Source organism: Telopea speciosissima, chromosome 2, assembly GCF_018873765.1.
Source record: "Telopea speciosissima isolate NSW1024214 ecotype Mountain lineage chromosome 2, Tspe_v1, whole genome shotgun sequence".
In the NCBI taxonomy this organism is placed as follows: Eukaryota; Viridiplantae; Streptophyta; class Magnoliopsida; order Proteales; family Proteaceae; genus Telopea; species Telopea speciosissima.
Window position 1 is genome coordinate 72,671,926 of NC_057917.1, and position 141,312 is coordinate 72,813,237.

General features: G+C 37.7%; 13 protein-coding genes and 1 pseudogene across 20 annotated transcripts in view; 6 read left to right on the plus strand and 8 right to left on the minus strand.

The window, feature by feature from the left end:
* Positions 1-14,730: 14,730 nt before the first annotated feature.
* LOC122650096 (serine/threonine protein phosphatase 2A 57 kDa regulatory subunit B' kappa isoform) lies at positions 14,731-19,444 on the plus strand. Of its 2 annotated transcripts, none has more exons than XM_043843394.1 (3): positions 14,731-15,191; positions 15,225-16,459; positions 18,764-19,444. In XM_043843394.1, exons 2-3 carry the CDS (start codon positions 15,305-15,307, stop codon positions 19,118-19,120), a joined length of 1,512 nt encoding a protein of 503 aa, XP_043699329.1. In that variant the 5' UTR covers positions 14,731-15,191; positions 15,225-15,304; the 3' UTR covers positions 19,121-19,444. The 2 variants fall into 2 exon arrangements, with proteins under 2 accessions (XP_043699329.1, XP_043699330.1); XM_043843395.1 differs by having other exon boundaries at positions 14,731-14,971; positions 15,238-16,459.
* An 11,477-nt stretch (positions 19,445-30,921) lies between these two features.
* On the minus strand, positions 30,922-32,154 carry LOC122651082 (aspartic proteinase nepenthesin-1-like). The gene has a single exon (XM_043844418.1). The coding sequence runs from the start codon at positions 32,152-32,154 to the stop codon at positions 30,922-30,924; it is 1,233 nt and encodes a 410-aa protein (XP_043700353.1).
* Positions 32,155-35,076: 2,922 nt separating this feature from the next.
* Positions 35,077-42,804, minus strand: LOC122650097 (tudor domain-containing protein 3). The gene is made up of 8 exons (XM_043843396.1): positions 42,505-42,804; positions 42,148-42,315; positions 38,042-38,288; positions 37,206-37,385; positions 36,768-37,051; positions 36,389-36,574; positions 36,204-36,272; positions 35,077-35,375 (listed from the first exon to the last, which is right to left on the minus strand). Exons 1-6 carry the CDS (start codon positions 42,751-42,753, stop codon positions 36,431-36,433), a joined length of 1,272 nt encoding a protein of 423 aa, XP_043699331.1. The 5' UTR covers positions 42,754-42,804; the 3' UTR covers positions 35,077-35,375; positions 36,204-36,272; positions 36,389-36,430.
* A 6,014-nt stretch (positions 42,805-48,818) lies between these two features.
* Positions 48,819-52,358, minus strand: LOC122651563 (D-glycerate 3-kinase, chloroplastic). Its single transcript, XM_043844996.1, has 13 exons — positions 52,266-52,358; positions 51,232-51,617; positions 50,946-51,025; positions 50,787-50,838; positions 50,625-50,666; positions 50,461-50,539; positions 50,258-50,289; positions 50,114-50,182; positions 49,940-50,014; positions 49,672-49,788; positions 49,520-49,570; positions 49,165-49,314; positions 48,819-48,995 (listed from the first exon to the last, which is right to left on the minus strand). Exons 1-12 carry the CDS (start codon positions 52,288-52,290, stop codon positions 49,171-49,173), a joined length of 1,152 nt encoding a protein of 383 aa, XP_043700931.1. The 5' UTR covers positions 52,291-52,358; the 3' UTR covers positions 48,819-48,995; positions 49,165-49,170.
* A 1,588-nt stretch (positions 52,359-53,946) lies between these two features.
* On the minus strand, positions 53,947-63,962 carry LOC122651561 (cyclin-A2-4). Of its 2 annotated transcripts, none has more exons than XM_043844994.1 (12): positions 63,832-63,962; positions 62,143-62,497; positions 61,538-61,835; positions 60,531-60,664; positions 60,006-60,098; positions 58,770-58,903; positions 56,286-56,361; positions 55,104-55,180; positions 54,939-54,972; positions 54,689-54,838; positions 54,473-54,607; positions 53,947-54,387 (listed from the first exon to the last, which is right to left on the minus strand). In XM_043844994.1, exons 2-12 carry the CDS (start codon positions 62,437-62,439, stop codon positions 54,334-54,336), a joined length of 1,482 nt encoding a protein of 493 aa, XP_043700929.1. In that variant the 5' UTR covers positions 62,440-62,497; positions 63,832-63,962; the 3' UTR covers positions 53,947-54,333. The 2 variants fall into 2 exon arrangements, with proteins under 2 accessions (XP_043700929.1, XP_043700928.1); XM_043844993.1 differs by having other exon boundaries at positions 62,143-62,613.
* A 10,627-nt stretch (positions 63,963-74,589) lies between these two features.
* Positions 74,590-86,309, plus strand: LOC122651562 (aromatic aminotransferase ISS1-like). Its single transcript, XM_043844995.1, has 10 exons — positions 74,590-74,683; positions 74,793-74,890; positions 75,077-75,124; positions 79,646-79,774; positions 80,367-80,426; positions 81,453-81,609; positions 83,819-83,925; positions 84,041-84,099; positions 85,054-85,162; positions 85,672-86,309. Exons 2-10 carry the CDS (start codon positions 74,828-74,830, stop codon positions 86,122-86,124), a joined length of 1,185 nt encoding a protein of 394 aa, XP_043700930.1. The 5' UTR covers positions 74,590-74,683; positions 74,793-74,827; the 3' UTR covers positions 86,125-86,309.
* A 1,700-nt stretch (positions 86,310-88,009) lies between these two features.
* Positions 88,010-88,540, minus strand: LOC122651083. The gene has a single exon (XM_043844419.1). The coding sequence runs from the start codon at positions 88,538-88,540 to the stop codon at positions 88,010-88,012; it is 531 nt and encodes a 176-aa protein (XP_043700354.1).
* Positions 88,541-91,883: 3,343 nt separating this feature from the next.
* LOC122651084 lies at positions 91,884-93,014 on the minus strand (annotated as a pseudogene).
* Positions 93,015-93,664: 650 nt separating this feature from the next.
* Positions 93,665-94,862, minus strand: LOC122651086 (U2 small nuclear ribonucleoprotein B''-like). Its single transcript, XM_043844420.1, has 3 exons — positions 94,803-94,862; positions 94,148-94,366; positions 93,665-93,919 (listed from the first exon to the last, which is right to left on the minus strand). Exons 1-3 carry the CDS (start codon positions 94,860-94,862, stop codon positions 93,779-93,781), a joined length of 420 nt encoding a protein of 139 aa, XP_043700355.1. The 3' UTR covers positions 93,665-93,778.
* Positions 94,863-99,855: 4,993 nt separating this feature from the next.
* Positions 99,856-106,198, plus strand: LOC122651567 (vesicle transport protein GOT1-like). 3 transcript variants are annotated; one of them, XM_043845003.1, is made up of 8 exons: positions 99,856-99,892; positions 100,172-100,180; positions 100,414-100,496; positions 104,715-104,806; positions 104,936-105,016; positions 105,099-105,196; positions 105,295-105,376; positions 105,963-106,198. In XM_043845003.1, exons 3-8 carry the CDS (start codon positions 100,466-100,468, stop codon positions 105,999-106,001), a joined length of 423 nt encoding a protein of 140 aa, XP_043700938.1. In that variant the 5' UTR covers positions 99,856-99,892; positions 100,172-100,180; positions 100,414-100,465; the 3' UTR covers positions 106,002-106,198. The 3 variants fall into 3 exon arrangements, with proteins under 3 accessions (XP_043700938.1, XP_043700939.1, XP_043700937.1); XM_043845004.1 differs by lacking the exons at positions 99,856-99,892; positions 100,172-100,180 and adding an exon at positions 100,198-100,229; XM_043845002.1 differs by lacking the exons at positions 99,856-99,892; positions 100,172-100,180 and having other exon boundaries at positions 100,331-100,496.
* On the minus strand, positions 105,840-112,118 carry LOC122651566 (photosynthetic NDH subunit of subcomplex B 3, chloroplastic). Its single transcript, XM_043845001.1, has 7 exons — positions 111,892-112,118; positions 111,644-111,757; positions 111,330-111,383; positions 110,770-110,832; positions 110,515-110,577; positions 109,083-109,167; positions 105,840-105,853 (listed from the first exon to the last, which is right to left on the minus strand). Exons 1-6 carry the CDS (start codon positions 112,099-112,101, stop codon positions 109,132-109,134), a joined length of 540 nt encoding a protein of 179 aa, XP_043700936.1. The 5' UTR covers positions 112,102-112,118; the 3' UTR covers positions 105,840-105,853; positions 109,083-109,131.
* Positions 112,119-112,408: 290 nt separating this feature from the next.
* Positions 112,409-125,397, plus strand: LOC122651560 (katanin p60 ATPase-containing subunit A1). The gene is made up of 7 exons (XM_043844992.1): positions 112,409-112,638; positions 113,142-113,628; positions 116,762-116,956; positions 117,160-117,404; positions 117,806-117,964; positions 118,143-118,230; positions 124,997-125,397. The coding sequence occupies exons 1-7, from the start codon at positions 112,520-112,522 to the stop codon at positions 125,276-125,278; spliced, it is 1,575 nt and encodes a 524-aa protein (XP_043700927.1). The 5' UTR covers positions 112,409-112,519; the 3' UTR covers positions 125,279-125,397.
* A 2,229-nt stretch (positions 125,398-127,626) lies between these two features.
* LOC122651565 lies at positions 127,627-129,578 on the plus strand. Of its 3 annotated transcripts, none has more exons than XM_043844997.1 (6): positions 127,627-127,814; positions 127,940-128,083; positions 128,168-128,266; positions 128,498-128,620; positions 128,982-129,134; positions 129,344-129,578. In XM_043844997.1, the coding sequence occupies exons 1-6, from the start codon at positions 127,694-127,696 to the stop codon at positions 129,427-129,429; spliced, it is 726 nt and encodes a 241-aa protein (XP_043700932.1). In that variant the 5' UTR covers positions 127,627-127,693; the 3' UTR covers positions 129,430-129,578. The 3 variants fall into 3 exon arrangements, with proteins under 3 accessions (XP_043700932.1, XP_043700934.1, XP_043700933.1); XM_043844999.1 differs by having other exon boundaries at positions 128,982-129,080; XM_043844998.1 differs by having other exon boundaries at positions 127,627-127,811; positions 127,937-128,083.
* Positions 129,579-138,403: 8,825 nt separating this feature from the next.
* Positions 138,404-141,312, plus strand: part of LOC122649764 (ABC transporter G family member 32) — a 12,200-nt gene continuing 9,291 nt past the window's right edge. Inside the window, exons 1-8 of one of the 2 annotated variants that reach the window (XM_043843005.1) lie at positions 138,404-138,418; positions 138,521-138,820; positions 139,202-139,322; positions 139,416-139,504; positions 139,588-139,672; positions 140,581-140,740; positions 140,884-140,960; positions 141,089-141,142. In XM_043843005.1, the coding sequence (XP_043698940.1) occupies positions 138,546-138,820; positions 139,202-139,322; positions 139,416-139,504; positions 139,588-139,672; positions 140,581-140,740; positions 140,884-140,960; positions 141,089-141,142 (861 nt within the window). In that variant the 5' untranslated portion in view covers positions 138,404-138,418; positions 138,521-138,545. Of the gene's footprint in view, positions 138,419-138,520; positions 138,821-139,201; positions 139,323-139,415; positions 139,505-139,587; positions 139,673-140,211; positions 140,236-140,580; positions 140,741-140,883; positions 140,961-141,088; positions 141,143-141,312 lie in introns of those variants that run through there. The other variant, XM_043843006.1, reaches the window with a different exon arrangement.

Sequence of the window (141,312 nt, forward strand, 5' to 3'; positions counted from 1 at the left end):
ACAAACTTGGGACTCTCCATGATGTTAGTTACACAAAAAGACAGCATTACGTTAGCAATTCCATGTGAACTTAGGTCTATGTGGTATGCATAAACTCAGATCTACGCGGTATGCGTGAATTCAGGGTTGAGATTTGATTCTCCACATTCTGATAAGACCAAGACTTTCCATGTTGGCTAACAAACCTGGGACTCTCCATGATGTCAGCCACACAAAAAAAAGACAGCATTATGTTAAGCAGTTCCACGTGAACTCAGGTCTATGCGGTATGCGTGAATTCAGGGTTGAGATTTGATTCTCCACATTCTGATAAGACCAAGACTTTCCATGTTGGCTAACAAACCTAGGACTCTCCATGATGTCAGCCACAAAAAAAAAAAAAGAAAAAAAAGACAGCATTATGTTAAGCAGTTCCACGTGAACTCAGGTCTATGCGGTATGCGTGAACTCAGTTCTACGCAATATGCGTGAATTTAGGACTCCGTGGACTTAGGATTACGTGAACTCCAAACATCCCTCCCTCGTCCTATAAATAGATCAACATTACTCAAAGTACATGGATGAAATCATCCAATCTTAAGCTTACTCCTCTTTTTGCCCCCTTTTTCTGTGTTGTTTGTCAAGAATTCTGACTTAAGCATCAGAGAGTCCCCCGCCCCCTCCCAGAGCCCACTCTGGTCATCTCTTCAGCACTATTTTCTTGACTCACTGTGTGCAAATTCACCTTGTGCGGATTTCCGCAGCAACAGATGAAACTTGGGGTCTTTAGTTTAATAGAGGAAGTCATGACTTACTTCTCCAAAAAGAAATTATAGGAATTTGTTTGTCATTCAAGTCTAGCCTACTTCCATTCCTTATCCAAAAAATAGTGATTACAAGTACCTCTAACTTCTCTGAACTATTTAACCCATGACTTAAATAACTCTCTATGACTAAAATTACTTCTCCTACTACTACTTAATAGCTTCTCCTGTTGAGCCACATACTATGACTCTGAACCCATACAATGACCCTGCTAAGATTTTTCCAGGTACTAAGACTCTTAACCTGTACAATGTAACCATAAATAACCATATGGAACTTCCTTTCCCGGATAACTCTCTACTTCCTAAGACTCTTAACCCATATGTGCCCATGTAACACACAATATTAGCCTATAAGCATCATAAAACCTAAGTAAATATTCATTTCCCTTTTTGAAACAAGCATTAATCTCAATACACCAAGCCATTGGCACTAAGAACAGAGCCCACACCATGATTGCAGGAGAGCTATCTCTTGTCAACCCTAAAGAAGGAAGACTCCCCAATCCAAAGCATAAATCACGCTCTAACAAGGCTTTCCAAAGCTCATGCTATTCAAAACAAACATCAGTTAGGTTGCGAAATTCGGGTTATTCCTATATGGGGCTGGGCATTCTTAGATTAATTAGTTTAGCTTTTGACACAGTGTAATCCCCTTTTTAGTTTATCAAGGATCTCTAATGAGAAAATATGCCTACCATGCTTAAAGCAATACAATTCAAGCTTGAGACAAAGGGGGGCCAGGGATTACTTTGAGCTGCCCTATTGCCTGCCATTGGTGACAAGTTAAGTCACAGGATTACCATTTCAATTAGGTACAAACCTAATGTTTGGTACTCTCAACAATTCTCCATAAGGCAAGATTAAACAAACTCAATAAAGAGCTAGGTGGGTTCCCTAGTGGTTAAGCAATTAAGGAAGTCATCTCAACATGTCATCAACTATGTCTACCATGTTCCAAGTTGGTTAGCTTTCAAACTAAGTAGATATTTTGTTCATGTCATCATCTAGTCTTCCATTCCAATACTCCAATGCAAGTCTTTTGAAACTTGATTGGGATGTAATTAAATTCCTTTTCAAGAACTTGGACCATTTGAGAAACAAGAGGAGCTCTCTATATATGGTGAGCCAATATATATAGTGAATTAGGGCTGCAAGTTTGGCCCTGTCGGCTCGAACCCGACCTGGCCCGCCCTGACCCCTAACAAGGCCTAGGCTAAGATTTTTGGCCTTGAGGGCAGGTTAGGGCCAGAAATTCCTGGCCCTAAGTCAGGGTCGGGTCGGGTCGGGTCGGGTCAGGGTTGAGACCTCGGGTCAGCCCGACCCTGATTTTGGCCCTGAAAAATTTCTTTATTTATCAAAAAATAGAATCTATTATTCATATATCAAGTGCTTGGTAGTTTGTGTTGTGTAAAAACCAATAGCTACCAAAAGGTCTTGGGTTCGAGCCTCCTCTCTCACATCTTTCATAGTCTTGTTATTTTAATTTAATTATTGCAGGGCCAGGGCCAATCAGGGCGGGCTTGGGCTGGGCTTGGCCCATCAAGGTCAGGGTTAGGGTCAAAGTATTTAGGCCCTGAGTCAGGGTCAGGGCGGGTCTGGGCCCAGCTAAGGAGACTCAGGGTTGGGCTAGGGTTTTAAAAAGCCCGGCCCAACCAGACCCTGTTGCAGCCCTATAGTGAATGCACCAAATCATAACTGTTTTGCTTGTAGCTTTTTCAAGGTTTTAATTTTGGGCTTCTTGTTTAAGTGATTATAGTAACATTGAAAGAAGTGAATGACTTTACAGATAAATAATAAGCCAGGGCTATTGTGGTTGGTCAGTAAAGCAAATACCAAATATACCTGAATTGTTTGTGAGGAAGGGTTTCCTACAAGTGCAGTGTAAGAAGGAATTTACGCACTATAATCAATGAGGGGTTGGAAAATGACCGGCATCATTCATATGGGTCCACATGAGAGAAAAATATCAGTGTGGGTCCCGTTGTTTATTATGTGAGGAAGCTATAAAAGAATCTATACAAATGCATTGTAGCCATCTTTTTTCCCATTGTTTATATTCCAACAATGAATTTCTCTATAAACTATCTTTGAGGTTGGTTCAGGATCTTAGGTATACCTAAATGGGCCTAATTTGGTATTAGTTTTCTTGTAACCATTTAATTTATGTGAGAGGATGGAACTATCATGCCAATACACTAATGGTGTAGGAATTACTTCCCACACCAAATTTTTTTTATGAGATGCTCAAATTCTATGAATATATTTTCCATATCATTACCTAGTCATGGGTCAAACTTCAAACCAATCTAAACTCTCCCATTTTTCAATATAATGTTTTGAAGATTATCTTGAAAAAAAAAAATCAGTTTTTTATAAATAAATAAATAAGAGCACAATGATAAATCATACAGTTGAAATAGACCACAAAATTTGATATGTAACTTACAAGGTTAGAACGTCAAATCATTTATCTATGTGACAGAATAAGGTGCCTGTGTGGGAAACACTTTTCCTTAATTAATTTGATAGAATACATTTTCAAGTAGTTAGTTGTTAGTGGTTTAGACAAGGAAATTAAAATAAAAATAAATAAATAAGGTGGTCCATGTTCCCTTAAGATTAAAATTAGTGCAATGCACATGGTATTTTTTCCTATTTTTAGAAACCCCATTAACAAATTAATTTTTTAGCAATAGTTTTGTTTTTATTTACTTAATGCTTAAGTTTGGCAGATCCGAAGGACCCTTGTCAACCACCACAATATGACATAAAACATAAACACTGTTAATGGGAAACAGCAACTTAAAAATAATTTTAATCAGATTACCATGATAAATTTTTTTTAAATAATTGGTTAAGAATCATAATCTATTGACCAAAATTAAATAATTACAGAGTAGCTCTTTCCCATGAACAATTTAGTGCTTATTACATGTTGGATCCTTTGTTTAGGTTTATAAAAAAAAATTAGACCACACTTACTCATCACTTACCATCCATTTGTTGGTTTAAGAGGGAATTAGGTACGTATTAGTTGCAATCTTAGTCTACGATGTTTAACCAAAACCATCAAGTCTTTAAATTGATTAAACAAAAATGAAAAATTTTGAAATGGAAAACTAAAGATAAGACTTGGAATTAAAAGCTACTATATCAATAAAATTCTCTCTATTGTAGTTAATTAAATTAATAGAGAATATAAAATAGCATACTTATTCCTTAGGAACAGATTTGTGTTAATCAAGATGGGCTCATTGGACTGGGCTAGAGCCCATTTGTTACAAGTTTAGCCTCTGGCAACACCCATGGTTAGTTGAGTTCATATTTGAGTCCCAAGATTTCAAACCCTCTCACACACTAACGATGTGGGTCCTATATTGATATTCTCTCTTATCCCCGATCGATTAAACGAAACCATTCCTTGCATCATGATTGGAGAAACTGGCCTAAAATTTTTTTAGTTGTACAAATTCTACATATAGGTGGTCCAACTGGTTGAACCAAATATGGACCGGTCCCTTCTATGTATATGGTTAGACCAATGTTGTAATTGTGTCCTATTTTTCATCATATGCAATTCAATGAAGTGCTTATTACATGTTGCATAATCCTTTTTCGGTGTACACATGCTTTTACAAATTTTAGTCTCAGCAAAAGCAAAAAGCTTTAAAGCTCTCCTTATCACTTTAACTCCAATCATATGCATAAAATGGGGCACCACCAGCTTTATATCTTTCAATCAAAGTGTGCCCGGCATTTTAGGCAAAAGCAAGGAACGGTCACTTTGTGTAAAAATACTCGATAGATTTGTTTTTTATTTTTTTTTTTTTTTTTTTTGGGCGCGCGCACGCTAAAACCCCACAAGGAGATTAAGCCCTAAGGGACAGCAAAGAAGATACAATGCTAAAGAGATCATCCGGATAGGAATGACACAACATACCCAAATGAGAGTAGAGCAAGGCCCATTTAGAAATAGCATGGACATATACATTAACATTTCTACTAGTAAAAGAAAAAGAGTATGAATCTAGAGAGCGCAAAAAGTTGTGGATATCTCCCACGATGGTAGAAGCTTCGAAGGGTGAAAGCACAGACTTTTCAAGGAGGCACTAAATCAAAAGCTGACAATCAGAGTTAAAAGAAACCCGCCTAATATCCTTATCTAAGGCAGCCTTAAGCCCTAATCGAGACGCCAAAGCTTCACCAACAAAAGCCAAGCAAGGGAAACCATGATCAGTAGTCATCATATAGAGATGCCCACTCGAGTTGAGAACTACGACACCCAAACCCATGACCCTTGGCCTAATAGAAAACGAAGCATTAAAGAAGATGTGGAAAGCTTCAAAGATCAAAGAAGAAGAGCCCCGAGTCTACAAAGGGTGGCTAGAAGGAGATGTAGGGACCGCAACCGATGAAATCTCTGCAACTGATCTATGCATCAAGTCCAACCAAGCTCTAAAGGGCTGCACGGTATGGAGAAAGGTCGTGGCGTTTCACCTTTTCCAAATTTCCCAAAGGATAACAACATGGGTTACAAAAGAGTCCTTTTGCTCCTTCTTACTCAAACCAGGCCGCTTGCCCCCAATTTATATCGGTTGAGTTAACTCAAAATCGATAGGGATTAAAATCGATTCTAAGGGTGTCAAATGGTCGGTTTTGTTTGATTGACTTTTGACCTTTCTTTTTATTAGTTTTTCCATATAGTAGATTAGACCAAAACTGGACCGGTAAGGTGTTCGGTCTATAAAATCAAATCGAACCCGATTACTATCGATTTGATCAGTTTCGATTCCTTAACGATTTTTTTAAGTCGTTTATCAATCCGGTCTCTATTGTTCATATATAAAAAAGAAGAAAAAAATTACTAACAAAAATATTAAAATTGATAAGTTCTTTTGTTTTTTTATCGCTTTTTTATTTTTTATTTTGGTCCAACTGAACCAATACTGAATCATTAAAGTGTTGGGTAAGTCAGGTAGGTCTGATTTTTGATACCCTTATCCAATTCTATACAAACCGAGTCCAATCGAGCTAGGGCAAGTCTGATCAAACTTTTTGAATACAATTATAATCTTTCAATTATTTAATAAAAATATGGGTTCATGTTCTCTGTGCCACAGCGTAGGCTGCACCCAGACACATGGGCCTGCCACTCAAGGGGGCAGGGTGGTTATTGCACCCACCCCCGTGTCTGGGCGCAACCTGCACCCCCGGCACAGAACATTCTCCCTAAAAATATATAACAATAACTAATTTAATTTAATGTTAAGTTTATATGTATTTTTATAAAAAATATTTAAAGAGCTCTTTGAATAAAAAATAAAAATACCTAATATAAGTATAAAATTGTTTAAAGTCATTTAAAATTGAAACCGTGTACTAAATGATTCGATTTTGATTTTACCTAAAAAATATTACACTAAATCGAATCATGTACACTGAAATCAAACTGTTTCTAAACCCCTTTTTTTTGTGAAGAATTGTTTATAACCCTTAGAGCATCATTTAAAAAATCAGAATCATAGGTCGAATTGGCCAATTCAGATCAGAATTGACCATTATCAATTTCTACCAATTTCTGCTGATACAGATCAAAATTGGTACTAACTATGGGTGTAAGTTTGGCCTTGTCAGCCCGAGCCCGCCCTAACCCCGAATAGGGCCTGGGCTTGATTTTTCAACCCTGAGGACGGGTTAGGGTTGAAATTTTCAGGTCATAGGTCAAGATCGGGTTGGGCCAGGGTTGAGACATCGGGCTAAGCCCAACCCTGTGTTAGGTTATGCTTTACAATTTAGTGTTTACGTTTTGCAATTTTTGTTTAGTATTTAATTAACTATTGGTTTACCAAAAAATAAGGCTAATTATCTATTGAATGAAAATAGTTACAATTTTAAGATTGGACTAAGTATTTTAATCCAAAGAAAAATTTAATAGTCAATTGAATATGAAACAAACCAATACTCCGAACATACGTGTCTCAGTTTTTTAATACATGGGATGACATAAATGACAAAAAAGCAGGGAGGTCAGAGCCAACAGAACCCTAGCAAAAATCATGGCAATCATGGCCAATCCAATCCTTGGCAAAAATCAGGATCAATCAGGATCGGGCTAGGCTGGGCTGAGCCCGATAGGATTGGACAGTTGGGCCTAAATTGACATATCTCAGCCCGACCTAAGGCCTGGTTGGACTAGGGTTTTTAAACACCCAACCCAACCCAACCCAGCCCTGTTTCACCCCTAGTACTAACCGATTCGACCTCCGATTCTTGAATGTCATAACATTGTTAAAGAGAATCCTCGTGGGGAGAATTTCAAACATTATATTTGATGATGATGATGAAGAATACAAATGCTGCCCAAAAGAGGTAACGTTCCCACGTGGGATGCCAATTATCACGGTCGGAGAATGTGCATATAAAACAAGTTTATTTGACAATTGATAGTACGGGCCCCACTTCTTATTTTATTTTATTTTTTTTTTTTTTCTTTTTTGGAGTAAATCTTCTTAATTTCCTACTGAGATTGAAGAGAACATTGATGATCTTGATCTGATGCTTACATCACGGCCCACTGATGAAAGAGGCCGTTGCTCGAAGGTTTTATTTTGCCATTTTTCATTTGATAATCAGATGTCTCTAACAGTCTAACCTCACCTACTCTTTCCATTGAAGTACAATACGGTTACTATATGTCACATAATGGTACAGGGGCTAATCAAAATGACGGAGGAATAAACAAGCATTTCATTGATACAATTTTGGAAAATTATCTTCTCGAGTTTTTTGTCCGGCTCAGTTCCTTTAGTGTATGTAATAGCGGGGGTGGACTCCAACTAGAGAGAGTGTTCAAGTAGGGGTAAGGTTATCATTGTGCTCCCCCTATTACAAGCGTTGGAGGAACTAGACCAGGTAGGGATCTAGACGAGATAATTTTCTGAAATAGTATCAATGAGATGCTTGCCTAAAATTACATGCACTCACCTTTACAATTTCAACTTAAAATGATTAGTGGAAGTAGCTAAAATTACAAATGATGTCATTTTATATTTTGTATTCATCCCCATTTGATGGTATTTAGATAATTTTATTAAAACTTTGAATTAGAACAACTTTCTTTATTTACTTTGGACTAAAATTTGGCTTTTGAGATGTATGTGGTGTCCTTATCACATGGACTAATTCATATACTATCAAATGGCAAATAGCGAAGTGTTATAGTTCACTAGGCATAGTGATGCCTAGAAGGATATATGCTACTTTAAAACAAACCATATTCTACCAAAAACAAAAACAAACCATAGAAAATCGTTTCTATCAAACCAAAAAAGTATTAAAAAAAATCCTATTTTACATGAATTTTTTTTCTATTCTATCATTTTACATGGAAACAAACAGATCCAAACTGATATTTACTATTAAGCAATTTATTTGGTAGGGAGTTTGTTTAATCCTTAAAAAAAAAAAAAGTTGTACTACATAATGTTCACCTTTACTTTTGTATTAACTAGTATTTAACTAGCTAAGTTTTCAAAGATGAACAACTCCTATCAATTGGTTCGGTTTCAAATTTCAATCGATTTGTATACAATCCCAGTAATTCGGCTCAAAGTCGAACTTAATGGAATAATATAACCTGTTGAATAAAATTATGAAGATAATGTAAAATTTTGTACATTTCAATATATTTTACACAACTCAACAAAAAAAAAAAACCCGAATAGGTAATTTTAAACAACTCAACCAAAAATACATGATTGTAGGATTTATTATGGTTTAACTTCGGCTCAAGTTTTACCCTTCGTTTGGTTCGGCTCAAACCCATGATTCTAAATCTGAATTTGAACGGAATAAAATTTTACTTCCAAAAACCAAAGTCTAACCAAAATTTTCCATTGGATTTTAAACAGCTGGTTTGGTACTTTGGTTCCAATTTTCAGTACCCTAATCTTAACATTGAATCTAGACTAACCAGGTACACCCCTTGATGGGAAAGGCTAGGATCAATTTAAAAAGAAATCTCAAATTTTGCATGACCTCAATAGGAATGTTTTCATATATGATGTTCTAACCATGCCACGTCGAAAAATATACAATATTTTTTATTGTCGAACAATATGGCATTGTCTGGATTGGTCATTTGTCCAATTTCAAGGTCAAATTTAATTATATCCGTCCATGTATTAACAATAACTCTTATGTTTTTGAAAGTTTATAGGTTTTCAATCACATCTTAAAAGTTTTTTTTTTTTTTAGTCAATTTTCAAAGCTTGATTTTGCAACATACCAATTTCATTTTGCTTGAAGCTCGACGTGTGAGTAGAGAACCTCAGACCACTTGAAATACCACATAAATTCCAATTCACATATTGAAAATGAATTCGGTTGAAATTCATTAATTTTTGTACTTATTTTATTTGACGAGTATTATCCCCAAAAAAAATAAGAAATATCTTAATTTTGATTTGAAGTTTAGAATGTTCGAGTTTTTTCATTTTTTTTCATTTTATTTCGTTTAGTATACAATGTTTCAAACATGAATTAAATTATAGAAATGCAACAAAAAGAGAGATGGTTTTTCAGTAACAATTATATCACATAATGATATTTACCAAAAAAAAATATATCAAACAATGATTGCATTTTTTTTTTTTTTTAACAAACATATAGAATCCTATGATATTTGAGTAATACAATAAAATGAATATGACATTGGGTAGATGATGGACCATGCCTTAATAAGCATGTAACGGTTATTAATCTCTAGTAAATCATACCAATAACACCGCCACCACTACTAGAATCCGTAGTATACCAAAGAAAAGCCTCTCTCACTATCTTGAAAGCTTGGTCTTCAAAGCCAAAAAATAAAAAGTTGGAGAAGCTTTCATGCTTCCCTATCCCTCGTTAACACCTTATCTTTTGATCATAAGAATCATATTATGTGATTTCTATGGAGCACCAATGATCTATGTGGGTCTACACCTGCTAAAGGTGCTTTTTGGGCTCAAGGATTCATCATCATTTTTTTTTTGGTTAGAAGAGGATCCATCATCATTGATATGTGGATAGTAAAGTGCTAACTTGGCTAAACAAAGGTTCTTGTTGCCCTGTTAGTGCGTGTGTTGCACTTCTTCTCACCCGCAATATGCAATATGTAGTATTTTTATAATTAATTTTTGGGAGAGAGTTTTCTAAGCAAGCGGCATAGAAGGTGCATCAATGAGGTGCGATAGAATGATTTCGTATATGGGAGGACAACGAGGTCATTTCATGAGAGAGCGAGAGAGAGAGAGAGAGAGAGCTAACATATATAACCTCGTATGCAGCTCAGAGAACTTTTCTCTTATTTTATATTTTTGTCCTTGAAATACCAAACTCACTTGAGATGACATGGATAGATTAACAACGAAAAGTAGTCCCCAAGCATGTACAATTGGGGAGGAAATAGGTTCACTTATTGTATATGCATTCCTTATGGGGGGAGGGGGAAGAAAAAAGGTTATGTCTATATATTCACTCTTCATCATTGGATTTAATTGAGGGTTTGTTTATTTAAATCATTGAAGCTCGATGTGTAAGGGATCTTAGGCTCACTTGAAATACTATTTGGACTCCAATTAACAATCGGGAAAAAATGGTTGAAATACATTACTTTGTTATTTATTTTATTTGATGGATATTATGTTCTAAAATCCTTAATATTAAATTGAATTTTTTAATATTCATCAACATTTATGTTCTTTTATTTAAAAAAAAAACATTTATTTTTTAAAAATTAATCAAATTATAAAACTGGGCAAGAATCTATGTAACCAACCCATTTAGTTGGGATAAAGCTGAGTTGTTGCAGTTGTTGTAATCAAATTATAAAACTACGGATCAAAACAACAATTACATAACACAATGAATAAATTTTTCTTTGACAAACATATAGAAATAAACAATATTTTTTATAACTATAATAAAATGAATAAGATGTTGCAGATATTATGGAGCATGCCTTAAGTCAATAAGCATCCTACTTTCATTCATAAGACAAATATATACAAAATGTTTAAAACTATAAAAAGTAAAGGCAAAATTGATTAGAATGGGCCTACCAAAAAATATTTTCTATTGGATATATCTGATGGGTTCAAATTTTGTGGACAAATTGACCTCAAGATCGTCAACTTATATGTAAAAATTTAGATTAAAAAGAGTTTGTCTTGTGGCAAAATAGAGGTTTGAACATCAAGACTATGGGGGAATGCACAATAGTTGTTGCAATATTGCAAATGTGCATGGACATACATGACGATTTATACCAATATATGAAAAAAGGTATTTGGTTAAATTAGAGTATGGGATTTGACAAACGTCTAATAAGAGGTGTGTATTAGCCATGCGACGATTAAATTTACATCATTATTCTATGTGGCACATTGTGATTGACCAACTCGATAAACTTGTCAAGGGTACACCATTCAAGTGAGTTTTGTATATATATATATATATATATATATAGGGCAAGAGATCTCTATTGGTGGTGTTTCCTACGCCCTCTCACACGGCACTGTGAGATGATGCCTCTGCCCCCTGAGTAGATACCTAGGCATACTCACCCATTGGAGCGTGTAGGAAACACTGTCAAGTAGAGATCTTTTTCTCATATATATATATATATATATAAACAAACCTTATATATCACAATCATATTTGTAGTCAATTTAAAACTTACATGTCGCACTTGCATGAGTCAGTAGACCTTGTCCCATTTAATTGGATTCATTACCTAAATTCATGTCCACATAGTATCATGCCCCATCCTTATTGAGAAACAATTGTGATGTGCACTTAATAACATATATCAGTTAGGTAATGACCATCTATTATGAACATGTTTTAAAAAATGAATTATATTCATATTGTTAAATTTGTTAATTGAATTCTTAGTACGTGTTTGAACATATAATACTATATTGTAGATAAAAAATGAATATATTACTACCATAGTGAGACATAATTTCAAAACTCTTATGTATAAAATGATGTTATCTATTCTATGAAAAATGAGGTTAGACAAAAAATTTATAAAAAGGTGCAAAGTTATTCGACTTTTCCTTATCTTATGTTGCCATGAGATAAAATTATCTTCCCATGGATCATGTTGACGCAATCATATCCAATGTTTTGATATTCTCTAGCTCATCAAGTGTGGATCATGCATCTTATAACTTCAATATTTTGAAATTGAGTAAATTGAAATACTCAACATCTACAATTTTTAGAATTACCTCTCAAATTTAAATATCTTTTGATATATTGAAGTCCTATGCCCATGGAAGTGTAGAACTATCTTAAATGGTAATATCTTTTTCACTTGTCATTCTTGTTAATAGATAACTAAAATTTATTTCTAATTTGCAATATATTAATAACTAATAAAATATTATATATCTATTTTGTCTCTTCATACCATTAATACGTATTGCCATATAATGATTTATTAATGGTAGACAAATTAATTTTTTTGTCAAAATATTAATAAAAATATATATATATAGGTATCACTTACAAATCCATTCTTCTATAACATTAGTAGTCAGAGAATATCTCAAGTCAAAAGCTATTATATCATCTTGGGCTCTTCTTTCATCTAGGATTCATTATTAACAATTTCTATGTTTTTCACGGTATGTGAAAAATCAATATTTCGACTCTTTTGATAAGCTTTTAACCCTTTTGTCGTGACAAGTGACTAAAATATACTCAACAGAAATTTTACGAGTAGAAAAGATATGAATTGTGGTAGTAAATTATAAAATAATTTGGGACATTTATATTTTATTAGAATCTAGATCAAATTGAAAGATTCATATTATTTATTTAGTTTTTATTTTTTTAGTACTATAGGTTTTCCAAGTAATTTTAAAGGCACATAATTCAATTTGTAAAATCATCCGATCACCCTCTCATTACTATGTTTCCTATGCCGATTGCTCAAAGAACCTTGTCTCAAAGTTAATATATATTCCATACAATTTTTACCTAAAGTATCTTATTTCTTTGATTTAGTAAATGATCAAATTAAACTTATATTTTTTAAGTCCTATTTATTCTCATATCTAATTGTACCAATAACAATATGAATTGTCATACAATATAAAAATCTAAAACATGGGTATTATCTAGTGAGATATAAATATAATAATTTTAATATTTACAATTACAAATCTTAACTCAACAATTATTATTTTTCTTATACCCAAAAAAATATACAATTTTCTTCTAAAAAAATTATTACACCCTTAATTAAAAATAGGGAGAAAGAACTAGGGATGTAAACGGATATTTGTAAATCCGTATTCGATCAGCGTTCGTATCCGTTTAGGAGAATCCGAATCCGTCCGAAACTAATCGGATACGAATATGATAATCCCCCTATTCGATCGATTATTATCCGATTCGTTTAGCAGTCCGACGGTAATAAAATATCTGAAATATAACTATGTGTTTGTCTATCCTTTTAAGTTACCTTATTGGATTTTGTTATCTTATTTTTATAAATTTATAAGTTAAGATAATGTGATTCTTTTTCTAGATTTGCTATTGGTTTATATATATTGTTTTATGCAATGTGATACATGGAATTACATATCTATTAAAAAATCAAAAGTAAAAAACGTAAGAGAATAAAGACTAAGAAGAGTAGAAGAAATGGTAATTACTGAACTCTCAAGTCTCAACCCTAACCCTCATCATAAAAACGGTAAATATGTCAATGGATAATCGAAAAATCGTATTCGATCCGTATTCATATCCATTAAGGAGAACCTATATTCAAAAAATCACTATCCGAAAATTATTCGAATCCGTCCGATTATAATCGGATACGAATATGATAATGCCACTATCCGACCGAATTCGATCCGTTTACATCCCTAGAAAGAAACGCCACTGGGTCGTATGTTGTGACATATACCTGCAATCAGACACAGTCGGGTGCGAAATGATCACCCCACCCCATGAAAAGGCAGGGGTGTATCGATCATTTTGTACCTAACTGTATCTAAGCACAGATACATGTCACAACATACGATCAGGTGACGTTCTTTTTCTCTAAGAAATATTAGTTATTGGGGGAAGAGGTTTTTTTTTCTTTCCCATTTTCTTCATTCAATACGGTGTTAAATTCATAAACATCAAGATTTCAACCGTTGGATAAGTCTCTATTCTAATACTTTTATCCAATGTTAGGATAATGTTGGACAACACGGTCAAAATATAGACGGCTGAGATTGTATCCGTATTGTTGTAATGATATTACATAAACTGTACGGATTCAATCCACGCCGTTGTTATTTACGCGTGGGTTGGAAAGGCATTTACCTTCCAAAATATAAGTGAGCACCGACAAGAACCTCTAGTGCTATCACATCGCTGACGCGTCACAGTCACAGACTCACGGATCATAGATTTGGGCCTATGGGCTTGTGGGCTTATGGGCCTGTTGGGCCTCCGGGCTCTATTCTCTCCATTCTGCCTTCTCTGTCGCCTGCCACCGGATTACATTAACAGTGATATCACAACGACAGTACGACACAACACCCTCGCGCATGGTAGACAAGACATGTCATTTTTCCCATATTTTATATATATTATATATCAAATTAAATTATTTTTTTTCCAAATTTTCAAAAATTCAAATAAAAGTTTCTAATTATTTAAAGCAGTTTCTAGTTTTTAGTTTCTACTTTCTACTCCACCCACTAGTTTCACTTTAATTTTTTTTTTTCTAAATTATTTTTCTGCGTCGTAACGTACCTGTATTTCTCAGAAATTGGCACCTCTTTCTTCTCTTCAATCGAGGGAACACTTATTGATCTTTCATGGAGGTGGAGCTTCTCAAGATACTCAGAACCCTCAAAGCATCTTCAAAAATCTATGTCTCTTCTATCCGGTTGAACTCGACAACCCCTGCTCCCATGTCACTCCTACCTCTTCTTCCTTCACCGCAGTTGTATTTCTCTTGAATCGTTGAAATCTGGTTTCAGAGACGAACCCAGCTGCTGGATTCATGTCTGAGATTGGTGTCTAAAAGCTTTCTACTCATTTCCCTTTCGTTGCATGAGTGCTGCTTTTGCTTCCAAGGCCATCTCATCTCGAGGAGCAAAATACAGGTTCTTATAATTTCCATTTTTTCATCTTCTATTTGGCAAAATCTGATCTTCCTTTCTTAGAACTAACTATCATAGCTGGGATCTTAGGTTTATTTAATAGTTTCATGCATGCCATGTAGATCTATCTCTGGATTTTTCTTCTGTTTGCCATTGGAAGTAAAGATCTTGTCTTTTTATCAATTGATCTCGCTGTTAAGAGTGACCGACATTTAGGGCTTCTTATTGGTAAACAGGGGGCCTTGGCTTCTTCTTCTTCGGGCTGTGAGGTTTTTCTTTATGAAATCGATCGCCATGAGCTTGATCTAGGCTTGCTCTGCGACCAACGTTGCCGCCATGTTTAAGCAATTCCTCAACAGATTCCCTCGGAAGTCACCGAAATCTGATGTTGTTGATTCTGCCGGTGGCATTTCCGGTAATAATGTTATCGCCTCTGGTAATGGGATCCAAAGAACGAACAGTGGGACTGCTGTCACTGTCCGATCAAATTCTATAAAGCGGATGTCTTCGGCGGTTTTCCCGGCGAGCATGGTGGCTGGAATTGAACCTCTTCTTTCCTTCAAAGATGTTCCGACTCCGGAGAGGCAGAATCTGTTCATTAGTAAGTTAAACCTCTGCTGTGTGGTTTTTGACTTCAATGACCCGAATAAGGACACTGTGGAGAAAGATCTGAAACGTGAGACCTTGATAGAGATCGTTGAGTTTGTTGCTTCCGGGTCAGCTAAGTTTACGGAGCCAGCAATTGCTGCAATATGTAAAATGTGCGCAGTCAACCTCTTTAGGGTATTTCCTCCTAACTACCGGTCCAATTTTACTGGTGGTGAGGCAGATGATGAAGAACCCATGTTTGATCCTGCTTGGACACATTTACAGATTGTGTATGACTTACTGCTTCGATTTGTCACGTCTACTTCTCTCGATTCGAAGGTAGCAAAGAAGTACATTAATCATTCGTTTATTCTGAGATTGCTTGATCTCTTCGATTCTGAGGATCCTAGAGAACGTGATTGTTTGAAAACAATTCTGCATAGGATATATGGGAAGTTTATGGTTCACAGGCCTTACGTACGCAAGGCTGTAAGCAATATCTTTTATCGTTTTGTCTTCGAAACAGACCGACACAATGGGATTGCTGAGCTGTTGGAGATTTTTGGCAGTGTAATTAGTGGGTTTGCATTACCACTAAAGGAGGAACACAAGATGTTTTTGTGGAGGGCTTTGATTCCTCTGCATAAGCCGAAGTCTGTGGGTGTTTACCTTCAACAGTTGTCATACTGCCTCACACAATTTATAGAGAAAGAACCCAAGTTGACGATTACTGTAATCAAGGGATTGCTAAAGTACTGGCCAGTAACGAATAGTCAGAAGGAAGTCATGTTCTTGAGTGAGTTGGAAGAGGTTTTGGAAGCTACCAACATGGCAGAATTCCAGAAGATCATGATTCCTTTGTTCCGCCGGATTGGTTCTTGTCTTAACAGCCCCCATTTCCAGGTGAGTCTCGTATTCCTTTACGTTATATTTTATTTTGTTAATGTTGGTGTTTTGGAGAGTGTTAATCGAGCTTCATTATTTCCATCCTAGTGTGATTAACTTGGACTACAAAGGTGTGGCCTGTTGAACTCTCTAAAATGATTCGTACAATACAATCCTTTTTTTATCTCGATGGTTCTACTTGGAATAAGGAATTGTATGGTCCTGGTAGAATAAGTAGTCTTGTCAGCAATGAATATTTTTTGAACAGTTGAAACTGTATTAGCTGTTATGCTACCTTCATTGAGAAGCTTGATCCAGTTTTTCCTTGACCAATTGTCTTTCCTCTGTTATTAGTCATAACACTTTAGACTTGCTTCTTTCACATGGTGGTTCAAAGAGTCGGATCAGAATCTGCAAATCTATCGTGAATGCACTTATTAGATCTTCATTTTTTGTCATTTTTTCCCCTTTATTTAGTTAGTGAATTAACAGAAAATCAATGAAACTTACCTCTTGTAGCAAGTACTACAAGGTTTTTTGAACCGACAACACCAAAAAATAAAGATCTATGGAAGTCTTTACCTCTTCATCCTGATTTTATTTTCCAGGGTTTCATCTGGAACCAGCTGATTCTGACCGATTCGTATCAAAATTGATGGAGGCCGATCCTTTGTATTATTTAGGGGTTCTAAACTTCGGTTAAAAGGTCAGGCAAACACTTCTTTGAAACTGCCTGCGAACATGATGATTCATCATCATCCTTTGCCTGGTGATGCTTATGAATCACAGAAGTGGGCTTATTTTAGGGAAATAAGCCTTGAGTTGAGTACTTTACCTGTTGGCCTTTTGATCCTATTGGTTTTCATTGTAACAAGTCACTTTAATGAGCCTAAAATAAGGTTAGGGGTTAGGAAATGGGATTTATTTTATTAGTTAGTTTAAGTTCGAGTCCTAGTTAGAATAGGACTTGTTTCAAGTCTTTTATTGGTCAATCAAGTAGCTAGTTTTATTAGTTAGTTTAAGGCTGCGTACATTATGACCCTCCCCAGACCCGCAGTGGCGGGAACCTCGTGCACTGGGTACTCTCTTTTAGTAGGATTCATATTTTGAGAGTTTAGATATATCTATCTAGCCACTATTGAGCCATTCAGGCTCACGATTCAATGAAATATACCTTCCAATTTTCTGAAACTTTCGGTACTGTGGATTCCCAGCCTGGTTATCTCTCTTTCTTTCTATCTTTTATCAAGATCACAGATCGGAATTTTCTCTTCTATATACCCTGTGGCATATCTGATTTTGGTCAAGGTTCAATTCTGTTCTTTTGCATATTGCATACAAGTTACTATTATGTTTTGACTCTAAACTGAGGTTTGAGATATGTACATTGTTTTCTTTAGTTCTATTATCAGTTCGGAGATTTCTAATCTATTGGCAGTGGTTCTAGTTCTGCGCTATTCTCTCCCCTAGTGGAACTGGGACTCTTCTAAATATCTTTATTCTGTTATTAGACTTGGCTCGAATTCTGCAGGCCAATTATGTTAGTAGAATAGACTATTCGACTGAAGTCTTGGGCATTGGTTCTAGTTCTGTTATTCTCTCCCCTAGTGGAACTAGGACTCTTCTAAATATCTTTATTCTGTTATTAGACTTGGCCCGAATTCTGCAGGCCAATTCTGTTAGTAGAATAGACTATTCGACTGAAGTCTTGCTCTGTTCTGAGAATCCTGTGTTATGTTATTGAGTTCTCCAAAATTTGATTTTGCTTCTCCATTTTTCGATTTTATTGTGAGCTAGTTTTCTGGCCTGGAAACAGGTTTGCATTACCTGGGGTTTGGACAGGCAGTGCAAAAGTAGTGGGGAGATTACAAATGCATGGGAATATTTTCTTAGAATTGGATGCGCTGAACTGTCATTTTTGCTTTCATAGTACTGGAATATGGTTTGTGCTTCAAAGTTTCATTGTGGAAGGCTTTAATTTTTATGACCACTGAGATATATTAAAAAATCTCATTAATAATGTGCTCATTTTTGTTGGCTTGTTTGATAATGCAGAAGAATGTTAAGTTGGGTATAGTCATAAAATTGGTTTGCTTTGGTGTAATACGTAATGGGAAATCATGTATATGGTATCTATGGTCCTTGCACCTATATGTGGTTTAATTTTGATGCGTTTGCATGGGAATGCAGTATTACAGGTAGATTTTCTCCTAATTAATGCTGATTAGATGTCTGTAGTCAGCTTGTTATTGTGTCATTTTACCTTCATTTTTTTTTTTTTTTTTTTGTTGTCACTTTAACTTCTTCCCCCCCCCCCTCCAGGTAGCTGAACGAGCCCTTGTTTTATGGAACAATGATCACATCATTGGTTTGATTGCGCACAATCGGCAGGTGATCCTGCCTCTCATCTACCCAGCATTAGAGAAGAACATACGGAACCACTGGAACCAGGCGGTTCTCAACCTGACTGTAAATGTGAAGAAAATGTTCTCAGAGATGGATGACGAGCTGGTCGTGTTTTGCCAAAGCAAGTATGAGGAGGAAGAAACGAAGCAAACAGTAGCAGCAGAGAAGAGAAGGGTGACATGGGAGCATCTTGAGACAGTTGCCAGTGTGCAACCTGTGACTGGAAATACAGCAGTTCTCATAACACCTACAGCAACTGCTATTACATGCTAAATTTAATTAAGCAGGGTCTCTTTCCCTTTCTCTTTTAAATGCCCGTGCTTGCCCCCTTTTGTTTTTTAATTTCTGGGCAGCAGGATGGAATGTAGTAAAACATGTTGACAGGGTTGGCCTTTTTTTTTTTTTTGGGGGGGGGGGGGGTTGATTTGGGTTTAGGGGGTTGTTCCTTGAATGGTGGATGAAGGTGGTGCTTGAGTGCCTAGATTCCAAAATCAGCAGTGGAAAAGTGCTAGCTGGCTGTACTGGATGAGGATGGCACTCAAAACTCACTTGTACTAACAAGTTATTCATTCCTAGTCGAGGATTTGCTTGTAACTCTGCATTGGCATTGTCTACTTTTGTGCAGTTGTTTACCTGTGTTTAAAGCTTTAGGAACCAGCAGTCCCGCAGGGTTAAAAAAATCCGAATCGGAGCCATTCCCCCCACCCCCCACCCCAACACCCAAAAAAAAAGAGGGAAAATTGGTAATTACTTCTGCTACGAAGAAGGGTTGTGATAAGACTGTATGGACTCGGATTGAAATCAGCTGGACCCAATTCGAGGCCAATTCTGGATTTTAAAACCCTGGTGAACAGTTCTTCAGGAGCTCTTAGGGCAAAAATGTTGAATGCTTCAAGTCAGGGACTCGGGACACAGTTGCATGGCCTTGCTGCACAAGTTAAGCTGGTTTTATTCCCCTTTCAATGGGGAAGCATTGAATATCTAGGTAGGGGAATAAGATTGATTAGGTTTTAGATCATATAGGTGATGTGATCATGGATATTTAGGGTCGTGCCAGGTTTTAGTGGAGTTTTAATGTTCTCTCCACTTAACCTCACTTCTAGTCTGCTTCTTGGATATGAGAAGGTATAGAACTGTTGGTTATGGCCTTACAAAGGATAGATACTATTACATGGGAGACAAATATGATGGGTTTAAGCTTCAGGAATTGTGGTAAAGCGGTTAAGAATTGAGATTCTATCTGGGAGTGTTGACTGTTGAGCATCCCTTGCTGGTGAAGACAAAGGTCTGAGAGAGATTCATTTTGCGGTCCTTTGGGGTATAAATTATGGTTAACAAGACAGAATTTGGATTTACTGATTAAAGAAGCACAGAGAAAGCAAAGCTTGAAGGAGCATTCAGGAATAGGATGTGGGTTTGGAATAAGCCACCGTGCCTGATTTTGCTGAGGTGTACGGTTCCTGAAACATTTCTTCTGAACCATTCAATCCGTTAAGCCCATCAAGCAGTTTTCAATCTACTGGGTCTCGAGAGGGTGTCAATCAGTTGGTTCAGTCCGCATTTGGTCTGGTTGAATCAATTTTGGTCAGTTACTGAACCAACCCGAGACCAAATCATTAAGAAAGTTTTCAGTTTAGTTTGGTTTCTTATCGATTTTTTGTTATCGGTGGCCGGTGGGGGCTATTATCATGTTTGGTGCGGTCTTGTTTCAGGTTTATAACATATAAGAAAAGTAATAAAAAAATATTGGTTTTTTGGGGTTTTTGGTCTGGTCTTGATATTTTATTGGGTTCAGTTGGTCTGGTTTGATTTAGGTTTCATTTTTACTTGTTTTATAAAACCCCAACCCAAAAACCAATTCAATAATAAGGGTTTCATGAGTCTATCTCTCCTCCCCATATGAAAAGACATCTCTGCCCCCATGTTTTGAGGAGGAGAGATATAGACACATGGGAGTGCTGGCGTAGGCCATATTCCCAGCTAGAGAACTGCTTCCCTAAATTTAATATAGGCCCAACTAGAGTAGCCTAAGTTTAAAAGAGCTTTTGTACCTCAAAGCGTTGAGGATTAAGTTTTCCTTCACCTATGGAAAAGAGAGAATCTTCAAACGGATGATTATATGTTCCATGATTGTACTCTTATGTCATAACTAACTCCCACCTCCTAATCGTGAATGGTTGTAAAGATCTTGACTGTGAGAAGATTCTCTCTTCACTATGGATGAAGAGACAGGATCCAAACCTCAAACAATGTTTTTAAATGCAGAAACTCATATTGGACTCGGACTGACCGTTGGTGGCCATGGTCACCCAATCATGGTTTAAGTAATTGGTATGGGTCTTGGCCTATACCAATACGATATCAATAAGATTGGTCTAGAATAGCTCGTATTAGATGATTTTACCCCTGATTTTTATAAAAAAATAAAATAAAATAGTGATTATTATTATTTTTTTAATGATTTTACCCTTTGCCCTGTAACCGTACACCAATATAGTATCGGCCTCTACCGAGACAAACACGGATTGATACTGATTACTTAAACCATGGTCCTAATATGGATTTTACCCTTTGTCCCAGCAATTGAATCGGCTGGTATGGCGTGTTGATACTGATTACTTAAACCATGGTCCTAATATGGATTTTACCCTTTGTCCCAGCAATTGAATCGGCTGGTATGGTGCTATTGATCTTGATAAAGAAATGATGCCCTCATACGCAAAGACCTGTTGAGTAAATCAGAACAATTATTGTTTGACACGCTTCCCTTATATGGAGAGAGTAACTCAGGCAGTGGGGAAATCTCCTATGTCACATCAATAGCGATGCAAAGAATAGTATCATTCACATGGGCCCACATGATCAAGGTAAGAAAAAAATAATAAAAAAATCTCTTGTACGAGGGTGATAGTAGAGTAGTATAGTGAAATTTTTTTTTCCAATTTTTGTAAAAGGGCATCAGACTTGATGGCATTGATGATGAGAAAGGGGTGCTTCAATTAAGCTTCTAAGAAATTAAGGTGATGAACAAGTTCAAGAAGAAGGAAGTGAATGTTACCAGCTCTTCCACCCTTTGAAAAGGAAGAGGGAAAAAGTTTTCTGAGACCCTAGGGAAGGTACGTTAGATTGCCATGGATATTGATACTGATACAGATGTAACAGATCGATTGTATATCAGCCTGATTCCTATAGAAAAACCAAATTTTGATAAAGAAAAAGGCACTTATTTTATCTAATTGGCTGATATGATACTGATACCTAAATCAATATCGCTAACCCACACACACTCTCTATCTTTTTTTTTCTCACATGAAATGATTTTACTGTCCTCCTATGTAAAGGTGTCAAACGATTCGGGTGCAGTGTAATCAGTTCTGTTCGGTACAAGAATTTTTAGGTGAAATCAGAACCGAACCGTTTATTAAACAATTTCAATTTTTGAAACCTAAACCATTTAGTAAATGGTTTTGGTTCTTCAACCCTTAATGGTTTTGATCACGGTTTTAGATAATTGGTTCTTAAAAGGTTTAGCCTATTTTGCACCAAATTTAATGCTTTCTGGATCTACTCAATAAACCACATTGAAAAGGACATGATTCTAATTTTTAAAGAAATCAAAATATCCATAGAAACATTGAATACTATTATACTAATGTATTTACATGAATCCAATCTAATTATTTTATTACAAATTCCACATATACACTTATACCAATCCATGTCTGATTTCATTGTTTTCAAAGTAAGCAGAAACCTATTGTTTGAAGGCAGTAAGGTATTAATGGTTGTTTACCTAAAAAAAATAAAAAAAGGTATTAATGGTTTAATTATTGTCATTATATATTACTAATATTTGTTTCGATTTTAACGGTTTCCTAATTGATTTACCAACAATTTAAACGGTTCGGTTCGATTTAACCGTTTAGCTAAACAGTCCCAATTTTAAAATCAAAATCCAACCATTTATTAAACAATTTGAAATCTATGGCTCGATTCACTTTCGGTAAATGGTTTCGATTTGATTTTGACACCTTAATCCTATGTAGTAAAACCATTCCGTCCACCTTGGTGGGCTGATTTATGCCGTTTGGTACAAGAACAACCCAAAAAACCACTTAAAAAATACAAAAGGAAAAAAGACAGCTTCTCTAAAAAAAAATTAATGGTGAAAGAGGTTGAGAATTCTTGTCTTTGCTCCACAGAACTGTTTTCAATGGATGACGACCGTTGTTGTCATTGAATGACAAAACGTGTAGGGATAAAGGATCTGGTCAGCAAGAAAGCAATGTTAAAAATCATCCAAACAAGTCACAGTAGAAGGAGTTTTTAAAGCTTTCTTGATCAAGAAAACCCATTGAGCTTCCTTCCATTAATTTGAAGCAATTCATCAGGTCCAAAATGTCCAATCAGGAAGAAGCCGTTGAAGAGAACCTCAAATGGCATATCCGTGATCCCTTCCATTTCCCTTCATTTCAAGTTTCAAACCTTCAAAGTCTTTACTGATAAAACTAATCAAAATCGAGTCCCAAAAAACAAATGCTTCAAAAGGCATCTCTAATATATACATTTCCAAGTTAGAATCAATGGCCACAGAGTGAGACGAACTATAGCAAGAAGGAGCCTTTGTCACTACGAAATACCTCTACCAGTTCTACCTTCCCTCCTCGTATTATAAAAGACTTAACCATCCTTCATTCACATCGATAACTGCAACAAAGATCAGAGAAGAAACCCAAAAGGGTTCCCTACTTTCTCCACCAAAAGCCCATCTTTTTAAATCTCTGTTTCCTTCAATACTGTTATTGAAGTCAGCGTTTCTGTGAGTGTTTGTGAGATACAGAAGTGATCAAATGGATCCACCAACGTTCCAAGAGATGTCATACATGGAACACGTCTGGAATCGCCATGAGGAGAAGGGCTGCTTCTACGCTTGGTTTGTATTTCCTCCTTCTCTCTTGTTCTGAAAGAACGATCTGTTTAGAATAATTTTTGGATCCTACAGAATTCCTGAGAGTTTTGACTCAGAGAAAAGATGTAAAAGATAATGGGTTGGGGTTGGCTTAGTTTACTGGAAAAGAAAGTAATTTGAGATTCTGATAAGGTGAGGAACTCATCTTAGTTGCAAAAAATTTCAAAGAGATTGGAGATGGGAAGTCAGAGAGACACGCCCAATTCTAATTATAAAGTAATTAACGAGTAGCTAATCTTCTTTCTTGTTGTCTTTTGTGGGTTATTATTGATGGAATGTCTGTGATTTGGGCAGTTTGTTCGCACTGTGTTGTTGCTTCTGCTGCTTCGAGACTTGTGAATGTTGCTTGGACATGCTCTGTTGCTGCTGCACTTAACAGAACAGAGAAGTGAGATCTTTGATGGGATAACAATATTTTTTCAGTATTATTATTAGGAATTTAGGATATAAAAAATGGAAATTACATGATTTGTGGATCATTCCTGCAGTGTCCTATTAAAACATTATGTATGTATGTATGTATATAAGTATGATATGCTTCCTTTTTTAATTTTTTTTACTTTCTGTAGGGTGGTATGTTGTTTTTTAGTTGCAAAATATATATTCTTTCATGTAGACAGATTTAGTGTCCATTTTGACATGTTGGATAGAGAGAACATGGTCTAGATCAGCCACGTGTTAAATTTCAAAGTCTAATTCAATCAAATACTTTCCTTTGTATTGATACTCTGTACATTACTATGTACTCTCTCAACTCTAAATGTAGGTGTGTAAATGAATAGCCAAAATCCGTTTTCGTATCCGTTTAGCACTATCTGAATCTGTCCGAAAGCTAAACGGATTCGGATACGGATAGGCTATAGCTATCCGAAAAGCTATATTTACATGTAAACGGATAAAATATCCGATCCGTATCCGTGTTCGTATCCGTTAAGCACTATCCGAATCCGTCCGATAGCTAATCAGATGCGGATGCGGATATAGCACTATCCGAGCCGAATCCGATCCGTTTACAGCCCTATCTAAATGTGTAGATAGTTCAGATTTATCTTGTGATTTTTTCTATCCTCATCGTCTATTGCTTGTGTTATGGTGTTAACATGATGGAGCAGGCAACACCAATAGCCTTGTAAATGTAAGAATATGACACGTTTGGTCTTGCTTCTCAAAAGTGATTCCAAGGAAACTTTTGTTCTCCAACAAGATGTTAATTTGCAAAACTATTATTGAAGATTGATTCTCAAGTTCTCTTTTGATGCATTTCAAAGAAAGTCTATCATTTATAGGCCTTGTGTCAATTTTTAAACTCAAATTCCAGTAAATACCCCTATGTTTTTGTCCATGTATCCTCGGCTATCTATGTCTTAGTATGCACCCGTTTTGTAGTTTTTATGATGAAATTTGACATGTGAGCAAGGACATGGGATCCATCTATCTACAAATTATGGTCTGTTAAACCTAACTTGTGACAGACCCAAGGCTCACTAGACTGGACCATCTAGAGACAATCAGTTAATGTCAAAAGCAGCCGAAGACTCCAAAAGCAAAGCGCATTTGGTTGGTACCTTAGCTAGTGCAATGGTTCAAGTCACCTATCTTCAATGAGTATTTTAAGGGGAGACAGTTTTCCTTCACCCAATGCCATGGTCAAGGGAAAATGGAAAATCCCATGACCAACATCCTTCACCTATTATGAAGGAAAACTTTCTCTTTGTAAGGCATTTCCTATTTCTCTTTCACCCTCTCTTGTAGGGATTGAGCTCCTCTCCAAGGAGCACAGTGCCTGGGGAGGTGCCCAGGGGACATCCAGGCGTTGGGCTGAGTGGGCGTGCATCGAGATGTGTGCAGCCCAGCCCAACCCTTGGATGCTCCCTTGGGCACCCCCTAGGCGTTGGGCTCCTCTACTCCCTGGAGAGGTGTCGGATCCCTCTTGTAGCCCTTGTGATATTATATTTTACTCTCTTTAACTCTAAAAGCAAAGGAGTCTGCATACATGGAGTATATTCATACCCGGATGCCAAACGATTGATGATGGATCAATGGAGTATGAACATCTTTTCGTGTTGTCCACTCTACGTACACATCACATATCTATCAGAATACTTAATTGATCATAAGATAATCATAAAGGGAATATTTCTAACAGTCCCCCCTATACGCAACATATATTTACTCCTTATGTTGCAATACGGGTTTTTGCAAATCTTCCTTCAAGATGAAACAGTCTCTTAGACCTTCCAATAGTTGTTGCACTTATTTACTATGTCACGTTGGGATACACTTAGATTGTGCTCAATCAATCGAAAAAATGGAACTCAGAAAACTCTCAAAACAATAAGCAAGACACAAAACAAAGAGAGAGAGAGAGAGAGAGAGGAAGTAAAACACTTGAAATAATAATCTAAAGTGTAAAATGTCTTCCTACCATGGCTCACAAAAGCAAAGGTACAAAAGCTGGAACCTTGTGTGTAATTGATGTTCTTTATAACCTCTTCAGTATCACATTCTTTATAACCTACTATTCTTGAAATTATAAACTTTTCAATGGATTGAAACTTGCCACACGATTAGAAGTTGATGTGAACAACAAGTCCACAAAGTATTTTTTTATCACACATCCATATAACAAAAAGGGGCTTGTGGACACAGATTTCCATGGGTCTAGCTCAATTATTCTCCCTCAGCTCAATTATTCTGTGATTTGTATGACTTTAAATGTCTTCCAAAAATAGGACTTTACCAATAGATATCCATAGCAGCCCAAAATAAAATGAACAAAAAAAAAATCTCCTTTGAGCTTCAATGCACTTTATCAGTATATATTGTCAATTGGAAAAATGGATTCTTAGATACCCATTGCAGAAGCCTATTTTCACAAGCCTAGTATTTTCTTGCCATATGTATAAAATAATTGGACCGAGTTTCCCTCCACCCACGGTGAAGTGAATCTCATTCCTTGCGAGGGCGGAAAAGGGTATCAGGAGGGTATTTTGAAACATACTAAACCTTAGGAGGGGTTTGTGAACCCTAGGATGGTGGGTGAACCATCGTCCTCTATGAGTGGAGGGAAACTTTGTCCAAATAATTTGGCATTTTATAAGGAAACCCTGCCTCCCATGGTTAACCAAATGTTAGATTTGATGGCTTGTTTCAAGCAAATCCACACAAATCCACAAAAGAATTAGACTTTTTCCAATAAGTAAATGAGCATTTTAAGACCTTTTTTTTTTTCAAATGGAATTTAAAACATGATTTGGTAATAATGTAGATAACATATTCACTAAATTGGGATTTTCAAAGCTACCATTATCTAGAACCCAAAGAACAAAAACCATAATCAAGCCAGGCGTCTATATATTTTAGATAAAAAGAAATCAATAACTGCAACAAAGATCAGAGAAGAAACACACAAGGGTTCCCTACTTTCTCCTCCCCCCCCCAAAAAGCCCATGTTTTTAGATCTCTGTTTCCTTCAATACTGCTATTTGAAGTCAGCGTTTCTGTGAGTGTCTGTGAGATACAGAAGTGATCAAATGGATCCACCAACGTTCCAAGAGATGTCATACATGGAACACGTCTGGAAACGCCATGAGGAGAAGGGCTGCTTGTACGCTTGGTTTGTGTTTCCCTCTTCTCTCTTGTTCTGAAAGAACGATCTGTTTAAAATAATTTTTGGATCCTACAGAATTCCTAAGAGTTTTGACTCAGAGAAAAGATTTAAAAGATAATGGGTTGGGGTTGGCTTAGTTTACTGGAAAAGAAAGTAATTTGAGATTCTGATAAGGTGAGGAACACATCTTAGTTGCAAAAAATTTCAAAGACGCTTGGAGATGGGAAGTCAGAGAGACACGCCCAACTCTAATTATAAAGTAATTAACGAGTAGCTAATCTTCTTTCTTGCTGTCTTTTGTGGATTATTATTGATGGAATGTCTGTGATTTGGGCAGTTTGTTCGCACTGTGTTGCTGCTTCTGCTGCTTCGAGACTTGCGAATGTTGCTTGGACATGCTCTGTTGCTGCTGCACTTAACAGAACAGAGAGGCTCAACAAACCAAACCCTTCTGCTTTTCTACATGTGTTTTGAGATCTTTGATGGGATAACAGTAATTTTTCAGTATTATTAATTATTAGGAATTTAGGATATAAAAAATGAAAAATTTAGAAGATAAATAAATGTGGGATTAGAATCATGACATGATTTGTGGATCATTCCTGTAGTGTTCTATTAAAACATAATGTATGTATTTATGATATGTTTCTTTTTTTTTTTAATTTTTTTGTCTTTTGGTGGGATGGTATATATGTTGTTTTTCAGTTGCAAAATATCTATTCTTTCACCTGGACAGATGAAGTGTCCATTTTGACTGTTGGATAGAGAGAACATGGTCAAGATGAGTCACGTGTCAAATTTCGGAGCCTATCTAATTCAGTTAAATACTCTCCTTTGTATTGATACTCTGTATATTACTGTGTACTCTCTCAACTCTAAATGTGTAGATAGCCCAGATTTATCTTGTGATTTTTCTCTCCTCATCGTCTATTGCTTATGTTATGGTGTTAACACGATCGAGCAGACAACACCAATAGCCTTGTAAATGTAAGAGTATGACATGTTTGGTCTTGCTTCTCTGAAGTGATTCCAAGAAAATTTTTGTTCTCCAACAAGATGGTAATTTGCAAAACTATTATTGAAGATTGATTCTCAAGTTCTCTTTTGATGCATTTCAAAGAAAGTCTATCATTTATAGGCCTTGTGTCAATTTTTAAACTCGAATTCAAGTAAATACCCCTCTGTTTTTGTCCATGTATCCTCGGCTATCTATTTCTTAGTATGCACCTGCTTTGTAGTTTTTACGATGAAATTTGACATGTGAGCAAGGACATGGGATCCATCTATCTACAAATTATGGTCTGTTAAACCTAACGTGTGACAGAACCAAGGCTCACTAGACTGGACCACCTAGAGACAATCAGTTAATGTCAAAAGCAGGCAAAGACTCCAAAAGCAAAGCGCATTTGGTTGGTACCTTAGCTAGTGCAACGGTTCAAGTCACCTATCTTCAATGGGTATTTTAAGGGGAGACAGTTTTCCTTCACCCAATGCCATGGTCAAGGGAAAATGAAAAATCCCTTGACTGAGGAGTTTGGATGGTTGTGCAGGTAACAATGGAGGGTATTATCAACTTTGTATTATAGGGCAGGAGAGCATCCTTCACCTATTATGAAGGAAAACTTTCTCCTTGTAAGGTATTTCCTATTACTACCTCACCCTCTCTTGTAGGGATTGAGCTCCTCTCCAGGGAGTCCAACGCCTAGGGAGATGTCCAGGGGGCATCCAACCATATGAAAAACTGAGTGAGCGTGCATTGGGGTGTGTGCAGCCCAACCCAGCCCTTGGATGCTCCCCTGGGGCACTCCCTAGGCATTGGGCTCCTCTGCTCCCTGGAGAGGAGTCGGAACCCTCTTGTAGCCCTTGTGATGTTATATTTTACTCTCTTCAACTCTAAAAGCAAAGGAGTTTGCATACATGGAGTATATTTATACCCGGATGCCAAACGATTGGTGATGGATCAATGGAGTATGAACATCTTTTCGTATTGTCCACTCTACATACACGTCACATATCTTTCAGAATACTTAACTGATCGTAAGATAATCAGAAAGGGAATATTTCTGTCAGTCCCCCTATACGCAACATATATTTACTCCTTATGTTGCAATACAGGTTTTTGCAGATCTTAATTCAAGATGAAACAGTATCTTAGACCTTCCAATAGTTGTTGCACTCATATACTGTGTCACGTTGAGATACACTTAAGTTGTGCTCAATCAACCTAAAGAATGGAACTCAGAAAACTCTCAAAACAATAAGCAAGAGACAAAACAAAAGAGAGAGAGAGAGAGAGAGAGAGAGAGAGGAAATAAAACACTTAGAATAATAATCTAAAGTGTCCAAGACCGGACTTGAATCTAATTTTTCTTTATTAAAACGGGGATGCCCGCGACACTTTTATATCAGAGATGTAGAACCCTCATCACCATAGCCACTCTATACTGGCCCAGATCAAACTCTACAAGGAAATCTTTTCTTCTCCAGTGAGAAGATTCTCCTATATGGTTCACAAAAGCAATGCCACAAGCTTGTGGGGAACCTTATCCCCATGATATGGATGTCCTATTTATTCCTTCAGCATCACATTCTCTGGGCCCAATTTCTGTAATCCATTGAAGGACCCTTTCCTCCAACTTGGACAAAATGTCTTCCTACCATGGCTCACAAAAGCAAAGGTACAAAAGCTGGAACCTTGTTTGTAATTGGTGTTCTTTATAACCTCTTCAGTATCATATTCTTTATAACCTACTATTCTTGAAATTATAAACTTTTCAACGGATTGAAACTTGCCACACACGACTAGAGGCTGATTTGTATGGCTTTAAATGTCTTCCAAAAATAGAACTTTACCAATAGATATCCATAGCAGCCCAAAATAAAATGAACAAAAAAAAAATCTCCTTTGAGCTTCAATGCACTTCATCAGTATATATTATCAATTGGAAAATGGATTCTTACATACCAATTGCAGAAACCTATTTTCACAAGCCTACCATTTTCTTGCCATTAGTATAAAATAATTGGACCGAATTTCCCTCCACCCACGGTGAAGTGAATCCCATTCACTGCGAGAGCGGAAAAGGGTATCAAGAGGGTATTTTGAAACATACTAAAACCCTAGGAGGGGTTTGTGAACCCTAGGATGGTGGGTGAACCATCATCCTCTATGGGTGGAGAGAAACTTTGTCCAAATAATTTGGCATTTTATAAGGAAACCCTGCCTCCCATGGTTAACCAAATGTTAGATTTGGTGGCTTATTTCAAGCAAATGATCCACACAAATCCACAAAAGAATTAGAACTTTTCAAATAAGTAAATGAGAAATTTAAAACCTTTTTTTTTTCAAATGGAATTTAATACATGATTTGGTAATAATGTAGATAACATATCCACTAAATTGGGCATTTTCAAAGCTACCATTATCTAGAACCCAAAGAACAAAAACCATAATCAAGCCAGCCGTCTAAAGATTTTAGATAAAAAGAAATCAATCTAAATAATTGCCGATATTGGCGAACAATCAATATACTTAAAAGAAATCACCTTATTTACCAGATCATATCCCACATTGTAGCCCTGCTGCACCAGATTTCCAATAATGGTGATACCAGTATCAGAGGTAGTAGGAGCCATTGTTAAGCAGAAGATCTCTTCATTCACTTGCCTGAAAAAAGTCCAATACTGAGCTTCCAACTCTGCTTTGTTCTTAAAATGGAACTTCATGGTTGGAAATCCTGTCAAGTCCCTACTCACACTCCCTCCATAACACATACCATATCCACTAAACTTTCCTGCTTGTAATGACCTTTTGGATAACAAACTCTCCAATTTCTCCCTTAGCTTATTGTAAGCATCAATGGCAAGATAAGTAAACGTCGAACCGCTATCGATGATCGCACCACCTCCACCTCTGTTCGGTTTACGCTCGAACGTTGCCGGCGGGATCTTAAGCCTCTCTTGACCCACACTAATGCCTTCTAAGGTTATATAGTAGTATTGGGTAGAGTAATCAGCCATCGGTGTTGTGGAACCATCAATTTGTGCACCATAACCCAATATCAAATTGCCTACTTGGGTAGGGTCAGTGGCATTGTTGAAGCAATAAGAGAATTTGGCTTGATTGCCAAGTTGAGAGACTAAGGAAAGGTTACCAGGGCCAAGGCCTAATACTCCATTGCCATCATAGAAGTTATTGTCATTTCCACAGCCAAAGATGATATTTGGGAGCTTTGAAACATAACCATAGTCGACGTCGTCGGCGAAAGTGAGGACTTCTCCGGCAAGATTTCCTTTGGAGTAAGACTTGCCGGCATAGACAATGGTGTAATAAGGAAGGTGATCTGTTTGATTAAATGTCAATGAATTGGAAGGGAAGTAGTATGCGCCACCGGACTGTTGGAAACAGGGATGGCAAGGGAAGCATTGGACCCAGAAGAGATTGCTGCCTGTGTCCATAGCTGTTAGGACTTCAATTGCTGGGGTTCCAATAGAGAACTTGGCAAGGTAAAGCATGGCTACAGGGTCAGGTTGTAAACCCTTTCTGATATCATCATTGAATTTGATCTGATCGGGCTTTTCAGACAGAGAGAGAATCAGATTTGGGTTTTTGAATGGGGTGATGAGAGGATTGCTGGGGATGAGTTCTGCAGAGAAGGTGTTGGCAGTGGTGAAGGTAATGAAATTGGCGGCTAAGAAAAGGAAGAGAGCTTGCAGTAGCACTGCCATGGCCATGAATTTTAAGATCAAACACAATGAGAGAGGCAAGTTTAGTAGAAGCATAAGAGTATGCCTACAAGGGCCATTTAATTTTCTCTATGGAAATCTACATATTATCATTTAATGGTATTGTAATGTACATACCCATTTGAGCTGCTTCTTGCTTTATTTGCATTCCATTTTTTAATACCGAAATCTAAAGAAATCTAACCATATCCTTAGTTGTAAATTTTCTTTCCTGGCCGTTTCGGATTGGTCCTATGTAATATTTTTGACACTTTTGGTTTTTTTTTAATGTATTTTTTAAAAAAAAAAATTAAATAAATTGCCAATAAACATAGTCCAAAATTGAAGGTAGTTTCCTAGTCCAGTACCAAATTTTGCATAATCCGTCTAGTTGCAAGGGAAATTGCAAGAAAGGGAAGTTTGAAACCTAAAAAAGGAAGTTTGTGTAATCATTATCTAACATAATTGTATGAATTACTTAAATTTCTTCTAATATAATAATGATATTTTTTTAGACGTAAAGTGAAATTCAATAACCAAATGTACAATTATCTGAAATTAGTGACATCAATGTTTGGGGGGGGGGGTAATGTCGTAATGATTACAAAAATTTCTTCATTAGGTTTGATATTTTCATTTTCCTTTCTTTTAATTTCTCTTACAATCACACGGAACCTAAATAATTTAAAATATAAAAATAAAAAAAAAAAAAAAAATTTGGTAATATATATGTATAAAGCTCTCTAGGTAGGAGGCTTCCATACCGGTTCATCATATTCAGCCACAAAGAGGTCAGATCCAGACAACACAAATCATTGACCAAACATAGTGAGTTGAGCTCCTCTGCACGTACAATAAGGATTACAAGTGCCCCACATTCAATGCCATTTTGGGTGTATAGAGGGGTACTTATGAAAGTGAAAAGAACACTTGGCTGTGTGTGCAGTAGCGTACACATTACAAATAGATTTGAAATTCGTGTTGAACTCGTTATCTTATATGAAAGACTGCATATGTTTTGCCATTTTGATGAAATTGAGTGTTATAGGAACCAAAAAGACTCTTTATTGATATCTACATCTAGGCTGAATTGTTCTCCAGTGGTAGCCTGATGAGAACAGAGGAGAAGATAAGAACAAGCTGAACAGTGGTTCAACTCCCAAAGGAGATAGAAGGGTTAGAATTGCGAGAGAAAGAGAGAGAGAGAGAGAGAAAAGGATAACAGAAGAAATTGATCATTTTTTATTACCATCTAACCTTTTACAGCAGCTATTTAAAGCTTTTACAATGAAAGACTCTAATGTAACGGAATCAAGAATGGGAGAGTAACAGGGTCTTCTCAATTGTAACAACTAATCCAACAGAATCACAACTTGTGTCACCCACTTGGAAATTAACTCTCTACATAATCCCTGAGCCAACTGGGAGGTCTTCTTTGTCTAGTAGCTTTCAATGCCACCTCAGCTTGTCTAGTAGCTTCTAATCCCACTTCAGCTTCCCCAGCTTGCGCCACCTCAGCTTCTTGCTCAACTATGCGTTGTTGTTGCTGTTGAGTAATATCTACATATAATTTTGGGGTTGTATCGCCTTTGTCGAAGAAGACAATACCGCTGGAAACCTTAATGTCATCAATTGATTTTAAGCCTTAATACAGATTAAGTAGGCCTTGATTATCAAGCAGTTACTAATCAAGTGGACTATAATTGTCAAGCAGTTACAACTCATCAATTGATTTCAATCCTCAATGCATTACAAATTTCAAAGTTCATCAAGTGGGTCTTGATTATCAAGCAGTTACAACTTATCAATCGATTTCAACCCTTAATGCACATCATCTTTTTTCCTTCTTTTTTATCGAATGTAATTTTTCTTTTCTTCCAAGAAGAGCAAATGATGTAATTAATTCCCTTGCCAGAAAGACACTGTCACAATTTAGCCTAATTACACTCCTTAACTTCATTACTAGTGTGTAAATGAAGCCTTGGCTACTATGCACGCACTCTTATCATCAATATATTTTTGACTTACCAAAAATAAAATACAAAAAATATACATATACAAGCACAGGATCCAAACTCAAATAGAGTACCTCTTAGTTAATTTCATGGTTTATCCTAATCATATGACCTCGTTGATTTTCTCTCACACATTTTATGTCATCAAATAAGAATCTATAAATGATTGATAACACACTACTACTCCTTGGATAGATTGAAATTAGGCTATTTTTGCTTGTGAAGAAAAGAAAAAATTCAAAATTATAGACACATAAATTAATCATTGTGTCATCATGGTTTTCATCTTATTATTATTGTTATTATTATTATTTTGTCTTTTCCGTTTCTTGCCAACCAAACATAGCCTTATTGAATATTCTCCTCAACGTATGTGGGAGCAGCTTCTTGACTCATCTCAATTCCTAGGTTAGAAACTCAGAATTGAAGTATGGAATTGGTCTCCATTGATTCTGATTTGAATCATCTCAGAATAGGGCAGAATCGGTCCAACGCAGTCAGAACTCAGAACTCAGAGACTTAATAGATTTTGGGGTCAGTGACTTCAAGTGGAATCGGCTGATTCCGCCAATTCCCAGCTGACTTTTAATACCTACTTTGATTCAGATGTCAATGATCATGAACTGCTTGATTAGATAAAGTTGAACAGAGTCTTCCATTGTTTGAGAGTCTACCGGGTAGACGAATACCCACAATCATCCATGCTACAACAAGGCTATGTTTGGATCCTACCAATTAGAAACATATATACTAGTACAGGATGACTTGAAATAATATCGTTTGCACAGAAAACTTAAAACGAAACAAACAGAGCCATACATCCACAATGATTTTCAACAAGGCAGCAAGAAAAGTATTACACAAGGAAAAGAAGAAAAAAAATGAGGAGGGTAGGAGGTAAAAAGAAAAATGCCAAAGAAAAATATGACATCTGTGCTTCACTCCACATGAATTCAAATATCTATTATATTACACTTTTCCTCAGAAAACTGTTCTCCATTAACCAAGAGAAAAGAGAGCGATGGTGTGAACCACCCAGAATGGGCAACCAAGCTTAAAAGAAAGCAAAGTTTCCCACCTACTGGAAAAGTTGATGATCCTCTCTGCTTTGTCATTCTGCATTGTATCCCACCACTAATCATTTACTGCAACTCATAATTTTCTTTTTTTCTGCTTGGATGTCACAAACTGGCTTCATAAAGTGATGACCTGCAATTGGGCAACCAAACTTAAAAGAAAGAAAACTCATATGGAGTTACCAAAGCATATGCTAAATAACTGGATCATGAACTCTTACTACATGGGCACCTTCGAGTGAGTGCGTACTAATGCTTGAAACCATTTAGCTGGTAAAGTCTCTGGATTTTGTTGACAAGAACCTTACTACCCATCCAAAAACAAAAGTTTGAAATCAGATGCCCCACATCACCTGTATACGGAACCAGGTCACATGCCCAACAGTTCAAAAAACCAAGAGCGTCCCAGTACACGAGGCTCCCGCTACTGGAGGGTCTGGGTGGGCCAAACATATGCAGCCTTAACCCCCTGCTTCGCAGAAGAGGATATTTCCAAGTTTTGAACCCACAACCAGTTGCAATAGCGCAACTTAACCGACAGTTCAATTGCTCACAAAACCACACCATTCAGGCTTTGACAAGTCAAACGGAATCTTCTATGGAAGTTTCCGGCAACAATTCTTCTATCAAATGGTTCAAAACTTTGGAGGAAACGTACTTCATTTTTTATCGGACTTATTATTTTCATTACCATTTGGATTAGATTGGTATCCCCATTGTTATTATGTATGCCAATAATTGTGGCAGAGTATGATTAACGGTGTCCAAATCAAATCAGTTACAGTGAGAAGATATTTGGGGGGAGGGGAGGGGGGAGGAAAGCCCAATCAAATCTAAATTATTTTCCCAAACATGATTTACTGAATTCATTATTGACATACAAATCAAATATGAAACAACATGCATGACCATTTTTTTGGGTAAGATCATCAATAGTGATACTCCTAAGGTAAATGCATACCTTTAAACTGCAAAAACATCAACTTCAGGTCATGGGGACTCTATTCCAGCTTGTGATGATATGCTTGGCCTTCAGGACAGGAACCATGAAACTTATCAGTAACAGCAACTGTTAAGTGCAGTAAGTCAGAAAGGAGTTTCTTTCGTTCGTTGTTTAAATAAGGAAAAAGAAACCATAAGACCTACCAAAGAAGACGACCAAATGAAAAAACGAGGAAGAACTGGTCATCAGAATCTCCTCCTTCCTCTTCCTCTCCCCCTTCCTCTCCCTCTAGATCCCATCCTACCTTGGTCTCTCAATTCGTCTCTTCTCTCAAAATTGAACATACTCATCCGTATCTTCTCTGCGTCCAAATCTTTACCTGCTTTTACCTGAACAAGTCCTACAGAAAATAAGATCCTAGCAGCAAGACAAAGCACCCCCTGAATAAAAAATTAAAAAAAGACAGTGATAACTCTTTTGGATTTTTTTTTTTTGGATTGGTCATCTGTCTCATTTGTCAACCTCATCCCTCAACCTACCAAAAACTGGTGGTAATAATAAGAAGAAAAAATACAAAATTACATGGGAATCTTGGGAATCTTCAATATTTAATTGATTTTGAAGCTGCCAAGCGATCTCCTCATCACGACTGATATCTTGAATCTCATCTCTTAATTGAGACTTTCCCCCACCCTTTATCCTCTCCCATTCATCTAGAGTCAAAGATTCTTCTTCTTGCTTTTCTTTTCCTCTATTTCTTGGACCTCTAAAGGGCCGAGAGTGCCGATCATCCCGGGATGGCTGACTCATTTTTTGTAGGAGTTTCTGTGCAGCGGCCTGATTTTGAACAGGTACAGCTTCAGCCACTGTAAAAGTACAAATAATAATATAAGTGCAGCTTTGCAAAGTGCAAACATAAAGTAGTATAAAACTTCAGAAAAAAGGAGAAGGGGGAAGTAGTACAGAATTCTGAAATTATTAAGAAATAATATGAGGATAACAAATTAAATTGCCTGATACCTTCTTTTGGTCTGGACTCAGAAGAACTTGGATTCCCTTCAGGGTTTCCAGTCAAGGAAGCTGCCTTCTGATCACCATCCATCTCATCCACTTTTGAATCAAGAGTCTGATTCAAAACATTTCCACCACCAGGTTTAACAAAGATAGGTCCAGATGCTCTTGGCACTGACTCAGAAGCATCTACATACATTACCATTTAGAGGTGAATTACATATGAAATTTCTCCATGAAATTACACTAATTTACAAGGATAAGAAAGTTCCCTATTCAATAACACCACCGCAATACATAACTGATACCACTGGTACCAAGGTTGCCTGAAACTCCTTAAAAGAAGAATTATTACTAGTTAATTGCCAATAAGACCTTGGATCTCCACCAGAACCCTCAAATGTAACTTGATCATGTTTGGAGAACCTAACATACAGAATCAACTGCTCTGACCCATTTAACACGACTTATGGTACTCCAGTCACAAGTCGAGGCAAATCAAACTTTTACAATACTACAAACCATACCCATTTGCCTCAAATTTCTAATTACTGTCCTGAATAGAGTATGGTAGCATCTGGATCTCAAAAGGAGAACTGGTTACTACTACCAACTCCTTCAGATGCACTCTAAGACCATCTACCATAGTAGAGCTAGATGGTCCTTATCAGCAGATTCAACAGATCCGCATATCCTATTCCATTAAAAGTTCGAGTCACTTGGGAAGTGTCTTTTAGTATACTAGAATTCAGAAATTCAGAAGCAAGAAATAAAGGGAAATGGATACAGATATTTGGTGCATAACAACATAAGAAATGCTGTACAATTACGTTTAGAATACTTACAGGAAGAATTGTGGTGTTGAGCATTCCTCTGAGAGCATACCCCAATTTTCAACTGCTCAAATGGTGGAGGACCATCACCATCATTTTTCTGAGATAGCCTCAAGGTCGAGCGGGAAAAACCTGAATATTTCCGAGTCATCTGCCATTCTTCATAAAGTGATTGAACAAGACCTCCTAGAACAGTTACTGCTTTAGGTTTCAAACATAATATACCACTATGAATTGCAGCTTTGTTTTCCAAACGCACCTACAAACCAGGGGGAATAACATAAGGACGGTGATGAAGAACTGAAGACATATCAGAGGACAAGAACCAGCAGGCTTAACGTGGCCCCTGATGGATTGATCTCAGGCTTGACGTGGCCTGGTTTGTAGTTCTTTTATTCTTTTAACTCTGGTTCAATTGGTTCAGTTATTGAACCAGATTTAGTGGTCCATTGAGTTAGCCATAGGATTGAACAATCAGGTTTTATTTAACCTCATCCTTTTGGCTAACCAATCAGATTTACCTTTTTTTTAAGGGAGAAAGAATGCCACCCAGTCACGCCACACCCCTGCGCCTTGACACAGGGTGCACGAAATGGCCGCTGCACCCCTTGTCATTTCCGGGGTTCCAGGGGGTACGGCGGTCATTTCGCACGCTCGTGTCAGGGCTCAGGGGCAATGTGCGCTACGCAACCAGGTGGTGTTCTCTTTCCCTTTTTTAAATCTATTTAGCTTTAGACATTTGGAAGTATCCTTTCTTGGATATGATTTGTACTTTTCAGTTTCTATAAATAAAGCTAAGGGCAGTAATGCGGCAAACAATTTCTGCATTCAACTTATTAGTGTTTCTGCTGCTGCTGTGGTGAATCAGCACATCCTTGTGGCGAACCAAGGGAAATGATTGGTTGTGAATCCAATCAAGCCTTACGGCGAGAAGCCTGGGTTTAGCTATCATTATCTTCCTATCTTTTTTGCTATACCTCCCTGTAAATCAGGTCAGACTCTAATTTTCTATGCGCATAATATATTACTGCTCTCTTCTACAATCTGTTTTCAGACTACATAAATACCAATTGGTTGGAAGGGAAAACATTCCAATGGAATCAAACTCTGGTTTTGACCAATAGTTTGACTTTCCAAATTTGGGTTAAACTTGTGAATTGTATGTTTTATACTGATCCGATCATCGACTTCTTTACATCAATATATTCCTACTCTTGTCCTACAATGTCCTATTGGAGCAGAATTTTCAGAATCTGCCTGGTTTGTTGAGATCTGAAATTTCCTACTTACACAAGCAATCTTCATCTCTGTGCAATCCAGCCGTTGGATTGACTTTAGCTTTTAATATGTCATTATTTTCTCTATTCTTAACATTCGGCCAAGAGGATCTGTTAAACTGTATAGTTGAACTTGATATTTGAATTTTCTGTAAAATCTGGTCGGTTCTTACCCTGTTCCAATCCTATGTATTGTTACTGGTTACCTTTGACCAGAACCACATTAAACGGCTACTATAACCAGAGACAACATCATTACATGACCTCATTACGAAGCACGAAAAAAGATTTAGCATAGATTAGCTATTATTCAGAACATTTTCTTCTAATATTCACAGTAGTTTGATGGCACTTCAACTCTATTCAGGAAATGAATCAAAGTATAACTCAAGTTTCACCATGGAGAACTCAGTGCTCATTGAATTCAATCCCTTTTCATCATTCTTTCATAAGGGCAAGGGTTCTCTAAGCCTAAAGTGTACTCTACGCCCAGACACATTGATTATTTCATTTATTTTTCTCCCTCTAAAATAAAATAAATTCAATGTCTCTGAGTATAAGATAGGTTTTAGGCTCAGAGACACTTTCCCCATTTCATAAATTACAGTTTCCCAATGATTGAACCTTCACAGGAGTTAAACATGAAGGAAGAAAATGCAATCCTCTAGGGAAAATGAAAGTTGGGACTTAGTCCTTCATGATCCAGAAATGATAACACAATGGACAGAGAAATGGGGATCATGACGGGGGTTTATTTTTTTTTTTTTTTTTTATTTTTTTTTTTTTTTGGGGGGGGGGAGGGTGGGAGTTGGAATCCCATTAGTTCTTAAATAGAGGAGATTAATAATAGTGTGCATTTCAATGCCCATGTTTTAATGGATTACCAATCACTCTCTTTCATAGTTCATGGGGCATAAACCCTCTTTTTCCCTTCTTATTCAACAGCATCACACAAAATCTTACAACTATAACTGCAAGACTAGTAGAAGGGGTCTTGAAGGGGTTTTAGGCAACAAAAGATAATCCGGCTAAACTATCTCACCTGCATATGGATCTTTCTTTCTTTTTTAAACAAAATAAATCCATTGATTTAACCTCCTTTTAAGGCCTTTCCAGGACAAAGATTGAGAGGTGTTCAAATATCTGCTTCTCCAAAAGTGAAGTGTTCGCAATTGAGAAAGTATATCAACAATCTTGCAGGTTTAACAAGCTTTGGGCCATGAATATTCTCCATCTTATCCATGCCTCCCACTCAGATGAGCTACTAGACTATGACACTATGTGATGTGGGGATCTAGTTAATTTTTTTCAAAAAACTGCTGGCATGTTAGAGTTCTAATTATCATTTAGAGGGGGTAGTTGGCATGGGAATAACATTAATCCAAAAGAGAAGTCTTTGCTCTATGACAGTTGAAATTACCATAGGAGTAGAGAGCATGGAATGCTACCTTCTCTATAAGGGAACCAATGATGAAATGTACCATCTGGTTTACTTTAATGTATAATAATAAGGGCAAAAGGTTCCTTCAAGGCCATGGAGAGATCCTTCTCTTTACAGTCACCTGTTCTGCCATATGGCATGCTTAGATGGGACCTAAATTTTGTGAACAGGTAGACCACTAGGTCCCCAGCTCACGTGTCAAGTTTCAGCCCAAGTGGAACTTGCCAACTGGGAAATTAAAGCTATGGAAATCCAGGGGCATGGGAAAATGCATAGCAGTGGTCAGAGTACTGTAAATGTGCATGGACATACACGGGATGCATGTCAATACACAAGAAGCATATGGATGAATTTAAGTTTGAAATTTGACAAGTGGCCTATCCAGACTATCCCCTGTCTATCCACCAGTCAAAATTGCCACATCCTCCTACGAAATGGTAGAATTATGGGCCCCGCGGAGAGAAGCCTCTCTACATAGGACCATGTAAAGGCAAAATTGTCTAATAATAAATACTGAAATAGAGGAACCTTGATGTACTACAAATCTGCAACGTTTTCAAATCTATGTCATGGGCCCAGTAGAAAGGGTTTGTAATCAGAAGCAATTAGGTTCTGGGACTCTAGGTTCAAGAATCTTACCACAGGAGGATGAGTGCAAGGTATAACCGTATAAATCCTATGTTTGGATGATGAAACATCGGTTTATGAAAGGATATAACACGATTTAAACGTTGTATTGGCAAATATACTAGTAGAAAGGGATGGTTATTAATGGATACAGAAGCAAGTTTAACAATATAGTGGACTGTTCTATGTCTCTAAAACCCAAGAACAATGTCTGTAGGAAAAAGAATGAGGAGAAGAAAGAACTAGGAGAGACAACGAGTGCTGGACCGAGTTAACTCCAACAATTTCATAAACAGTAACTCCAGCACAAACAAGTTAGATCTACACAAGCCTTAGAGCGAGTTCCATTATAATCATACTAGCTGACAGCATGCATGAGAATAGATAATTGAAATGGTGTTCTGGATAAGAAGTGGAGATAAATTGATACACGGAACTTTTTTTTCCACCATTTCTTTTTTACAGGTAGGCATTCTTCTCCATTTACTCTCCCCCTTTAATTATAAGTAAGCAATCCATTAAGAAACATAACTGAAATCCCTACGTAGAATGCCCATACAAAGATCATATCCATGTGAGCAGCATGAAGGGCCAGATTGCCTGATGGCAATATGCAGTTAAAATATATCCGTTAGGTCGTTAAGCGATAGAGTATTATGACATCCGAAATAGGATCTCCCACTACTGTGTGATGCAGAAGAACACCGAACCCGTAGCAAAGTTCTATGAAAATGCAATATTGGAATGTGCAACATTGAGGTCAGTTCGCGTACCTTAGCCCCAGGAACAATATCGTCAGCAATGGCCACTATGGGAGAGTACTCTATAGCAACTACTTCTGAGTTTCCATCAGTGAGAACAAATCGAAGGAGACGCCTATCACGCGAGTTTCTGCTCTGAGACTCTATGGTACTCTGATATACGTCCCTCACAGAAACTATCTGCTCAAATAAAAAAAGATGAACTAATAAAATCAAAAAATTAAAAAATTTCATATGTGATCGGCAACATAACGAATGCTTGTACAGAGCCTACTAAAAAACAAGTTAGACAAATAACAGATGGAAGAAAAAGCATACACTTGTTTTTCTTTTTTAAATGAAACGAAGTTTATGAAGATATTCACTAACCTGAAGAACTTTTGGGCCTTGAAGATGGGATGATTTCTTAATCACAGACGAATCAGGTAAGGACTTCCCTCCAAAAGACATTAAATCCATGTTTAGAAGCTCTGATTCAACGGAATCTGCATAATCCAATCCACTGCAGGTAGCGACGTTGAGTTGAATCAGAAATTTTATATCTTCAAGGTCTCTAAAACACCATCCTCTGTGAATTAGGGTTTCTAAGACAGCTTCAGAAGAAGGTATGTTCGCCATTGTCACTGGTGAACAGATCAGTAAAAAGTGAAAGAAATCCTCTTTTTCTCGCAGTTATGGAACTATATGCCCTTACGAGCATATGTAATCAGACAGTTTTAGCCTTCATGAGTGATTGAGTGACGATCTTAAAATAGTGCAGTGGATATCATCCTTAAATGTGCACCGTTGGATGGGAATCATTTCTTTACCAAACCCAGAGTTAATCAAACAGGATTAGACTGTGTTTGATATGCATTCTCGGAATAGATTCTCAATTTAGAAAGCAATTTGTATAGGAAAAAAATCCAAGAAGAACCAGGTTTCAAAATGCGATGTATACCTAGAATTTAATCCAACAAAGCTCACCAAATAAGGACTTGGTCTATGCGAAACCATACTTTTGCAAGAATTGCCAATAATTTCCTCTTTTGGTTACTGCCAGACTGAACCCTAGAAATCCAATTCGGATCAACAGGAATTGGAATCGGATTCAGTCGGGTCGAATCGGATTGTAGATTCTAATTCCAGAAAAAGTAAATTAGTTTATCAACATTGATGGCATAAATATCTGCCAACTGGTAGGTTGGATGGGTCTGAAATTTCATGAAACGAGATATCAATTATTAAATAAGGATTTTAAAATCCAATGAGAAAATTAATGGACAAATAAAATACATGGGAAATATGACAATGCTTGGAAGGATATAGTATTAAATTTCAAAGTTTTAACATGGCTAACATAGATGATTACTTAGATATTTAAAGAAAGGATTTGCCACATCATATTTCCACGTGGCACAACTAACTAGCTGTGCGGCCTAGTTTTTCTTCTTACCTTATGCTCTACAAACTGAAGATCCCATGTGAGATAGGATGGCAATGAATGGAAAGAAGAGAGGAAAGATTACATGTTCTTAAAAAAGGAGAGGGTTGTGAAAGAAAGTGGCATAGGAGCGACGAAATGGTATTGAACGTACAAGGGAATTGAAGTCATTTTATGTGAGAGGAGCGACAAATAGAGAGGTGCTAGCATACTTGTCTAGGGGTGTCAATCGGTCGGGCTCGGTCGGTCTTGGTCGGGCTTAATGGGCCTCACCAATTTTACAAGTTGCACCGTGTCCGATCGTTTAGGCATTCGGGCTTATCTTGGGCGGACATGGTACGGTTTCATTTCGATCGATCGGTGTTCGGTCTTTAATCGGGGCAGTCTTATTCGGGCTAAATAGGCCTAAAATGGACTCAAAATGGGTGAATGAGCCGTTTAATTCTAAACAGTGTGGGTTTACTAATTGATATGCAACCAGAATTTTAAGCTCAAACCATCACATCATTGGGCAGTCACGGTACACCTCAACTCAAAGTCAAATAAAGTTTATCCCAATTAAAATAATAACACAAAATCGAATAGAAACACATCTAACAAAGTAAGTAGAGGGAAAAAAAAATAGTAGCACAACACCAAATAGAAGGCATATCTAACAAAGTAAATAGAGGAAAAAAAAATTTGCAACACAACACCAAATAGAAGCACATCTAACCAAGTAAGATTTAAAAACAAAAAACTTAACCTCATTTCACCTACGTCAGTGTATCTAACCAATAAATGTCAAAGATCAACAAAGAAACAAACAAAAACAGAAAATTTGGAGGGAATGGGCAGGGAAGTTTATAAGTTTGTAAGTTAAAGGGTCGGACTGGGTCGGGCTGTAACCAATCGGTCTGGGTCGGGTCTGGAATCGATTGGTCCGGTTAGACGCCCGACGGGCTAGGACCTCACACCGGGACCGGCCGATTACTAAACGTGTCAGGCCTAGGCCCAACACGTTTAGTAATCGGCCAGCGTCGGGTCGGGCTTTAATCGAGAGGGCTTGATCGGGGCTGCCGAATCGGGCTGGAATTGACACCCCTATACCTGCCCCACGGTCCTTTTAAACCAAAAAATAAAGATTGTGCATAATGATGGTGTGTATGGTCTTCTCACTTTCTCTTTCCTTCCCGACACACCCCTATTGAAGAACCATGTGTGTTTTCTCCAGTGCCTCCATCGGCTGGGTATGAGAATTCCATTACATGTAGGTGGATATGAAGATCCCCTAAAAAAACCTCTGAAATATACCAACCATGGCTATGATTTTTGGATTTGCCAAAATATCTTCATCTCAAGCAATTGATCAGGTTGGATGTATAAATCATGACAAATTCTCAGGGGCGGTGGATTTCTTTTTGAGGTTGGGTCGGTATAGGGAAGGGAGTCGTGTGAAAGTTCATTCGTGTTAGTGAGATATATAGGTGCGGCAATGCTTGGTGGTAGAGGTACAAGTTTGGCCCAACGATTCGGAACCTACCCAAGCTTGCCTCAAGCCCTAACAGGGCCTAGGTTGGACTTTTTGACCCACGACTGGGCCAGGCCGGTCTTGGACTGGGCAATTACCCTACATTCCCACAATGTAAATATTTTGGAGTCTTTTGAATAATCCCAACCCCACAACTCAACAAAGCGTCCCAGCCCCTATTGTCCCGATTCCCAAACGTCGGGATCTTTTCCCCCTCACTCTGTCTCTGAAACAGAAGTCCTTTACTACCTCAAGAGCGCTGTCAAACACTCCGCTGCGCTGCAATCTTCAACCGCTACATTCGGGACAGAATTGAATGTGGGTTATTAATGTCTTTTTCCACTTTAGCAGTTTACTACTCTGGTGGGTAAGATCACAATGAATTTATTGACCCGGCCCATTCTCAAACTCCTCTTTAACTGAAAACAAGAGCGCGAGAAGCTTTGGAACTTGACTTTACTGATCACCAGTTCCATTTGGTAACTGAAAACGGGGGAAGCAGTTACCCAGTTTCTCCATTCACTCTGCAAGAATCCTGGGATCGATTGCTATGATCTAATGACTTCAATCACAGGTTAATCACCTAGCTACTATACTTGGCTTTCTCATAATCTATTTCTAATGTTTCCCATTTCATGAAAATTGCCGTCTCAATGCCTCTACTGTTGATCTCTTCTTGAAGAATGAGCCTCAGCCGACCTCAACCAAGAACATGGTTCATCTCGCTCAAAGTAAATCCCTCCCTCTACATTAAAGAATTAATTAGTATTAATTACTGTTGTGATGATGAAATTAATAAGTAAAGAAAAAAAAATTGCAGTGGTGAGAGTTGGGATCCTGTCGAAGTTCAATTACGGGATCCAGGGGATGAACGTGGAGCATTACTGGCAAGGGAGGCCACCCATCTATAACCTCTCAAACATTCCCAGAAATCTTCTATTGTTCCTCAGTTATGGAGGACAGGACGCCCTTCCAGACGATAAAGAGGTAGAGATGTTGCTGGAAAAGCTCAAGTTCCATGAAGGAGAAGACCTCACCACCTAATTCATCAGGGTTCGATTTATGTGGGTTCCTTTCAGCTTTTAGTTTGAGTAGATATGAACACAACGGAGACATCAAGTGGAGGCCTTCCTCATGAGATGGTATGTTTTGGTGGTGATATTTGGTGTCTGGTTTTTCTGGGTTCTTTTTTTTTATGATGTGGGTGGATAATTTTTTCACCACATTTTCAGAAGTTTCGTTGGTTTTGATTTTGTTTCTCTGTCTTTTGATGGCTGGAACTATAAAATCGGTTCTGTTTTCTTTGTTGCAAATGATTTGTTGGGAGTGTTTTGGTGTTGGATTCTGTTTGTCATTGTTTTATCTGGATAAGTATTTTTTATTTTATTCTTAATATTGGAGTTTGATTTGTTTGCAGCTTTCCCATCTACGTTGATGACATCTCTCTCTTTGGTCCTCTCTACAACCTTGCTGCTTTGGGTATCGCCCCTATTGCAAACCCTAGCAGGTAATTAAATCCTCCACTCACTCCTTACCGATCTCTTAGAATATGTAGCTTTCCCATCTACATATGATGGCATCTCTCTCTGTGGTCCTCTCTACAATCTTGCTTCTTCAGGTATCACCCCTATTGCTCATGTTTACTTTATTTCGACTTCATATAATCAAAACTGAGAAGGAATAAAACTTAGATTGGTGCTTACCGTTGTTATTTCACAGGCTTTGGCTGGTTGATTGGTGAACTATTTCTCTATTATTGCTATTGTTTTACTACTGGTAATCAACTTCATTTTTCGTTGACATTGATACCTTGTTTTGATAGAATTGTGAGTGCTAAGATTCTGCTATATTTTCCTATTGATTTTAAACATTGAAGTTGAATTAGAAGCAGTATCTTCCGAGGCTCTCCCCAAACAAGTTCAACATACTTGTTCTTTTATGCGTCTTCAAGTGGTGATCAATCATCTGATCTTAGAAAACCTAGAACTAGATCAGTTGAGAAGAGGGTCATTCCCATTTCCCAATGCTCAACATGACGGAGATGGAGCTGTTGTTAGAAGAAGCATTAGAGGTTTTCATTCTTTCCCATAATTCCTCTTTTTCTCCGTTCTTGATCCATGATTATTTTTTCCTGCTTTTGGGTTTTGGGTCTTTACCCTAATTTTTTTTTTATTTCATTTTTTAATTCTTTCTATGCTTTATATGCCCAAAGATATTGTCAGTGCTGTATCTTTTTTATCAATCCTCATATTCAGGATGCTAACTATCAGTATCGTTTTTGTGTGGTTTTCGGTTTTAGTATGCAATTGAGTTGTTTGGATTCATTCTGATACATATCACATATTACTTCCTCATGAAGATTATAATTATGATCTTTATCATCTAAATCATCACAGAACTTGGTGCAATATTGTTCTATCAACCTCCAAGCTTGATGGGAAGTTTAGTAATTTGTCTAAAGGGAGATTACTACTTCCTCATGTTGATTCAAATTCATTGGCCGGACACATGTTTAAGTGATAATAGCTTATTTAACTTTTTCTGTTATTTCGCTACTTCTTCAAGCGTGAAATCTTCAAGTAGTTTCATCTTTGCATTTCTCTTGAGACCTGAGTCAACACCTCCAAATTTGATTCAATGTTTATAATATAAATTGTACCATAAAAACATGTATAGGGTCTTGGTGGAGCTATGCCTCGCACCCCAACCGCTACATGTGTTGATTAAGATGCCACATCTCTTCCTATTTACCTGTCTCCCTGCTCTATTATCCTTAACACAAGTCTATATCTACTATCTTGTCCTTGCTCACACACATCTCTTCTCATTCTCTCTGGGCAGGTTTACACGTAGCGGTAGTGAAACAAAACTTATAAGGATCTGTGTGCATCTTAAATGGTTATTTATTTCTTGATTTTGAGATTATAGGGGTAACCATGTGGAGTTTATTACTGTCCAGACTTGAAGTTTCTTATCTGGATTGATGACCAAGGGAAGGTCGAGTAATGCTATACATGTCCCAATGCCACCGCCAACATTTCTTTATTCTCTACCAATTCTTTCTATGTCATCTCCGGTTGCGTGTGCGGGTGTCAATGGTTGTATCTTCGATCAAAGAATCTATCTATCCTTTCTGATGGGTAGATTCTTTCTAGCTACTTACCAGAGTCTCTCTCTCTCTCTCTCTCACACACACGCACACACACACACACAGTTTTAGTCTTAAATTTTTCTCCCTCCACGATTTCCCCCTCCCCCCCTAATCCTCGTTCTCTCTCTGACTCTCCCTCATGTTCCTTCTCTCTCAAAATCTCTTGTTCTCTATGGATTTATTGTTACTTGTTTCTATATTGCTCCAACATATGGTCACATGTGCATTTGCACGTGCACGTTTATGAGTAAACCTATAAAGATGTCATTCAATTCAACACTCCCATTAACTAATATAAAATTCTTACCAAAAAACAAAAACAAAATAAAAAAAGACTATAAGTAGCCCAAGTTCCTAGCACGCGATAAATTAGATGGGATTCAAATTTTGTGAACAGGTAGACTTGGTGAACAATATGGACACGGATCTAATACCTGAAACCCTGGTTAGGACAGGCTGACAAAGTGGTTGAAATAAGTATATTTATAATGGCACACAGGCCCAAGAACCAGGGATAAAATTGTTGACTCAGAGCCACTGCCTCTACCAGAGCGGTTCAATAGGGCATGAGCTGTGTACTATGAAAGAGAAGTAGAACAAAAAAATTGCCTTTTACATGAAAACTTAAAGAACATAGTTTACATATTATTACATTCACCTTGAATTAATGCTAAAGGCAAGCCTCTCCAGTAGAGGCTCCTCTCACTAACAATGTATGTGACTAGAAAATTCAAAAAACAGAAAGAAGGTCTGAGCCACTGAACATGATCAGTTACACAGCTAAGATGGGATTCCTCTCTTCATCAGAACATAGTTTACAAATTATTACATTCACGTTGAATTAATGCTAAAGGCAAGCCTCTCCAGTAGAGGTTCCTCTCACTATCAATGTATGTGACAAGAGAAAATTCAAAAAACAGAAAGAAGGTCTGAGCCACTGAACATGATCAGTTACACAGCTAAGATGGGATTCCTCTCTTCATCAATTTCCACAACAAGAAGACGTTTTGGATCTGACCCATTTGGTCCTTCTGAGTAAAGTGTTGGAAGATAAGCCTTATATGCTGGCAGGTAACGAGAAACAAAGTCCATAACCTGCAAATTTCAGTTCCATAAATTGTTACACTCAATCCTACCGCTAATAACCAATAGTAAACATGATATTGATATACAAGTTCTCCCCCCCCCCCCCCAACCCTCATAATGCAGTCCGTATATTCAATGACATGAGAAAACATCATTGTTGGTATATGAAATGAACAAAAAGAGACGTAATTAAAACATATAGAGAGAAAGTCACCTCCTCATCGGACATTCCAGGTTTGCCATCTGCCCTCATTGCAATCTCTGCCTGAAAATTTTCATACAAAAATAAGTCAATCAAGCTGGCTTATATAGATTAGAATTTTTAAGGTACAAAATAAGGATGGCCTTGTTGCCCTGATTGCAAACCTGTAACCGCCACTGGTACACACTGTTGGGCTCCTTAATCTTGATCACTATCCATGCATTTATGAACTTGTCCCATGCATCATAATAAGCTTCAAGGTTCTTGTTTACAACCTCCAGCTGGAAAATTAGCCATTGCTTATGTCAAATGGATTTCACATACATAGCTAAATCATAATTTCGTATACATAGGAAATGGAAGTTTCATATTCCAAAGAACAACTGAACCTCAGATTTGCTTATTTGGATCTGTTGCCAAAAGACTACTAACCTGTGGGTCAACTGCTTTTACACCTGCCACAGGAAGGGGTTTGAAACCAAGCATCCAACCTTCATACAGAACGACCTATGTGACCATAGGAAAATCAAAGCAGTAAGAAAAATGAAGAACAAGGAACAAGTTCTAGTGATTGTTCAAAAAGGAAATTGAAAATCACTAGCCTACAGTTAGTGGCCCTTCAATCTCCGGCCATGTTGAAGGATCAGCTCTGTCACCCTTTCCACTATACGCAGACTACATATGAGAAGTCCATCAGTAAGCAAGCTAGTACTCAAGAAACAAATCAAAGATGTCGTGATTAGTGCTCACTTTGTCATACCGTGGCAGCTTCACCTTCATACCTAGATAATTTAATATATCTTATTACTCAATAGATTCCAATCAATGAGAAAATTAAGACAAAGGGACAAATAGATGTCATTTGTTTGCGCATAGAAATATGAAGTTATTAAGTTCATGCAACTCATAAAAAAGGAGGATTTCGTGTAAAAGTGAGAACAGTCAAGGCATACCTTCTTTCGTCAGTTTGCTCAGAGCCGTTAGTGTTTCTATGGACAATTGGAGGTCATGGCTTCCAGCATTTCCACGATACTAAATACATAAAACAAATTTAGCATTACTTTTACTTTCTGAAGGAGGTGAGAACTGCCCCATCTTCCCGTTAATGGAAAATTACCTCCAAAAGTGCATTGTCAGGATTTTCTTCTCTCAACTTAGCCTGCAATTGATATAAATTACCTCAGGAAAAATGAAAAGATAAGTAGCTTGGAAAAGAATAGAAGAATAGAAGAAAAGAAAAACAGCAAATAGATTGAGTTTAACAGCACAGTGTATATACCTGTCCCTCTGCTGTCAAGTAGAAGTCATCTATTGATATTGTTGCCGATTTCCTAGTATTTGAACAAGAGGTCAGTTGTTCTATATTTTTCAAAAGGAGTTCCTAACAATGAGAAAATTAATGGGTTTATATGAAAACATTCCATTTCCCATGGCCTACCTTCCAGTCTGTCTGAAGAGATACTCCAGAGCAAAGACAAGAGTAGTTTTGCCACAACCTTGTGGCGCACTAAAGCCAATCTGCACCACAATAAAGATCTCATATACATGAGCTCCTCCAACACTTCGTATGCAAAGAATTTCAATCGTGGTTGATTACAGCTCTGAAGAAATGCTGCACTAAATCTATACTTGTATGTTGATCAAAAACACAGAACTTGAGGCCCATCTGACAAAGGCCACAAGATAATGAAAAGCCACGATAATCAGAGAAAATGAACTTATACCACTAAGGGAGGGATTTCATCCTTATCTTTGAACATTGAATTATGTTTCGAAATCTGATCTTCACACCAGAAGAACACTGGTATATAGTAATGATATATTCTTGTTTTCTGTGGGATTGTAAGTTGCAGCTCATTGAACTGGAGCAATCTGCTCAGGTAACCCCCAAGCATTAGCCACTTGTCAATGCTTGATTCCACCATTTCTGTAGTCAGGCCCAATTTCTCTACCAGAGGACCTGAGCATATAAAATCCAAAAGATCCTGTACAGAGGAAACTACCGCAGGCGTAGAGGGAAACACAGAATATAAAGGGCCCGGCCTCAACCCAGGGCTACTCGTTGAATTGTCCTGAATCCATGAACATCCATGGCCTAGAGGAACAAGACCTGAAAAGAAAACGGTGAAAATAAAATTATTTAGATGTTAGAGAGTGTGGTTTGGAACCAGTGAAAAATTCCACAACTTGTTGCACAAACTGTACCAATCAGAACAAACCCCACTGTTTTTGAACATTTCTACTATTGTGTCATAATCACAGCAGTCACGAGGAGAAACACATTTTCAGTAACTATAAAAATACAAAAAGCCAGAGACTTAATCCTATCTACTCTAAAAGACTACCATTATTAGCAAACTAATCTGTAGTGAAGGGCTCGGAAAAGGAAAAACACAGGAGAGATCCGAACATACCAAGGAAAGTTCCATCCGTGAATTACATTAAAACGAATGACAATTGCAAGTTATCAGATATCTTAATCAAACGATAAGAAAGAATTCAAGCCAGAAAAAAACGCTCATACATCCCCCAGTCCAGTTTAAAAGTAGAACCATTGAATCAATCAAAAAATTCAATCAGGCCCTGGAAGACAACAGTAAATCATCGGAATCACAGAGAATTTATTTGGACGAATCCAAAAGGCAAATATTACAGAAAAGAAGGACGAACAATGAAGCAAAGAAAGAAAATTTCGGAGATGCGAAACAAATGAAAAATCAGAGGATGCTTTGGTCCTGAGAAAACTTAGAAGTAATACCTGATTTTTCTGCTTCGCCTGGCATTATAGAAAGCTTATGAATCAAGAGACGAGGATTACGAGTGAAAGAAGAGTGGAACTTAGAAAGGTTATGAGCAGCAGAAGTAGGAAATTTATAGAAAGAGAGCTGCTGAGTAGACGACGAAGGCCATGGCCATGGCAATGACAGAAGACAGGTTTTGAGACACGCCATCGTCAGTCAAACACTGTCCTCTCCTCTCTCCCTTCTTTACCTCCTTTAGCTTCTCTCTATTCCTCAAATTGCGTGAAGCCAACCAGTACGACACTTAAGCAGCAGCTTGTTGAGGTCGGGCTGGGAAGCTCCCCTGCGCTCAATTCTCGTTCGCTCGTTGATGATGTGTTTTACCAAATTACTAAAATACCCTTCTCTTTTTCAATTTATTCGTCTTCCTTGAGGATATGATCAAGGGATTACTCTCATGACTTAGTTGAAGCCTGAAGGTCCAAATACCTCTCCCTCATTTATAACACTTCACCCCAACCCCCTATTAAGTATTAATGCCCACGGCGAAGGAATACCTGCTTGGCATGAAACCTTTGTAATGTTTTTTTAGTCCTTTAATTAACATAAACCTAAGAACACTAGTAGAATGAGAATGATGTGTCAAGCAAAAGACTGAAAATCCTCGTGTCACCCTAACCTGGATCTTTGAATGCTTTTTTATTGGAGAATGCTAGCATTCCCAAATGCACAACCAGGTTTCAACTGATAAGGTATGCTCACCCATGCAAATGGGAGACCCAATAGGGTCAGAATCCTAAACCTTGATTTGAGAAGGATCCCCTTCTGCTAAAGGCCCCCCAATGGACTATCCTGCTTTAACATCCCTTGTAGCAACGCTTTGTTTTGGGGTGGAGATTGGACTTGCTTGGTTCTAAGTATGGGTAGTATGGTCATCTGAAAAAAAAGGCTACACTTCGCCCCGTTAAAGATCGAGCAGCTTTTGTTGACGTCGGAATGAACAACGTTAAGAATCGTGCCGCATTCTGAGGATGAACCTACGCAGCAGATAAACCCTCACCGCATGGGAACCAATCAACCAATATGAAAATTGGAGTCCAGGTGGGCCTGAGCTCGGACTATTCAACTATTCAATTTTTAAACAAATACCGGGCCCAAGTTGGCCCATGCTCACTAATAATACCAAAGCCCAATACTTAAAAACACATTCATGTGCTCCTTCACCAAAATATCAGAAATTTCTCCATATCCAATTAAAGGGAAGGAACTGAAATAAAAAGATATATGTTTGAAAATTTCAGTTTCCATCCCTTTAATTTCCCTTGCAACCAAATGAAGATTAAGAAACCATCTTAGACAAATTGAATCACTTTGCTCTGTGGCTCCGTTTGCTTTTATGAAAACATTTTATTACTTATACACATTGTTAACTTGACAATTAGTTCATAGGAATGGATTCTATGTACTTAAGATGATGCCTAAAAAAGGAGCAAAAATTAATTCCTTCACTTTCAATGAACTATTGCCAAGTTAATAATGTGTGTAAAGATTGGCAACTTTTTGACAGTAGTTGATGATAATGGATTCTATGTACTAAAGATGATGCTTAAACAGGAGAAAAATGATTACATACCTTCACTTTCTGTGGGAAAGGATAAATAAAAGAATCAAAAGAGAAAGAACTTCATCTACAAAATGTGCAGTATGAAAGTCATTTTATAGAAATTAAATGAGGTGAAAATACAAAAGTTATCTTCTAGTAGTTACATTCCCCGATACAACCCAACAAATTAATCTGGTTGCTGATAAATGACTTTACATGGGCCAGAATAAGTTTGAAATAAAGTACCCGGTGGGCATTTAACTTTCAAACATACTGCCTAAAGCGTCCAACGCTCCCAAAATTTTCACGTTACAAGAGCAGGCTACAACAACAATAAGCAGATAAAGAACAGTTAGATTGGAGAAAATCTAAAATTAGATATCAGATACACACTCTGGAGAAATTCCAATATCCATGAAAAATCCTCCAGCTGATAACCATATGTTAACAGCAAAGAGAAGCAAGGAATTTGCCGATCATCTTTAAAATGGTATTTTATGTGGATTTGGGGATGTCAGAGTTGCTACGCACTTGAACTGTCAGCATAAAAAATAACCATGTTAGGAGAAAAACTGGTAGGATATGACATTAGATGTATAAAAGGAAGAGAAATAGTGTTACCTTGTGCTGCTTATACTTTTCACGTACAGCATTAAGAGGACAATCATTGGTGTTCATTTGAAGATCTTGTAGAGCAAGAACTGTAACTTTCAGATCTGATGCCTTGTATGTGGTGTAATGCTCTAGGGTTGGATTCTGCAATGAGATACAAATAAAAATATTCACCAGAATGTACAATGAAAGCAAGTGTAGAAAAACAGGAGAAGGATTTCAGACCCATGGATGGCATGACTGATCCAGTGTCCATCTAGCAAGGAATACTGCAGACGCAGCAATTAGGGAAGGCATGAACTTCAGGAACGTATAGTCAATGAGAGTGAGTTCTGACAGATAGTTGGCCAAGAACTCCAATTCAAGGTTAGGAACCTGCAAAAAGTTGTTTAACTTACAAACCCGGTTTTCTTGGAAACTAAATTAACTGTGATCGTTAGCATTTCACTAAACTAAAAGGTACCAATTAATATACCATGTAGGAAGCTTGTGCTGCTCGGAGGAATCTCCTGCAAGGGAAAAAAAAGGGGGGGGGGATTGATGATGGATGAAAAGAAACTTCAGTAGATGTAAAACTATAAGAATTCTACAATTTAGAGATATGTAGGTTGAAGAAGATAGAGTTCCTAAATAAAATCACCTGAGAAATGTTTTTGCAGTAGGTGCTGAAAGTTGAAAACCCAAATAATTAAGCACTTGACTTTCCATTTGCAGTACCTGCACACTTATTTCAGTGAGGAGCCAATATACATATTTTATGTACTCAAGCAGCACCTAAACCAGGAAGCCTCTTTAAAAAAATATATTGGAAATGGAGAAACAAGTTCTGAAATACACACACAAACAATTTCATTATGTGTGTGTCTGTGTTGGAATAGTATTTTAAATGCTTATTCCAGCCACATAAGCTACATCATTTCTTGTAAGAAAATACTGCCAATGTGCCTATAGATGTGTGTGACTAGTAAACTGATTGATTACCCATGATCGTAAAAGTCGAGGGTATGTTGCCACTGCCACTATAACAAAGGAGCTATTTACTCCAAAATATCAAAGGATGAAAACATTTCATCATATCAGATTAAGGAATTAACAATCACAAGCTGTAATTATGATGCATGATTTCTTGTACACTTGACATGCTAGAAATATTATGCATCATCAAGGTAATTGATTGAACTTGATGGTATATAATATTGCACACTAGATCTTCACTGATGCAAATTAAAAACACGATTCAAAATTCAACTCAATTGATTCAAAGAGAAGGCATTAGGAGTCAAAAATAGCAATTGGAGACGGACTGATTATTATTGCAGAAGGAGTATTCATTGAGGCATAATAAAAGAACACAATCCAATATACTATTGTCAATACAGATTTGGCATTATTCAGTATTCCAGAGTAATGTGGCAACTCTAAACCAAGAAAAACATCAGATCCCAGCCATGTCCCCCTGCATTGTTTCAGTATCCATATACACATAGAATGTTATAAACAATGTTTACATAACATCATAACAATCATGATAGTGCATGTTATTAAATGTACAAAAATATATCTCGATAAGGACATAAAAAGGGACAGAACATTCATGCGCTATTGGAGGGTAAAATCTTGATGGGCAAAATCAACCTGTTGTGTTACATAATCTGTCACCATGTCTAGAAAACTAAGAGCACAAGATGCCAAAAGGTAGAGAAAACTCACTCCAAGTGGTTGAGATGGAAGGGAATTAATTTGTCCCTTCTCTTATTGATATAACCCTCTCTCTAGATCATGAAATATTGAATAGATAGAATGCAAATGATTATAAACTGACCTCTCCTTTTGTGTATGTGTTGTCTGTGATGAAGCAGAACTCCTCAACACGGGGTGCACAAATTTCTTCATATTTCCTAAAAGTAATTCAAAGAAACCCAAAGAGGGCATTGTCAATCAAATAGAACAGCACTCTGCATTAACTTTGGAAATAATATCAGCATCCTCATTATGCAGTAAAACTTTACTTGAATAGGGTTTAGGCACGGGAGTAAAGCTTTTTACACACACACACACACAGCGAGCACTGGCCAAAGACAATCCAATTGGTTGCATCAATTAGACAACATAATTGGACATAACTTAAACACAAGTCCATTCTCTATAACCTATATAACCCCTTATTGCTTGAGCAAATAGCATATTGTCTCGGGCTTCTGCTCTTATTGTTCACTCATTTTCTTCTTTTCTCCTTTTTCTTTGCCTCTTTCTCTTCAAAATCCAAAGTTTTGAATTCTGTATTTATTCCCCATCCAATTCTTGAAAATTAGCTTCATCATTCCGGAGATATCAAAAGGGGGGAAAAAAATGTTTGTATATTCTATCAAAAAAAGCAGTGAGTGCACATTTGTTTAAAAGAGTTCCCCTGTAGATGTTTTACGTTTTTGAGAGCGCATGGATCCTTTGATTAGAACTCGACATAAAGAAAAAATCAATCTGATTATAGGTTGTGAAGCAACAATAAAGGAATGTGGATAAATCAAAGGGTGAAAGAAAGAGAGAAGAATATCAATGATATACGATTCCAATATATATGTATGGTTTATGAATCAAAAGCAGTGTAGTAAAGCATTAATTCAATATTGATTCGTCCATAACCATAGTTAAATGAAGCTGGTTCATAGTAAAAATAAATAAAATAAAGAGCCTCGAGTAAACATTTTCTTTTATTTTAGAAAGGTTTTCTTACCCCAATAGTTATACAGCACTTAGATCATTTAGATGAACTACAATATTTAAGTAAAGAGTTTTTTGGAAGATGATCAATAAGTCTAAACAAGGTTGAAAGCCCTTTTTTTCTATAGCAAAACAGATATTTTTAATCAAAATAACTGAATCGCTTGAAACAAACTTAACTGACTTCCTACTAGCATGGATTTGGATGAGAATTTTCGGTGTCCAAAATCGGCTTGATATGTGATAATGTATACTCACAGTGAAACAAGTTTAAGAACCACTGGCTCCTAAGTCCTATCTGTATCTTATATGCTTCTACCTTAATTTCCCTCAATGAAACTTCACATAGGAACAGAAGTACTAATATTCAGATCACCCATGTATGTAAAACGAACAATGTTCATCATTATGATAATTTTCTTGACGGGGTTCTAAATCACCTGGGCATTATATGGTATAGTCCCAAAAGTAGCAAGAAACCAAATCCCAGACAAAATCACTAGCAGGAATAGAAACAGCAGTAATATAGAAATCAATCAGAATTAGAAACTCAAGTTTGGAACTTCTAGAAAATGGAAAGTCAGAATTTAGAAACTTTCCAAAATAAAAATTTGTTTCAGAAATAGAAACTGAATCAAAATTAAAAACAGAAACAAAAATATAAACTTGCAGAGGATAACAATCAGAATTAGAAATTAATGCTGGACACAATTCAGTAACCAAAGAAAATAATAACCAGCAGTTAAGATAGCAAGTAGTTTTCTGGTTATGGAGACAGAAGAGAAAACTCAGCAAAACCTGATATAGTACTAGATATCAGCAGTAAGAGAGACAAGTTCTGACCTGATAAATCGATGGAAGCACCAGATAAAGAGAAAGAAATAAGAAGGGGATGTGTAACTCAGGAATCACCACCTGAATTACTATCTTGGAATCACAACCAGAGATCCTACTAAATCACCGAGGGTACTGCATCACCACAGAACCAAAGGGCTGAACCATATTTTATTGCTCAAATCATCTTAGGCTGTGAGGACCTTATATGCGTATATTACCCATAATATCAGACAATTAAAACACCTTTTCCAAATAGAAAGTAGTAGATTTAGAAACTAACTAAAAACCAAAACAGAAAATAAAACACCTTTTTACTTGTAAACTAAATACAAAAAAAGGAAGTACAAGAAATTAGAAACTAAACCCCAATCTCAAATACCTAGATATTACCAGTAATATCAGCAAATTAAAACACCTTTTTACAATAAATAACCCAAAAGTGAAGTTCCGAAACCCATAACAGCCCATCAGGACCTTCAAATTAAGCCCATTCAGACCCAAACATGTTGGTGACCCATATCTGAACCAAAACTAGATTCCAGGTTCAATTAAAACAGAAAACTGGTTCAAACCATGAACCACAGGACAAGAATAGGCCCTGGTCTTCATGTTGGCAATCCGCATCATCTCTATTCCAACTAATATTCCAAAAACAATATATTTTGTAAACAGGGAAGAAAAACCTATAAATACCAACATCATCAAACAAGGAACAAAACATACTAAATACCAACATCACAAAGGGGCTTACGAGGCAATTAGCATGCATGTAATGCCAAGCAGTTGAAGTCTTTGTCTTTCCATATAGTTTACAGAAAGAAACCGATCAATGAAATATACTGCAAGGTAAAGCGTATCTGGAACCAGCTTATACTCCTCAGCAACCTGAAACAAGGCCATTTATAACACTTTCAGCATTTACAAGTCATCCAAAAATTTTCATTGTAAAATTAAAACATTGAAATGTTCATAATGCAACAAGGAAGTTGTAAAGATAATAACATACAACATGCTTTCTCGATATTTTAAAAGTTTTAACCTTCTTACTGATCCAAGCAAAGAGAATATGAAAAAATACCACTTGCTACCTTACTGTAGAGTGTTGAATCCCCCTTGTCCCAAATTTTGGAAATGGCATACAACTGCCACATTTCAATTTCTAGTGCAAAGATTTTCAAAGAGAGCTTTAGAATTAGATGACATTTTGGACTTTGCATAACAAAAGCTTAAATAAGCAAGTAACAACTCTTTGCAAACTTGAGCCTTGTGGAGGTTGAACACCTCTTTTACAAGGGACATACTAATACTCTGTAACTCATTTCAAGCAAAAGGTTGGGTGATAACCCATATCTTAACACTAGAAGCCCAAGATTTGACCTTTTTCTTTTGTGGCGAGGGGGGGGGGGGGGAGGGGGAAGAAAAACATTGATATCTAGAACAATGTCAATTATGCAGTTTGTTGAATATAAAGCAAAGAAGGATTCTCAAATTCTTGACAGGAAGAAAAACGCTTTGTATCACATGTATAAAATCTTCAATAGATGCATGCGTGTGGATGGAAAAGTAACAGGAAAGCAAGCATGGATTAGACAAACAGAGTTTTAAGGGGAAAAATAGTCAGGCAAATATTAAGAATCATATTTTAGTTGTTTAAACCTAATTTATTCCGTGGCATTCAAATCCATCCACTATATAAGTGTATTTGGATTTTTTCACTACTTTTGAACTATTTTTCCTATTTTCATGAATATTTGTTTGACTCAATAGGCAAGGATGAAACTTAAGAAGTCCTAGCACCTCATCACTGTATCATTTTCCATTTAAAACATAACTTTACATTAGTAAGAAAAGCATGGACAGATTTGATATTTTCTTACAAAGTATCTTTAATATATGCGGTGAATTGCATCGTCTGCAGAGTGTGTGGTATCACTGTTTTCACAAATGGAAATTAAAGCATGGTTATAGCTCAAAATAATCTACAAACCTCCACAAGCCAATCAACTAGGATCCCTCGCATGCTCTGAGTGATGTCTCGCTGTAGTGCTTCCATAAAATTAAAACTAGGTCTTCGGACAAGCTAGCAAAGAAAAATTTTTACCATTATTGAGCATCAGTGGATGGAGAGGGAGCAGCAATTGAAAATAACGAAAAAGAACTGTCCTTAAAGAAATAAAGGACCCTTTGTAAAACTCGTATCATAGGATCTATTCTTGCAATATAGAACTAGAAACTTGCCCTGCAGCTAAACAAATAGAAACTTCTAATTCGTGCAGATTGCACACAAACCCCATAGAATTAAAAGGCATGTAGCCTCTCCATCACAGGGAATTTTTTAAATAATTTGTTGAACAAAGACCATGTTACACATTTAAAAGTTTTAAAATATTTTATGTTCATTTGTGCAGCAGTATAATAATGTTGGGTCTACAATAAAATAAAAAGGGCAATTGGAACATGAAATCTAGAACAAACTAGCATATCTATTAAGAACAATTGCTGCAATACAAACCTCTACAACACGTAAATTGTTATAGATATCAGCTGCATAGAGGCTGCACATTTGTGGATCTTTGTCATCAGAATCAATATCTGTAATGCCTAAACAACTTGAAGATCCCAAATTCTCACAAAGATTATACTTGTCTGCATCATACAATCCCAAAAGGAAAAGGGAAAAAGATTTGTCAACCTCAGCTAATTTCAGTTTAATGCAAAACAGTGTAATTAAGGAAAAATAAAGAGGGGCAAAGAGAGCTCTCTGATGTACAAATAACCCTTTTTTATAGTGTTGACCTATTCTCCTTATAACAAATCAACTGACTTATTCAGTAATGTTAAACCTATAGTTTCACTTTATCACCTATTAAACTTGTTTGAATATTCTACATTGAAATTAGAGAAGGATGTCAATCAAAATCTTGCAGAACCAACACTTACAATCAATACAAGCATCTTCTTATTACATTAAAAAAGATAGCAATACAGAGAATTACAACAGTTTTAAAGTAAGAAACCATTAATGCAAAATTAAGAAGAGAAGCTGTTGAATAGTTATATTTCAAATTAGCTCAATCATTCTTCTTATTTTCATAGGTTTACATAAGTTCATCTAATAAAATGAAATAATTTATCAATTAATTGCATAAGTTTGCTCCCAAAATGCTGCTTTTACATTCTAACTATTACCCACAATTAAATTTTATTTGCCCTAAAAATAGTTGTAAAAAATTGAAATCATCAAATAAAAGATCTTTGTACTTGCAATTGATATGCCCTTGTGTACCTGTTATCAATGAATTATCCTGCTTCCAATGCCAATATATTCGTCACTGCCTCTATTCAATGCTGACTGTGTTATTATCTCCATATTTGACCCACTTTTGGGAGTTTAGGTTTCTGTGTTATCCTTTATAATATACGGGGTGTACAAATGGGTACTTAGTTGTCCATTAGGCAGTTCAGTATAGTATAGTTTCATAGAATAGATTGTCTCACTATGAATGTAGAAATGCAAACCTTTCTTTAAAGGGCTTGAGAGTTGAGGAGGCCATCTGCAAATCTTTATCTTGGCCTGAGGATCACAACCAACTGACTGTATGGTCGTACTTCCCGTACTTATTTGCATTGGAAAATGATATTTTACTTCTGTTGAGCATGCAACTTCTTGTGGTTCAAGCTTCTCTGGTTTCTCTATTTTTTCAGCATTTATTGTAGTTACATCCTCTTGAACCGCTGGAACTTCTACAGGATTGGAAGGGGCCACCTTGGAATCCTTTTTCACAGGACCTCTTTTAGCCTTGTTGGAGTTCTTACTCTGTAGAACAGCAGAATTAGAGAGCAATTTGAGATTCTTAGACAGGAAGAAATGAAGAGTTTAATACAATAGCAACTACTGTATCGACAAAATTGTAGGCAAAGAAAAATGTAAGACAATTAGCAAATGTAGTCTTAGCTGTAAAGGCATTTTCGGTCCTCTTTCCTATCATTGTTTGTAAATGATCAAGTGTTCGTCTTTTTTTGAGCTCATGCAAGGACAGAATGAGCATCTCAAGTTTCGAGGAACCTAACGAAAACACATACTCACACACACATCATACTCACTAGAACAGAGGTGTTCTGACCTGAAGCTTTGCAGCATTAATGCAATTGGTATATAAATTTTCACAGCATATATTGGTTACATCCTTTAGCACTGCCCTCCTTTTATGTTGAAGATCTCCAGCAACAGGAGCGGAGGAATTATTCTCATCCAAGGCTGCCCTTTTTGAATTTTCTCGTAGAACCCGCTTCTGATCTTGTTTCGCAGAAGGCTGTGAGGGGAGTGTTCCTCCAGCTGCCTGATAAGCTGCAGCCCGAGCACGTGTTATTCGAGCAGTGGGTCCTGGAAAACCAGTGACTGTAGTATTCTCTTTCTTCATTTCTTGTGCTTTGTAAGAGCGGACACAAGGCTTTAAATTGAAATTTAGAACACTAAACCTGCACATCCATGATCATTTAATCCAACGTCAAGTTCAATTTTTTTGCAGGGGGGAGAGGGGGAAGAGAACAAGCTACCCCAGACAAGAAGCAAGTACATAAGCAATGTACTGTACCTGCAAGATGTTGCACAAAATTAACACAAGTCTCAAATACAAGAAGGTAGAATACCCAGGGTTAAACTGTTGCTGGTTAAAAGTCAAGGACCAAAATAACAATGATAATAAATGCTGAGAAACCTCACCATTTTCTATGCACATAATCCCACACACTCCCTAAACAATGGCATTGCCTCCCAGTCCAAATAGATATCGTCCCAAATGTTTTCCAAAGTTCTATATGATGGAAGGGAAACAAGTCTTGAAATTGTTCAACATGGTTGACATCAACGTTTTCCTTAGTTCATTGCAGTTTTCTGGTTCAAATGGTTATTGATACTTGGCAGTGTTGCAAAACTTTGTATTCTCTTAAAATGTGAAGCTATGCTTTGCCATCAACTTGGCATAGCTGAAAGACTATTACAAATGTGCATTTCTTCTTTCTCTTATGAGAAGAAACAATCATGTACAAGAAATATAATTGCAGAAACTATACTATGAGAGCTGATTCCAAACAAAACCCACAGACTAAATTCCATAATTGAGAACAATGACTCAGGTGAAAAGTGCATAATTCAGGGTATTTAGAGCTATCAAACAACATGTGATCTTCAACGGTCCCAATTAAATTTTTATAAAACATGTAAAATCATAAAGATGAAAAATACAATAACAACGCCTTATCCCAACTAAAAGGGGTCGCCTAAAGATGAAAAATAAATAACTTAAATTTTTTTTAAAAAGATTATTAAAAAAAAAAAAACAACAACAACAATTATTCTGGAAGGACATGCCAAACCATATCTTTTCTTCCCCACCCCACCCCCAAGTTAGACCGTCACATGAGGCGAAAACCAATACAAACAGTAAATGTACGTGGAAAAAAAAAAAGAAATTCAAGAATCTTCTCTCGCATCTAATTCAAATTTATGTACGGAGTAGTTGATCATAAAAACATAAACACCAAAATATGCACAGCACGGCAAATCATTGAAGGAAATGAGAAGGGGCAAAAAAAACGAAGTGAAAGCTTCAAAACAACTTAAATAACAGCAATGTAGAAACTGAAAGAATGTTTCTAACAGATCTATGGTTCGAAACAGCAAGACGGGCATAGTTTCAACTAAATCCGCATGCCCTAAGTGAACCAAAGCCGATAAGATCTACGCAACGAAAATTAGGAAGGAAACGCAAGAAAAATACCGACAATGCGGGAGAAAACCTACGAAGACTGACCTTGCTCTGCGTTGTGAGCTCCGAGACCTTCATGGCCATCAGAAGTACAGATTAGGGTTTACGCAGAGGTGACAATGCGAGAAGAGAGCACAAGCGATGGCGAGATCGTGAGTGAGTGTGGAGAAAGACGTAGAGCTAAAACATCCTTAAAATAAGCGGAGCGAGAGCGGGACTGCGGCACCGAATACAGTTCAAACTTTGGAAATAAGAAAAACAAAAAAGCTGATAATTTTCACGTTCAATTACAAAAATAGCCCTGGTATTTTAACCAATTGACTAAAAGACAGCTCATGACATTTCATGGACATTAATGCCCACTCTGTTTACCTTCCACAGCTTCCCCCGCTCGGCCGCTCTTGTACCCTGTGGGCAATGGGTCGGTGGTGTTTTAGTAATTCTATATAGAAGCTTTTAAGCGCTCTGGCATTTTCGTGAAACTTTTATTCTTTTAACGAGTGCCAGGGAGCTACTGGGAGTTCGACTAAGGCGAAGTTACTTGTATGTCCTCTACTTTGAAAATTTTAGAATACAATGCGGTTGGTGATTTTGAAATCGGCGTGTGTAGGGGAAGGGAACTGCACGTGATTGTGAGATCAAATTTATGGTAGAACCGCCAAAGTGGCTGTGTTGTGTCTCAAGTCTCTTTAAAGCAATAATTAATGTGGGCATGGGATCGCTGCTTGGTCATGTATCCCCTGCATTTTTACGAGGAAAAAAAATTATGTCTCATGCATTAGACCAATAAAAACGTATGTAAAAGCATCAACACAGATGAATTTTTTTATTTTAAGACAGAATAGGCGTTACATTTCAGGAGTCTGGCTCAGGTCCTCGTACCAATACACTCCTTGGGGCCTAAGGATCACCCACATGGAATCCAAAGAGGGCAGTGGATTCCATATGGGTGATGATCAGGTCCCAAGGAGTGTCCTCATACAGAGGACCTGAGCCACACTCAAATTTTAACAGTCTTTTTGTTTCCTATTAATAAAGGGTAAGTGGTAGCAGCGCCTAGGCTCTGGAGGCTCTGTGAACATACTCGTTGTCCCAATCTAAACCGTTGATATATTTTACTTAAATCTTATTCGTTCATTAATTTACATTTTTCTTAAACTATTACGAAGCCTCTATCTCAATCTCAACCTTTCAAGCTATGTTTGGAATAGGGGTGTCAAAAGTGAGACTGAATCGGGTAAATCGGCCCAGACGAAATTGTATTATTGTCTTATTGGACAGGTTTTGGATTTGGATATTACAATCCTGAAACCAAATCGATCTACCTCGATAAGAAACCATTAACAACTCGAAACCCATTAAAAATCAGATTTTTCTATAGTTATGTATGACTATGTATGTTAAATCGAACTCAAACTGGTCTGAAACCGAACCAACCCCAATTACAAGTCGAAACCAAACTTTCCTTCTTGGTTTGGTTTTGGATTCACCATTCTCACACTGAAACTAATTCAATCCGAACTAACCAATTGACACCCCTAATTTGGAAGCCAAGAAAATAAAATATCTGACAAAACATTCGTTTTAGTTGCACATAATAAAATAATTATAACAAGCACATAATATAAAATTGTAATCGATTAAGTTCTGTGTGTAGGCTTAAGCTCGACACATTTAATAATTGGGGCAGTCCCGGTGTGGAGTCGTAGGCCATCGGGCGCTTGACCGGACCGACCAATTCCATGCCCGACCTATCCCACCCAATTGCAGCCCGATTCTTTAATATTAAAAAATCGGTAAGAAGAGTAAATGGATCCTGGTTGTTTAATCATTTGATAACCAGAGTCACTCTTTGATAAATTATCACTATGAGTCAAACTCAATAGAATTTGATCCATCCTTTTTTTTTTGTTTTTTTTTTTGTCGTTAAGGTGGAGAACTGAACCAAGAATTCTCTTTCTTCATCATCAATCGAATCATTGTTTGTGACCCAGGATTCTATTTTATAGCTACGGTAAAAAGCAACGAGCTCCGCTTTCAGAAGCGAGCCAGAATAGCGTGCTAGCCTTTTTCCGCAAATTGCTTCGTTAGTTGTAGTTAGCTAACGCACGGAGACTGTATCATGATCTTATGAATCTACAACTCTCTTTACTGAGCGAGACTCCATCCTTATGCTCCAAGACAGCATCCGAGAGAAGCGATGGGTTGGTTAAGCAGGCCCATGTCTGACTCATATACCTCCGATTACTAAGAGTACAAATGGGATTACACTTTCCTTTTTCTTGCAAAAACTGTCCAAAGAGTTGCCACAATAAATTCCTCTGAATTTGTTTTATACAAGCAGATAGTTTATTATCTTTTGAGATTGGTGTGTGGTTTGTGTGATTACATTTCATCAAAATTAAAAAGTACACAATTTATTATCTTCCAAGTTCCAACTACAAGGGATGGAAATTGAACAGTTAATAAATCACTAAGGAATCATTTAAGTGCCAACCAACAATGATTCTTCATAGAACTGCTACACAACCCATTCTCTATAAATCAGTTTGCACCAGAATCAAAATTAAAAAAAATATTAATCCCCTGTACATTTATATGATGGATCGTATTTTTTTTTCTAAGTTTTGAAAATATAGTTTCTTAGATTTTTTTTCTAATATTTTTTTAATTTTGATTCTGGTGCAAAATGATTTATAGGAAGAATGGGTTGTGTTGCAGTTCTATGAAGAATCATTGTTGGTTGGCACTTAAATGATTTTAGGGTTTTTTTTCCTTTTTTCGCCGCTTAACTCTTCCGTCGCCGTACGTGTCTCTGTCTCCGTCCTTGTGGCATGTATTGATCTCCGCCTTTGTGCGTGCATTTGAACCTGTGCTCTTCCTCCTCCATATCCTCCACAGTTCTTCCACCATGACCAGCGGCCTCACCAACGATGAAGATACCGACGACGACGACGACGGCGATGCCGACGCCATTGTCGACATGATATGGTCTTGTGTACATCAGATGCTGCGTTTGCTCATCCACCTGAGCTTCACCTACGGCAACACCGACCAAAAGCACTTGATCTCCACCCAGGTTCTATTGGGCAGTAGATCTGATCCTTGGGCGCGCTGCTACCTTTCTCTTTTGACCACCCCTGAGAAGAACAGTTGCTTGGTGTCCCTCGGGAACCTTTTCAAAGTGGAGGGCTTCTTGTTGCGGGATGGGCGTTGGAGCACCTAGCATGCGGCGTCTGGAGATTTTAATCGCTCGTCTCAGTTTCGGCACTCCTCTCTCTGAGCTCTCCATGGATGTTTCGAGTATCTCTGTGATTGTTCCACTTGATTGGAGCTTCGCCGAGGGTACTCCTCCTATGAGGTACACCGGAGCCCATGGGAAGAGTGGAGTTTCGTCGTGGATGCTCCACCTAGTTTTTATCAATTTCGGCGCTCCTCTATCTGAGCTCTTCATGGATGTTTGGAGCACTCCGCCTCGTACTCATTCGGTGGGCTGCCATCTGGTCCTACTGCAAGCGATCTCTCTCTTCCTCTGTTTTCTCCGGTATCTCTCTTGCTCTCTGGCGGTGACTGTTTTGGAGATGAGGATCTTAGGTATGAGAGCTTCCAATTGGACCTACATTTGGGCAGCAATTGTGTTGGTTTTGAAGGCTTTGGAAATGTCTCTTGGGTCCATTATTCCAGTCCCTCCGCCCCAAAAAAGTGCAGAGGAGCCATCTGTTGGCTTGAAATACAAGGATACCGAGGATGGGAAAGAAGGACCTGAACTCTCCATTGATGTCTTGAGGAGCTCTGTTGACGGTCCACTTGGATGGAGTTTCGTCGTGGTTGATCCACCCGCTGCCGAACTGAGCGACACCGGTAATCGAAGTTGGGAGGAATACGATCTCAGGCCGGTCCTGCATTTAGTTTCCATGCTCTCCACCACCGTCACTATCGTCAATTGCTATTGGTTTCGCGTGGTGCCCTGTCGGCCAAGCTGGCTTTTTGGATTGTGGGGACCTGACAGGTTGTCGGTCACCTTGGTGGGAAAGCACATGGCGCTGTTAGCCATGCCCATCCATCCTGATCCCTGCAGCATCATGGACAATTGTCATGTTCCCAGCTATTTTGGTAGTTGTTTTGAGAGCTTTTCTTTTCTTTGGGCTTGCCCATAACCTTGCTGATGTTTTCGTCGGCTCCGATACCCCAGCCGCAACTCTACTCGGCACATGTGGGGACCTCTTTATTGGCACGTATGTGCATACGCTTAAACCAAGCTGTGTTTATAGCATGTGTTACTAGGGAAGTGGTTCTGAACCAATCCCTAGCCTGGATGATCCTGTCAACGGCATGTGCAACCGGATCAATTTCCACTCCTTGGTTCTGGATATTATATATCCAAACCTTGTGTTTATCATGTTATCTATCAGTGTTATGTATCCTGTTTGTTTGGCGTTGGGCTCACATGAATGAATAGCCTTGCTTTCTACCAAAAAAAAACACTGGCCCACTACTTTCACACCCAAAATCAACAACGCTTATCCTTTTTTTTTGTAGGGGGGGGGGGAGAGGGGGCCTAGCCCAACCTAAAAAGGAATATCGAAAATTCGAGTGACTGAAGCTGAAGCAACTACTTTCGAAGTAACAGAAAGAAAAGCAACGACTGGAGTGAGACAGTCAGAGTTGAAAAGAGGATTCCTCACTTCTTTCTCTCATTCAAAATCGTGCATGAGACTTTCATCTTGCACGGCTCCTAAGTGATTTAGTGTTGTACCATTTAAAGACCGTCTAGATTTAAACAGGTCAATAGCCCGATTATGTTCCGACTATTGTACACAATTATAACCCGAGCCCGGCCCAATTATATAAATGGGTGGTCCCAGTGCAGGCTTCAAGCTTGATTAAACCCAATTAGGCCTGAACAAGACCAACCGGTTGACACCCATACTTTGTTCACACTCTTAATAAGGATTGAAATTCTACATTGCATAAACCACATGCGTGGAATTGTGCGTTGGTTTCCACTTAAGTGGGTCCCACAAATTAGAGAAGAGCGGGTGAAAAAGATTTCAACATGAAGTGTGCCCGGTTGTATATAGTGACTAGTGATGACAATTTGAATACACATCTGTCTTTAATAGGTTTTTTTAAAAATCTAATTCTCTTTGTATCTCAATAAGATGAAAAGTTGGGATAAAACTGAATTGTTGTAAGAATTTATCTTTAACTACTGTCACTGCATATAAAAGAGTTTTGCACATCAATTTGGATTCTTTACTGTCGAGCTGTCCGATAGGACCGTGCTATGCAAACACAACAAGGTGAAAAATGATCACCTTACCCCAAGAATACTTATGGCCACTACAAGAAATCAAGAATACTCAAGAAAAAATCCACCACGTTGATTTCTACTAGACCACCGCTACAATAATATACTAATGGTTGATAGCACCTACTTGCATTCTCATGAAATCATTGCTAATAAAGAAATATGAATCCTTACACCAATAAAAGTTATCAAATACAAGTCCTCTTTATTAATATGTTACAAAAAATTGTACATGAAAAATAGAAGCCACTACGACATTTATAAAGTACGAGGCTATTGATCTGCGAAGACATTTTTGGAACATCCATCGATTATTACAGCTAGCCCATAGATTCACAAAGAATTAATCTGACTAACTAATCATCCTTCTCATCGGAGAACTTGAAAGGTTGAATCTGAAAAACTTTGCTCAAGAGGACAAGTCAAGACACCCAACAATACATTCGTTCATCACTTCATCAGTGGAGGAGTGGCCTTCCGCTTTTGCTTATGTATTAGCTGTTCTAATGTTTTCCCTGCATAATAGAGTAACACTAACTTCTCTTCAATAGCTAGTTAGGAAAAGATTTCAATTTCTACAAATGGAGGAACAAGATAATTAAGAACTGAGAAATTGATTGAGACTATTGCAATGCCTAATTCAATCAAATCAAATCAAATAAAAAGCAACAAAAACTTTTATTTATTAATTATATATAAATCCGATGTAAAACCTTAAAATTATACGGGGAAAGGTACTTTGAGCCTAAGGCGCACTCTGCAAATTTGAGGTGTAGTGTACCATGTTTGCTTAGAGAATACTCCTTAATTATATATTATAGGGAAAGATGGACATGAAAAGCAAAGGGGATGGACAAGAGAGGCTGGGCATTTTTTTTGGGGTCAATCCTATACAAGGGCCCATAGACCTCCAGGGGGGCATGCTTCAACTAGCAATGCCACCACCCAACCGAGTTGGGTCTTAATTGAATGCATATCAACAGAAGTATATCTTCTGATGGGGACGATGGAGGTAGTGGCGACGATGATGATGGCGGTGGAAGAGGTGATATTCAAGAGAGTTGTTATTAATTATTACATTGAAAAAAACCTACAAAAAGAAAAGAAAAAAGAAGTAGAGTACATACCGGTACCGGTGGTACTAATTGTTTTAGTGAGCGCAAACTCTCCACATAGAAACTGAACTGTAGCCTTGCCATTCTTTGTCTACTATGCATAAATCCCTTGAAACTTTTGGTTTGGAGATGATAATAGCCTAAACCTTTTGAATGTGTCTCAATTAGAAACCTTTTTGTCATCTATTATGTCTCTAGCTGCATAATATTTATTAATACCCTTTTCCCCGATTCGATAATTATAGTGCGAGACATTAAGATCAATACTGTATTGTTTCACCCATGTACCACGAATATGATAATCATTACCACTCTCGTAGTAGTCTTTAAACATCCACATATCCATTTTATTGGAACCTTCAATAGCACAAGAAAGGCAGAGCAACCCTCTCAACTCCACCAATTGGAGTTCTAAAAAAGATTGAAAAGACCTTAATTAGGCTCCAACAAAATGGGGAAGAACGAAGGTTTGGGACTTCTGGCAATGTTATGAGTTCATGTTTACTGGGATTACAAATATGAACAATATCTTCGTCTTGAATGCAAACCAGATCGAAACATGTAGGTAAGAGTCGATGGTAAATTTCCTGAAGCTTGACTTCAAATCTGGTTATTGGATTCCTTTCTCTGTCAGTGGAATTTAGCGAAATGGAGTGAGGACCCATTTTCCTTGGATTCGCTGTAGTTGATGAAAATACAAAAAAGAGGTTGTTTCGATTTGGATTGCTAAGAATGGAGTTGAATGAAATAAGGATCTTCAGAGATCGGATCACGCCATCCTTTACATACGCACTTGAATCTTAACAGAGTCTTCACGGGTAGCTTCGAAAGCACATTAATCAAAACACCGTCGGACAGAAACAGCCTCATCCCGTCGTCATAGCCGCCGCGGCGACATTGTCTCTTAACATTATTATTCATCTTCTTCTTCTCCTCCTGCTTCACCGCCTCCGTATTCATCTACCAAGAACAGCTCTAGCAACCACTCTATTTATATATATAACTTATCAGTCCAGATTAGTTCGACTCCAAGTAGATCTACTAAATCCTAATTGAGAAAGGAATATTAACGATGCCGCCGAAGAAAAAGGAACAAGTAAGAAAGACCGTAACGAAATTGGAAACTAGGGCAGAGGTGAAGCGAGGTGGAACTATGCCACGTTTGATCGGTTTGGATCGAGTGGGTTAGCTTTCAGCTTTGATGCACGCACTTAAGATTCAAGTTGATACTTTTTTTTTTTTTTTTCTTTCTAAATACACTTATCCAATGTCTCAATCCAACAACTCATGTGTGGCCCACTATCTTACTCTAGAAATCTCCTCAATGATTTTTTTTTTTTTTTATTGTAAAAAAAGCCACTCGATTGCATCAGACACAGGGGCATGCCCGCACCCCTGATCACTTCTAGGGTTTCAAGGGGGTGTTGCGATGAACCATTATCACCTTCAATTCTGACACCCTCCAATATCCTTTTAATCCCTCACATGGGAGTTGAAATGACCACTTACCCATTACTTAGACACACTTTTCAGGGTCGTGGATAAGTGGTCATTTCACTCCCATGTGAGGGATTGGAAGGTGTAATGGAGCAGATAAAAATTCGTGTTCTTTGTCACCGGGTGCCCCTTGTCACGGTGCGCGATGGTGTGCATTGTGCGATCAAAATTCATTCAACCATTATTTATTTATTTGTTCTCATATTAGAATCATCATATTACAGTATTTCTATTGTGCATTTGCATACAAAGTAAATATTATTGAAAAGAAAAAATAAAAAATACAATAGACTGCACAATATTGTATGTATGCAAGATCCAAAGTAGGGAAATCTTGCCGCCATTAATTGTTTTTGTCGGAAGAAGGAAATTGTAGCATCTACTAATGAACAAATGTTGACTCTAGTGATCGAAGAGAGATAGCAGGGTCACGGAGGAGAGGAAGACAGAGGGAGAAACAGAGAATGGTGACGAGACTCACATAGAAAGGAGTCGAACAGGAGAAAGAAGGCAAATTTGTAGCATATGGTGATAGATATTTGCAAGGATTTGAAATCTGTTTCACATACCTCTTATCTTTCTTTCTGTGAAGCTGAATGTCTATCCAAACAGTAAATTAACGATAAATCACGACATGGATGCCAAAAAGGGCTGAAATCATTTTTTGATCGAAAATCTCAATCTTCTTTTAATGTTGTAAGTATCACACACACTTCATTAAATAACTGATGTGTGTTATCCTATTCTTTTTATATGTATGCAATACATAGCTTGAATGTCTGTCTCTCATAATGTTCAATTCCTACATTATTGTTGGGAAAGGAATGAGATCTGAAATTGGGAATTTATAGAATTTGCAAAAATGTTTGGATAATATAAATAGTGTTTAAGATTTTATTATAATAGCATACTTCTTCTTCTAGAAAAAAAATATTATGTTTTAAATTGAAATGATTGACACAAGTTGGAGACAATGATGCATGGAGACAATACACATGATGCAAAACATTGTGAATATATATTAAGGCAAAATTATACCTTTGCCATCTTTTGTATTTGATTTTAGGAATATTGAGATAAATATTGATATAAAAAAGAATGTTTTCTGATTGTGTGGTTCCTGTGCTTAGACACAAGAGTACGTAAAAGTATCACTCCACCCCATTGTGAAATTAAAAATTCCATCCAGTGCCTTAGCACGTATTTTTGTGCATTAAGCACCAAATTTATAAAAGGAAAAATTACATGATTAGCTATTTTTGGGTTTTCATTTACAAAACTGTCCACCCTATGTTTGAGTTAACAAAAATAGACAAAAACAAGTTAAGGTTTACAAAAATGGACAAAATAGTGTCTCTCCTTCCTACACTTATTTTTTTAGACATTTTTACCCTATCATTGCCTTCTTGCTCAAGCATCCTTCGTTCCCTACAATCCTATCTTTGTCTCAGTCACTGTCATTCTTTGCTATCCCAAGTAACAGAGAAAAAAATATAGAGATTTTTTCATAAGGGAACTGCCGAGAAAAGAAGGAGAGTCACTATTTTGTCTAGTTTTATAAAACTAAACTTAGTTTTGTCTATTTTTATTAACTCAAACGTAGGGTAGACAGTTTTGTAAATGAAAACCCAAAAATAACTCATCATGTGATTGTTCCTTTATAAAATCACACATCTACACCATTGATAATTAAGTTAAAAAAGAAAAGAAAAAAGTATGCACTTTTCCAATCCAATTCGGTTTCTGTCTGATCAGGTTTGAAATTGGGCCATCCGCCAGCTAATATGTGGGACCTAACAATGATGTACTCAGCAGTCAGGATTGAACCACGTCACCTTCCGTGCTACACAATTCCATTGCCATTTCCGAAACTCCGCCGTCGGATTAAAATCTTTAGAGCACAGTTCACAGGAGCCGCTGAACCACGGTTGTGAAGCTTTTAGATGTACCATCGAATCACGTTAACGAAATATTCCAATGTGACAGTTATGACTAGAAGAATTCTTCGCTGGGCCCTACTGTTCGGTGAGAGAGAGAGAGAGACCATTACCAAAAAGAGGAAAAAGAAGAAGTTCGGTGAGACTGTTTAGAGTGTGAGACTGTCTCACTCTGTTTTTTTATTTCCTGAGGTGGAGGTTTAATGGTACATCCAAATCTATCGAATAATCTCCCGCGAGATTTACAGAATTTCCGCAATTTCCCGCTACATTCCATCTATGGCAGCCGTCCCACACTCCCATTTTGGCTTCTTCACCCATTTGCTCCACTTGTCTCCCAATTCCAGTTCCATTTATTTTCTGTAAATTTCTTAGTACCTTCCCTCATCACTGCCTTTTTTTGGAGATCGAACTGCAACTCTTCAGTGAGAGACCAGAGTGAAAACGTTGAATATGAGTCGAGGTTCTCCTTCTGCAACACATTTATGTGATTTCTAGGTTCATTTCGAGTTTCAATTTAGTTCCTATTATCTTCTGGTTTATCTGATTTACGATTTCCTTTTTTTTTTAAAAAAAATCTCGAAGTTACGTTTCCTCCTGGGCTGCTTTGATATTAGAATTGTGTCAATTTTAATCGACTGACAGAAGAAAGAATCTGGAAACAAATGAGAATCCAAATGGGACAAGCAAGTGAGAGAAAGTACAAAATAATTAAGGAACCCAAACGAAGTTCTCTTTTCCTTTTATTAATCTCTATCTCTTTCACCCTGAGTTATTTCTTTTTATCTTTTTTTTGTTTTAATTTCTGGATTTTGTCACCATCGAGGTGGCGGCAGATTAGTCAAGGAGGTACGAGAGAGAGCTTGAAAGATGCTTCGTATTTTTCTCACTTTTCGAGATTCTTGAAGGCTGGGTAAGGTTGAGGTTGTTGAGAGGTGAGACTGTCAGAGAACGTGATGAAGTTTGTCTCTTTGATGGTTGTTGCTAAAGACTTGTAGCCGACAAGCGAGTTTTCTTTTAGTTTGGTCACTCAGTCCCTGCGAAATCTTATACCTACGGGTTTCGGGTAGGTGGCATACCTCTTGTCTCTTGACCTTGCTTCCTTTCATAGAGCGGAGTTCACTTGTGGTTACACCTTCGCTTTGTAGGAACAATCGACCGAAGAAGAGGTGAGAATTAAGATGGGCACGTTTGCGAAGCTTGCGACGAGGTCTCTGGAGACGGATGAGCCGGTCATGGTTCAGGTATAAAACGATTAGGGTTTGCTGCCCCTTGGAAAACTGTGCTTTGCTATCAAATATTTTTTTTTTGTTTTTTGAGACTTTGTTTTGGTTTTTAAATGGTGTCTGTTGGTTCATTCCTTGTTTTCCCCCCTTCAATGTAAATAATGGTGCTTTCTGATGATAAAGAATGATTAATTGAATATGCAGATACAAAAATTACTTCGGGGTGTCAAAGATGCAATTTCCTTGGCTCAGGTTTGTTTTATTCGTCTCATATCTTCTATTTGTTTCAGGGACAGTCTGGTAGTTTGGTTTATGCCTATGAATCAGGGAAAAGAGAATGGAAAAAATGTGGTTAATGATTAAATGGTTCAGAACTACTCTCACTGAAGTCTTATTTGGTAATTTGAGGTCTTAATATTTGAGTAGGAGTGCAACCCGGAAAATAATCCTCTCCAATCAGTGCAGCAGTTCTGGATGGAGATGTCGACACTTGGCAGCTCGGACATCCAACGGTGCCAAGCTCGAGAAGAAAGAAAAAAAAAATAAAACTGAAGTCAATGAGCTTGGACCGTTAGATGTCCGAGCTACCAGGTGTTGACATCTCCACCCTGAACTGCCGCACTGCACACTTTTGGAGAGGATTAAAATCCTTTGTAACCCAAGCTCCTGAGTTCTCTTTGAATTTTTAAATATTTATTTATTTACTTGCTGCAAAAGTTTTTGTGCACGTCCGTGCATGATCCACGGTTATGTACAAACCATTGGATGGGGACAAAGCCCCTTTAAAATACCCAGATCCCCCAGATTTTATGAATTGTTGATGGAAGAGAATCTCCCATGCACGAATCCCTTCCTTATTATTTATTTTGTCTTTTTTTGGGGAGGGGGTGTGGTGGTTCATTCGTATTGGATCTTCACCATTTTGTGTGCAGGTTAAGATCATAGGGTTCTATTGTTTTTCAAGGGATTAATGCGCGGTGAATGGATGTTGGGAAGAAAGAAACATAAGTAACCTAAATTGTTTGTCTGGGACCCTATTTACAGCGTTCATACACTTCTTCTCCAGCAACTTCCTTAATGGTGCCCCTTGAAAAACTTGAAATGTGTGTTTCCTCTGATTCATGGATTGATCTTTATACTTTCGAAGAGTCTAGACTCCAGAGAATTTCTACTCCATCATGCAAAACCTGGGTGGTGGGAATGTTAGCCCTTTTTTTTTTTGGATAGGTACTTACTTATTCAATAGGGGGAGGGAGGGAAGATGAGACCCAAGAGGCTTGAACCCAAGACCTCCTCGTAGAGTGGGTTTTTATGTTCCACACTAATACCAACTGCACTAGGCAGTTGTTCTCGGGAGTGTTAGCCATTTGTTATATTGGAAATTAATTTAGGTTTTGTGAGAACTTTGTAGATAGTATGTCATTACATAAGGCCCCTTTTTGTTCTTTTAAGTGTGAAAACTATGAAAATTCAAATAATGGAGGTTCAAATATATTATGCTACAGCAACAACAACTCAGCCTTATCCCAACTAAATGGGGTTGGCTACATGAATCCTTGCCCTCCAATTAGCCCTATTCGAGGATACAAGGCCAAAGCTATGCATGTCTTTCCTGACCACTTATCCTAAGGTCATTTTAGGTCTGTCCCTTGCTCTTTTAGTTCCTTCAATCTGAATCAAATCACTCTTCTGTACTGGAGCATCCAAAGGCTTCCGTTGAACTTGGCCAAGCCACCTCAAACGACTTTCTCGTAGCTTATAATGTATCGGAGCTACTCCCAAACCAGCTCTAATATGATCATTCCTTAATTTATCTTTCCTTCACTCTTCTGTACTGGAGCATCCAAAGGCTTCCGTTGAACTTGGCCAAGCCACCTCAAACGACTTTCTCGTAGCTTATAATGTATCGGAGCTACTCCCAAACCAGCTCTAATATGATCATTCCTTAATTTATCTTTCCTAGTTTGGCTACTCATCCATCTCAACATCCACATCTCTGCTACACTGAGTTTATTTATATGATGCTTCTTAACTGCCCAATATTCTGCACCATACATCATAGCTGGTTGTATGATTGTCCTATAAAATTTTCCTTTAATTATAAAGGAATACGCCGATCACACAACACTTCGGATGCACCTCTCCACTTCATCCATCCTATTTTAATTCTTTGTGAAACATTATCCTCTATATTACCTTCTTTATTTATGATTGAGCCTAGATACCTAAAATAATCACTGTGCGGAATCTATATAAACCTAAAATAATCACTGTGCGGAATCTACCTCTCATCAATTTTCAACATCTCATTAGCCATCCTAGTGTAACCAAAGTTACACACCATATACTCCATCTTTGTTCTACTTATCTTAAAACCTTTTAATTCTAAGGTTGATCTCCATAACTCTAACTTGGCGTTAATCCCTGCTTTTATCTCATCAACAAAAAGCATACACCAAGGACCTCGTTTTGAATTTCTCTGGTTAAATCAACCATGATAAGCGCAAACAAATAAGGGCTTAAAGCGGATCCTTGATGTAACCCAATTGTAATTGAGGTTCAAATATATTATGACCCACAAAATACCAAAGGATTATCTGTAGTGCCTAATTTTCATGTAGTAGCCATTCAGAGTAAAAAAAGTGTCAGGTTTCCTAACATAAAGTTGATCCCTTTGTGGGTAGCATAGGGTTGTGGCTTAAAAAAATGCATGACTACCAGAAGAGTTGAATGGCAGAGTAGGATTCATGTAGCCGGGATGGACAAATTGGTTAGTTGAACCGGGGGGGGGGTTCTAATCATCATTTTTGTGATATTGTCTACTTAGTGCAGGAAAAGTTTGGGAAATCTAATACACGTCTTAGGATTAAGTGAATTTGGGTTTGGGAAGGTCTACTAACACAAAGCGCACATCATACATGCAGAAAATCATATTTAACAGCCATAAATGATGAGAACTTCCAAATACAAGTGCAGAAAATTCATTCTAGGATTCATGGAAATTTATTAAAGGATACATGATAGGTCAGTATCTTCCTTTGCTGTCCCGCGAGTTGGAGTGCTGTGATCAAGTGCTAAGTCACTACCAAACTCCAAAGAATGTGTCCTCAGTGACTGCTTGCTGTTAATTGATGAATTTCCATTGTGTTTGAGGCAATAATTTAAGCTAAAAGTGGGAAAATTGGGATTAGTAGAAAGGAATAGGGGAGAAGGACAGGGTGGTAGCCTATGAGAGAAGAATTTAAGCAGAGAAAGGGGGCTTGGCTTCACTCCAACTTGGGTTCACTCTAAGTTTGCAGGAAATCACTCATGCTGCAGAGAATGGGAGTAAATCTCACAAGTTCCAACATCATTTTCATTGTCTTCAATTTCAAAATACAGTTTTTTAAACCCCCGCCCCACCCCGCACCCCCCCCCCCCCCCCAAAAAAAAAAGAAAAAAAAAAAGAAGAGAAATAACTCCCTAATAAGTACTGTTCCAGCAATAACTACTCCCTAATAACCACTTCTTCAGCAATAACTTATTACAACATCAGTATGTAACAGTTTTGACACCAAATAAAATAAAGGGAGAGGGTTCTCTGAACAAGCAGGGTAATTTCAACCCTCTTACATAAACATTGTTTATTCATTTATTGAAGGAGAGAGAAAAAATACTAAAAATAGGATGCGAGGAGGCGCAATGTACGCTTTTGGCTCAGAGACCCTTTTCCCTAAAATAAAATACTACAGAATAAAACAAACAACGCATAAGTAAATAGAAATATGCATCCACACAAGTTAATAAGGGACATCTACCCACAATGAAGTGATGTGTGTCTGTGTATGTCTGCGTCTCCTCTGATATGTTCTAAATACCTGAGTGATGTCCTCATCGCTGCTATATGCCCGGTATCAGATTTTAGTATTTTCCTGTTTATGCTTAAGTGTTTTCTGAAGTTTCATTAATCGATGAATCCATGTGGAAACTACTTAAGATTAGGACGAAAAAGTCAAATCTAGAAGAATGTATGGAAGCATAAGTAACCCCTCTTCGCTAAAAAAAGGAGAATTTAGGAAGCCCGATTTGAGCATTTGCTTGGCGCATTAATAAAACCTTGGTCTGCTAGAATGAAGAAGGGGAATTGAGTCTTGGGTCTGCCACTTCGCGCAGAAAATGCCGAACACCCGGGCCAACCACAACCACCCACTCAAAGGATCCTGCAGAAGTGGGACCTGTACTGGCTTACAAACCTTTTCAATGTTAGATGCAAACCTTGATCAATTTCTGTAAATTTGAGTTTTAGACAATTAAATTTGTTGCACATATACTCTCTGAAAGCTGTGTGCCTTGCCATGTGGTTATTAGTTCATTTCATTAAAATGGTAGGCCATTCTTTGGATTGGCAGGAGGTCCTGATTCATATCTTGGAAAGAAATTCTTGCCATCCAAATTTGAAATTTTCTTTGTACATTCTGTGAGATCTAAGGCTTGAAATTTGATCGTCAAGAATTGTAAACCCTACTTACATAGTGACGCCATATTGAATACTCTAATGACTTTTATCTTGCTATCAGCATTTAGGTAGTTTAGACTTCTAACACAACAAAATTAAAATTTTATACCGAACTGAGAAAGTGTTGTGCAAAGTACATTTAAGGATTTGTTACCTGAATTGTTTGACAGGTTTGTTTGTGCTAATATTAATTAGATGCCTGTTTGTTCCTTTCTGTTGCTATGATGTAGATTGTAGAGTTTCTTGGACATCTATGACAATAAATTTTCATTATGCAGGGGGTAGTTTATTGGAAACCGCCAAAACAGGCTCTGGAAAAGGTCGAAAAAATTGTTTTGGAGCATTCAACCAGTCGTTATGGTGCTGATGAGGGTCTTCCAGAGCTCAGGGAGGCATTGGTTAAAAAGGTATTCATTTTTACACTGAAAATTTTTGGTTAATGGAATATCTACATTTCTCAGGTGCAAGTGTTGGAGCTTGAATCTGAAAAGGCTATGGAGTGTGAAATGTGACAGAAGCTGCAAAATGAATATGATCCTGTCTTTTTGGAGGGTGGTTGTGGTAGGGTTTTGTAGTGTATTAATGGTTACTCATGTTAAAGTTCTATTTTGGTAGTAAGGTTTTCTTACAGACTACGATCTCTTGAGAACCACCTTATTAAATTTTCATTCTATTTTTTTTATTCATGTTTATAACTCTTATGAGTTATTTGGTTGGTTATAACTTTTGTAACTAGGGTTATTTGGCTCCTGTTTATAACTCTTATGAGTTATTTGGTTGGTTATAACTTTTGTAACTAGGGTTATTTGGCTCCCCCCAATCTCCAACCCTAGCCTTTACACTCCTCTGGCAGAAAACGCGCATGTGATATCATGTGAAATTGTGCCTTTATCTTTGGTCAATAATTTTGTTATAGGATCATGTGTCATTTCAGACAAATTCTCTAATTTTGTCATGTCTCATGTTCATCTTTATCCTCCTTTCCCACCTATTCTGCAGATACGTCAAGAGAATCAATTGAACAAATCCTCAGTCATGGTTACTGCTGGTGCAAACCAGGTACGCAAAACATTTTTTTCTATTATAGTTTTCTGTCAACAAGATTTTTCCTCCTCAGCTGGCTCTGATTTTTCTGCAGTATTTATTAATTATTCTTTGCTGTTTATCCAACTGCAAATGATTCCATTGATTTACTAATATGTACCGAGGCTGTCCCTGCAACTCTTAACTAGGAGTATGATTGAAGATGATCCATTCTTCAAGAAACTAGGATTAGGGCTATTGTTAGACAGCAATTAAGAAATAGGGTTGGTGAGATGGGGCCAGACAGAGTTTGATGAAAAGATATAGATGAAGTTGGAATTTGGTGAAATCTGAAATATAATATCTAAGGGAGTTATCCTTAGAAGTGGCTAGGAGAGATTGGTTTTAGCAAAAAAAGAGAAACTTTCTAGGATGATCAATTGTTTGGGTTATTGTTCGACAGAGAACAGCAGAGCAAAATAAAAAAAAGAAAAGCTTTGTTATTGAATGTAGTTTTTTATGCTAAAATTTGCTTTATCTTACATGCTTATGAGTTTATTGAAGTTTCAGATGATCTTGAATATACGTTTGCTATTCATGTTCTGTTTTCAGGTATTGTTCTAGTACAGCCATGCATTCTGATCAGCAAGAACTAATTTCTTGATTACTTAACCATCTCCCCTTTCATCAACCAAACTATCTTCATTCCTAATATTATTACTTCTGAACTAGACCTAGCTGAAACCTCGTCTTCATGCATATCTGTTTTGGAATTCAATTTTTCACTCATTGCATATTTGTTTTCTTTGATTCAGTCAACAAATTTATGGATCAAGATATTTTGTTCTTCACATGTTAAAGCTGATGTCTTGCTAGATTAAAAATGTACTCATAATCTCTATTGTTCAATATTTAACAATCATAAATGCTATTGAGTTTTATCAGACCCCTCTACACATAAAAAAAGAATGATCAGTTTTGTTTACTGTGACAAAAAATCTATATCCTTGTTCAATTTTTTCAGAATTTTTTTTTATAGAATTGTATATTTCTTGTTCACAGGCATTTGTCAATCTTGTTCTTACACTCTGTGATGCTGGGGATTCAGTTGTAATGTTTGCACCATACTACTTCAATGCCTATATGGCTTTCCAGATGACTGGCGTCACCAACATTCTGGTGGGCCCTGGTAATCCGAAGACACTTTATCCAGATGCAGGTGAGATGCTTCATCTGCTGTTCCTTAATTTGAGGCTTATATTAGTAGCAATATGTATTGATTTTCAATGTGCTGTTCATTCATTGCCAGCCCTAAAATTGGATGCGTCTCTGAAGATCTGTGTGAAGCTCACATATGTTTTTCTGTTGCTCTTTGTGTTAGTCTTAAGGATGCTTATGGAGGCTTTTTTACGCAGGGGAGTTCAAAACATACTCCCGCAGGAAAGGCAAACAGGCCTTAAGGGGCCTTGGAGGCCAACAGGCCTTAAAAGGCTTTTTCTTATGCTTTTCCAAACAGGCCTTGGTAGCCCGTTTGAGTGAATGGCAGCTGGGTCCACCAGCCAAACTGTGGGCTAGCTGTTGCTAGTTATGTAGTTGCTTTTTAAAGTTCTTTTATTAGATTTTAATTTATAGTTTAAGTTGTAAAAGGATTCCCCCACGTTGGAGAGCCCTCTTTTGGCTTTTAACTCCTAGTCCTATTATCTGTACAACTGTTTTCAAGTCTCCCCCCATGATTTGATGAGTATAGAATTCTGTCTTCTTCAATGGAGCTGCTTTGAGATTCAGTAAGGGTGGGAAATCCTTGGGATCAGTGGGATTTTGGTCCAGGTTTTTGGTGGGAAGCCATTAGTTACATTACTCCTCAACTATACTCTGTTTTCCTGCAAGAAAGTTACTGTTTTAACTTTTCTATCAATTGGCATTGGTATCCTGTGAATGAATCTCTCGTTTGAGTGATTCAATCTTAAATACTCAACTGGTAATCATAGTAGTCCTGTTAGTGCTTGATTTATATCAGAGAATCCAATGTTATACACCTGTGGATGCTCTGTTTTAGAGCCTTTTCTAGCAGAATCGAGATTCCCCCCTTAGAAGAATCCGACCTTCAGATTAAGGAGATCTTTTGGGGCATTCAAGTGCTGCCTTAAAGAGGCCCTCAGCCTGAATTTTAAGGGGACCATAACCTCTGATCTGGAGATATAAAAATCCCCCAAGTCTGTCCAATTTTAAATTCCAGATTTGGTTCTTAGCCTTGTGACTTCAATACAACCATTAAAACCCTGCAGTATTTTGGGGTTGGGTTATTCTACTGGTTTGTGAACCTTGGTCAGAATTTGATCTTCATCAGAAAAGGTTAACTTTGACTTAAATTCTGTTTTTGGGGTTTACTTGTGATCTTGCTACGGGATGTGTAATTCTGTTCATCCTACTTATCCCCCACCACTTTTGCCCATTTAAATTGGATGCCAACTTATTTCTGTATCATGTATATCAGTTTGATATGGTAACTCTGTTGAGTTTTCCCATTTCGAAGATAGTGTACAATAATGTCAGATTAGTAATTTCCCTAGTAAAAAGAGCACCCAGTGCACAAGGGTCCCGCTACTGCAGGGTCTGGGAGGGGCAAATGTATCTAGGCTTACCCCCTGCTTCTCAGAAGAGGCTGTTTCTAATAGTAATTTCCCTAGTATTTTATTAAATTTTTTGTTTTTTTCTAAATCATTAAATGTCAGTCTGTAGGCACAAATTCTGGACCAATCTCTCATGTACACTAGGTCAGGACCAGTCACTGAATGGTGTCTCCTTGGGAAATCTCTAAACTAGAAACAGCATGATCCGGTGACCTCTGATTATCTGACCTGTAGACTTTATCTGGAGCTTCTATGAGAATATTTCACCCTCCAATATCTTGCTTTTACCCTTGACAACGCATAACTCTTGGGAAGGGATCAGTTAAAGGCTGGGTTCGTCTCTCCCGCTGTGGGGAGCAATGATGTGGTCAACCCAGACTTTCCATCTAATAGTGGATTGTCTGATTGGTCAATATGAGTGCCTCATTGGCCTGTGTTTGGTTGTCAGTTCTATGCCCATCGTTTGACTCTTCCCTTGTCAATTGCAGCCATTGAAGTCTAAAAAAACTTTTTTTTTTTTTTTGGGGGGGGCGTGGAAGGGGGGCTGTTTACTGGAACTTGGTAGACAAGATTGTTTCTGGGTCCTGAAACTAAGCTGCCTCATGTAAGATTTCCAGTCAGTAATAATCCTTTCAGTGGATGTATTTGCACATTTTGTCTGTGTGTGCATGTGACATTATATCCCGAAACATACATATGAGCATGTGAGTCTGATTGATAATTGATGTCCAACTTGATATCCCATCCCCTTTGGGATTTTAGTGTCCTTACATATTAAATGTTTGGAGGTTTCTGCAGACTGGTTAGAGAAGATTCTGTCAGAAACCAAACCAGTGCCAAAGGTCGTCACAGTTGTAAATCCAGGCAATCCATCTGGGACCTACATTCCTGAGCCTCTTCTCAAGGTCTCTCTCTATCTCCGAGGAGGGAAAAGTACAAATTTGTGATCTGTACATATTTTTTAAATCTCTTTGTAGTTATTTTTAACTCTTATTTTCTTTTTGTTTTGTTTTTAAGTAGAGAATTTCAGATCTTTGCGAAAGTGCTGGCTCTTGGCTCATTGTAGATAATACATATGAGTAAGTAAACACAAATTGCCACATAGAAAATCAGTGTCTTGTTATAAGTTTGCCATGACTAGGAAGGAAAAAAAGCGTGGTCAACAACTGTTATGTGAAAGGAATGGCTTTCTTTTTCACTAGTTATTTGCGATTGACTATTGAGTTGATTTTTAACTCTCTTGGTGATATATTATGCAATGATTTTGTTCTTAATTTCTTGCCTAGTAGGAATTGTGATTAGCACGGGATAGTTTCTTCTCACTGAAATTTGGTCTTGAAAATAAAATTATATTGTGATCATCTATCTTCTGTATCCTAGTCAGTGAAATCTCGCTGAAATCAATGAAATATTCTGTATTTCTTGAGTGTGATGGAACCTGGAGCTTCCTTTTCCATTGAACTAATAGATACTCCATCTGACAAAGGGGATACATTTGAATATGAATTTTACTAACAGTGTAATTTTTTTTGTAGAGTATAGATTCTGTCAGCCTAATCCAATGTAGACATTCATTTCATTTGATGTAAAATTAATTGTACATTGTAATTTTCAATCATTTAAAGGATGTCATGATTGAATTGTAAGTTCTAATCAGAAAATGAGCTCTTTCGTGGATGTGTGGATCGAAGTTTGGGTGCAAGAACCTAGAAAGGAATTTCCTGCTATTTCCCCAAATACTGGACACGTGTAACTAATTTTTTTTGTTTCTTGCATCATCTGTTGGTCTCTCTCCTAAGATTCTATGCTGAAATGGAATTGAATGACCTATGGCTCAACACCAACAATTAAAAGTGTCGAGGCATTAACTCATGTTTGACTCTCCAAAAATTCTGAGATTCTTTGCAATTATATTTTGATTCCGCAATAGTTCTGCCCACTTTTAAATTTAGCCAGCTTTTTGAAGTTTTCTTCCTGAGTTGATTCATGTAATATACGAATCTACATTGCAATTCTAATGACCATGTCAGCAGGTATTTTATGTATGATGGGTTGAAGCATTCGTGTGTGGAGGATAATCACATAGTCAATGTCTTTTCCTTTTCAAAAGCTTATGGTATGATGGGATGGCGAGTTGGATATGTAAGTAGGACTTTAGCTTCTTAATAGCTTATGTATAATATGAAATGTACTTATTATAACACAAGTAAAGAATTTGAGCTTTATTTTCAATAGGGAACAAATTTGCTAGGGTGGTGGTTGGGCTTTTCAGATCTCCTAGACCTTGTAGCATGGTTTTAAGGATTGGTTTTATGCAGCGGATTACCGAGCTACTGCCAAAGAGGCATTTGCTAAATAGATTGGCTGGATTTTGGTTTGAATCATTAGATCCATATTAATCCAAATAATTATTGCTAAGGAACGATCCAGGTTTCTGTACGATTTTTATATCCTTACCTGTACATTATCTGCTGCTAATGGATTCTTCTTCAAACTGTTGTCTCCTTGCCCCTATTCTCTTTCTTGGTTTTTATCTTTCATTTCTGTTGTAAACTGATCATTGGTGTTTGAAATAATAGATTAGGCAGGAAAAAAAAAAAACTTGGTGGCTGGGCTGCTTTCTTATTATATCATTGTACGCATGTGTGCAGATAGCGTATCCATCGGAAGTGAAGGGTCTTGAATCTCAGCTCCTCAAGGTTCAAGACACCATACCCATTTGTGCATCTATAATCTCACAGCGGCTTGCTCTGTATTCACTAGAAGTTGGACCTGAGTGGGTCAGAGATCAAGTGAAGGACCTCATTAAGAACAGAGAACTCATCTTGGAGGCACTCACACCCCTTGGAGAGGATGCAGTAAAAGGTGGGCAAGGTGCAATCTACCTTTGGGCTAGACTTCCAGATAAGTGTTCTGATGACTTTGAGGTTGTACGGTGGCTTGCACGGAAGCATGGGGTGGTTGTAATCCCTGGAAGTGCAAGCGGGGGGCCAGGATATATCCGGATCTCCTTCGGAGGCGTTATTGAGGCTGACTGTAAAGCTGCTGCGGGGAGACTACGAAAGGGGTTAGAAGAGCTGGTGAGAGAGGGGATGGTGGAGTAGCCACCCTGAACAATTATGCAACATTGATTCTCTTGGCCAATTGTAACTGTTCATGTTTGGTGTATTCTTAACCTGAATAATGCCCTCTTGCTCTTATAGAAAGGATTGGTTGATTCATGGAGAAATCCTAAGCCCTAATAGTGTTTCATAATGTATAGTCTCCTACTAGCATTTGAAGTTTTGCACTTTTGATTGATGCATGTTAAAAATGCCAGTGTGAAATTTCAATCTTAAAATTCAACCGTCGGATAGACAGTTGAGGTTTACATTGGCCACATGTTAAATTTCAATCTCAAATTCAATATTTCTCTTCCATGTAACTGCAAACCCCTTCATCTATCATCTATGTACCCTTAATCCTTTTGTAGTCTTGGACATTTTAATGCTTTGTTTTACCACTATGCCAATTTGAATTGTGTTGAAACTTGACATGTGGGCAAGGAATTTTAGGGTCAATTTATCCACAAAATTGAAGCACTACTATGCCCTAATTTTTATACATTTATATAATGGGTGAAAGAGGGCATCGTAAGGGTGTTCTGAGAAAATACTAAAACCTTTACCAAAAAGAAAAAAAAAAAAAAAATACTAAAACCTTGTAGGGTTTATGATGCCTAGGATTAGGGGTGTCAATTCCAGGCCCGATCGAGCCCGTTCGGTTAAAACCCGGTCCGGCCCGACCCAATTACTAAACGAGTTGGGCTTAAGCCCGACACATTTAGTAATCGGGCGGTCCCGGTGTGGGGTCCTAGCCCGTCGGGCGCCCGATCGGATTGATTGATTCTAGGCTCGACCTATACTGCCCGGTTATAGCCTGACCCTTTAACTTATATACTTCCCCTCCCCTTCCCTCCAAATTTCTTTTTTTTGTTTGTTTCTTTGTTGGTCTTTGACATTTATTGGTTAGGTGCACTTAACGTAGGTGAGATGAGGTTTAGTTTTAGTTTTTAGATCTTACTTTGTTAGATGTGCTTCTATTCAGTGTTGTGTTGTTATTTTTTTTATTTCCCTCTACTTACTTTGTTAGACGTGTTTTTATTTGGTGTTGTGCTGTTATTATTTTCCTCTCTACTTACTTTGTTAGATGTGCTTTTATTTGGTGTTGTGCTGCTATTTTAGTTGGGTCAAGCTTTATTTGACTTTGACTTGAGGTATATCGTGACTGCCCAATGATGTGATGGTTTGAACTTAAAATTCTGGTTGCATGTCAATTAGTAAGTCCAGATCGTTTAGAGTTAAACGGCTCATTAGCTCGTTTAGACCCGGTTTAGGCCTGTTTAACATGAATAAGGCTGCCCCAATTAAAGACCAAACACCAACCGATCGAAATGAAATTGTATCATGCCCGTCTAAGGCAAGCCCGAATGCCTAAATGGTCAGACACAGTGCAACCTGTAAAATTGGTGAGACCCGGCTAGGCCCGACCGAACCCGACCGGTTGACACCCCTATCCAGGATGATGGGTGAACCGTCGTCTATGGATGGAGGAAAATTTTGTCCTTTTATAATTATCCTCTGAGGGTTATCTCATAACGTTCATTTTTATTTTTTGGTTGGGAGGTGTTCAAGGATGTGGGAGACAAGTGTTTGAAGTGCTGTGCACGTGTAGAAAATACTTCCAGGATTATCAAAAGTAAGAAGTGTAGGCTCAGCACACTCTCATCGCGAAGCAGAACAATAGACCTCTCTACAACTTCCGAGTGTAGTTTAGGTGGGATTGAAATTTCGTGTACAAGTGGATTCAAATAGGAATTTGTTACGTGGTAAAACAATATTGAAAAAATAGACTATCTTTTTTTGGGTAATGGGAAATTTACTCAGATGAACGAGTTATACTTCTAGATACTGTAACCAACTGGCCAGTTAAACAAGGATCGGAATTAGGCTAAACCATCTTACTTGTTAAGGATAGGGCCCTCCTGGCAAGAGCATCAGCTACAAAACTAGCTGCCCTCGGAATAAACTGAAAAATACAGTTATCAAACAAAGATTGAAGATGTCGAAAATCATTAATGATGGAACGAACTTGCAAAGTGGGACGACTATTGCACGATTTCAGGAACAAGATGACCTCCATATTATCGCTTTCAACGATCAAACTATAAGCTCCTTCAGAGATTGCTTCAAGTAATCCTTCCTTGATTGCCATAGCTTTATCGATTAAGACGTTATCGCAAGCAATCGGATTGGAGACAGCAACAATCTTACAAGCGCCCAAGTGATCTCTGATGAGAAATCCCAACCCTCCAAGTTGCTTATCCTTAATTATTGAGGCATCACAATTAAGTTTGTAAACTGAAGGAGGTGGTGGGTTCCATAAGGGAGGCTGTAATGAAGACGAGATCGTAACACAAATACCAATAGATAAAGGAGCATAACGAAGATGTTTCCTTATAAATCTGTTTCCCACAGTCATACATGGGAGCATATGCATCAATCTCAATCTGAAATTTAACACGTGGTCAATTTAAATTTCTCTAATATCTATTTTTTTTGGGAAAATTATTGTCCCCAGTACTGGGGGCGGTCAAGTTTGGATCGTGAGGCTAGGGCACCGCCCATGTGTGCACAATGGGCCCCATCGTGCACACATGGGTGGTGCCTAGCCACACGATCGAACTTGACCGCCCCTAGTACTGGGGGCAATAGAGATCCTTTTTTTTGTACAATAATAGAAATAAAATAACCTAAATAAAAAAGAACAGAATCCAAATTCAGTCAAAGTCTCCCTTTGTTTATTTATGGGTAATTTACACATACCACCCCTGAGGTTTGATGAAAGGATAATTTTACCCCCTAGTTTTGGAAAATTCAGCGTACCCCCTTAAGGTTTGCAATCGGTAACAAATAAGCCCATTCTGTCAGTTTATGACTGACACCGTTAAAAACACGATGTGAATTGTCGAAATTGCCCTTGCAAGAAACGAAAAAAAAAAAAAAAAAAACACCTGCAACTCATCTTCCCCAAATCGATTGGGGAAGATGAGTTGTAAGTATCCAAATACTCACAAAGCATATAGTGATCACATTCCTATATTCAGAAACAATTTGGTTCATCCCAATCAAGGTCATTCGATACACAAGAACTCCATTGAAGTAAAAAATAAAAAGAAATTGGAAAACTGCAGGAGAAACAAACAATAGGTATGGTTGATCCAATCCAGAATTCAGATTCCAGTCTCAGATGGGCTCAATCAAAGAAAGAGCAAAAACCCATATGTCGTTCAATAATCAATTAATTTAGGTCTCATTCTCCAGTTCTTCGTCTCTTCTGCAATTGGATGTTCCATCACTTCTTTCTTGCAATTGAAGAGCACACTTTTATGATACAACATGTCCTTCCATTTTCAGGAGCTATTTGCAGATTCTAGGAAGCGGCCCTCTACCTTTTATGATATTCTGAAGGGGTAGAGCACTGTAGAACATTTCTGCACTATGCCAGTTTCCTCTCTGGAAGGTTGTCTCACATAATCATCAGAAGTTTGAAGAATCTGCTCATTCTCCATCGGAGTGTGAGCACAACGGCATTTGTATTTCACAAAGTTTGAGAACCATTCCTCAATGTGCTTTGAAATAATCGGTTTTCTGTTGAAAATTCTAGGATATGCTCCTCATGATTCCCAAGAAGAAAGCCCAACTCATCTTCCCCTTTTTCAAACCCTAAAAGATTTGGGGAAGATGAGGGGAAATCGAATTGCATCCTCTGGAACCGTCTCAAACAGCTTGAAATCTCCAGATTTGGTGTCGCCTAGGTCTGCTGGAACGATCCAAAACACCATAGCTGTAGAAATCAAGTGGTCTTTGGACTACAGATTTCTGAAATTGAAATCAGCGGTAATCACTTTAGGTCTGCCCCAAATGCATATTCCACTTCATGGACTAAACACACAAAAATCAAAACTGAAACTTTTAAACCCACTAGATCTGGATTAGACAGGGGAAAAATAACCCCAAAAAAAACCCATGAAGTGGAGGTGAGAAGAAGAATCTGAGAAGCCATTCAAGTAGGTTCGTCCCCTCCTCTTCTTCTTCTTCGATTCTGATACATCGTCCTCCGGTTCTGTAATCAAAAGTGATAATATTTCTCTCGCCTGGAGTATCTCAGGTGCACAAAAGGGTTTTGATTTGGGAATTTTTCCCAGTTTGAAACCCTAAATTCCTTAAGGGTTGAAAGGGTTTTGAAACCTGCAACTCATCTTTCCCAATTGATTTGGGGAAGATGAGTTGCAGGGTTTTTTTTTTTTTTTTTGCAAGGGTAATTTTATCAATTCATCTCTTATTGTTAACACTGTTAGTCATGAATTGACAGAATTGGCTTATTTGTTACTGTTTGCAAACCTCAGGGGGGTACGCAGAATTTTTCAAAACTGGGGAATAACATTATCCTTTCATCAAACCTCAGGGGTGGTATGTGTAAATTACCCTTTATTTATTCTACCTCTATCAGCAGGTAGCTAACTTATGAGATATAGAATCCCACGTTTTATTTTGTTTCATAATATTTACTTACAGAACCAAAATATTAATAAGAATATTAATATCTCATAGAATAGAAAACAATTCCCATGGCCATTAGAAATGAAAAAAATCCTCTCCAATTCCCCAATGATGTATTGCGGTGCAGTTCGGGGTAGAGAGGTCGACATTTGGCAGGTGCAACATCCAATGGTGTCAAGTTCAAGAAAAAAAAAAACTAGGTCAATGAGTTCGGACCGTTGAATGTTGCGCTTGCTAGATGTCGACCTCTCCACCTCGAACTACACCATTGAGGAATTAGAGAGGATTTAAATCCCATTAAAAAGCCTTGCATTGATCTAGCCAACCAACTAGCTCTTGTTAGTCCAGTCCAAGCAGGCGCGACATCCAATAGTATCAAGTTCGAGAAAAAAAAGAACTTGGTCAATGAGCTCGAAACGTTGGATGTCGCGCATGCCAGGTGTCGACATTTCCATCCTGAACTACACCATTGAGGAATTGGAGAGGATTTAAATCCCATTAAAAAGTCTTGCATTGATCTAACCAACCAACTAGCTCTTGATAGTTGATAGTCAATCCAAAGAATTCGGCTCGACTCCTCTCCTTGCGAGCCCAACGCCCAGGTAAAGGTGTCAAAACCAAACCGAAATCGAATACGGAACCTGAAACCAAACCGAATTTATTCGGTTAAACCTAGCCGAATTAATCAAACCGAATAAATTCGGTTCAGTTTCGATTCTGGTATATGAACATTTAATTCGGTTCGATTCGGTTTCATTTAAAAACCATCAGTTTGAATTGAAACCGAACTAAATACCACACTTAAATTCAAAACCCTATAACTTTTTTTTATGGTATTGCCTCTCATTTTGCAATTATAATTTTGATGTGTTTCTCTTACTTTATTGATGAGTAAGCAAGTTAAAAGATAAGATCTGAAAGTGGAGAACTCACATGGGATTCTTATTTATTTATTAATATTTCTGGTTCCTTTAAGGTTTTGAGAACATTTTATCTATACAAATAGAGTTTCTTGAGAACACAACAAGACAACAACAATTAACAGCCTAGCAGAATGGAACTGTAATGGAGAACCGAATTAAAATCGGAATCGAACCGAATCGAGCATATTCAAATTTGGTTTCCACTTTTAGAATCAAATCGATTCTCGGTTTGGTTTTGGGTTACACCATCAAGGCATGGAACCGAACCGAGACCAAAAATTAAAACAAAAAATTCATTTTCACGATAGCTTTTTCTAACCGTTTTATCGGCATGTGCTCTTATTTTCTTCCGGTTGCAGTTGCAGGAGGTATGATTTTCATCTCCCTAAGCTTCTCCACCCACTTTTCCATACTCTTAAGCGTATCGGCGTACCCAAAGAACCCAAAATCTCGACTCTTGTTCATGCTGCAAACATGCTGAAACTTGAATTGCAGAACCGTTTTAAGAGCAGCGAAGCATGTGATTTCCTCCATCTTCGTCTTACACAGTCCCTTCTCCTCCACTATCGCATCCCAAACACTTCCTTTCTCTTTCATCTCCCCCACCCAATCAAACGTCTCCGTCTCATCGAACGGCAAAAACTCGACCTCGAATATTTCACACAACACTCTCCACAGGCTCTTCCACGTAAACACGTCACCGTTGGTGCAGTTAAAGGCTTGGTTCTTGGCCGTCTCCGACACCGCCGCCGCCCAAATCTGCTGCTCCGCCAGCACACGCGCGTCCGACATGTCGCAGAAATGTTCCCACGTGTACCGTGTACCAGGATACCTGAACGGCTTGCCCTCATGTCTACAGATCGAGGCGTACACCGCTAACGTAAGTAGCGCGTTATATACGCTACGTGCAGATGCACCGACCACGTCAATCCTGTAGTGGCGGCGTATGAGGCTATGAGGTCTTCCAAAGCGTAGTAGAAGTTAGGGTATGGAAGCCGAGCCGAGTCCTCCATGAAAGGCGGGTCCGGTGAGACGAGTTGGCCCGAGTGCACCGAGTCGAAAATTGGGCCCATGTAGTGCTTGGAACCTGTTTGAATGGTGATGTGGCGTAGAGGAGAACCGGGAGCTGAAGTGAGAACGTTGAGAACGTTGGAGAGCATTTGAGAGTTAACGGTGACGTTAGCTTCCTCGGTGTCACGGACTTGGATGGCGACCCAGAAGATGTGGGTGACTTGGTCGGAGATGGGAGAGGTGGAGGTTTGTGTCGTCGAAGTTGCCGGCGTCGAAGGTGATATAATGGTCGACGATGGAGGAAGGGAACCAGGTGGTGGGTTTTGGACGCCGAGCTGCGCCGTAGACAGTCCATGGTCCACCAGGTGCGGTTGGAGTGTTGAGAGCCTCGGCCAGGCTCAGTTCGGCCATCCCTGTGATTCCAACGATCAAGGCTACTGGTTTTTGGTGGATCTCCATCTTGGACGGCATAGAATATTGAATCGATGGTCACCTCCAACACCCTTGGTGGAATTAATTATAAGGAAGCAGAATTAAGAAAAAAAATATCTTAAATCATAGTTGTGGGGTGACTCAAATGTATAACAGCTAGAAAAGGGACCATTAATATTGTGCTTCAGTGATTCTGATCAGAGTAGAGCAGGGGATTGTGTTTACCTAAAAAATCATTTTCGATTTGGGATAGGATTGAAAGTGTGTGGTTGACATTTTATGTACTCTTAGGAATGAAGATTTTAAGATACAGATGTGTGAATGCGCATTGTCCATTGAATCTGATGAATCCGGATAATCAATCATGTACGTCCTTGTACAAGGACAAGGACAAGGACAGCAAGCAATTGCTTTCCTTGTCCTGTATGGTATCATTTTTTCATTTTGTATAAACGTTTTTACTTTGGTACAATTTATGGACCCTAATTCTATTTACAAAAGTATCGATCAAAATAGATTTTACCAAAAACATTTTTAGAAAATAGAAGATAAAATTGTAATTTTTCCCTCTAATTGAATCTAGGTGGATTGCAGACTATCTACCTCAACAAGTACACTGCCCAATTAAGGGACTTGGAATCTAGGTTTTTTTTTTTTTTTTTTTTGGGAACAGAAAAACCATTTTTTAATTTAATTGTGTTGAAGATTCATATGGTTACAGACTTACAGTGTGCACATGGCTCCCATAACCATCACATTTCTCAGAAAATTTAGGACACATACCACTAAATTTAATTATTTCTCGGCATAATATTGATGGCCATGGGGTTTTGGGGAGTAATCTTGAAGCCCTGAAGGGCCTGCATGGCAATCGACGACTGCACATCATCTTCAAACTCTACAAAAGCAATACCAGCTAGGCCTTGCTGCTTCTATCATTCAGAAATGGATTCTGTTACAGCCGCGCGTGGTGGCAGCTGGACGGTCCAGCCTTGCTAAACGACAGCAAAAACAGGGGTGGGGTGGTCATTTCACATATGGGACCCAGCTGTGGTCCCACCTGTGAACTAAGAACCCCACCCCTGTTTTTGCTGTCATTTAGCAGGGCTGGACGGTCTATAGCTACCGCCACGACTGGACAGAATCCTTTTCTTGGATACCCCAGGCATCTGCCTTGCAATGCAATCTGACATTGCTTTTGCATATTGTATCCGCATGGGCTTGTCATTAAATGGAAAGTTTTGCATTTGACGCACTGCATTACTAGCAACTGTAACTTCAGCAAATGCAACCCATGCTTGACCTCGAAGCTTTGGTGTCTTCAACGCAACAATATCCAAAATCCTTCCATACTGAGAGACAACAACAACAACAATAACCTTATCCCAACTAAATGGGGTCGGTTACATAGATCCAATAGAAGCTATGATAGTAAAAGAAATAAGAAAAGTAAAAGGAAGAAACATAGAAAATAAGTAAAGAAAAAAGTCAAAGCAATAGTCAAACTAGCATCCCAAGAATATTCCCCTACAAGGGGTCAGCTACACGAGTCCTTGTCCTTCAAACAACTCTATTTGCGGTTATACTAGGATCGAGCCCTACCACATGCATATCCTTTCTTACCACTTCTCCAATAGTCATTTTAGGTCTACCCCTACATTTTTTGGCTTCGTCAAACTAAATCTGGTCACTCTTCCTTACCGGTGCATCCAATGGTCTCCGTTGGACATGACCATACCACCTCAAGTGACTCTCACGAAGCATATCTTGGATTGGTGCAACTCTCAATCCAGTTCTAATACAATCATTCCTTACTCTATCTCTCCTGGTCTTTTCATACATCCGCCTCAACATCTTCATCTCCGCTGCACTCATCTTATCTATATTACTTTTCTTAACTGCCTAACATTCCGCTCCATAGGTCATGGCTGGTCTTATTACTATCTTGTAGAATTTCCCCTTAAGCTTACCAGACATGCGTTTGTCACATAACACTCCCGATGCACCTTTCCACTTCATCCAACCTACTTTAATTTTGTGGGAAATATCATCCTCTATATCACTCTCTTTGTTAACGGTTGACCCCAGGTATCTAAAGCAATCACTTTGTGGTAGCTCTTACTCCTCAAGTTTCACCACTTCATCACCTCTCCTGGTTTGATTGAAGTTACACATCATATGTTCTGTTTTTGTTCTGCTTAACTTAAAGCCTCTTGATTCCAAACATGATCTCCATAACTCTAGCTTTGCGTTAGCCCCTTTCATTGTCTTGTCTATCAAAATAATATCATCAACGAAAAACATACACCAAGGAACATCATCTTGGATGTGCCTCCTATACTGAGAGAATAAAGCATAAAGAGATCTCTTCAGTTCATCTTGGGATGAGCTCAAAGGGTGTTGAGAGAGAGGGGGAAGGGCCGGAGGGGCAAGAAGGAAGGTTGTGTGGAGTAATAAATAATGATGAAAAAGGTTGTTTTGACTTTGGACATTAAATTATTTCTATTTTGCACAAGGAAGAGATAATTAATAAATGAAAATTTGATTTGGGATGAGAAGTTAATAGAACTTTAGTCTCAGTTTTCCCTTGGATAGGTATCATATAGCCATTGGACAAGGACAACAGTCAAGTACATGATCCAGACTCAATTTGATCACACGGGTAGTCTTGCATGTGTCATTGCTTATTCAATATAGGCGGCTCATCTCTCCTGGTTCATTTATCTTATGGTATATTTGGCTTTGTAGATGTGATTCTGTTTTTGGGCGCAGAACCTGGAGTCCTGAAGATGTGATCCACTCCTTTACCAAAGTTTTTGAAGAATTTCAAAGCACAACATTGACTTCTGGTGGTGGGTGTGATGTCTCTGCAAACACACAACTTTTGGACCGATCAGCACAGTGTGAACCTCCTCCTGAGACTTGGGTGGAAGTGAACTATGATGCAATTTTTTATAGTTAGTTATTTTGTTGTACGCTCCTCTTATGTAATGTATGTATTTAATTATTTATCTATCAATAAAAATTGAGATTCATAACAACTACTAATAGGTGAAGAACAAGTTTCTTGTCAGATTCAGTAGAATTCTATTGTTCATTTAACCTGAGAGGCCTTTGCCATTGTGGTTACGCATCATGTATTTTGGGATATCAATTGTTGATGTCACCCTACTATATTGGTGTATTGGATTCATGGTATTTGATTGTGAACGAGAGAGATGCTCAACATGGAATCCACTATCCTATAAGGGAATATAAAAGAAAAAGAATGTTTACGTGTGCTTAGACAGAAATTTGGATTCGATAATGATTTTGTAAAGTGTTTACAAATTATTTTGAAAATTAATATTAATTATTAAAAAATAATAATATTTTATTCAATATTTGAAAATGTTTTGGTGTAATCATTGACATAATCTCTGTACAAGCATTTTCGATGGATTGGGGTTTAGCAGTAATTAATTTATATGCCCTATAATCCATTATGTGACACTGTTTTGTGGAGGGACTGATTTTCAATTAATTAGATTAAGTTGCAAATATCTACTATTTTAGAGAGTTAATGGTATTTGTCTTTTTGTGGAGAGAGTTAATGGTATTAACTCACCCAATGTATATCTTAATTAGATTAATAGATATTATAAAATATTTGGACTAGGTAATATACCCAGTGAGATCCTACATCTTTCTTCTTTGTAGCAAACAAGGACACTTATCATTGTAGAGAATTACTAATTAAGTAATATATATATTTTTTTGATCACATACTAATTAAGTAATATTTGAGACTAAGAATCCCCTCGGTGCGCCTCGCAAGTCGTAGAGCCTTTGTAGGCTTGTTTTATTGTTTCTCTCGGGTTAGCTCTCGCCAATATGGTTAAAGACTGAGTTCCCCTTGTTTAAGTTTTAGTTTTCTTTGCCAGTTTTCTGTCTTAGGCTTGTTTGGCTCCTTTTATATATTCAATAAAATTGTTCTTTCTTAAAAAAATAAAAAATAAAAAATAAAATAAATAAATAAATAAATAAAAAATAAAAATAAAATATTTGAGACTAAGAATCCCAAAGACACACGAATAAGGAAGCCCACTCAACCTAATTGATGAAAGGAAGGGAGAGAGGGAGTCCACGATTTGGTTTTCTGTCCCTCTCTCGCCAAGATTTCTCTTTCTCTCTCCTCCTTCCCTCTTTTGATGTGTGACGTTGGTGGTAGGTTTTGTGAAATCCTAAAAGAGAGATAGAGTGTCAGTGTGTGTGATCCCTATGACTGCAATGGTTGCAGTGATCATGTTCCTTGTATTGCTCGAGTGAGAAAGAGCTAAGATCTCATGGAGAAATTACATTGTACGGTTCTTAGGTGATCTGTTTTATCACCATTAAAATTTTTATTGGAAATCTTGCACACAAGAGGATATCGATCAAAGCCTCTGCTATGTTGGATGTTTTTCGCTAACAAATCTGTCACTGTAGGTGAAGAAAAACTTTACGATAAAGATTTAAACTCTTTCTCTCTTTCTTCTTGACGTAACCCACTTTGGACTAATACTACTGGTGATATTTGAGATTATGGATGCATTATTTAGTGTGTTCTTGTAACTCTCTATTTTGTTTTCAAGGATGGTCTGAATGACACCTCTATAGGTGTATTTTGAATTTAACCTTTTAATGTCCCATTTTATTCCTAAAAATATAAGGGTATAAATGGTTTTACAAAAATAATTTGAAAGTAACATATTATTAGCTCATTATCAAAAATACATATGAAATGACATTATTATCCTCATTGAAAAAAATTGGGTACTAAACTAAAAAAAATTAATAATAAAAGATTACAAATGATTAGACACTTTGAAGGGTGTCAATAAAAAAATCCCTTGTTTTTAAGTATGGGGCGATATTCTTTGTCTGGGAGTACACGGGGGCATGCACAGGCTACGCCCATACACATGGGATAGGATAGGGCGATCATTTCGATCATTGAGGGGAGTGGGGCGATATGTGTCTGGGGGCATCTTGCCCCCAATGCAGAGAATATCTTCCCTTTTAAGTATATACTACTATACTTGTAAGTATTTAGGTGACTCAATGGGTAAGTCCATGCAAGAATGGATCCAACATTGGAGCCTTTTCCAAGGATATTCTAGTCACTTTAACAAAGTCAGTGGGTATTTAGGTTTATTTTTATTATTATTATTATTTTTTTGATAGGAGGGTTTATTTATTAGTTAAATCAATCTATTTGGGTCATACAAATTGGATTTTTTTTATGAAAGAAAAATAAAATAACTAGCAGAAAAAAAAAATAAAAATTTACAGCGCCATAAAACGGAATGAGCTATCTTAGTAACTAAATAGGTTATAGAAGCATTATTAGGAACCAAAAAAGAAATTCCATCCGATAGATCATTAATCTTAAAAAATGGAGATATAAGAGACCACGGCCATGCTTTTTGAGTGAAACAAGAAGAATACTTGGAATCGCCTTGTTAGAACCTCTTTCAAATTAGATGTTGGTCCATACATCATGATCCATAAACAATCTTTTCACTTATTTTACCAAAAAAAATTTATTTTATTAACGGTTTCTTTGTTGAGTTGTTTAAAAAGAGTTAAAAGGAATTTGATTTTTTATTTATTTATGAAAAAGGAACTTGTATATATAAGAAAATAGAGGGTTACATATATTTGTACATGTAAGGGGAAGTATCACACCACTTAATTGTTATATTAGTGAAGTTCGTAGAGACTTCAGCAAACTCAAAAAACCTACTTATAATATTCCACGGGACTGGGGATAAAGAGCTAAGACTAAGCATATCACAAAGTTTTTTGTTGCAACACCAAATATCTTTTAAGGTTATGTTTACTTGCTTTGCTCTTCTCTACCTTTGGATGAGCCCAAACATCTTTGCTTCCATGCCATCTTGGGTTGTCATTCTACCTGCATCTGTTATAATTCTTTGTCCATCTATCAAAAGTAAAAGGTCTACTTGGCTATTCTAAGTTTGGGATAAAAAATTACTACGACCAGTAAATCAAGTAATTCCATTGTGATGTTAGTTGAGATTAAATAAAGTGCTGGAAAGTATGTGCTTTGTGGTGACAACATAGGTGAATTAGATGATGGGAGTGGTAATTGCATATCATAAATCCATCTAAGAACATTATGGATGACCATCAATGGGTCAACCTTCAAATCACACATCACTACTTTGTTTCGTACAAACCAAATATAATAGAATTGAGCTCGTCTCCAGGGAGGCATGCGCCCAGGGTGCTGTCAGGGGGAATCCAGCGATTGAGCTGTGCCGCATACATCTCGATGCACACCTAGGGATGTGTGCGGTACAACCCAACGGCTGGCAGCACCCTGGGCGTTCCCTACTCCCTAGAGACGATCTTGGTCCAATATAATAACATGTAATGATAAAAACAAAAAAAAAACCAACGTAAAGATTGTTTGTTCATGGTATTTGAGCCAATGAAAGATGCATATAGATGAGTGAGAGATGGAACAGCAATGTGCTCGGTTCTTAATCCAAGAGGACCAGAAGCCCAGATTTGCTTAGTCCAATCACAAGATAATAAAATATGCCAAATTGATTCGTTGTTAAAGCCACGAAAACACCTGAAGGCTCGATGGACATCCATTTCAAAATAGAAACTCTGACAGAAAGTCCTGCATTTAAGACACGTCAAAAAAATATTTTAAAACGAGGATGTATGTTAAGTTTCCAAAAAAACTTTCACCATTGGACAATCATGGGATTAGTGAAACTAGCAGTGGTAACTTGTTTTGGTTTCATTAAAACGATCCAAAACCGAAACGGAACTGATTGACACCCTTACCGCTATTTGTTTGTATCGGATCCACTGGATTGCCCGATCCGGATCTGAATCATCGACAGGTGGTACTGTGTTCTCTCTCTCTCACTGCAATGCTAGGGAGTTTGAGTTTGTATTTGAGTTATTGAAATTTGCAGAGAAATGAGATGAATTGCGTTTCTCAGACTCAGTTTAGTTGAATCTTTTAAGTAATATTGATTGTTATTTCCGCCTTCTTGATTTATTTTTTTCGTCTTATCTATTGAAAACTTCATTAGCTTCAGTGAAGAAACGATGATATGGTTTGTTGTATTTTACTTTCAATTGGTTCTCTTACAAATTGGTTCTCTTCGGCATTGCAGTTTCTTTAGGTTGCTTGACTCTTCTTGGATCGTGTATAGCTCTTCAGATTTCAAGAACGTGATTTCCAGATCCTCTCTTAAGTTTATGTGTTTTTGTGCCGTTAAAACCCTAGAACTGTATTGTATTAGCTGGAAAATATAAACGGTTTGGATCGTTTCGTGAAATTTTGACAATATGAACTCTATAACTTATTTTCTTTTTCAAAAAATAATTTACTTAATCCATTTAATTTCTGCTGTAGGTGGGAAGATTGTAGTCTGCAGGTTTCCAAGCATCGTCTTTAGATCGGCAAGATGGTTTCATTCGAGATGAACGACCGAAAAAGTAAGTGCTGAATGCCTTTTCATCTTTTCTATTGGAAACTGAACTTAGTTCGTTTCACATTTTGCGTTACTGTGCTTTTAATTAGTTAAGTTGTTTTGTGAACTGTCATAATTATTCTGAAGAATTGACGTTTGCTCTGGATGTATCCTAATCTGTCGTCATGAATCCCCTTTTAAATTGGTTCATGTTAAAAAGTAATTGCAGGTATTAAGACGGTTCTGTTAAAAAAAAATTTCAATGTTGAATTTTTCCTGGAGAACTATGACTGACCCCACACACTCAATCTCTTTTGCTACTGTACAGACATTTAGTGAGCCCAAAGTAAAATAAATAGATGAATTAAATAAGAAGAAAACATGGCAACATGCATCTTGCAATTATGTGGTTATGGTTCTAAATGTGGAAGAGCTTGCATTTTGAATCTTGCAGATTTATTCATGGTCAACTCAGACAGGATAATTGTTCAAATTCTTAGCTGTTTAAAGAAACTCTACTATCAACACCATGTGCACCTGTGCTGATGATTCTCAATGAAATCACAGGAGGGCAGACATTCAAACAAGTATTAATTTTATTGATTTATATAAAACAGGGAGTAACATATTAAGGGCCCCTATCTAGAGCTGTAAAGAAACAAGAAACCACTGGGCAACTCGAATGAATTTAGTAGATCCTTTTAGGAGGCACCAATGACCATAAATTGAACCTATCCAATTTTTACGGTGCAATGGTAGTTGCATTGCAGTCCCCAAACTCTTGATCCACTGAAGCCTAAAAAATGACTTCCTTTTTGGCCATTGTAAATGTTCTTTTGCACTAAATACTCCAAATTGCTGCAGCCAGAATAAGATGTCATAGTTTTCTCCATAGTAGCTTAAATGATGTCCTTTCCAGCTCCCTAAAAGTCTAGAAATGTCCTTTCTCGTTACGTAGATCAGATTTATTCTTTCTCAAAAACTTGACCCTCTAGGTCTGCAGTTTTTACTTTAAATGTTATAATTTCAGGTTACAGCTTCGATTGTCAGGCATCACTTTGCATCCGATTGAGATTCAACCAAAATGTTTCATGTGTGGTTGGTCTTACTCTTCTTGGTTAAGCTCATGTGGATGAGTAGTAGAAGAGATAACCTGCATAGTTGAATCGAAAAAACTAAAGTGGATTGAGTTTTGTTGCACAATAATACAAGCAAAGGCATGATACTAAATCTTGCCTTTCAGTGATCATATTCAAGAAATAGGATGGTGATCTGTATTGGGGTTGTGACAAAACTTGGATTCAGCGATGGACCCAGTGGATCAGTAACTTAAAAAATATATATATATTTAAAGAGAACATCACACAATACCACATGAAAACAGAAAAATGTAACTGGTGATTTACTTCTCCAAGCAGGACAAAATCTTACTGAAAAGCACCATTATGATGGGGAAATTGACTCAATTTTCAAAGAAAAATTCACGAAGGAAAATAAAAAGGGAAGGTTATTCAAAACATAAGTAAAAGATTTAAGTGACTATTCAAGTCATTATTTGTCCTCCCTAGTCCCTGTTGTGGTGGTTCCTTTGCCTTTGATATGGTTGATGTGTTCTGTCATACATTCCTATTGTTATGTGATGTCTGCTTCATGGATTGACATAGAAAAGTAGAAAGTTGTAGAATGTGGAAGGATTGAAAAAAATCATGGGAGAAAATATTATGTCTCTCAATTGTTTAGTTGGAAGTTTGAAATATGTCAATTTGTGGGAACTTTAGTAACAGTGTATTTGAAGTGTTTTTAATGTGACATTCTTGATCTTCTAACTTTTTCATCTAATCAGACTATGTGAAGGATATTTTTAAGCTTCTTGTAGACAATTAATTTTCCTGAACTACAACTGCTATAAAATTTCTAAAGATGAAGAAACTCAATTGGCTTAGAAGGTGGTGAACAGAAAGATGGCTAACACCATTCCAATCTGAAGTAAGGATTTCATTGAGTATCATGATTGAAGATTGGTGTTAATGTTTGAGAAAGAGATTTGAAGTGCATGGATTGAAGAGGATGGAGTTGATTTAAGTCTTTGGTTCCTTATATATTTATTGTCGGTACAAAATAGAAACTTCTATTAAAAAAAGATGATGCAACTTGAAAATCCAGATTAAGGATCTCAAAATCAAACATGCCCAATAATCAAATCTGTGATCAGATCCAAGGTACTAAAACTCGGGTCTCGGTACCAACTCGGTCCTTGGAAAAACAGAGTCGAGTCGAGATCTCGCCGAGTTGGTGCATTTTTTTTTTCCGACTCGAAGCCTCAACTCGGTGGGTTTTAGACCTAGTTTGGGTCTGAAACTTGATATTCAGCCTATTTTAGGCTATTTAAACACAATGTCACTATCAGATTTTGCAAAAACAAAGTCCAAATATGAGTTTCAATTCGGACCATAGGTTGTTAGGCGATGACGTACTAAAATACCCTACTCTACACATAATTTAGTAATAGAAAACAAGCAAAACATTCAATTAATAGCTAAACAACTTAAATAAGAATTAGAAATGTTAAAGTGATACATCAAACTGTTTAACAGTGTTACAACTATCATCACATAAAATGACTTTGAATCAAGTATTCAGTCCCTGTTAGTGTTACATAGTCTTCCCATGACATAGTGTTGCTGTAATGTTGCATATAGTGCTCCACAACAAGCATATAAGAGTTCTGTCGAGTTAGGTAAGTAAATATATAGTAGATGGGTCATTTCCATGGGTCAACCCGAGATCCAAGATCTCGGCGAGATATTGCACTTTTATGTACCGTATGCCGTCTCGTCTCAGTTTCACAGAAAACTGAGAAACTCGCCGAGTCGAGACGAGTTTTAGAATTATGATCAGATCTGAGATAAAGGAAGCAACTGTGTTGTTAAGGGAAGAAATCAGATTGATGGAAGAGGAGGGAAGAGAGATGAGATCGATCTTCTTAGGAGGAAGAAGAGAGAAGAAAGGAACATAAGAGAAGAGAAGAAATCAGGTTTGGGATACCAATCCCGTATGCACTGCTCAACAGCGCTAAAACTCTTAGAAAAAATTCATATTCTTTACTCGAATCATCTCTAATTGATGGGGGATGTATTACATATATATAGACCTTCTAAAATTCCTAATTTGACTCATAAAAGGGCTTCTAATCACTCTAATACACTCATTAATGTAAACATTCTCATAACAAAATTCTATATCGCTATTAAGTATCCTTATCTAACTCAAACACTCAATTTAACTACTAATCCCATGTACTACTAAAATTATCCCCACTTTATGGGCTTATAAATTAGGCTTATTATATCAATACACCAAAAAAATAAGAAGCCCAAGGTCTATAGAACCCAACCATGGGCCAAAATAAAATCTTCTGAGGCCCAATTGACCCAATTGGACAACCTTAACTGCATCAAAAGATGGTACATACGAGGAACATAATGAACAAAATCTCAGACTGAAATAAAACCAAGTTACTTCATAAGTATGGATTTCTATAACTAACCTGTATATCGACAGCACTTGTAGCCAGCAAATTCTCTGTGGATTTGGCCGACCATTGCATCCAATGGAATTGAGTCAGTTATAATGATTGTGACTTCAGCCGTGGGCCAATAATACTCAACAGCAGAATTGATGTTATCAGCCAAGTCTAATATGACTCATTTAAGTCTGATGACTTGTATGAAGCCTACCTGTGTGCGTTTTGCATACTAGTGATAGATGATTTGAACCATTTCAAGTACTTAAACATGTTATTAGGGGGACAAATGTATTTAAAAAATTGTAACTTAGACGTTGTTTCTTGATCTTTTAAATATTGTATTTTTTTATTATCAAAAAAGTAATTTCAGCGTTTTTGAAATGGAAATGGAAAAACACTTAAACTATAAAAACATCAGAACAGCTTTATTGATGTGGTCGAAAGGATGTTAGTTCTTCTCTAGATGGTTGGTGGCCTGAAAAAGTATTTAGAAAGGGCAACTTCTGCTACTCCTGACTAGTTAATGAGGAGCGTTTTGTGATCTGTGCTTCCATAACAGGGTACCTTCTATTTTTATGGAATATCATATCACCTTCAAATTTACCATTTACAAATATTTTGTGTGCATTAGCCACTTACTGGTTTTCGAAATTGTTGGTCATCTATGTTTTGTTCTTTTTTACTGTGCAATTTTCTCATAGTCTTCAAATGAAACAGAGATTGGGCTAGGATTGACAGGGTTTGGCATATTTTTCTCATTTTTGGGAATTATCTTCTTCTTTGACAAGGGATTTCTTGCCATGGGTAATGTGAGTGTTTCAGTCCTACTTGCTCACGTTTTTTTTTCTTAAAGCTCATGATGACTGTTTTGTTATCCTGGTTATTTTTTAAGTGGTGCTTGCTTAACTTTGGTTTATTTGTGTGTGATACTTGATCAGGTACTCTTCTTATCAGGGTTGCTGTTAACTATTGGACTGAAGTCCACCATGCAGTTCTTCATGAAACGCCAGAACTACAAGGTGCAATACCTTCTCTGTCTCTCGCTCGTTCTATCTTTCCTCTGTTGTTGCTTACATTGTACTCTTTTTTATGATTGGGCAGGGTACAATCTCATTTGGTTCTGGCTTCTTCTTCGTCCTTGTTGGGTGGCCTATCCTAGGCATGATGTTTGAAACATATGGGTTCCTTGTACTCTTCAGGTCTACTCTGCTCCCCCCTCTTCTCCCTCTTTTGATTCTTTACTTGATTTGTAACCCATTCATATGTAATTTGGTTGCTGATGTGGTTTGTTCTGCAGTGGTTTCTGGCCTACGCTGGCAGTTTTCCTTCAAAGGATACCAATTCTTGGTTGGGTGTTCCAACAACCATTTGTGACTTCGGTAGGCTTCCCACAATTTGAATGTGTTGGCAAAATGAAATCTGGGTTGGGTGTTGTTTCTGAGGCTTCATTGATTATTCTTCTGTTTGTATGTGTATATATATATACATGTGAAAAAGCTGGGCACACTGCCGGTATACCGTAAGCTAGCGGCCATTGTTTCTCTCTCTTTCTCTCTCTTCCCCCCTTGAATGACTCCCCTGCTCCTCCTGTATGATGCCTCATCCCGCACCCCTATTGGTGCCGCCCGCTAGCTTACCGCATGCGGGAGGTTTTTTGTGTTTCACGTTGCATGACTTGAGGAAAAAAACCTTTTGAGTGAGTCTTGGACCTTTCAACTCATGTGGCAAGATCTGAATGACTGAAGCTGGTAGGATAGCTATGACATCTGAAATGTTACAAGACAGTGGAGGGCCTTTTTTTTTGGAGGGGGGGGGGGGGGACGTGAAAACCAAGTTTTTCCTATTCATTCTGCGTTCTTTTTTCCAGTATGCTTTGTGAAAATGGACCGACATTCCTATGCTAATTCAATGTTCATCAATTCTGTACCATATTCAAACTGAGTTTCAACTGTTTTTTCTCTGCAGTTCTTCGATAGGTACAGGACTAGACGGGTACCTGTATGAAGTGTCTGGATCAATGGAGGAGCAAAGCAGCACAACAGGACAATGCTCTCTCTGTAAGATAACGTCTGACCACGATCCAATGTATTGTTTTGGTCCATATTGTGAGGAGTTAAAATGTTCTAGTTGATTTGATGATTGTTAACTCCTTTTCTTGTATAATTCAAAATTCGGTTAACAATCGACTTTCCTCCAGTTAATTGTTTTGAAAAAAAAAAAAAAGGAATTTTTTTGTTGATGAGTACATCAAATGTCCATAATGCCCTCTATCAGCAATCTGATGTGGTGTCTGCACTCCCTGAAGGTATTCCCCATCTGGAAGATCATAGAAAACGGACTCCAATAAGAGATTTTGGATATTTTTGCCTGACTTCTTTTGTATAAAGGTCAGGTCCAAATATTTTTTGGAAAAGGGTGCAAACATATTAATAGGTGCAAACATATTAATGAACGAACTTTTGGATATTTTGGTGATTCCTTCTGGTGGAAGTGTAGCACAGTGCACAAGCACAGGCACAATGGGTGCCTAGTTTTAGGCTGTTCATGCTTCATAGGATGACTTACGAGTTCAACTAAACGGTAAGGTGAAACTTCCCCTTTTACTTTTGACAGTTTAACCGTCGCAACGTCATCGTTTTTTTTTTTTTTTGGAGATAGGAGGGGTATCCGACTTTAGGCCGACTAAATCCCCCCCGGGCTCGTACATGAACTCCACACCATGCACGAATCGGGAGCTTCTGGGCCCTAGTGAGCCTTAGGCGGATGGCCCCAAGAAATTATGCTGCGCCGAAGGTTTGATCACAGTCGCAACGTCATCTTAACTTTGAACTAGAGCTTTGTGTGGGTTGAAATTTGCCAGGTGGATGTAATAATGTGAAATCTCCTATGGGTCCTAAGCGAGTTGTCATACGGTAGTTTCTATCTCGAACTTATGTTGGGCGCTGTACAATGTTCGTCCCATCATCATCATCATCATCATATCTCTCTCGCTCTTTTGAGTCGTGATCGTCGGCCATAGCGGCCCAGATACGCCGTCTTGCACAATGTTTGCCTTACCCCTGCTCGGGTAGGGGTAAGGTGGACATTGTGCATGGCGGTGTGTCTGGGCTCTATGGCCGCTACGGGCAGCGTGCCGTAAAGGATTTGAATTGTTCTCTCTCTCTCTCTCTCTCTCTCTCTCTTCTATACATTTTTATAGGGGAAAATCTTATTGTAACTAAAGTAGGTGAAAAAAAGTGTTGTTTTTTGGGAGAGGGATAAGCACATGGCCCGTGTGCAGTAAGCTAGCAGACGGCAACATTGGGGCGTGGGTTAGGAATCATATAGGATGAGAAGGGAGTCGTTTTAGAGAGAGAGAGAGAGTGGATGTTAGCTTGTGCCTTGCAGTGTGCGGGTAGTTTGCTCAGCCTTTTCCTTTTTGGCATGCCACCTTTCCCCACCCCCGTTGAATGAGCGTAAAATCATATCAGTTCGCATGTAGTTGTGTCCTTAAATGTACAAGACAATGACAACTCTAAAATGATATATCGGCAAATCATTTTTAAATTATTTTGAAAACTCTTTTAACTCCTAACTTGAAGAATTTTTGGGAATAAGACAAATGACAATCAAAAGAATATTACAAATTCTCAATTCACCATTTTGATTACAACAAGAAACATCCTTTCTTTTGGGGGTTTTCTTCGCCGTTGTTTATGCCTAGTGAAATATAACACTTATTATTTGCCACATGGTAGTATATGAGTTAGTCCATACGATAGAGAATCATGCAAGCATCTCATTGATACCATTTCAGTTTAAAATGAATAGAGAAAGTACTTAAAACTACAAAAGATGTCATTTTGTATTTTATATTCATCTCCATTTGAGGACATTTTGATAATTTTGCTAAACTTTGAAACAAAATTTGAGCAAATTTCCTTGTTTACAGGGTCTTTTATCACATGAACTAATCTATTTATTGTGAAGTGACAAATAATAAAACGTTATACTTCATTAGGCATAGACATTTAACTGTATATTATTATTATTATAGACATATTTTCAAAGTTTGGACTGAAATGAGATATATCGTTTGAAACAATTTTCCCAGATTTTCTAACATTTTGGCATTGTTGGATCGTACCAATTGTAGACATGATAAGTCATAATCAAATCATCCACTGATTTCTTTTTCTTTTTGGTAAAACATCATCCACTGGATTTGAGTCTAAGCTAGCATGCCATATGTCATGGTGACACTTGCAGAATTTTTATCACCTGCGGTTCCCCTACCCGGTACGGTTCCCTAGTGCCTCTAATAAAAAGGGGGTAGACCCCACCAAGATAGTATGTTCGGTCAAGGGGGTGGAATGGTCATTTCAGCCCCCCTATAAAAAGAACCACACAACCGCACCAATCAACAAACCTCAGGGGATAAAGGTCCGACACTTGCAAATTATCTGAAATTGTTTTGATCCATGAATGAAATCCCATATAGTTGAGATAGACCATTAGCCAAAATCAAAACCAAAGACCAAGGAAATTTTGCATAGCATTGTTGCCAACCTCTCATATCCCAACCTTTCATGCAACCACAGCCTCCCCCCCCCCCCTCCCACCCAAAAAAAAAAAAAAAAACAAAGGCAAATACAAGAGAAGGGAATGAACCATGGTTTGAGGAATCCAAATTGAATCGCCAAATCGGATCGGAATCAGCAGATTCCAATTCTGATTCAAGTCGATTCAAATTGATCGGTCCACAATGGATATCTAGGGTTCAGGCTGATTTTGGCTGAATCAAAATCCATGGAAGCTTATTCCGTTGTTGATCCTGCTTACTTGAACCATAGAATGAACCCCTGGCAAAAATAAAAATACAGAAAAGAATTGCAAGAAGGAAATTAGGTTTAAAAATTGCCATTGAATGACAAGGGAATAAATTTCTACCCTCGAGCTGAGACAACTCAGACTTCTTTATGAGTTGATGCCCGGGTTTAAAATCATGGGCATTGTAAATTTAAATATTAGTAATCTATAATATACAGCATGTGCATGTATCTGTTAATCTTTCTGATGGAGCTACTAAGCTTAAAATTTTGAAACAATCATTTGTTGTAGATCCTTCTTTCATGACCAATCTCTTTGTTCACAATCATTTCTTCCACTGGGGCAAACTCTGGATGACAACCTGCACCAGTTTCAAATAGACTTGTTAGTACAGCTAAGAAAATAAGAAAATAAGAGGTTCCAAAATCCAACTTTTCATTAATATAAAAGTAATCAGTTTGTGATGATGCAGGAGCATAGGTAGTTAAGTTATTTTTTAAAATTATTTTACAAGGTTTTCTAATTTGTCTTCTGTTTTTTGGAGAAATTTATTTTGTAAAGTTTCAACTCCTTTTCTTATTTCTACTTTTTCCTGCATTTCTTGATACATGGCAATAAGTATTTCAGAGAGCCATTCCCCAAGCTTGCTTTTCATTTCATTCTTAATATATCTAAACCAAGATTTCAAAAATCGGAATCACATTAGTGGAATTAGCCGATTCAAATTGGAATCAACAGCCACCAAGTCTGATTACCTCCGATTATTAAATGGTAAATAGAATTGGTAAAGATATGATAGATGTCATTTCTTGGCCAGTATCCCTTTGGTGAACAAAGGTGCAGAAAGTGAAGAGAACAAACCTCTTATAGCTAGATCTACAAGTCCATAAATCTGAGATCTAAACAAATTTATACCCTTCCCTTCTGATCCCATTTTGTCTCTTGTTGATTTGAATTGGAATTGAATCAGAATCAAGAAGAGCAATCCAGGTCTGGTTCTTCTTTTTAATTCTTTGATTTGAACAGGCAAATAAAAGAACCAGATGTCTCTATGATCTATACACAATCACTGAGCAAGGTGAATAGCCACACTGTAGAATGTTTTGATCATAATGTTACTAATAAAATCCTTGATAATACATACCAAGGACATGCTTTTCTCATGGTGGATTGCTATGTATATGAGGAGTTGATCAACCTCCCATATAGCTGAGGAATCATTACCTAGGTAGCATTAAAGAAAGTCTCACAGAATTGTTTGAGTCATAGAAACAAGAGTTGCAAGGAACAAGGAAATAGTCCCAGTGAGATTTTTGACAACATCAATGTTATTCCTTGGTGAGTTGACTGGGCAGAACTTCCAAGATGTGTAACGGAGGAGTTAACATTGCTTCAATAAACAAAATCCACTTTCCACATTGTGTGGCACGGGTGTGCAACATTGTATTGATAGTTAGAACTTAGAACTGATGAGGAAGGAAATGGAATTTTCAAGGCATAGGAAGGTAGGCATGTGGATCCCAATTATTCAACTTAAAAGAAAGGGTTAAAGGAGGGCAAGAGAACAATAAAATACTACAATACACAACTCTGAAGAAGGAATTGGCCAGAAACTTTTATAAGCATGAATGACGCAACATTGCATCTGAGGTAAGATGAACAATTGTTACACCACTTTTAAAATAGAAAACAAAATATTACAGCATACCTTTCCAGAATTTTCCTTGTTCCCAACAATAGTTTGACAAGAAAGCCTCCAAGATTGGGGTTTCTGTAGATTCAGAGCAAAGTCCAAAATTAATAAAAATTAGTCGTAAGGAAATAAAAAAGGAGTTTATAACAAGAAGTATTGATTGTTGAGGAGATCCAGATATTCCAATCTGTAGAGGTTCCATTGAAGGTGGTGTAAGAAGGTAGATCTATTCTGCACTTCTGTAGTTCAGTTAAGGGTAAGTAAACATGCCTTCTTTAGGTAACGGAGTTCAGTGTTTGTTCTTTCGTTCAACAGATCCTCGCCATCAATAACCTGCACAAGGAAAATTAATATGTGAAGGACCCCTGGAAGTTCTAACCACTTAAGAGCATTAAAACAAAATACTCAACCAGGGTTTAAAGGTACGATTAGCCCAATTATCTTTTGAATGAGAGGTACATTGAACATGTTTCTGTAACCAAATTGGCATGGTCATACTAAAGTTCAGTAATTATCTTTTAGGGCAGAGTATTACTAGTATCAGAGGGTCTACAGATCCCTCCCCCACAAGGACCGCCTCTCACTCTGAGCTCTTCCTCATTAGTAGGAAGAGGAAAAAGAAGAAAAAGCTTTATAGGCCTATACTCGATAGATATGATAAATGGCCTGGTTTTGGATAAATTGAGATGACTCCAGCAATCCTGGAATAAAACCCCATAAAGCTCTCTATTCTCTGTTGGAGCAAATTTGGAAGATTGCAGAATATCCTACATGGTTGACATTAAAAAGAAAATGTAAGTAATTCCAAGCAAGAACATTTTAAATCAGACCTCCACAATGCAGGTTCCACAACTTCCACCACCTCCACAATTCATCACTTTTCCCTGTTGATGATTGGAAAACTTATTTTTAGAACATTGAAGATGCAGTCTGTAGAGAGTAGTCTCATGAAATTAGTCCTAGTGTCCTACTGGTTCAGTTGATGCATTTCAAAATCGCTGCAACAGAGGATTGTTCCTTATATGAACTTTCAACATAAGAGCAATCATCAATGAAGAAATAAGCAAATTCCAACAACCCCTCCTAGGGTCTTAATCGCATTAATGTTGATTTACCAGTACTCACAGTGAGCTCTTTTACTTACGTAGGTACCGTAGAGCTCTATCTTGTTATCCAGCATGATGTTCCTCAGCAACTTCTCTCCACTGATCGCCGAAGCTCTCTCTACCGGATACGACCCATCAGGCCCTGGTTTTGACTACCAAAATTTAAACAGAAAAAAGAGAGAGAATTAATCGAAGATTGTTTTGTTCTGATTAACTGGAAGAATATTAAACTACAGGAACCAGAAAGCAACGAAGGAAAGTATTGGAATCAGCAGAAAGGTCTTACTCCTATGAATTCGAGCTCGATTTCGGGCTTTTCAGGTACGGACGTCGAGGGTGCCACCGATTCCGACGGATTTCTGGCGCGAGAAAGTGAGATGGATTTCTTTAAAGAGGGAAACGAGATGGGTTTTGGGTAATTCGGTTGAACTACAGAAGTTTCGCGGGGTTTGAAGGATAGAGAGACGAAATGCAATTGCAAGGCAGGGGCAGTCATTTCTCTTCTCTGATTTCCTTTTTTTTTTCTCTCTCTGTCTGTTACTGCTATTAATTAGAGGAAAGAACAGGGGTGATTTCGTCCTTTATGTATAAAATGTGTGCGCTCAGAAGAAGAAGCTGGCTAGCTACTTCGCTATCCTTATATGGGTTGTTTCTGGAGAGGATCTCCACAGGCAAATAAAGCCATCTGGATAACTCGGCAAAGGTGGGACCTGGTCGCGTGACCCTTGTGCCAGAAACCAATGCGAACGTGCGTAGTAGCATATAGAACCTAGAAGTAATCATTCATCGGAACCAGCGAAAGAACCAGTGGAACACACAAAACTTTGAAGAGCTGCTTTTTTGCATAGAATTTCATAAATTCAAAATCCTGGATATCGATCCTCGCAGCTTTTCGAAAACCCTAGAGTTTGAGGATGGTGGGGACTCTTGCAGGCTTGCAAGAGCATGTCAAATTGGCCAAGGACTACGCCCTTGAAGGCCTCTATGACACTGCGATCATATTCTTCGATGGCGCCATTGCTCAGATTAACAAGTATTTCCCCTTTCTCTCTCTCTCTCTCTCTCCCCGGCTATAATCCCTGGCCTTTGTTACTGACATTGCTCTCGAATTTATGTTTCTTGTCACGAAAAATTTAGAATTTTGGATTTTTCCTGATTTGTGAATGCAAAGATTCTTCTTTTCCGAGAAATGAATCCTGTGCTATGTAGCTCTTTCAGTTCGGAAGAATTTTCCTGATTTGTGAATGCGAAGTTTTTTCAGTTCGGAGAAGACTTTTTAAAGCGGATTTGTTTATTTATTTGGTCTTAATGTTGATACATTGTCCTAAATCCATGGAATTTCATAGTGGAATTGGTAATTGCTCAAGTAATTTGAAAGGTCGTGTTCCTGCGGTTTGTTGGCGTATTGGTAGGTTTTTGATTAACTATTGCTGGTTTTAATCTCACTTTTCAAATGAAAGTATGAAATTGTAACCTATATGACAGTTATGGCTGTTATTAAGTTCTCAACTTCTTCTGGCTTTACACTCTTTACAGGCATTTGAGCACACTTGACGATCCTTTAATCCGAGCGAAATGGATGAATGTGAAGAAAAGTCTATCCGAGGAAATAGACGTTGTAAAACTGTTGGATGCAGAGAGAAGGGCCTTCAAGGAGGTTCCGGGAACCAGACGCTCTTCCTCACCTCCTATTAATGCCAAGTCTTCGTTTGTTTTCCAACCGCTAGATGAATTCCCTACTTCTTCAGGTGCTCCAATGGATGATCCTGATATTTGGAGACCTCCAACCCGAGACCCAGCAAGCAGGAGGCCTACGAGAGCTGGCCAAGTGGGTATGCGGAAGTCACCTCAAGATGCTACTTGGGCTCGTGGTGCTTCGACAAAAGCAGGTACAAGTAGCCGTGGAGCAAAGACTGGTTCTTCAGGTAGAACTGGCTCTGGAGTCAAAGCATCCACTGCTTCTGGACCTGGGAGAAAAGGCAATGCTTCTGGGAAATCCAACACCAGCAAGACAGAGTCAGTGGTAAGTTTATTGCTGAGTTTTTATTTTCATTTATCTATGTCTTGGGATGATAGATCTTTGTACAGCCTTAAATTTAATGTTGTTTGCGAAGACAATGGTAGTTGAGTTTCTTTCTTCCTCATCCAAAATATACTGCCTAAGGGATGAATAGTTTGTCTCCCAAAACATGAGGGTTGTACTATTATTGGGCTTAAAGTTCTCTGTTAGCAGAATTTGAGAAAGAACGATTTTCTCTTAGTATTAAATGTTTTTTTCTGGCGTATAGTGAGTTTGATTGTATCATAACCACTTGCTCAACTTGGCAGTTCCTCATGACCTTAACACTCAAATTCCACATCTATGCAATTACTCGGTTCTTAGCTTAATTAATTCAAGTCAGTCCAAAGATATTTAACTTTGTTATTGTACCATTTAGTTCTCCATATTAAGTTAACTGAATTTTATCATATATACTTACTGCTTGATTATTATGCTGTAAAATAATAATCAGAAGTACTTCTTATGTAAAAAATTCAGGTGCTGTGGAAGTGGAGGGGCTCATGAACTATGCCTAAACAAAGTACTTTTGTGAAGCCACCTCATAAAAAAGAATAATTCTTATAAAACTACAAATTGTCCACCCCTACCCATCCTATTGTTTTATGCACTCAAAGCCTCAAATCATGGTTCAAGAACTTGGTTTCGGTACTGGTTTCACCCAGCCAAAAAACCGAGTTAGGCCGAGATCTCGGCGAGTAGGTGCCTTTTTTTTTTTTAAATTCGAAGGCTGGTTTTGGTGGGTTTTAGACCTAATTTGGGCCTGAAACTTGGTACTTAGCCTATTTTAGGCCCATTTAAACACAATGACACTATCAGATTTTGCAACAACAAAGTCCAAATAAGAGTTTCACTTCGGACCCTAGGTTGGCAAGCGACGACGTACTAAAATACCCTACTCTACACATAATTTAGTAATTGAAAGCAATCAAAGCATTCAATTAATGTAAAACAACTTAAATAATAATTAGAAATGTAAAGTAGGGTATTTTACATCAATCTTAACATGTATGATATACCTCTATCCTTCCAAGCCATGTTTCTGAAGCCAATAAGGCTCAGACTGTGCCACATAGGATTCCCATGTCATAGTGATGCTGAAGAAATGCGTGTAGTCTACCACACAAGTCATGTAAGTGTTGTCATCTGCTATTCAAAGGTACCCTATCCTTGGGTATAGAAGAGGCAGTTGCAGTGGGAATAATGAGATCGATCCACTACTACTGCATCAGGCATGTATGGCTGGGTTGGTTCTGTGAATAGGTCGTCAACAAACCCTGACCCTGTGCTCTGAGTGTCGAAGTCATGGCCATAGTGTACTGACTGCGGCTGCTCATAGCCACTATATTTGGAACCGGTGCTCTCCTGGCCATAATCATAGTCATACTGCGGCTGCCCATAACCACTATATTTTTGGAAAAAAAAATAGATTTGGGGAAAAAATGGTTTACCTTCAAAATTTGTTCAAATTTGAGAATTGTAACAAATCTTGCAAGTAGGATGCTAATTGACATTTCCGGCAAGTTTTCCGTCGAAACAAGGTGGCAAAAGCTAAAAAACTAGTGGTGGGTGGTTTCCCTGTCGAGTTTTTGTCGAGATTTCGACTGTCTTGGTCGAGATATTCCCCAACGTGGGTTTGGTCCACATCTTGGTCGAACCGAGATCTTTACTTAAAACTCGGCTTAAAACTCAAACCGAGATCTCGCCGAGTTCTTGAACCATGCCTCAAATGAGAGGCAAAAGTCCAAGTCACCCAGAAGTAGTGATGCGTTGAGACTTCACCACCAAGGAGTGCTGCTGTTTCACCACAGTTGCTACCAACTTCACAATGAAGGAGACAATAAACTAAATAATCAAAATCATAGGGCATGTGTTCCCTTGTTTGTATTTATAAAATTAGAAGCTGTGTTACAAGAATTGCAAGTCTTGGTTTCTAAGTAACTTACAAAATATTAACTCTAGAAAAGGAAAGAAGCAAAAAAAAAAAAGTTGCTAAATTACAAAAAGGAAAGAAGCAAAAAATAGACATCAGAAACTAAAGTAGGCTCTTTAAAGAATATTCCAGCCATATATCCTCACAACAGGGCCCATACATATCTTCTAGAAACCAAACCAGGCCCAAACCAAGGTCCACGCATGGTCTAAACCAGAACCAGAATTGTAAGACAAGTTACGGGGTTCTGGCCCGCTCTCTTCTTCTTGAATTGAACTGCATCAAGTGGTGATTGGAATCTCATTTGACGGTAGGGAAGGTAAAGAAATAATGAAAGGATATAATGGATCAAATTAAATGCAGAGAGATGGAATGAGTGTGTTTGATTTACTGGGGATTTAAAGTCCAAAGTCCTTGGACTAAGCTGTTTTGTTGAAGATGCTGAAGGGAGGAACCTTTCATGAGAAGCAGTGTGATGTCATTATCTAGAATCGAATATGAAGAGATAGTAAAGACTAAAGAGGGAAAAAAATTTAGTATGCCACATGATCAGAGAATTTAGAGTTGCTACCAATTTAAATATTTGATTCAGTGGTCACGGGTTCGAGTCTGGAAACAGCTTCTCTGCGAAAGCAGGGGTAAGGCTGCGTACATTATGACTCTCCCCAGACCCCGCAGTGGCGGAAACCTTGTGCACTGGGTACGCCCTTTTTATTGTAGGTGTAGTCCACATGGTTTAGATTGTATTTGTGACATTCATTTTGTATTTCAAAAAAAAAAAAAGAAGAAAAAGAATAAGACTATAGCATCTTAGTTGTCTTTGGATTTTTTAAAGAAAAATCATTACTTCACAAAACTAAAATACAGATTTTAGGTAGAACAGTACTTTTATTTTGGCATTAGTACATCCATTTACTTGTTTGCTGATGAGCTGGCCAAGGTGGTCTAATAGGAAAGTTCTGTCATCATGATGTGTTATTTTGAATATTTCTTTCAGATAGATGCAATTAAATGCTTAAGATGGTTTCTTGGAATATCTTATACCAACTATGCTATAACTGTATTAAGATGGTTTGTTGCGTTTAGCTTGCCAATTGGATTAAAAAAAATCCTATATTCAGGACATCTGTTTTCTGGTTACTGATTTGCATGTGCAATTATTAGAATGGAGATGCTGAAGATGGAAAATCAAGAAGGGAATATGAAGGACCTGATCCAGATTTGGCCGCAATGCTTGAAAGGGATGTGTTGGAGACGAGCCCGGGAGTTAGATGGGATGATGTGGCAGGACTGAATGAAGCCAAAAGACTTTTGGAAGAAGCTGTTGTCCTTCCGCTGTGGATGCCTGAGTATTTCCAGGTATACATATTCTTTGGAAGCCTCTTGACGTTATTTAGTGATTTCAGCCAGTATTCCTATCTACTAAGTGCCAAGTGAGTTGGGGAAACATTTTGTGTGCTTGTTTACGTAGTAATTTTCTCAAGGATATAAGGGGGCTCAAACTGACTATATATATATATATATAAATATCCATACTGATACTAACTACGTCTAACTCGCAGGGAATTAGGAGGCCATGGAAAGGTGTTCTTATGTTTGGCCCACCTGGTACCGGGAAGACCCTTTTGGCCAAGGCAGTTGCTACAGAATGCGGAACAACATTTTTCAATGTTTCTTCTGCTACCTTAGCTTCGAAGTGGCGTGGTGAGAGTGAACGCATGGTTCGGTGCTTGTTTGATCTTGCAAGAGCTTATGCTCCAAGTACAATTTTCATTGATGAGATTGATTCTCTTTGCAATTCTCGGGGGTATGTTATTGTTATTATTATTACTATTATTATATTATATTATGTCATATTTTACTTTTAACCTTTTCTGCTGAATCTGAATTATATTTCTGTTTTGTACTACCTGTTTTTGAGAGGTTGCAAAACCTCTTTGAGTTATTTTCTATTGCATGAGCCTCTAGGAGAAAGATACTTTCTTATGCATACATATGTGGGCATACCCTAGAGTTCTAGATCTTTGGACTTTGAAGTTAAAGATTGATACATTTTTTGTTCTTATCAAGAGAAGTATCTTAATGTATGCTTTGGTTTCTTATGAATGTGCTCTCTTGACATCTTTGGGTAGATATGCTTCCAAATTTTGATTTTTGATGTCAAAATCCATGGAAATTAATAATGAAATAATGCATTGATTCTTTCAGGGCTTCAGGAGAGCATGAATCATCCAGAAGGGTGAAGTCAGAACTTCTAGTACAAGTAGATGGTGTTAGTAACAGCTCCACTGGTGAAGATGGTAACCGCAAAATAGTGATGGTCTTAGCAGCTACCAACTTTCCGTGGGATATTGACGAGGCTCTTAGGTTGGGCATCATTTCAACTCTTCTGAAGATTTAAATCTTCAAGTCACCATTGAATTCTAATTCTAATTTCTATTACATGTCTCAATGCGCATAAAACCAGTAGCTTATCATCCTTGATCAATTTTTGTTTTATATGTTAAGTGTTTCTGAGATTTGATGTTTACATGATGTAATGCAGGAGGAGGCTGGAAAAGCGAATATATATTCCTCTTCCAAATTTTGAGAGTCGTAAGGAGCTTATAAAGATTAACCTTAAAACTGTTGAGGTAAAAGTTACTTTTTCTAGCCGCTTTGTTTTGTCTCTTTATGTCTTGATCTGTCAGCATTTGTCTATGCATCACTTCAAACTTTTGTTATTTTTCTTTGATATCTTCTGTTTTGAATTTATATCAATGGGTCATGCCCACATCCATCACCTGTTGTGTCCTTTTCTCCTATATTCCCAACTCAACAGAATCTAATGGAATCCTAGGGCACCTAATATTTTAGGTTTGGATCCGAAGGCACCTAATAGAGGGAGGGCCTTGGTACAACGGTAAGGTTGCTCCTTTGTGACCAAGTGGTCACGGGTTCCGTGTCTGGAAACAGCCTCTCCGTGAAAGCAAGGGTAAGGCTGCGTACATTATGACCCTCCCCAGAACCCACAGTGGCGGGGGAGCCTCGTGCACTGGGTATGCCCTTTTTTTATTGTCAGGGAAAACCAGGATCACTGGGCAGAGATTGAACCAGAAACTGGAATATTTTAGGTAACTCAAGATGAAGCAATTTAATGTGGCTGTAATCCAGGTCGAAGGGCACCATGAAACTGTAGGTTAAGCTCTCAAAATTTGGATCCAATCCAATGGCTGGATTAGGAGTTATGACACTGACCAGAAAATAGAAACTTTCCCTTAACAGATTTAGAAACCGGTAAAATTAGCAATAGATCTCAGAAATCAGAACTAACCAAAATATAGAAACTGAAATTGGAAGCTCTGCAGCAAAGGTCAACAATTTAGTAACACCGAACAGAATTAGAAACTCAGGATTTAGGGGTTGATTCAAGAGATTGAGAGCAGCTGTGAAGCTTTTCTACAGTCTCTTTTGAACAGCATACACAGGTCACTTGGAGAAGAAGATCAGAGACTTAAATGTAACTAGAAATTTAAAACAGATCATATGGGAAGTATGCAACAGTACTGGACACAAGAGATCGATCAAATCGATGGAAGAAACAAGGGCATAATCAACCAACAGTGCAGTGATAATAAAAAATATAAACAAAAGAGAAGATGGTAGAGAAGAAGAGGGAATAAGAAGGATATGTAGGTATCTCACCTACCGTGGAGAAGGTATCCCACCTATCTCCACTAGGATATCTCATCCAGGTTGTCTCACAACAATTGAATCACTCTGCAAACCAGCATAAAGCCATTCTTTCGTTCTTCAAAATCATGCCCCTTGTCCAGCCCCCTTCTCTTTATTAAATAATAGAGCAATTATTACAAAATTTGAAACTTCAAAATAGAAACTACTCCTATTCTAAGACCACTCTTCTAGAAATATTACAGAAACTAGTAATAAAAAGGAAACAAGTTCATAGCCATCTAATAAAATCTAACCTCGTATCTCTTTAAAACAAAAAATAGAAACTATGAAAACAGCCTTCAACTGAATCTTTCCATATCCACCAAGAAGCTTCTAGCAGTATCCGGCATCTAATCTTCACAGAAGGGTCCAAACGCAGCTTCTAGACACCAAACTAGGGCCCACACAAGCTAGCACTAGGCCTGGTCAGAACCAGAACCAGGTCCAGAAGGACCAGAACTGTAGGGATTAGCTGAACCCTGGTTTTGACTCTGGTCTTTTTCTTCATGCTTCGAGCTACATCAGAATCAATCTCTTATTTCTAAGAATACCTCCTTTGCATTTATACCGAAAAAAAAAAAAAGAATGCCTACTTGGCTGCTTTAGAGATGGGAGGGGGAGAATCCATATCTAAGATCGGTTTACCAGGGAAGCCATATCCTGATATGCTTCTGGTCCTGTGACAGAGATGTTTTCATTCTGCCACCACTATTAAATTATTAATGTTAATTGCTACAGTAGTTTTAGAAATAGCACTTTTAATAATGCAAGAGTCGACCTCGAACCAGGGAGAAACCAGTGAGAGATCGATTGCAGCCAGGATCAACACAATAAGAAGAACAAATTGAATATAACTGAAATTTTTTTTTTGGTCTGTTTACATATGAAAGAAGAACATTAAAAAAAAAGGATAAGAAGAAGGGGATATAGATAGATGAAAGGGAGATAGGGATAGGAGGGGGTAGGCTATCTCAGCCTTGGGTCTCTCACCCTAATGTAGTTCTAGATAGGGTAAAGCCCTACTAGAAGCCAATTAAACCAGGACCAATAACAAGGAACTAAAGGGTTGTTGGTTCTGCAGTTTTAGGTCAAATATAGGGCTTAGGTTAGGATAATGGAAGGGGGGCTTAGGGGGGTATGGCTAGGCAGGTTTATAGGACTCTAATAATGTAGGTATTATAGAGTTTTAAGTGTTTTGAAAATTCTGTAAAACTGGGCAGTAAGTCAGGATCGACTATGGGTTTTGGGGAAATTAATGAAGGATGAGGGGATTAGGGTTTTGATGGACAAATATGGCTGAGCAGCAAGATCTAGAGTTTAATGGAATTCAAGCAAAAATAAAGGGGGATCAATTGGGGGGAAGGATTAGAGGATTAGAAGAAGAAATTGGGTGTCAAACTTACCGGAGATTCCACTGGCAGCAGCTTGAATAGATGTGAAGGATAGAACCACCTTCGAATTGAAGAAGATCCTCCCAGCCGTCACAGCGTAAGGAGTCAATCGGATTCCACCAGTCCCTCGGATTCCACCAGTCCCTTTCCACCTTGATATCCACAAGGATGCACACTCACAAGGAGCAACACTCAGCAGAGCAGGGCACCAGCAATGGCAGCAAACAAAAGCTTTTCATTAATCAAAATCGTATCCAAGGCTTTGCCCCCTTACAACCTTATATAAAAGACTCTAAAATAGACTTCTACTCTAAAAAGGAAAGGCCTAACCCAATTCTTAACCTATTAGGTAACTTAAACTGACTAGGAAACTAAAATACTAAAAGAAATAGACTCAAAACATGGTTGGACTTATAGAGTCCTAATCCAGCCCAACTTACATCACATGACCACTTAAGTTGTCACATGACCACTTAACCAAGTCACATGATCACTTAAATTGAACCAATTTGAACCGGTTCAATTAAAAAAACATAAAAATAGATTAAGTATTGGGCTAATCCCGTATGCAACCTATATACCTCTAGTTTAGGCTCATTAAAGTGGCTTATTACATAGAAAACACTTGGGATTAAAGGCCCAACATATATATATATATATATATATATATATATATATATATATATATATATATATATCCCAACCCTAGACTTATTTCTAAAGAAATATAAGCCCATTTCACTGATGAATCTGCATCAACTCTCCCCAACTTGAAAAAATTCATCCTCGAATTTTGCACTGATGAGGGGGAAACAACATATGAGTAGCAGCTTCAACCATTCCCAAACAAAATTTTGGTGATGTAGGAACATTAGGGATGAAGTCTTCAAGGCGTGGAGCTTTCTCTTCGAAGAACCATGGTGGCATAACAAACTCTATGTGTTCGATCTCTGAATCACCCGTGAATGCCCTATCCATAGAGTCTTTAGTGTTAATAACCTTCTTAGACACTAGCTCCACCCCTTCATCTTTTATTGTATCAGCCTTATCTACATTGGTTTCTTTGACATAGACCACTTCAGTAGGATCTTCTACATGTTGCTTTTCCATCTTTGAAGCTATAGGAGTGGTCTCTTTCTTTTCATCACAATTCACTGCCACTTCAGATTTATTTTCAACTTCCTTTGGCAATGAAAATATGTATTCTCTATACCTGTCTGTGCCTTCTCTGTAACCTCTGAGTCTATCCCTGTGATCTCTGGCAGGGGTGACTCTTTGTTCTCCCAATCGTTGCAACCTATCTAGGATGGCTTCATTTGCAGCCCTTTGTTTAGCAGCAAATTTCTGGAACAATTCCAACATAGCAGCCATAGGATTTGCTGATGGATTTACTACTTGATTACCATGCGGATTCATGGCTCTGATACCAAATAATGTAGTTCTAGATAGGGTAAAGCCCTACTAGAAGCCAATTAAACCAGGACCAATAACAAGGAACTAAGGGGTTGTTGGTTCTGCAGTTTTAGTAGGATAGAATTGCAGTTTTAGGTCAAATCTAGGGCTTAGGTTAGGATAATGGAAGGGGGGCTTAGGGGGTATGGTTAGGCAGGTTTATAGGACTCTAATAATGTAGGTATTATAGAGTTTTAAGTGTTTTGAAAATTCTGTAAAACTGGGCAATAAGTCAGGATCGACTATGGGTTTTGGGAAAATTAATGAAGGATGAGGGGATTAGGGTTTTGATGGACAAATATGGTTGAGCAGCAAGATCTAGAGTTTAATGGAATTAGGGTTTAATGGAATTCAAGCAAAAATAAAGGGGGATCAATTGGGGGGAAGGATTAGAGGATTAGAAGAAGAAATTGGGTGTCAAACTTACTGGAGATTCCACTGGCAACAACTTGAACAGATGTGAAGGATAGAACCACCTTCGATTGAAGAAGATTCTCCCAGCCGTCACAGCGTAAGGAGTCAATCGGATTCCACCAATCCCTTTCCACCTTGATATCCACAAGGATGCACACTCACACGGAGCAACACTCAACAGAGCAGGGCACTAGCAATGGCAGCAAGCAAAAACTTTTCACTAATCAAATTCGTATCCAAGGCTTTGCCCCCTTACAACCTTATATAAAAGACTCTAAAATAGACTTCTACTCTAAAAAGGAAAGGCCTAACCCAATCCTTAACCTATTAGGTAACTTAAACTGACTAGGAAACTAAAATACTAAAAGAAATAGACTCAAAATATGGCTGGACTTATAGAGTCTTAATTTTGCCCAACTTACATCACTTGACCACTTAAGTTGTCACATGACCACTTAACCAAGTCACATGATCACTTAAATTGAACCAATTTGAACCGGTTCAATTAAAAAAATATAAAAATAAACTAAGTATTGGGCTAATCCCTTATGCAACCTATATACCCCTAGTTTAGGCTCATTAAAGTGGCCTATTACATAGAAAACCCTTGGGATCAAAGGCCCGACATATATATATCCCAACCCTAGATTTATTTCTAAAGAAATAAGGCCATTTCGGTGATGAATCTGCATCAACTGAAACTTTTTTTTTTTTTTGTCTGGTTACATTTGAAAGAAGAACATTAAAAAAAAAGGATAAGAAGAAGGGGATATAGATAGATGAAGGGGAGATAGGGATAGGAGGGGGTAGGCTATCTCAGCCGTGGGTCTCTCACCCATAGCTATCTCAGCTATTGAAAACAAGTCTTTTCAGACCAAACACTTGCAACCAAACAATAGAAATTCTATTAATCAAGTCTGAATTCAAGTACAACTGATGCGGCCTATTTATAGTTTGGCCTAAGCTTCACAAAATAGAAAGTCTCAAAAATAGAAACCAAACGAAAATAGAAACTAAATCTAACTGAAAGGAAAAAAAGGACTGAAATAGAAACTTAAGAAAATGGAGACTTCTAAATAAAAGCTAAGCCTACTTTCTAAATCTGAAATTAGAAACTAGTACTAACTTGCTAAAACTGAATTTAGAAACCATCTAATCTCCTATTACAACCAAACTGGAAAATAGAAACAAGGTAAACTAACATAGCTAAAACAAAAATAGGAACAAAGCTATCCATATGTGCCCCCAAATCACTGTTCACACGAACAGTTTCTTTTTTTTTTTTTTTTCTAATTTCTGTATTGGTCTCTTATCTTCTTCTGCTTCTCTCTGGGCTGGGGCTGCCTTAGGTGATGCTCTATTGAACCAACAAAAACTTGCCACATCATCAGACCAGGCTGTCTCTCACAGCAGTCGAATCTCACAACCTTGCTGGGCCGGTTTTGGGGGCTTGTTCTTGGGGGTACATATGGACTTGTGAACTATATCATTTAAGCTCTTCGGAAGGTTTAGTTTAGCAGTTCTGAGGTCCTAGTTGCTGGTGTGGACCCAAATTTCTATGAAAAGATCTAAATTTAATTTCATTATGTTGCTTGATAAAAAGAGGGCGGACCTTAGCACAACAATAAGGTTGCTCCATTGTGACCTTGAGGTCACGGGTTTGAGTCGGGAAACAGACTCTCCGCAGAGCGGGGTAAGGCTGCGTACATTATGACCCTCCTCAGACCCCGCAGTGGTGGGAGCCTCGTTCACTGGGTACGCCCTTTTTATGTTGCTCGATAAAAATGTGAATTCAGAAGTTCAATATGACGATACATAAATAAAATGACTTGCAACAATTTGCGCAGTATGACAATAACATCACACAACTTTATGTACAAATAATCAATGACAATATTTCTTTAGTGCATACTCATCGTGCTAGATGATAAAGCCTAAGCTCAAGGGTCTATCTAATTTGCAAAATTATAGAGCAAGGAGCAAAAAGGGCTGTTTTGTTTGCTTGGACATAGCAACCTGTGCACATCATGTATTTCATAGAAGTGGCGTGCGTGCATGTCACCTGAGACCCACGCCTTAATAGCTCTGCATTAATTTGAACAGAGTTGAATATTTGGATTCACTTTCTACCTAGATCTTTGCAAGCTTTACTGAATCATGAGCTACACTCAGTGCAGCAAAGGATTCATTTTTTGTGCTCTGCTATCCATTCTAGTGTTGGGAGCACAATTTAGAGGGTTGGGAATATCTTCCATTTCAAGACCAATGGATAATTTAATCTGACCGGTCCATAAAATTCCAAAACTGTTCTTTCTCATGCCATACTGCTAATCTTTTGTTACTGCAGCCATCACAGATTCCATTAAAAAAAAAGAAGAGACTATTAGTTGTACTATGTTCTTATACGAACACTCATCTCTCCTATCAGGTGGCTCCTGATGTAAACATTGATGAAGTGGCCCGTCGAACAGAAGGATACAGTGGAGATGATCTCACAAATGTTTGCCGCGATGCTTCTTTGAATGGCATGAGGCGTAAGATAGCAGGTAAGACTCGTGATGAGATCAAGAACATGGCAAAGGATGATATCTCAAAGGACCCAATTGCCATGTGTGACTTTGAAGAAGCTATAACCAAGGTCCAAAGAAGTGTTTCTCCTGCAGATATTGAACGCCATGAGAAGTGGTTTTCAGAGTTTGGGTCAGCATAGAGTTCCAGAAATGAACACTTCGATTGGTTGTTTCTCCATTAGTCCTTCTAGCCTATCTGGTGATTGGTGATTGGTGATTGTTTGAATCTCTTTTAACTGTATTGGCTGAGTTGATTCATCTGTTGTGTTCGAGATGATAACAATTAACCCCTTTTTTTTTTTTTTTGAATTTGTAAGTCATGTAATGTTCTCTTTAATCCATGCCCTAGGACATTGGGTCTAAAAAAGTAATAGGGGAAAGTAAAATAAAGGAGGATTGAGTTTTCCTTCACCCATAGTGAGTAGACAATCTCTTCAGCCATGGGATCTGACCACATCGCGATGGTACAAAAACCATGGAGGGCAAACAAATAAAAAAACTGTATCAGAATCTTGGGGGAAAAAGCCATTCCCCCAAGAGGCATGAGAGGGAGCATTGGAGGCCAACTCCAAAACCGAACCCTAATGGTGGCTCTGTAAAACTTGAACGTTTTACCACAATACCACCTCTGTCTCAGAGGCATGAGATGGGAGCATTGTTATTTGTTCACACTTTTTTCCACCTGAAATGAAATTGGTTTACACTTTCACGTGTTACACATTAGTGGGGCCGCGGAACACCGGTCCATGGTTTAACTGTTTCAAATCAGACTCATCAGACTCATAGGTGGTCAGGTCAAAGTAGGAAACTGGAATAAAAATTAAACTTTATTTTCTTTACACTTGTTTTTTTTCTAATTTATGGGGAAGGGTGTAGAAAAACCGTAAAGCTAAAACCAGAAAAGAATCGAAATTTCATTCACACAATGTGATTCGATGAAATTGCCTAAAATCCACAATGAGTTGTGATTTGATTCACTATCAATGGACAGTATAGGGTTACAATTGCTTGTTCTCACTTGGTCACATCTCTCTCAAATCAATTGAAATATCCATATGGTCCTTGATATCTTTAGTCCCTATGGCCTTTTGGAATTAATCCACTAATTCAAACGACGAAATACAAGACATTGTACTCCCAACAAAGGGTTCTATAAATCTATTGCATTTTCTATGCGTTATTATATATTTTTTAGTTCATTTCTTAAAAAGAGAGAATTTAAATGATAAAAGCATGATTTGAGTATCGATATTGTATTGCCATATGCAATACGTATCTGTTTTACAAGTCAATGATCCCGATATCGTGCAAATACCATATCAGTGACACGGTACAGATCGAACGGAGAACCCTTTTCCATATGAAAAAACTGAAATAAAATCAAATCAATAATAGACTAAGATAAGAAACCATTTAAAGAAACCGATAGTTATCTAATTTTGATTTGACTTTGGTAGACAAACACCATATCCGGCGTCCCGTCTAATCCAAACTATCTAGAAAATCCATCAAAACTAAACCGAACCCCCCATTACTTTAGTTTTTAGCTAAAACGAACAACCAAGCAGAACAGTGCCAAGTGCCAACCTCTGCTTAACAATTATCAAGATGTGAAATGAGACCCACAAAGACTTCTGAATTGAATTCTCGTGTGACTCGTGAATTGCTTCTTTACCCTTCTCGTGGATTAAAGACTACTTGAAAACAGCTTTTCCAGTCTGAAACTGAGAAAACGAAATGTTTCAAATGTTCCTCCAAATTGAATTATAGAAAAAAGTGAAACCCATAAGAACTGGCCACACAGTAACAGGAACAACCTTCCCACCACATGGTATTTGTTGACCAAAAGATGGTTGGTCGATTCATATGGTTATAGAACCCCAGAAAATCTGCAACTCATAAGTATAGGTAGGTGAGAGTAATGGCCGATGGGTGAAACCGTGGAAGTGGATTTGTGGTACTTAGAAAAATTTTTGCTGCTACCTGGGTTTGCAGCCAAAGAAATAGAATAATTCACTTCTCCATTGGGTTCACAAATACCTTTTTAAGATTCCATTTCTTTGACTTTGAACCGGGTAACAGAAACATTTCTACAACCCGGGTCCAATTTAAACAGAACCAATCTCCATGTCCCAGTTTTCAATTTCCAAGCTTTCATTTTCAGTTTTTTCTAATTTCTCTAGAAGAGTTCCAGAGTTCAAGATTTCCATCACTCCTTGTCGTCTCCTTATCATAGGGAGACAGAACTGAAGAGACACCCATGACCCATTACAGTAACTACTGTTTATATTTCCCAGTTTATAGTTCATAAGCCACCGCCTTTACAGTTACCACCCACCAACTACTCTCTCTCTCTCTCTCTCCTCATATAAACCATTTAACTCGTCCATTAAATTGTCTCCCGCTCTCCCATGGCTCCACCTATCCACTCCACTGTCCCCACGGCTTATTTACCAACTAAGTAAAGTGGAGAATATTATAGTTCTTTCTTTACTTTTGTAGATTCATCTAATCTTAACCGTGGCTCTTCTCTAAGCACCTGCACAGTGCACCCCATGGGGAAACTCTCTTCTATGATTTCCTTTCTCTGTAACTTTACTTTCCTTTTTCTTATTCTTGTATTTTGTTTACTCTTTGGCAGTCTCAGGGCCGATTTCCCCAACCCTTTCAAGGGTAAGAAGTTCTCTCCACTTTTGAATTCCTTTTCCTCCCCAAACCCATATCTGAATTGGTTTTTCTTTTTTTTGGATTTGATATACTTTCTGATCATTGGATTGATTTTTCTGAATTGTGAATAGATGTTGGATGCCATTTGATCAGTTGTGGAGAAGGAACTTGCAAGTCTTCTAGTAATTCCTTTCTCGGCTTCGAGTGTGAGTGCAATCTTGGATGGAAGAAGATTCAGATTGGTTCTTTGTCCTTCCCCTCTTGTGTTGTTCCCAACTGTGAGTGTTTCTTTCTCTCTTTCTCCCTTTTTACACACACGAACACACAGTTCAATTTGTCTATTTCTTTTGATGGATTTGCAGGCACAGTTGACTTTGAATGTGGCAGCAATACCACTACTCCATCTCCTCCTCCTCCTCCTCCTCCAGCTTCTCTATTGCCACCATTAAATTCTTCAGACCGTAAGCTCTTTTAAGTTTTAACCCATAAACACATTTTCAGTTACTGCTTTTAGTTTTATTTTTCTGATTCATAGACAAAAATCAAGAAAAGTTAATGGGATAAAAGGGAAAACTCTTGTTACTTTAAGTATATTGATTTCAAAAGACTTAGCAAACATACACTAATTGTGGGCATTTGAGATATCTTCTATTCCTTTCACTACATAACACAAAGTAACTTCTGTTATGTAGCTTGTGCATTGACCTGGTGTGGAGATGGAACCTGCATAGCAAATGGAACTGGACACATCTGCAGTTGCCATGAAGGATCATCTAATTTGTTCAATAGGACAAACTTATCTTGTTTCAAACAATGTAAGTTTCTTCATCAATTTCATCTCTAGAACTAAACTAAATCTATTATTGAAGTGAATAAAATTGTGATACAATCCCGCACTAGAAGATCTCCTTGTCAATGCTCAAACAAAAACAGGGGAAGGAGATTGAAGGGTACAGATCATCTAATTGAGTAATATCTTTGCATGGTATAATGAAATGGAACTCAACTACTCTTATTGCCTTGCCCTTTCTTTCCCAGTAGATCATTGGCCACCCATTGAATTACTTGCTATATTTGAGAATTCAAAAAATTCTAGCATCATATGAACTTGTACTATTGTTAATACAAATGTTAATGTTTTCCTCATGAAGAACTTGCTTTTTTTTTTTGCTTTAGGCTCTTTGGGGGGAGATTGTACCAGCCTTGGATTTAATCTTCCATCTCCAAGTTCCACCTCCAGTTCTAGTTCCAGTTCACCTGTCTCGGTACAAAATGGTATGCCACCTCCAAGTCCCAGTAGTTCTGATTCAACTGACTCGACCAGAAATGGTATCCCACCTCCAAGTTTCAGTAGAACAGGGAATGGTATGCAACATATTGTAGTACTAACACAATTAACTGGAAAAGAAGCTGCTTTAAAGTCTATTGGAGACTGTAGCTTTGAACAAATGAATGAGTTGTTTTGTTTATGCTTGACTGCTACTACTCAATAAGAGTGAAGATTAATTAATTTCTTCTTTGTTTGTGGATATGTATAGGAGCAACTGGAAAACCCAATTGCTGGAGGACTCAACTTGTATTGACCATGTCATTGATCACAGCTATATCAATCTACTCCGCATAAAGGCAGCCTGATCTTTGAGAAAATTATCCGTTTTGCGTCAATGTCTTGAGAAGAGAATTTTTCAGTTTTGGGTAGGAGAGGAGAAGAGAAGAGCAGAGAATAGAACTATGTAGATCTACTAATGGCTGCAGTCAAATTTTACATTGTTATATTACATGATTTACCACTGCTTATGGTGATGTAAATGGGGAATTATCTCACTGTGATAGCAAAAAATGAATGTTTTAGGATTACATTATTATGGTTTCTCCTATTCTGTGTCTGGTAATTCTGAGAAAATAATACTGTGAAGAAATCAAGGATGAACACTTGAGACTATTTTATTAAAATTTTAACATCCAATCTCAGGCCCGGAGCTCAAATTTTATCTAAAACATGCAACTTCAGTTGGTTTAAATCTTGACTATTTGATATGGAACCAGAAGAAACTCATCTCTCTCTCCCTCTCTAGGCCACGCATGTTATGTGCTTAATGGGGTTACAAATCTAGCTAGTGTATGGGTGCTAGATTGGGCCAGCCTAGTATGGGATAGGTTAAAGGGTTTGATTTAACGTGTTTCATCAGTTCTGGAGCTTTTGGTATATTGCTCAAGTCCTTAACATTTGGTATTAGAGTTGGACACCACGTCACGGGTTCGAGTCACAAAAATGGCTACCTAGGAGAGCGCTACATGGAATAAAGTGGAAGCCATAAAAAAAGGGTTACCTGCCGTCAGGCAAAAACCCTGGAGTAGAGTGAAGCCGCTTAGAATCTAGAAAGGGCTACCTACTGCCAGAGTGAATGCTGGCTAGAATAAGAGCCTCCGAAGATGACGGCTACAGAGGGTGGTGGTCTGTTATGTGTCTGATGGGGTTCGATGTAGAGTATGGGTGCTAGATTGGGCTAGCCTAGTATGGGATAGGTTACAGGGCTTGATTTAATGTATTTCATCAGCTCTAGAGCTTTTGTCGTATCGGTCAAATACCTAACAATACACCTACGATGGTCCCATTAGAAGTAAGAGTCTCCATATGAGTCCCTCTCTATTCACTGTTGTCTTTTGTTTCTTCTTTAGGGTCACCGAGTCACTTATTCTACCTTTTTCGATCAGTGGAATTGGTCAATTCGGATCACAATCCGGATCCTGATTCCACCGATTTATTGGATTTGTAGGGTTTAGAACACTTTTTTGGCCAGTTCGATCAATTTTTTTTAATCGACTTCGGGTTATTCCAGTTGAAAACGATCCTCTTGGCAATTCCACATATTTGAATCTTGATTACACCACATGTCACAACTGCAAGAGTTGGCCAATCAGGAGAGTAGACAAAAAATGTGTTATGAATATAAACTCGTATTTAGTCATATATTCAACAAATGTAGGCGTGTGTTAACCATGATGCACATTATAGGTTGATCTAAATGTGTGTAGGAGGCAAGGTTGCTTACCAATGATAATTTTAAAGACAAATTCTCTAGACATCCATGATTCTGAGATAGGGACAAGACAACAAAAAAAAAAAAAAAAAAAGTCCACTTAATTGAAAGGATCACTAAAAAGTCGATTGATTGGATGTGAATGATAAGTCGATTAGCTAAATCGATGCCAATAGGTTCAAGAAGTTTGACTTCATCCGTATTTTATAGTATGACTTATCTGACCTAGTATAAATTCAAGTTCAAAAGACATCTGCAATGACACATCTTACTTTTTCTAATATGCTCAATTGGTTTTATCAGTTCTTTTGAATATTTTGAATCTTGTAGTGGATTGCTTATAATGGTTTTAAAATTAAAGATTCAAAATATTAGTTTATTTTAAAAGGTGTATTAGAGGGTTATATCTTTTCCTAATAGATACTTAAATGACCAATAGGTGTGTATATTGGATGATCCGTTTGAATGATCAACAAACACGTCTTGTGGAAAAAGACATGTTGTTTGGGCATGTCTATTGGAAACACTCTTAGGTGATGTCTCTTCCATCTCCTATATAAAGTAAGGAGATTAAGTTCATTTCTCGAACAGTTTTGAGAGACAATCCCAACTTCCTTTTTGTTTTGGTTTACTCTATTAGCGTGTTGTTTTGCCCATTTGAGCACACCTTTGAAGTGTCTCGGTGTGGCCTAGCAAATGAGTGTAACGACTACTGGAAGAGCCTACGGGGCTATTTTATCTTGGAAGTTGATTCGTAAAAACTCGATTTGCACCATAAGGGGCATCAATAATCTTAAGGAAAGTGTCTGGTGTCACAACTCATCCTCACTTATTCCTTGAATTTTCCATGTATTTTCATGTTCATGTCGCTATGTTTGGTACTTGAATTTTTCATCCTCAAGTTTGGTTTGTCTATGATTCAAATAAATATCTTATTCCCTTAGTTATATATATTGATATGTATATTTTGGATGAATTTTTCCATCTCTCTATTTATATTTCCACATTGATTGTTAAATTAATATTCATTGATTTTTAGATTTGTTTCTTTCACTGCATGGTTCATTCATTTTTAGCTAGATCCATTGCTTTCACTGCAAAGTACGATCAAGGTGTATGCTTCATGTACTTATCCCTTTCTTAATAGGCCAATGTGGATGAACTCAAATAACATTTTCTTTGTTCAATTTATGAACTATTTCTATGTTGGTGCCTACTCTAATTACCTCTAAATGTAATTCTGGAACCTAATGGCTATTTTTTTGTTTTTTGGTAAAGAACCTAATGGCGATTAGCTTGCAAGATGTGTTTGTTTCGTACACAATACAGTCCAAAAGGCATGTGCAAGCTGAACTCATCCCCTTTATGACGATTAGAACTGCCAACCAACCCCCAACCCCACCCCCTCCCCCCACAAGATTAAACACAACCATTACTAATGAAATAATTTTTTCTTGAAATTGATTTTATCCAATGTGAATATTTTTAAGGAAAAGGGATTCTTACGATGCTTGTGTGGAAGGGAATCTCTCTCACCACATTAGTAACAACACATAAAACAATATCATCCACATGGAACCTTTATGGTCAAAAGAAAAGAAAAAACAGTGATAGTACATTGGCATCGTGAGAATTTTTTTCCCTAGTTGAAATATCTATGTGTTTTGCAAACAAAAATTTCTTCCCTTAAGTCATTGCGGTTTAGGGTCAAGCAAATGTTACTTATAACAAACAGATATTGTTGTATTAATACAAGTTACAACCACATCATGATTCATGCATCACTTCATTGGCAATAGCCTCACCACCCACACCACCAGTTTTCTCAGCTTAAAAACAAAAGGTCTAATTAACTAGCCAATTCACTTTCGACCTAGTCGTCAAGTTCTCAAATGGGTATGTATGTGAAAGACATTGTAAATAAAAGATTATAGATGAAAATGCGCGACAGAGGTCTTTGAATGTTCTAGTTCCAATGAATAATACAAGTTACAACCACATCATGATTCATGCATCACTTCATTGGCAATAGCCTCACCACCCACACCACCAGTTTTCTCAGCTTAAAAACAAAAGGTCTAATTAACTAGCCAATTCACTCTCGACCTAGTCGTCAAGTTCTCAAATGGGTATGTATGTGAAAGACATTGTAAATAAAAGATTATAGATGAAAATGCGCGACAGAGGTCTTTGAATGTTCTAGTTCCAATGAATAATTTGATTTAGATTGAAGGAATTAAAAGAGTGAGGAATAGTCCTAAAATGACTCTACGAGAACTAGTAACAAGTATGACTTCAAATAGAATTCGGCGGAGAAAAAAAATCAATACAGCCGACCCCATTTAATTGGGATAAAACTAATTTGAAATGAGATGAAAAATAAAGAAAAACAGCAACATGTTTGAATTAAAACAATTGTTATGTAATATCTAAGATTTTGTAGTTTATTATTTTGCATTATATGATCCAGTTCAAAAGGGTTTATGACTCAGTGCCCTTGGCAAATGAGGTCAAAGTCTATGCTTTATTGATTAGACATTTAGTATTGTGAATGAATGATTGAGGCTTTGCATGTGATCTTTAATTTTTTTTATTTTTTTGGGTCTGAACTGCTCTGTGAGACTGTGATCTCACAAAGGCAATGAAAATTAGAAAAAAATTTGGAGAGAAAAAAAGAAGAAGCAATCAATATAACTAAACTATGACAGATATTTATGTATCATTCTCTGCATTTCAAGGATCTTTATCCTCTCAATTATACTATCCGTACTTGACTCAAGTACATCTAACAGAGGAGGTAGAAATGACTATCCTACCCCCTGTCCGAACACATTGTCCGAGGTGGGGTCCACCTCCCTCTATTAGATGTACTTGACGGTCAAATACGGGCAGTGTAATTGAGAGAATAAAATTTCCCATTTCAACATTCTTTTATTGTGAATAGGGTTAGGCTCCTAAGTGGATCGACCTATTGCTCTGGTCTTCTTATTTAGGGAAAACTTGTATGCCTCTCCCTCCTCCTTTTGTGTGTGGGATTTTTGGAGATTATCATAAAATTACTAAAATGGGACAAGAAGTACCCTTTTGAAGGTCACTTTTATTGCTACTGGATCACAAATTCACGAATTTAGCTCGTCTCCCGAGAGCCCAGCACACCCAGGGTGCTGTCAGCCGTTGGGCTATGTCACACACATCCTTAAGCATGCGCTGAAATATGTATGGTACAACTCAATCGCTGGATGTCCCCAGACAGCATCCTGGGTGCTGGGCTCCTTGAAGACGATCCTGATCCTTCACAACCCCAGAGAGAGAGAGAGAGAGAGAGAGAGAGAGAGAGAATCCTGGCACATGGTATTGAATAGATAGGGCTGAGAGTTTTAATGTCTTCTTCAAGTCATCTATTTCCTAGTGGCAATTTTAATGCAATGAGACTAAAGGTCTTTAATTTAGTAAAAAAGTCGAATTCCATCATTTTCAGACAACTAAAACCTGTCGTTTGAATGTTTGATGAAGATGAAGTGGAACTCACTCTAAATTAAAAGTCCTCAAGTATGGTTTTCATGGATTAGCTAACATCTCTATTAATATTCAGATTAGGTTTTGTTTGAAATTTTGGAAGATCATCTACATTAACTATCTGTGTTTGGTCTACTTGATTATTTGTACAAGGGATAACTATTAATCAAGGTTCAAGTAAGTCTTGAGCCTACTATTATTCATAATCAGTTGGAATCAATCATAATCGATTGGGAATCGGCTAGAATCGATCTGAACCCTAGAAATCCATATTGGATCAGCCAATTTGGATCAGTAGGATTCTAGATCAATCTCGGCCAATATGATTGATCCAATTCCTATTTTTTTATTGACGCCCCTCAAGGTGTCAAATAATTTGTTACCTTATTTATTTATTTTTTATCGTTTTAATATTACACAATTTTTCCAATGAGGATTAAAATTGTCATTTCACATTGAATACTTGAAATATGTACACTAAAGTGGATACCCATTGATAATGATATAAAAGTATGTATTTTCAAATTATTCTTGAAAATCCTTTTATACCCCTAACTCAAAAAACTTTTGAGAATAAAACAAAGGACAACTAAAAAAAGATATTAAGTTTTAAATGCACCTATAGAGGTGTCACTCAAAAGCTCCCATTTTTAAACCCCACTATTAACCAAGATGATGCCTTAATCTAAAGGATAAAGGATTGAATTTTTCTTTGCCCACAAAGAAAGAAAAAATTCTAACTTTATTGTAATTAGGTGAGACTCCACACCATAGAGAAGATAATTATGACCTTTGATTTCCTTTAACAAACTTTCACCATATAATGCCACCAAATAGGCCATTAAAAGTTAAAACTCATAGGTTGCTGCCAGAAAGCCTAAAAACATTTTCCTAAGTGTGCTTGGAAACTATAAACTTATCAAATTAGGTTCAGCTTGGCATTTTCCTTATTAGCATTTAATGTTCATAGCTCATTTAAAGATGAGGAGCAACCAATGGGTGTTCTACCAAAAAAAAAAACAAAACCAATGGGTGTGCTTTATTTGCCTAAAAGCACAATGCCAAAAGTGGATAGCAAGGCAGGTACAGGACTGACAGATCTAAAGTCAAATGGATTTTAAAGTTTGGAGCAATCTTTGAATGCTAATTAATGGGGTGGGGTGGCCGTGGGGTAATTTTTATCCTCTTCTGTTCGTTGTTCGAACAGGTCATCCTGTCCCCTCACATGGGGTGCGAAATGATGATTTAATCTTCCTTGGGCAGTATGTTTGGGGCCTTTGGGCAGGGGGTTAGGTCATCATTTCGCACCCCCATGTGAGGGGATAGGACAAATTTTTATCACCTACGATTCCCCTGCCTGGTACGGTTCTCTAGTGCTTCTAATAAAAGGGGGTGGACCCCACCCGGGTAATGTGTTCGGTCAGGGGGTGGAATGGTCATTTCAGCCCCCCTATGAGAGGAACCACACAACCGTACCGGTCAGCGAACCTCAAGGGATAAAGGTCCGGACAGGACGATCCTGTTCGGGCTGGGAACAGGAGACGATAACGATTTGGCCGTGGGGTGGTGAGGGGAAGCCCACGAATTTGATATTCAGATTTATTCATACGTCAATTTAGCTCGTGTCCAAGGAGCCCAGCACGCCCAGGGTACTGCCAGCCGTTGAGCTATGCCGCACACATCCCTGGGCATGCGTTGAGATGTATGCAGTATAGCTCAGCCGTTGGATGCCCCCTGGCAGCACCCTAGGCGCACGCCTCCCTGGAGACGATCCTGATCCTTCAATCGTCCTCTCACATTCTATCCATAGATCTCATATCTTCTCTTTTTAGGGGGGAAAAAAACTGTCATACATCCAATAGGAGCGTGCTCACAGGGTAGAGTTGTCATTTCACCTTCTCTATGTTTGGGCGCAGGGGCCACGTGGTCTAGTTGCGAACCCCCACCTTGGTGTTGTGGGCAACCTCTTCGTTAATTAATTGAATTTCATTGAATTAAAATGAATTCATAAGCATATTATACCAAATAAAAAATATAATATGCAGTGTGTATGAAATGGAAATTAAGCTTTATTAAATTAACTATGGATATTTTTTTTGCTAAACAATTAATTATGGATATATGATAGAGATGAAAGTTAACATTTTCAATGTTTTTTCATGTTCTCTATATGTTTTATGTATCTTGTTTTCCTTTGCTTGGCGTTGGGCGTGCATGAATGGATAACCTTCTTTCTACAAAAAAAAATAAAATTCTATTAGTATAAATAAATGAAATTGAAATTAGTTTAAATGATAAAAATAAATCTTTTTTTAATTATGATAAATTTATTAAAAGGAAAAAAACTTACACACATCCTTGTGTGTTTTTTTACAGTCTCCCTTTTTTTACACTCTTTGTAGATTTCATTACAGTAGATGGCATGCAGATCCCATTCCTTATTAGATATCCATTTATTACAAAATGAAAAAATAATCTTTCCTATTAAAATAATATAGAGGGGATATCAATCGTTACCTGCGTAGCGTGATATCTACAATGCAACGGAAGATGGATCGTGACGTTCTTGATCAACAATCGAATGATTACATCACGAGCAACGAGAGGGCGAACAATCTCCTTCGCAATAGTGTTCTCGTCAAGTGATTGAGATAACCCAATCCTCCACTCTCCAAGACCAGAGGCAGTGATGGAAACCTCTTGGGAACATACTCACGGTGGATACAGAGAGGGAGAGGGAACGTGAAAATGAGAGAAGCGGCAATTCACTTGTGTTATTGTTTTATTCTCTCTCTCATTCAATATGCATATATGGGGGAACCACCATGTGGCCCCCTTCCTCTAACCCTAACCTTAGTGGGCCCTTTTGACCCACAACTGCCCTAAGTGGGTGCGACTACTATTAAGTGTGTCAATTGGTTGGTTTGGTTCAGTTTTGTACCCTAATACAAAACAAATATGATAAAGATCGATTTGATTTGGTCCAGGCTTTTTTCAGTCGATTTTTCCAGTTTGGACTAGGTTTTGACATCCCTATACCACTGCTCCTTGCATATATGAGTTTATTAGTTTTTTTTTCTTTAACTTATAAAAATAAAGACTTACAAAAATACATCAAAATATAATTAATAAATAAACAAAGGACAAGAAATTCTTGTCTGGTCATGTAGCGCGCAAGCAAACAGGTTGCATTTTTTTTTCCAAATAAAAACCAAACTCACAAAACATCCAAAGACACTTAAGAATATTGGAATAAATTGGACCACTTAACACGTGGCTAATCCATAGGACCCTACTTATCCATATGATTGGAAAGCTGCCACATCATCAGTTGTGTGGCCAAAATAAATTTGGATATTATTGTGATTTGTCACTCGGCCTTCTGTTTTATAAATTGTTCTTTTGAATTGCGAATTAATTCCAAATGAACCCGATACGACAGGACACGATACGATATGATACAACACGATACGAGATGGCACTCTTGTGAGTGGCTGCGACAATTCCACGCCAAGGTTTCTCAGCGCGCGAACTAGTGAACCACCTTTACCTGAAACTTGAACAGCTTTTATCTACTAATTAGACTACTAAACCCTGCTTTTCAACCGTTAAATTCGAAAACCCTTTTCTCTCTCTCTCTGTCTCTTTCTCTCTCTCCCTCCTTGAAATCCCCGCCCTTCTTCTCCATAAAGGAAGCGAATCTGCCCAACTAACCGATCAGTATAAAGATCTTAAACATACTTAACAGAGGAAAAAGCTAAACCCACTTTCTTCCTTCCAAAAACGTGAACAGAAAACACAGTAGCCCAAACTTTCTTTAAACGTGAGAGACTGAGAGAGAGAGATTTTCTTGGAGAAATTCAGGAAAAAGTAGAAAAGGAAAAAAGAAAGGCTTCATAGCGCCATTAATGCGACGCTCAACAACCAACTAGTGCTGCCTACGAAGTCGTTGGATTGATACAACCTAAAGCATTTTCTATCTACAATGTCCACCGCAAAAGCTCTTCACTCATGTGTCCTTACTTTCCGTTCTACTTCTTCTACTTCTAGTAACAAGTTATCTTTGCCCTTCTTATTATCTATCCACCCCCATTAGGGTTTGAGTCACCCTGTCTCTTGTTTTGGCTTTGCTTCTCTCTCTCTCTCTCTCTCTTGCAGTCTCTCTGTGGGAGATCTCATCATTATGTGGGGTTCCTCGGAGAATGTGTTTGCGAGGTCGAGCTCCTTCAGGGAAAACGAAGACGACGAGGAGGCCCTCAGGTGGGCTGCATTGGAGAGGTTGCCCACTTACAATCGAATCCGCAGAGGTTTCTTCAGGAACATTCTTGGGGAAATCTCAGAGGTCGAAGTGGGTGAGCTTCAACTCCAGGAACAGAAGCTTGTGCTGGATCGTTTGGTCAATGCCCTCGATGAAGATGCCGAGCACTTCTTTTCTAGGATGCGTCAGAGATTCGACGCGTAAGATTCTTAATTCTCTCTTCCTCATAATTCATTCATTCTAAAAGTTAAGACGCAGTTTGGGTGAATTCTGGTTCTGGTTTTCGTTACTTCTCTATATTTCGCATGCAATCTGTTTACACTCTTAGTGTCCTTTCTTCCGTGTCCTTTAGCTCCTCTTGCACGTCGGTTTTTTTTTTTAAAATCTTTTTTTCTTCATTGTTTTTGTTAGTCTGCAATTCGGCACCTGGTGCTTGTGAATACCTCATTGATGAACTCTGTGTCTGTTGGTCTGTATTTTTTTTCCCTTTTATATCACATTTTTTATTATTAACAATAGTGAATTGGAGTAATTTTTTTGGGCATTATTTTGATCTTCCTTACTCTTTTGGGGCTTCGCAGAGTGGATCTTGAATTTCCAAAGATTGAGGTTCGATTTCAGAATCTGAAAGTTGATACACATGTTCATACTGGAAGCAGAGCATTACCGACTATTCCCAATTACATTTTGAATATGACTGAGGTAGGATCGGTAACTTATGACTGTTGTAGAGTAGGGGTCTCCTTTTTGGCGGTTTCATATTCTTTTCTTGATTTTGGTTTATTATTTGTCAAGGCTTTCCTAAGGCAATTGAGGATCTTTCCCGGCAGGAGAAAAAAGTTGTACATTCTAGATAACATTAGTGGCATTATTAGGCCTTCAAGGTAGGTCTAGTACTTCACTAAATATCCATTTGTGGAATTGGTGTCAGATTCTCTTGAATGCTTATATTTACCGTTGGTTGTAGGCTGACACTACTATTGGGTCCTCCAAGCTCTGGGAAGACGACATTGCTTTTAGCACTTGCTGGACGGCTTGGACCTGGTTTGAAGGTATCCAGATTTTGTTGGCTTTCTTTATCGGAAGTGAGCATTTGATTTGGTTGTCATACGATGTGGATACCATTTTATGAATGCTCGCCGTATCAGATATTGGAGATTTTCTGAAAGGATATATGACACAGTATTAATCATTTTTGATAAACCAGATAGATGGGTAAATTTTCTAGAGGAAAGGGGTTCGAATCTAAGTTTAATTCTTTTCATTTAAATGGGTTTATGAGGAAGACAGATAAAGTATTGCAGAAACTGAAATTTAGGTGTTGAGGTACCTCTAGTTACTGTAGTATTTGATGACTTGGTGAGACTCATTTATTCCCCAACTTTGCACCCTTTGATGATGGAAATGTCTTGATCAGTATCTTAAATGATTATCTTGCTGGAGTTGAACCAGTGGAGCGTGATGAAGGGATCCGGCTCTTAGGTTTATTTATGTTTTATTTTATTTATTTATCTTATAGGGATTGTCGCCTGGTGCGATGGTAAAAACTTGGCCTGCCAGCATGAAGACACATGTTAGAGTCTAAGAGTGGACACCTCGTGCAAGAATGCTGAAGGTTAGGACCAACTCCAGTCCACCCTCACGTACCCTGCAAAGCAGGACTCTTGCCGGGTTTTGGGCCCCTTTATTTTGTACTTATATTTATTTTTTCTTGCTAGAGTGATGGACTTGTAGGATGAACTGGAAAGAGAGGTCTTTAGACTTAGCTCTGAGGCTTATCTTTCTCCTATACCCAAGCCCCTCAAAATTAGATATACTCCTCAAAAGGATAAGCATATTCTAGTCTAATAAAAGTGTTGTCCTATGAAACCAGTGGGTTAGACAAAAGAGAATTGTTTATTAATTCCATTTGAATTGTACACTTGCTTCTTACTCATTAATATTGTCGATTTGCTTGAAGATGTCAGGGAAAATTACGTACAACGGTCATGGTCTAAATGAGTTCGTTCCTCAGAGGACCTCTGCTTATGTTAGTCAACATGATTGGCATGTGGCAGAGATGACAGTGAGGGAAACACTTGAGTTTGCTGGACGTTGTCAAGGTGTTGGGATCAAATATGGTAAGCTTTATGTATTTATGCATTTGTACTTGCACCCTCTGAAGTTGCATATCTAGATATTTTGTTTGTTTGTGTGTGAGTGTGTGTGCATGCGTGCGTGCGTGTGTGTTTTCTAAATGTTTAAGTATCAAAACCTGTCACAGATATGCTTATGGAGCTCTCACGAAGAGAGAAGAGTGCAGGGACAAAGCCTGATGAAGATCTTGACATATTCATGAAGGTAGATGTTGTTAAGGAGAAGAGTGCCATTTCCATTCCTCCCCCCTCCCCGGAATTATCCCTTGAAAAAATTTCTATTTCTCAATTGTGCCTATTTTTATGCTAGTACTATTTTGTTTCTTTGCATAGGCATTAGCTTTGGGGGGACAGAAAACAAGCCTTGTTGTGGAGTATATTCTAAAGGTACTTCATTTAGATGATTTGGATATTGGTTGTTCATAGTATTGGTGGTGGCATTCCCCTTAATTTCCTTTCTATACTTGACATCTTCTTGGTAGTTCTCATCATAGGAGTGAAAGCTTGATTATGTTTTTGGAAAGATATGATCCTTTAGTTGTAACTTTTCATTTGCT

Coding starts and splice junctions, on each gene's coding strand:
- LOC122651566 (XM_043845001.1), bottom strand. CDS start 112,101: ATGACTGCCCCTGCCTTGCAATTGCATTTCGTCTCTCTATCCTTCAAA. Junction 110,578..110,769: donor AACTCCGTTACCTAAAGAAG/GCATGTTTACTT, acceptor CTGAATCTACAG/AAACCCCAATCTTGGAGGCT. Junction 109,168..110,514: donor ACAAGGAAAATTCTGGAAAG/GTATGCTGTAAT, acceptor AAACTGGTGCAG/GTTGTCATCCAGAGTTTGCC.
- LOC122651562 (XM_043844995.1), top strand. CDS start 74,828: ATGGGCACGTTTGCGAAGCTTGCGACGAGGTCTCTGGAGACGGATGAG. Junction 75,125..79,645: donor ATGCAATTTCCTTGGCTCAG/GTTTGTTTTATT, acceptor TTCATTATGCAG/GGGGTAGTTTATTGGAAACC. Junction 84,100..85,053: donor ATTGTAGATAATACATATGA/GTAAGTAAACAC, acceptor CCATGTCAGCAG/GTATTTTATGTATGATGGGT.
- LOC122650097 (XM_043843396.1), bottom strand. CDS start 42,753: ATGGCGAACATACCTTCTTCTGAAGCTGTCTTAGAAACCCTAATTCAC. Junction 42,316..42,504: donor AAGGCCCAAAAGTTCTTCAG/GTTAGTGAATAT, acceptor TTATTTGAGCAG/ATAGTTTCTGTGAGGGACGT. Junction 37,386..38,041: donor TCAACACCACAATTCTTCCT/GTAAGTATTCTA, acceptor TAATGTATGTAG/ATGCTTCTGAGTCAGTGCCA.
- LOC122651563 (XM_043844996.1), bottom strand. CDS start 52,290: ATGCCAGGCGAAGCAGAAAAATCAG. Junction 50,183..50,257: donor AGCTGCCACGGTATGACAAA/GTGAGCACTAAT, acceptor TCTCATATGTAG/TCTGCGTATAGTGGAAAGGG. Junction 49,571..49,671: donor TGTACCAGTGGCGGTTACAG/GTTTGCAATCAG, acceptor GAAAATTTTCAG/GCAGAGATTGCAATGAGGGC.
- LOC122651567 (XM_043845003.1), top strand. CDS start 100,466: ATGGTTTCATTCGAGATGAACGACCGAAAAA. Junction 100,497..104,714: donor CGAGATGAACGACCGAAAAA/GTAAGTGCTGAA, acceptor CAAATGAAACAG/AGATTGGGCTAGGATTGACA. Junction 105,197..105,294: donor GGGTTCCTTGTACTCTTCAG/GTCTACTCTGCT, acceptor TTTGTTCTGCAG/TGGTTTCTGGCCTACGCTGG.
- LOC122651561 (XM_043844993.1), bottom strand. CDS start 62,505: ATGTGCAGGTTTAGTGTTCTAAATTTCAATTTAAAGCCTTGTGTCCGC. Junction 55,181..56,285: donor ACACATACACAAAAGGAGAG/GTCAGTTTATAA, acceptor ATAAGTGTGCAG/GTACTGCAAATGGAAAGTCA. Junction 54,388..54,472: donor AAAAGTATAAGCAGCACAAG/GTAACACTATTT, acceptor TTATGCTGACAG/TTCAAGTGCGTAGCAACTCT.
- LOC122650096 (XM_043843394.1), top strand. CDS start 15,305: ATGTTTAAGCAATTCCTCAACAGATTCCCTCGGAAGTCACCGAAATCT. Junction 16,460..18,763: donor TTAACAGCCCCCATTTCCAG/GTGAGTCTCGTA, acceptor CCCCCCCTCCAG/GTAGCTGAACGAGCCCTTGT.
- LOC122651560 (XM_043844992.1), top strand. CDS start 112,520: ATGGTGGGGACTCTTGCAGGCTTGCAAGAGCATGTCAAATTGGCCAAG. Junction 112,639..113,141: donor GCCATTGCTCAGATTAACAA/GTATTTCCCCTT, acceptor CACTCTTTACAG/GCATTTGAGCACACTTGACG. Junction 117,405..117,805: donor TCTCTTTGCAATTCTCGGGG/GTATGTTATTGT, acceptor TGATTCTTTCAG/GGCTTCAGGAGAGCATGAAT.
- LOC122651565 (XM_043844997.1), top strand. CDS start 127,694: ATGGGGAAACTCTCTTCTATGATTTCCTTTCTCTGTAACTTTACTTTC. Junction 127,815..127,939: donor CCCCAACCCTTTCAAGGGTA/AGAAGTTCTCTC, acceptor TGTGAATAGATG/TTGGATGCCATTTGATCAGT. Junction 128,621..128,981: donor CTTATCTTGTTTCAAACAAT/GTAAGTTTCTTC, acceptor TTTTTGCTTTAG/GCTCTTTGGGGGGAGATTGT.
- LOC122651083 (XM_043844419.1), bottom strand. CDS start 88,540: ATGACTGTGGGAAACAGATTTATAAGGAAACATCTTCGTTATGCTCCT.
- LOC122651082 (XM_043844418.1), bottom strand. CDS start 32,154: ATGGCAGTGCTACTGCAAGCTCTCTTCCTTTTCTTAGCCGCCAATTTC.
- LOC122651086 (XM_043844420.1), bottom strand. CDS start 94,862: ATGAGTGCAGCGGAGATGAAGATGTTGAGGCGGATGTATGAAAAGACC. Junction 94,367..94,802: donor AAAAGACCAGGAGAGATAGA/GTAAGGAATGAT, acceptor AGTTGGGATAAG/GTTATTGTTGTTGTTGTTGT. Junction 93,920..94,147: donor TTGCAAGGCAGATGCCTGGG/GTATCCAAGAAA, acceptor TCTGAATGATAG/AAGCAGCAAGGCCTAGCTGG.